This window comes from Pseudonaja textilis, chromosome Z (genome assembly GCF_049901715.1).
Source record: "Pseudonaja textilis isolate UNSWEBS1 chromosome Z, rPseTex1.2, whole genome shotgun sequence".
In the NCBI taxonomy this organism is placed as follows: domain Eukaryota; kingdom Metazoa; phylum Chordata; class Lepidosauria; order Squamata; family Elapidae; genus Pseudonaja; species Pseudonaja textilis.
Window position 1 is genome coordinate 70,456,281 of NC_142008.1, and position 144,179 is coordinate 70,600,459.

The 144,179-nt window shown below is 39.6% G+C and overlaps 1 protein-coding gene and 1 pseudogene across 4 annotated transcripts in view; both read right to left on the minus strand.

Moving 5' to 3' along the window:
* Window positions 1-2,975: 2,975 nt before the first annotated feature.
* LOC148124078 (uncharacterized) lies at window positions 2,976-62,680 on the minus strand (annotated as a pseudogene).
* A 40,543-nt stretch (window positions 62,681-103,223) lies between these two features.
* The window catches only part of GLI3 (GLI family zinc finger 3), a 495,436-nt gene continuing 454,480 nt past the window's right edge, over window positions 103,224-144,179 (minus strand). For all 4 annotated transcript variants that reach the window (XM_087916968.1, XM_087916967.1, XM_087916969.1 and 1 more), the window contains 5 exons: window positions 130,694-130,843; window positions 129,390-129,554; window positions 127,267-127,557; window positions 122,582-122,909; window positions 103,224-120,304 (listed from right to left, as the gene is read on the minus strand). In XM_087916968.1, the coding sequence (XP_087773094.1) occupies window positions 118,080-120,304; window positions 122,582-122,909; window positions 127,267-127,557; window positions 129,390-129,554; window positions 130,694-130,843 (3,159 nt within the window). In that variant the 3' untranslated portion in view covers window positions 103,224-118,079. The remainder of the gene's footprint in view (window positions 120,305-122,581; window positions 122,910-127,266; window positions 127,558-129,389; window positions 129,555-130,693; window positions 130,844-144,179) is intronic.

Here is a 144,179-nt window from a genome sequence, read left to right on the forward strand (position 1 = left end):
AGAAGAATAAGATGAAAAGGGGACAGTATGTTGGAAAACAACAGAAAGGAGGAAAGCAGAATAAAAGGGAGGTGGAGAGACAGGGGATAAAGAGGACTGAGGAGAAGAATAAGCAAGGGAGGAAGGAAGGGATGAGAAGTCTCAATGGTGGGGAGCAAGATGCAAAGAAACAAAAGTTTTTAGAGATAATGGGTAAAATTTACTGAAAAAGGGATTCTGGAACGGCACACAAGATTGTATTATTGTATTTTCACATTTGTACTTAGAAATAATTATAGAAAATTGGAAATAATATGCAATTTAAAATGTGATGATATATTTAGTATAATTTAGTGAAATTTTTGTCAAGAAAAGGGGAACACTTTAATGAAACAATGACTTAAGATATGTGATATGGAGGGGAAATAATCATGGAAAGCATAAGTGTTTCCATAAAGGTATGGTATTTAACTGAAATGGGTAAAATGTTTAAGATTGTTAATATTAATGATTAGACTATGTTGTTTTAGTGGATTTTTTTTTTTTTGAAATGAGATATTTGGAGTAGGAGAAGGGGGAACAGCCTAATGAAATAATGATTTAAAATATGTGATGTGGGGGGGGGGGAATAATCTTGGAAAGTAGGTGCTCCCATAAAAGTATGTGATTTAATTGAAAAGTGATGTGCTAAGTGTTTAAGATATAAATGAACATTAATATTAATGAATAGATTTGTATTGGTATTGATAATATTGTATAATTTTAGAATGTACCAAACAGAATCCCAATGTAAGCTATGTATTTTATATTAAGTATCATAAATGTAGGGGAAAGAGATAAAGGCGTCATACTCCAATTAGTTTACAGGAGAAGTTTTCTTTAAAGAAGAAAGATAAATGGATGGCTGGAAGTAGAACAGACAAAGAATAATATTATGATTCGAATTGAGATGAGATAAACAAATAAAATAAAATTAAGAAAATTTAAAAGAGAGAAGAAGCTATATAGAAAATTGAAAATGTTAATAAGATATGGAATGGTATATAAAATGAATATGAATTTGATTTTGTGTCTGTACGAAGAGTTTTAACCCGGGACTAAGCAACCTTCAGAAAAGAGGTTTTTTATGTTTCTATGTTTTGTGTTTCTGTATGTCTTTAAAAATTAATAAAATTTGTTTTTAAAAAAAATAAAAAAAAGAATACAGGAAATAGTACAAATAAATGGGGACAATAGGACAAGGATGGGAGGCAGGATGGTACACGTATGCACGTTTCAGCCTTCAAGATCTTTTCTACTACTTTGCATCTTTTGGCTGCCATAGGTAACGGAGGGAGGGGTTATGTCTGGGAAGAGAGCTGGAGATGTTACATTCTTCTGTTGTATAAATGAGGAGTGGGGGGGGGGAGTATAAATTCCTGCTCTTAAGTTTCTATTCCTTGCTTTGCCTTCTCTTCTCTGCGCAACTGCAAATCTTTATCAAAATATGTAAAGGTCAATGGACAGAGGCCTCATCACCACCTGAAGATGCCCACATGACCATATCCAGAACTTTTAATTGGAAGAATCTTTTGAACTTTGGGGGGTGGGAACAATTCCATCCCTTTGTATATGTAATCTGCGCGCCTAATTTCTTAGATTCAGAATTTTACCTGAAGCTACCACTTCAACTTTCAGTAAAAGATTTCTTTCCTCTAATCTATGGAGCCTAAGTATTTCTTTCTTGGATTTTGAATGGAGCACAGACTGACAGCACGCCCCTTACAGACCTCTTAGGAATGGGGTGAGGTCAATAGTGAATAGTTTGAGGTTAAAGGAGTGTGGGTTAGAGGATGTAACAACAGAGTCAGGTAGTGCATTCCAGGCATTGCCCACTCTGTTGCTGAAGTTGTACTTTGGTGTAATTCAAGATTGTCCAAGCCCAAAATTTCAAGCCTGGTGGTATAGGGTATTCTATTGCAAGCAGAGGAGTGTAGTACTCTTCTCATGAAATACTTCTGGACTTGGTCAATTGTATTAATGTCCAATATACAGTGCGGATTCCAGACAGATAGCTGTCTTCGAGTATTGGTCTAGCAAAGGTTTTAAATGCCGTAGTTAGCAATTCAATATTTCCAGAGGAGAAGCTTCATTAGATTTACAACTCTTAATGTCTTTTTGGCAATGCTGTTACAGTGAGCTCTAGCACTTAGATCATTAGATATGAGTACTCCAAGGTCCTTGACAGAGTGAGGGTCATCAACGAGGTCATATCTGCCTAGCTTGTATTTGGTGTATTAATTTTTTTTACCAATGTGTAGGACAGAGCATTTGTTGGTCGAGATTTGGAGTTGCCAAATGTTTGACCATTCAGACACATAATCAAGGTCACTTTGAAGAACAATAGCATTGTCGGTGGTGTTGAATAGTTTTACATCATCTGCAAAGAGGATGCAGTTGCTTATAAGGTGATCACAAAGGTCATTTATATAGAGTATAAAGAGTGTGGGTCCCAAAATGCTGCCTTGGGGGACACCACTGTTGACTGGAGCAGGGTTTGATATAGCACTCCCTATTTTTACTATTTGTTTCCTGTTTGACAGGAATGCAGTAATCCACTTATGAAGGGATCTGGAAATGCTGTAAGTTTTAACAGTAGTTTGTCATGTACCACTGAATCAAAGGCTTTGCAGAGGTCTATGTAAATTGTATCTGTTGCTTTACCCTGGTTGAGTAGAGTAGTCCATATGTTTTTTCAGAGTAGCAGTTGTAGGTTGCAGGACAATTTTTTCCTGAAACCAAATTGCTTTTGGGAAAGTAGGTTGTTTGACTCTAAGGGGAGGGTGATGAATTGGTTAATGATTGATTCCATGACTTTGCATATGGCACAACACAGTGAGATTGGTCTGTAGTTTTCGATCAGGCTGGAGTCACCTTTTTGAAGTTAGGGATGACCGTAGCTAAGGACCATAGGCTCGGTAAGGAGCTGGTTTTGAATGATATATCATATATAATGCTTAGGGGTTCTGCTATAACAGAGGAGAGCCTTTTTAAGAAGTATGCACAAAATCCATTGGGGCCAATAGATAGGGATGGTTTTAGGTTTCATAGTGCCTTTTCTACATTATCTTCTGTAAAGTCAATATGTAGTAGATTATTGCAGTTAGTTGTGGTATGACTAGGAAATGTGGGACATGAGCCATTGCTCTTTACAAAGACTGAACTGAAGAACGTGTTGAAGGGGCTGGCTTTAACAGCTTCATCGCTGCAGTCTTTCCCATTTGGTCCCTTTAGAGGTGGGATCTTGAGTCTTTAAGTTTGGAGTTTACAAAATTGTAGAAAGCGCGGGTAGTTTTTGTACATAGGAGGTTTTCCTCCTGCTTGCAGTAATAATTTGTGCATTCTGCCTTTATCTGTCAGCATAAGGTGTTGTATTGGTTTTTAAAGTTTGCTACATAGCTAGTTTTGTTTTTATGCCATAGTGATTTTTTTTATTGAAGTTTCCTTATTGTTATGGGTTATTTGTTTTTTTTTTGTTGTTGTTGTTTTCTATGGGTTACTAATGGTACATATAGTTTAATGACTCTTTCAAGTTCAAGTAAGAATGCATTATAATGGTCTTCTGTAGTATTACAGTTACAGAACAGAAAGTGCCAATCAAGAGATGATAGGTCAGCATCTATGAGATTATAGTTGGCTTTTTTGAAATTGTATTTTGGAGATCCATCATTATGATCTTCTTTGTGAGGGAGTAAATTGAGACAAAAGTCAATCATACGGTGGTCACTGTTTGAAAAGCATTCTTGCATTTGTAGGCCATAAATTGAATTTGAGCTGCAGAAGATGAGGTTGAGGCAGTTGTTGAGGCTGGTATTGTTTGTTACTAATTGATCCAGTCCCAGTGTGGTAACAGCATCGTACAGGGTTGCATGTATGGGTTCAGATGTACATTCATTTAGGGTCCAGTTTATAATAGATAGATTGAGGTCACCAAGGAAAATATGAGGGTGTAGGCAAGAGGCAGCCCACATCAGCAGTGAAGTTAGCTTGTTTGCATGAATTATAGCATAGTCAGGGGTTCTATAGCATAGTAAGAAGTAGATTGATGTATTTAAGGACAGTTCACAAATGATGGTCTCAGGAAGAGCAAGCTCCTGTGTAATTTGAATCTTTTTTAGATCTAGGGATTTTTTATAGAAGATAGCAACTCCACCTCCTCTACAGATTTCGTGATCTCCCAATCAACATGATATTCTCTTTCTGTGGTAATGGAGTCTGGAAAAGATGCATTCCACCACGTCTCACAGACAAATATAATGTTGAATGTGGCCATGCTTAGTAAGATGAGGAATTTTGTTTGCGAGGCTTCTTGCAATGAGTAGTTTCCATTTAAGATATGTAGTAGTGGGTCTGGAGGAAGTAAGGGGCATGCATCCCTAATGTTGGATGTTGGGTTGATGGTTATTGGGATGTAAATTGTGGGTCTTGCTTTTGATACATTCTGCAAGGTAGTCAATGTATAGGTTAGTGTTTCCTAATTCTTGCAGTCTTTTGTGCTCAGAACATAGTTTATGGGATTATACATGTTGCTGTAAAGTTAGATCTGGGTGAGAATGAAGGTTCTTTTTGGTTGGTGTTGCTCTTGGCAAGTGAATTTATTGAGTAAATGAATTTATATTTGCTTGATTCATTTTTGCATATCACCCTGCAGAGGTGTGGGGCCATAGAGCCATCTCTGTTTTTGAGCTGTGGACTGATGCGGGAAATGTCAAGTAGTTCATCAGGGGAGATGGTTGATGCTTGATATTCACTGATTATGTTGTGGATGTTTGTGATGTCATCATTGTCATTGTTGTCCTCTAGATCAAATCAGATGGCATTGGGACACTTCCATTCATGCTCAATGGCTTCTTTGATGAGGATGGGGGTATCAATATTTGTAAGATGTGTGGCTTATCACATAATCAATCAATAATCAAGAAATAATCAATGAAACCCATTTTGGAATTTAACTTGAATGGACAAGTGAATGTCCTTATAAGTTTATTAATCATTAAAGCTGCCAGTATAGTCAGCTGAGAAAACTTGCACTTTTATCTCCTTCTCTAAAAAAACCTTATTTTGCATATCTCAAGAAAACAAGTCTATTTTCAAATTTGTCAATTTTAAGATTTGTGTTCAACTCTCAGAAAACAAGTATTGGCAGAAAGCTGAAGTCCATATATCTTAAAATTGCCAACTTTAGAAAACCCTGGTTCAGGTTGATATCCTCAGGACTTTCTTTTTTCTTCTGAAGTTTGGCTCTCTTTCTGTTCTGACTGTGAAACTAAAGTATTTAATGATTTGGTTTTTCTCCATATTGAGACAATACAGCCTCTTAACCAGGGGTAGGCTTCAAAAATTTTAGCAATGGATTCTCTGCCTTGTTGCTGGATGGTGTGGCCTTGGTGGGCATGGCCTAGTTAGTCTCCTGCATCAAAGTGTGTGTGGGGAAAACAGCCACCCCTCCACTCCAGAGGCCAGAAACGAACCCATTTCCAGCCTTCCCAAACCTCTGGGAGGCTCATTTTTCACCCTCCTTGAGCCTCCTCATGTGCCTTGCACTTACCTGCATCCAAAATGGGCCATGTGGTGACTCCTGGGAGGGGCTGGGTGGGCTGGGTTGGGCCAGCCAGGAGTGGGATTTGGGGGCCCTTCAAACTGTGCAGAATCTTAGTTAGAGGATCTCCAAACCCCTGTGAACCCCCAGCAGCCCACTCCTGCTCTTAACTGAAGATAGAATGTTTTCTTTCCCCCTCTTTTTCCTCATTTAAGCTTTACTTTGTTTTCTTTCAATAAGAGTCAGCCTCAAGAATATCTTACTACATGAAGGATTATAAAAAGACTACAAAACTTCAATATTCTAAAATGAAGAAAACAATAACATCTGCACCATCTTCTGCCTCCTCCTCAGCTGCCTCAAGCCCCACAGGACAGAGATCCCTGGAGGCTAAGTTACAACAAGATAATGCGGCCTCAGTGCAAGCAGAGATCAAAATGATTTTACAAGCTCTTCAAGAACAAATAGAGAGAGCGAAAGAAAAAGTAGGGAATGTAGAAGAAAAGGTAGAGACTGCCTAGCAATCAATGATGAAAATGAAGAAAGTATGCAAAAATGGAGGAAAGAGCAGATATAACAGAAAAAAGAGTAAGAGAGATTTAATATCAATCAATATAAATGGACTGAATTCAGCAATAAAAGAAAAAGGATTTTCAATAAACTAGAGAAATTGAAATTGTATATAATTTGTCTACAAGAGATTCACATTAAAAAAAACAACATAATAAAGTACTAAACTATCCTAAAAATGGGACGGTATGCAACTCCCTGTCACAACAAAGCAAAAGAGGGTAGCATTATATATTTAAGACACAATAAAAACAAAACAAATTTTTCTACACGACAACAGGAGGGTGTTAATGGTGGAAATAATGATGAACTGCAAACAGACATTACTAGTGGCAATATAAGCACCAAATGAGAATCAAGAAGTCTTTTATGATAAACTACACAAGAAAATAATGGAATTGGAGTATGAAAGCATATTAAGAGATTTCAATGCAATAATGGACATGGAATTGGACTATAAAACATAAAAGACAAAAAAAAGCAGGAAAATGTTAACAAAAGCCTTCTTCAGAATGATGGAAGAGTTAGCAATCCAAGATGCTTGGTAAGAAATGCACCCAAATATACATTTTATTCAGATAGACATTTGTCTTGGTCTAGGATTGATATGATGCGGGCATCAACAGATTTAATTTCTAATATACAAGAAATAAATATTGAAACAAATACTTGGGCAGACCATAACCTGATAAAAGTAATATGGAAGGGGTAAAAAAGAAGTCAAGATGGACAATGAACAATTTAATATTGAAAGAAAAGGAATTTGACTTCCAGTTGTGGCGCCGAGGCAGTGTGGGGAGAGACGAGCGAGCTCCACTCTCTCAGCCCCAATCTGCATGTCTGGAGGCCCCCCGAGAGGCATGAAATCTTGGAGGGATCAGCGAAAGTGTGAGGAAGCCCAAGGTGCAATCTGGCAGAGGGTGACTGCCGGCTATACCATAAGGAAACTGTTAGGAATATAAGTCACCTAACAGCTATTTGGGTTGGACAATATATAAACCAGGATAGACATTTTAATATTGTCTCTTTAAGAGAATCCTAAAAGTGTAATTAGGTGTGGTTTCTCAAACAGCCATAAGATGGAGCCAGAAACCTGGGTTGTTTAGTCTTAGTTTCAGAAGACAGTGGTCTCAGTGAGTCTCTGTTTCCTTCTGTTGGAGAATATTGCCATTCCTTCTATTGACTGATATTCTTGGATTTGATGTAAATCTAATACTGAACTGTTTTTGACACTGGACTTTGTTATTGGATTATCCCTGGACTGAAAATTGACTGATCTTACCTCTGAATGACTTTGGACTGCTTGTTTTGAACTTTGCTTAAACCTTTCTGGAAGTAAAACCCTACATTTACTGTACGGTGTATCTGTGTGCTGTGTGTGTATTATTCAAACACTTCTCTCAAATATGTCTCTCTGTATGCGCTCATTCTCCTAACAGGGAATTACCTCAACACTGATTATGGGCCCAGGCCATACCAGGCTCAGATAACTGAGAGTTGGTGTGAATGCACAGTACTGTAGACAGACAGCTGTTTACTGTTTAATTGTGGGTTACTGTTCTGATAAAGATGGCACAAGACACTTCAACAAGTCTATCACTGATAACCCGGTTGGATGAAACAAACTATATTTCCTTGTCTATGAAGTGCAGTCTACTTCTGCATAGAGAAGGTTTATGGAATGTAGTTCAAGACCCACTGGATGTAAATGCTTGGGATCCAGAAAATGAGGAAGATGCCAAGAAATTTGCTGACTTTAAACAGAACAATGAACGAGCTCTTTGTATAATTGGACTAACACTGAGTGACCAGCAGCTAGTCCATATTCATGGAGAAGAGTCTGCTGCTAAGTGTTGGGAGAATCTGAAGAGGATTTATGTTCGTGACAGTGTAGGTGCACACATACATCTTACATATAAACTGTTTAGAGCACGTCTTCTGAAAGGTGGAGATATGTTAGCTCATTTAAACTTCATGAAAAGAACTTTTCAAGAACTACATGAAAAAGAACTGATATTTTCAGAGCTGCATCAAGTTTACATCATTCTTTCCTCATTGGATGAAAGTTATGATGATTATGTATCTTCACTGGAAGTCCTTTCCAGAGATAAACTGACATTGACTGACATAACTGGAAGATTGTTAGAAGAAGCAAGAAGACGGCTGGATAGGGACCAACTGAGGAAGGAACAATCACAAGAAGAAAATTTGTCTTCAACTGCCTATACTGTTAAGAAATGTTTCTCTTGTAGGGCTAAGGGACATATAGCTAAATTCTGTAAGAAGGGAAAACAACAGAATACTGGTAATCACCAGAAGGCTAAAAAGAATGTTAGTTTAGCTATGTCTAGCAATTCAACAGTAAACCATGATTTGTGGGGCATCGCAATGCATTACTAAAGATAGAAAAAGATTTGTAAAGATGTCCATGAGTAAATAACATGTATCATTGGCAAATGGGTGGAAGATGAATGCATCAGGTGAAGGTACTGCATATTGTTCTTGTATAAATGAACATTTAACTATGTTATATGTACCTAAACTGAAATTTAATTTGCTATCATTAAGGGCTTTAGTTAATATTGGTTATGTAGTAACCTTTAAGGGAGAAAGAGGGTAAAAGTGTTACTGCTACATTAGAGAATGATTTATATGTGATACATGATGACCAGTTGAAGATGGCTAACTCAGTTTATAACAACGTTAAGCCACATGATGAATGTATACATTTACTGCATAGGCGTCTAGGGCATATTAATTTCAAAATGCTCAAACAAACTGTTGAATTATCAGAGGGAGTAAAATTGAAACCCTGTAGCAAGTATTTAAACTGTAATGCTTGTAGCCAAGAGAAGAGCAAGGTTACTCCTGCAAACAGACTAAATGGATTTAAGACCAAAGAACCTTTAGAGGTTGTTTTTGCTGACATAATTGGTCCTAAGAAACCAAGTTTAGGAGGTGCCTGCTATATTTTGAGTATTATGGACCATTATTCACGATATGGTTTCTGCTATCTTATGAAAAACAAAACAGAAACATTCCAACATTTCTTTAACTGGCTAAGGTTTGCTGAGAGAAAAATGAGGAGTAAAATAATTACTTTAGTTATTGATAATGGGACTGAGTTTGTTAACAAAATATTCCAAACAATGCTGAAATTGGCTGGTGTTGAGCATAAATGTTCTGCACCTTACAGACCACGACATAACTCGTTTATAGAACAAAGAGGACAAACATTACAAGCCATGGCTTGCACTATGTTATCTGATTCAGTTTTGCCTGAAACACTGTGGGCTGAGGCCATAAGGTGTAGTAATCATGTGTTAAACAATGCAGTTAATACAACTGGAGAATTGCCATTCACTCTTTGGCATAGCAGAAAACCAAATTTCAGTTACCTACACACATTTGGAGCTCCAGCATGGGTGCATATTCCCTCACAAGTAAGAATGAAAGGGAAACATAGAGCTAAGAAGTTATTTTTTGTGGGTTATGAAGCCAACCATAGATCATTTAGATTTTGGGATAAAGGCACAGCTCATGTTTATTGTAGTGCTAGTGCAAAATTTCTAGAGAACATTGGGTGGGATAAACTGGAACAGGAATCCAGCAATGATATTATTATTGACACCCAAATAGTCCCTAAAGATAAAATAAGTAAACCACAAATAGCCATTAAAGAGGAAGAACAAGAGGAAGTAGTCGAACAGGCACAGGAGGACGGAGAACAGGAGCAGGTGGCACAGGAAAGTCCACCAGTAAGCCCTGTATTACCAAGACATCCAACCTGAGTAACATGACCACCTGATAGATATCAGGCTAGTGTTGTATGCCAAGTGAATACAGTTCCAAGTAATTACAGTGAACTAAAACTGTATCCTGCTAAGGATCAGGCTGCTTGGCAGAAAGCAATGGATAAGGAATTGGAATCTTTAAAAAGACTGGAGGTATATGAAAACATTAAGTTACTACCAGGTAATCATGCCATAGGATGTAAATGGGTTTATAAACTTAAGACTAGTGTAGATGGGACTATTACTCATGAAGCCAGGTTAGTGGCACAAGGGTTCAATCAGACAGCAAATGACTATGATGTGGTGTTTGCACCTAGTCTGAAGGCTACTACATTAAGTGCAGCATTAGTGTGGGCAGCTAAGGAGAAATACATTGTAAATCATTTGGATGTAGAGACAGCTTATCTGCATGCACTGTTGCAACACACTATATATTTGAAGAAACCTTTATGTTTATCATTATCAAAAATGATAATACAACTGATTGCTGGAGATTGAAAAAGAGTCTTTATGGCTTGAAGCAATCAGGATATGAATGGAACCAATGTATAGTTAAAGAATTAACGAAGATAGACTTTGTAGCTGACATGGCTGATCCATGTTTGTTTAAAAAAGAAAGTAATGGTGTAATTTCATTGTTGCTATTGTTTACTGATGACATAGCATTTAACACCAAAACTGAACAAGAAGCTACAAAAACAATCTCACTGTTAGAGAAGAAATTTAAGATAAAACAGTTAGGAGAAATTAAATAATATCTTGGTTTAAAGATAGATAAAACTAGGGGAGGATACAAGATCTCACAGGCAGATAAAATTAACCAATTACTAAAACGTTTTAAAATGGAACTTTGTAAACCGGCTAAGATACCAATGAGCCAGGAGTTTAGCCACAGTGATGTTCAAAGTCCTATTTTTGATAAGAATTTATCAGTCCTTGATTGGTAGTTTATCTTATCTCAGTAATTGGTCAAGGCCAGATATCGCATACAGTATTAATCAATTAGCTAGATTTAATGCTGAGCCAACTGAAAGGCACTGGCAAGCTGCTAAACGTGTGTTAAGATATCTAAAACAAACAATGCATTATGCATTGTATTTGGAGCCTAAAGATGAACTGAGTTTAACTGCATATGCTGACGTAAGTTTTGCTACAGACATAAATACATGAAAATCTATTTCGGGTACTGTAGTATTATTGGGGAAAGTGTTGATTGGATGGAGGTCTATTAGACAGAAACATCTAAGTTTGTCAACAATGGAGGCTGAATTCTCATGTTTGTCTTTATTATGTACAGATTTAGTTTTGCATAGGCAACTACTAATTGACATGGGAATTGATGTAACAGATTCTATTATTGTTTACAAAGATAACCAATCAGCAATATAGATGGATTCAAATATTGCTGTTAAGACAAGAACGAAACACACAGATTTAAGATATTTAAATGTGAGACAATGTGTGCAAAGTAAGATGATTAAGCTAGAATACTGTATGTCAGAAAACAATATAGCAGATCATTTTACAAAGGCCAAAGGCTCTATAAAGCATAAAGCTTGCTGTGAAGATTATGGACTTAGAATGTAAGGTTGTATATATTGTCCTACCCAAAAGGGGAGAATGTTAGGAATATAAGTCACCTAACAGCTATTTGGGTTGGACAATATATAAACCTGGATAGACATTTTAATACTGTCTTTTTAAGAGAATCCTAAAAGTGTAATTGGGTGTGGTTTCTCAAACAGCCATAAGATGGAGCCAGAAACCTGGGTTGTTTAGTCTTAGTCTCAGAAGAGAGTGTGTCTCAGTGAGTCTCTGTTTCCTTCTGTTGGAGAATATTGCCATTCCTTCTATTGACTGATATTTTTGGATTTGATGTAAATCTAATACTGAACTGTTTTTGACACTGGACTTTGTTATTGGATTATCTCTGGACTGAAAACTGACTGATCTTACCTGTGAATGACTTTGGACTGCTTGTTTTGAACTTTGCTTAAACCTTTCTGGAAGTAAAAACCTACATTTACTGTACAGTGTATCTATGTGCTGTGTGTGTATTATTCAAACACTTCTCTCACTGCATCTCCCTGTATGTGCTCATTCTCCTAATGGGGAATTACCTCAACAGAAACCTCACTAGCTCTAGTGTGCGAGTGATCGGCCATACTATTGGCAGACCAAAGCCGCAGCAATCACACTGAATGAGGAAGATATAATAGTGACAGCAGCAGCGACATTGAGCCAACTTTTTTTAAAGTTTTTTATTTTAACAACAAACAAAACAATGTAAGACATACAACATAAAACATTAAAACATCATCCTTCTACATAAATTTACAAACAGTGTATCAGTTGGTTTACCACTTTTTTTTGTGCATCCATTTCCTAAACGCTAATATAATTATATTACATAATAACTCATATTATCAATCAATAATTGTATAACCCAATATCATCACTAAGAAATCGTTTATCTATAATTTTATTAACTCATACTTTAACGAGATAACTATAATTTACTTAATTTATTTTTCAATAAGTCATAAGATCATACCAAATCTATCTTAATAAAGTTTTATAAAAATAATATCAAAAAAAAAAATCATATCCTAAATCTAAATGTTCTATTATTATGTTTTATTATCTAACCATTGATAAAAAAGATCCCAAACTTCATAAAATTGTTTATCTTCTTGACATTTCAAATGTCAATTTACTCATTTCAGCACAATCCAATATTTTCTTAATAATTTCTTCCTCTGATGGAATTTTCTCACTCTTCCAGTTTTTAGCAAAAACAATCCTAGCCGCCGTTAATACATTTACAATCAAATACTTCTAATTTTTATTATATGTATCAGGTAAGATTCCCAATAAAAAAATCTCTGGTTTCAAGTCTATATGTGTCTTTATCATTTTTTCCAACCATATGCGAATTTTAGTCCAATATTTTCTAGCCTCCTCACAAGTCCACCACATATGGTAGTATGAGACAGGTATCTGATGACATTTCCAGCACTTTTCAGTTTTGTTCTTGAACATTCTTGCAATTCTTGTCAGGGGAAAATGCCACCTGTAAAACATCTTATACAAGTTTTCTTTATAAACTGTTGACATTGTCATTTTATAATTTTGAGACCACATTTTTTCCCATTTCTCCAAATCAATCCCATATCCAAAATTCTTCCCTCAAACAATCATCGTTTCTTTAACTTGTTCCTCCTCTAATATAATTTCCAGCAAATAACTGTATAATTTTTTAATCACTTTTTCATCAGTACCTCTCAAGATCCTATCTAAATCAGTCAATTTATCATAAAATCCCTCCATTTTAGAATCTATTAGATATCTTGAATGTATTTGCACATATGAAAACCAATTCATCTTTATGCCTTGTTCTTCTAGTTTTTGCATTGTTTTAAGTTCACTCTTTTCATCCAATATTTCCCCATATCTAACTGTTTGTTCCTTCTCATATATTATAGGATAAGAAAAGGCTTCAATAGTTGATAACCAGACTGGGATTTTCAAATAACATTTTCTCTTAATTTTCTCCCAATTCAACCATAAAGACTCCCGTGATGTAATGCCTTCTAAAGTAGCCCTGCAATTTAGTTCCCTTATACCACAGAAAAGCATGCCATCCCAGTAATAAATCATGTCCTTCTAATGTCAACAATCTGGTCTTTCTTAATGTTATCCATTCTTTAACCCACATTAAATTTGCAGCTTGGTAGTACAACTCCCAGTTCGGAAGGCCAAATCCTCCTCTAATTCTAGCATCTTGTAGAACTTTTAATTTTATTCTGGCTTTCTTACCTTGCCATATAAACTTCAATACAATTTTATTTAATTCTTCAAAATAATCTTTACCAACTTTGAGCCAACTTTTGAATGTGATCGGGAGAAGGCGGATAGTGACTGTCAGAGAGGAGAGATCATAGAAACTGGTCGGCAGAATTGTGAGTCTTGAAGAGTGGGCGGAAATCCGATAGCAGAGTGGCGATCCAGCATAGGGCTTGAAGACAAGAAATTAGAGCTGACATGATTTGTTTACCTAACAGTGTTTGAACGGAATTTGAGTATGAGATCAGAGGTCTAAACTTTGTGAAGACTGGACTTGTGGTTGGTGTTAGACCAATTACTCTATTAATCACAGATTATAAAATATTTATGACAATTTTGGCAGAGAGAATGAAACCAATTCTAAGTGAAATTATACATTCGGACCAGAATGGCTTTCCGCCAAATAGACAAATTAGAAACAACATCAGAATAGTGTTAAATACAATCGAATACTACGAAGTACACCCCAAAGAGCAAGCAGCATTAAAAAAAATTGGGACGCACAAAAAGAACAGAAACTGATTTCCCCAATTAATGGATGATAAAGAAAACCTTTGCTACAGAAATGAAGACCAAAAAGAAATAGTCCAAAAATATTATGGGAAATTATATGAACAAGAGCAAGTTGTAGGAGAAATTAAAGAATACTTTTAAAAAACAGAATAACCTAAAGTACCAGAAGAAATTTAAACAATGTTAGAGGAAAGAATTACAATGATTGAATTAACAGAAGCAATAAAAAGACAAAATAATGGGAAAGCACCAGGGCTGGATGACCTACCAACAGAATTGTATAAAACTTTGCAAAATTCTTTTAGTAACACAATGTTGGAAGTGTTAAATGAAGTATTGATGAAGGCGAAAATACCGTGTTTCTCACATAATAAGGGCAGGTCTTCTTCTTTTTTTTTGAGCCCCGAAAAAATGGCTAGGCCATCTTTTCAGGGGTGACTTAATTCCCCCCCCCCTTGCATCTTTGGGCGGGCGGGTGGCGATGGCTTGGATGTTGACCTCAGCATTGGTGAGGCACTTAGTATCGGGGTCAACACAGGCAGCACCATATCCGTGTGTGCAACAAAAGTACTTCCTAACGGCAACCCCCCCCCATTTCACATTTTTTAATATAGGCCTTAATTTGGGGGGAGGGGCTTAATTTCATTTCATGCCTATAAAACATGCTGGGACTTCCTATTGGGGGAGGCTGTATTGTTGGAGAAACAGGGTACCTAATTCATGGATGAAAGCTTATATTACTCTTATACTGAAAGAAGATTCTGACTTAGATTTTGACTTACAACTTATTAAAAACTATAGACACTAACCCTAACCCTAACCCTCTCCTAGAAAAATGAAATATCCTAGGAAATATTAAAAAGGCAGAATATTTCCCCTAAAAAAAGTAGAAACTCAGAAGCAGAAGCTCACCTCAGAAGCAGAAGCTCACCTTCACCTTTGTTAATTGGTGGGCCATTAAGGCCTAGGCCAGAGTATTCTACATAATAAAGGTCTCTGCCCATCTCACCACCAGGCCTGGGAAGATAGCATCAGCCAGAACTCAGGTGAAGCCATGTGGTCCAGACAGAGCCTATAAAATTAGCTAAGACCCCCACCCCTGGAGTCTGATAGCCAATGGGATACATTTCTTGCACAGGAACAGGAAACACTAAGGTGGGGCCCAATAGAGGTTATATAACTAAGGGACTCTCAGCATCTCAGCCCCTTTCACCCAGGAGCTCCAAGGCATGTGATCCTGTCCACCATTAAACGATCTTTCTAAACAGCCTCCATGCTTCCAGTGTCTTTTTCCCCCATTTGGAACTGAACCCAGAAGGATATTTCTTCCAACAGACCAATATCATTGTTGAACTCTGATTACAAAATATTTGCTTCAGTAATGGCAGAGAGTCTAAAGAGATTTTTGAACCAATTTATACACTCAGATCAAAATGGGTTTCTACCTAAGAGACAAATAAAAGACAATATGAGAATAATCCTGAACACTTTTGAATATTATGAAGCATATCCAGAAAAATAGATGGTGTTGATTTTCTTAGATGCACAGAAAACATTTGACAATGTGAATTGGCAATTTATGTTGACACAAATGGAAGAAATGGATTTCAGGGAAAAGTTTATTAAGATGATTAAGGCAATATACTATAAATAATATGCAAAAGTGATAGTAAATGGTGAATTGACTGCAAAAATTAACATTAGAAGGGAACAAGACAAGGGTGCCCCTTGTCACCATTACTATTTGTACTAACTTTAGAAGTGTTAAACAGAAATACTAGGAAAGACAAGGAAATAAAAGGTATGGAAATAAGAAAGGAAGAATATAAATTACAGGCATTCACAAATGATTTGGTTTTTAAACAAGAAGAACCACTAGGAGTAGTTGATAAATAAGATAAAGAATATGGGGAAGCAGCAGGATTGAAAATAAACAAAGGGAAAACTAAGATCTTGATAAAAAAATATGACAGAGAAACAGAAAAGAGAGTTAATGAACAGATTAGATATCCAGATTACAAAGAAAGTGAAATATTTGGGGATCCAACTAATGGCTAGATGTGGAACAATTAAGGAATATAACTATTATAAACTGAAATAACAAATTAAGATAGATTTGGAAAAATGGAGTAACATGCAACTATCATTAATAGGAAGAACTGCAACAATGAAGATGAATATACTCCAAAATTATTATACCTGTTCCAAACAATCCGAATAAAACTGGAGAAAAAATATTTTAATGATATTAATAGAAGTATACTGAAATATATATGGCAAGGGAAGAAAGCAAGAATTAATCTTAAAATGTTGCAGGATGCAAGAAGAGTTTGGGTTACCTAGTTGGGAATTATACTATCAGGCCGCAGTATTAACATGGATGAAAGAATGGATTGTCTTAAGAACACAAGGTTGTTCTGGGTTGGAGGGGCACGATTTGCAATTGGGCTAGCATGCTTTTCTATGTTATGGGAGAGGTAAGATACATGATTATTTTCAAAGAATTATGTTAGAAATGCTTTATTGTTAAGATGGGAAAGAATCAGAGAACATTATTTGAAAATTCCAGTCTGGCTATCGGAAATGGAAGCACTCATACATCCAAATGTTTGTAAAATGGGAACTATTGTTAGATATAAGGATATATTGAATGATATATCAAAACTAAACAAGAGTTGAATGAACAAGGGGTTGATATGCATTGGTACTCATATATGCAAATACAATTAAGATATTAAAATGATGCTAAAACTGAAGGTTTTTATAAGGAGTTGACAGAATTGGACGAAATACTAACGGGAATGGAAGACAAGCTGATTAAAAAATTGTATTGTTCTTCATTAGGTGTCAAACTAGAAGGAAAACAAGTAAAGGAAATAATGATAGTATGGGCAAAATTTTTTGGGTATGCTATAGAATTAGATAAATGGCAGAAGCTATGGGAAAGAAATTATAAATTAACAATATCGACAGCATATAAAGAAAATTTCTACAAGATATTTTATAGATGGCACTTTGCACCAGGAAAATTGGCAAAGATGTTTAAAGATAAATCAGCCAAATGCTGAAAGTGCCAACAGACACCTGGATCATATTACCATATGTGGTGGACATGCATAGAAGCCGAAAGATATTGGACAAAAGTACACACATGGTTGGAAAAAATGCTAAAGCAACATATAGACTTGAAACCTGAAATATTCCTGACAGGGATGGTACTTGAATGTTATAGCAAAGAAAAAGTATATTTAATTATTCATTTATTAACTGCAGCTAGAATTGTATTTGCTCAGAATTGGAAAAGTGAAAAAATTCCAGCAGAGAGAAAGGTGATTGAGAGAATATTAGAATGTGCAGAGATGAATAGATTAACACTGGCAATTAAAGAAAAAGAAGAAACTGAACATTATATGGTATGGGTTCTATTTTATCAATCTATTTTACCAGTCACATGACATCAGGGAACAAAATAAAACAAGTTAAAATTGAGTAGATGAATATAAAGAGAAATAATTAAGATTGTTATAAAGATAACATATGTAAGAGATAATGGCTTATAAAGAAAATGTGATTACTGTAGAAAGGCATATTAATTATAATTGTTAGCACAAGATATACAGTATGGCACAGAAGTGAGTACACCCCATCTTGTTTTGTAAATACTTAAATATATCTTGTGACAACACTGAAGAAATGACAGTTGGCTACAATGTAAAGTAGTGAGTATACAGATTGTATAACAGGGTAAATGTACTGTCCCCTCAAAATAACACAAGCCATTAATGTGTGAACTGCTAGTAACAAAAGTGAGTACACCCCTAAGTGATAATGTCCAAATGGGGCCCAAAGTGTCAATATTTTGTGTGGCCATTATTATTTTCCAGCACTACCTTAACCCTTTTGAGCATAGAGTTCACCAGAGCTTCACAGGTTGCCACTGGAGTCTTCTTCCACTCCTCCATGATGACATCACGGAGCTAGTAGATGTTAGAGACCTTGCACACATCCACCTTCCATTTCAGGATGCCCCACAGATGCTCAATAGGGTTTAGGTCTGGAGATATGCTTGGCCAGTCCATCACCTTTACCGTCAGCTTCTTTAGCAAGGCAGTGGTCATTTTGAAGGTGTGTTTGGGGGTCATTATCATGTTGGAATTTTGCCCTCTGGCCCAGTCTCCTAAGGGAGGGAATCATGCTCTGCTTCAGTATATTACAGTACATGGTGGCATTCATGGTTCCCTCAATGAATTATAGCTCCCCAGTGCTGGCAGCACTCATGCACCCCCAGACCATGACATTCCCATCACCATGCTTGACTGTAGGCAAGACACACTTGTCTTTGTACTCCTCACCTGGTTGCCCCCACACACAATTGACACTATTCGAACCAAATATGCTTATCTTGATCTCATCAGACCACAGGACATGGTTCCAGAAATCCATGTCCTAAGTCTGCTTGTCTGCAGCAAACCATTTACGAGCTTTCTTATGTATCATCTTTAGAAGGGGCTTCCTTCTGAGATGACAGCCTTACAGACCAATTTGATACAGCATGTGGCGTATGGTCTGAGCACTGACAGGATGACTCCCCATCCTTCAACCTCTGCAGCAATGCTGGCAGCACTCATACGTCTATTTCCCAAAGCCAACCTCTGGATATGATGCTGAGCAAGGGCACTCAACTTCTTTGGTCGACCATAGTGAAGCCTATTCTGAGTGGAACCTGTCCTGTTAAACCACTGTATGGTCTTGGCCATCATGCTGCAGCTCAGTTTCAGGATCTTGGCAATCTTCTTATAGCCTAGGCTATCTTTATGCAGAGCAACAATTTGTTGTCTGAGATCCTCAGGGAGGTGCCATATTGAACTTCCAGTGACCAGTATGAGAGAGTGAGAGCAATAACACCAAATTTAACACACCAGCTCCCCGTTTGCACCTGAAACCTTGTAACACTAACCAGTCACATGACATCAGGGAGGGAAAATGGCTACTTGGGTCCCGTTTGGATATTATCACTTAGGGGTGTACTCACTTTTGTTGCCAGGGGTTTAGACATTAATGGCTTTGTGTTGTGTTATTTTGAGGGGACAGCACGTTTACAGTTATACAAGCTGTACTCCCACTGCTTTACATTGTAGCCAAGTGTCATTTCTTCAGTGTTGTCACATGTAAAGATATACTTAAATATTTACAAAATGTGAGAGGGCGTACTCACTTCTGTGACATATTGTATGCACCCAGTCGACACAATGTCTAAATGAAAGATGGATTTTGTTGTAGAGCGATGGTAAGGAAGAGGCAGAAGCCAGAGCGCATAACTAACAAGGCTTTATTGCAGAGAATAAAGGGTTGTCGCGTCTGCTTGCTAACTGGCAGACCAGCGGGCGACAACGGGGCTGGCTCTGCTCGACAGCCGGCTTTTATAGCCGACTGTCAAACGGAGCCAGCCAATGGGAGCGGCTGGTGCTCCCGCTCAAACAGCGGACCTGGTTGGGAACTCCAACCAGTTCCGCAGACATAACACTCCTTTCCCCCAGCTGGGAACATGCGTAGTCTTGTAGGTAAGTTGGCTGCCTGCGCTGGCGACCAGAACGTCGCAGTTCGGTTGAACTGTTGGCTGGTGACAAGTCCAGGCCCTCGGGACATGCCTCGATGGTCGTTGGGGCATGGGCTTGCCCTGGCGCAGTGTTCTGAGAAGTCGGCGATTTCCCTTGCTCGGGCTGACCTGGGCGAGTCGCGATGTCCGGTTGGCAAACTGGCTCACTCGGCTGCGGGGTCGGTGATTCAAGCCGGAAACTCGAGTCCTCCAGCAAACCCTCCTGATCGACGGGGAAGACCGGGTTCCGCAGGGGGCTTTCGTCTGGCACCGGTAGGGAGACGTTGGCGCTGGCAGGTCGGGTTGGGTTGGTATCGGTCGCACTTCTCCGTCGCCTTCTGAGTTGGTCCACGTGTCTCCGCCACAAACGTCCATCTTCCAGGAGGACCCTATAGGATCTTGGACCTGTGACTGACACGATTTGGCCTGGTACCCACAAAGGATCTCCCGCATAGTTCCTGGCGTACACCAGGTCTTGCAAGGCAAAGTCTCTGACCAGACTGTCAGACCCTAAAGGGGTGTCTGGGCAGTAGTGGGGGTGTAACCTGTCCAGGGTGGTTCTAAGGCGTCTCCCCATTAAAAGTTAGTAGGGGATTTGTTAGTAGTGGTGCAAGGCGTCGTATGTTGGCTGAGCAGGTAACGAGACAGTTTAGAGTGCCAGTTTTCCTGGCCAAACCTGGCGAGTGCCTCCTTGGCTGATCTAACTGCTCTCTCCGCCATCCCGTTGCTGGCGGGGTGAAAGGGGGCTGTAAGGACGTGTCTGATGCCCAAATTAGCAACGTACATACTGAACTTGCATGAAGTGAACTGCGGGCCATTGTCAGACACCAGCGTGTCTGGGAGTCCATGGGTGACAAATAAACGGGTCAGGGCCTTAACTATTGCCTGGGTGGTGGTCATGGGAAGCAGGGCCAAGTCTTGGAGTAGGAGTCCACGACCACCAAGAAAGTCCTGCCATGCACCGGTCCAGCCAGGTCAATGTGTAGACGAGACCAAGGGGCACTAGCACTTTCCCACCTGGTGGGCATGGCAGCTGGTGGGGCAGCCCTGGTTTCTTGGCAAGGTTGGCAAGAGCTTACCCAGTCGGCGATTTGGGCATCCATGCCGGGCCACCAAACGTAGCTGCGGGCCAACGCCTTCATCCTTACGATGCCCAGATGGCCCTCGTGAAGCACCTTCAGGATGGGTACACGAAGGGTGGTTGGGATGACTACTCTTGTACCCCACAATAGACATCCCTGTAGCTTCGACAGTTCCTGTTGACGGGTTTTAAAAGGAGCAAAATCAACTGTACATTGAGTTTCCGGCCACCCCCTTCCCACCCAGTCCAGAACCTGGGCAATTATTTTGTCTTTTTTCGAGTGTGCCGCGATGTCCTCGGCTGTCACTGGCAGCTTGAGTTCGTTGACCTCAAAGATGGCGTGAATCGGTGCTGGGTCTTCGACTGGAACTGGCAGGGGGCAGCGACTAAGGGCATCAGCATGACTCAAGTTCTTGCCAGGACGATGCACCAACTTGAATGAGTAAGCGGCCAGAAACAAAGTCCATCTGGTCATTCTGGGTGAAAGTACCTGCGGGGTTTGCTTATCTCCAGATAAGCAAACCTCCTAGGAGAGGTTTATGGTCAGTCACAAGTTCAAAGTGGTGGCCAAACAAGAATTCGTGGAACTTTTTAACTGCAGCAACCGCAGCCAGGGCTTCTTTATCGATTTGGCTGTAGTTCCTTTCTGCTGAGGAGAAGGTCCTAGAAAAGAAGGCAATTGGTGCCTCGGAGCCGTTGGGGAGTCTGTGGCTAAGGACAGCCCCAATCCCAAAAGGGGATGCGTCAGCAGCCAGAACCAGGGGAAGACGTTGATCGAACTGAATTAAGACTGCTTCCGATGTGAGTAAGGATTTGACTGCTTTGAAAGCATGGTCTTCTTTGGGTCCCCAATGCCAGGGTGAGTCTTTATCTAATAGTCTATGCAAGGGCTCAGCGACAGATGCTTTGTGCGGGAGAAATGAGGCGTAAAAGTTTAGTAGCCCCAGAAAAGCTTGTAGTTCAGTCTTGTTGGTTGGTGTGGGTGCCTTGTGGATGGCCTTCACCTTGGACTCAATTGGGTGGATGCCAGAGGTGTCAATCCTATAACCCAGAAAGTCCACCTGCCTAGTGGCGATGGCGCACTTCTCCCTTTTAAGTTTGAGGCCATGCTGCCTAAACTTCTCTAGCACTGTCCTGACCCTCTGAATGAGTTGGGGGCGGTTGGTGGCTGAGACTAAGATGACATCAAAATAAGGGACAACTCCTGGGAGACCCTGGAGAATCCTTTCCATGAGTGATTGGAATATACCCGGGGCCACACTGACACCGAACTGGAGGCGTTGAATGCCCCTCTATGTGTGACTATGGTTTGTAATTCAGCTGTCTGATCATCAACAGGGAACTGTTGGTATGCCTGGGACATATCTAACTTGGCGAAAATGGTGCCGGGTTCGAAAGTGTGTAACAGGTGCTGAATAACGGGGACAGGGTATGCGCTGACCTGTAAATAACGGTTGAGTGTGGTTTTGTAGTCTGCGCAGATTCTTAAACTGCCATCCTTCTTGAGTGGGGTGACTATGGGGGTCTCCCATTTGGCAAAATCAGTAGGTTCTAACACCCCTTGTTTAAGTAGCTTATCTAATTCTGCGTCCAATTTGGGACGGATGGCGAAGGGCACCCTGCGTGGCTTAAGGCGGAGAGGAATTGCCTGGGGGTCTACAGAAAACAAGATGGGGGTGCCAGAATAGCAACCTAGCTCGCTGCTAAACACATCAGAAAAATCAGAAAATAATGTATCTACATCAGAAGTTGAGACAGCGTGGATCCCCGTTACACTAAGGCCAAGGGAGGGAAACCAATCTAGCCCCAACAGGCTGGGGAGGGCACCATTAACAACCACTAAAGGCAAATGGCCTTTAAAGGCTTGGAATTGAACGAGGAACTTGCCTTTCCCGAGAACAGGGATGTTCTTGCCCTGGTAGTCCCGCAGTGTCAGGTGGCATCTTTGTAGCTGCTTCCTTGACAGTCTGGGCTGGATCTTCTTCAGGGTTTCCCAGGAGATGATTGAGAGCACAGACCCCGTGTCTACCTCCATCCTGCAGGGTTTACCTTCTAGGAAAACAGAAATTTTGATTTTATCAGGGTTTGGGAAGTATGGATAGCGTGGTAGCAGGTATAGCAGTCCTCCACTTGCCTTTGGGAATTAGAAGGTGGTGGAGGTCTTTGAGGCAAAGTGCGCCCTGCTTGGCAGACTCTAGCGAGGTGACCCTTCTTTTGGCAGTTCAGGCAGATGGCGTTTCTAAACCTGCAGGATGCCCTAGAGTGGGAGCCTCCACAGGTTAGGCAAATGGGAGGTTGTTTGGGGGCGAAGTTGTTTCTCTGCCCCGCTCCTACCTGTGGAGGCTTCTGATGGTTGAGGCGGTTAATATCTGATGGGTCTGTGGGGTCTTCTTCACTGAGCACTTCTTCTGAATGGACTGTGGAATTGCTGGGCTTTACTGGAGTGCCTTGAATCTCAGCTGCTGATTGGGCAGAGAGCTCAGCAGCTAGGGCTTCCTCCATGGCTAAGGATAGATTCAAGTCCTTTTTTGCCAGCAAACGTCTTTGGAGCCTCAGGTCTCTAACTCCACAGACAATCTGGTCCAGCAACATGTCTTCCAAGTAGTCTTTGAAACCGCACTGCAAGGCAGCTGTCCTCAGGGCTGCCATGTATTCATTGATTGACTCCCCTACTGCCTGTTTCCTAATTCTGAAGGCGTACCTTCTGGCTATCTGGGATGGTTTAAGCGAGTAGTGGTTGGAGAGTATTTCTTGTAGCTCATCCCAGGGAACGCTTCTGATGGTGCGTGGAGCGACTAACGCTGTAGCCGTGTCAAAAACGGCAGCCCCGCAATAGCTGAGGAAATAGGACTTCTTCCTATGTTCAGCAGCGTCAGCCAACCCGATGGCATCGAGGAAATGGCTGAAACGATTTTTGTAGAAGTCCCACGTCTCCTCGTTGGGCTTGAATGGCGGAAATGCTGGATTAGCATTCATCGTGAGTATGCAAGGTTCGTCTTCTTCAGGCGTCTTTTGAATTCGTGCTCTTAAAAGAGCGCAGGCTGTGACTGTCTCTCTGGGCTACGTAGCTCTTTTGAATTTCACGCTCTTTGTGAGCGTCAGCGGCCGCGGTACAGCGCTCGCTGCTCGCTTCAGTGAATACAGCTCAAGCAATGGCGGTTTGAATTTCGCGCTCTTAGTGAGCGTTGGCGGCTGTGGCTTCAGCGCCCGTGACTTTGCTCTTCGTGATTACAGCTCTTTGAAGCAAACGCGTCTGACTAGCCTTCGATCCATCCCATCCTCGTTGCCAGTGTTGTAGAGCGATGGTAAGGAAGAGGCAGAAGCCAGAGCGTACAACTAACAAGGCTTTATTGCAGAGAATAAAGGGTTGTTGCGTCTGCTTGCTAACTGGCAGACCAGCGGGCGACAACGGGGCTGGCTCTGCTCGACAGCCGGCTTTTATAGCCGACTGTCAAACGGAGCCAGCCAATGGGAGCGGCTGGTGCTCCCGCTCAAACAGCGAACCTGGTTGGGAACTCCAACCAGTTCCGCAGACATAACAGATTTGTTGTAAATATAAAATAAAAACTTATGAAAAATAAAAACAAGAACATAGAACTGACCAAGGTATTTCTAAACCAAATATATCTGGAAAAATAAACATTCTTTGATCTGAAATTGCTAAGGGCAATTCTTGAATAGATATTTAAAGTGGGGTTTTTTAAAAAATAAAGGCTCCCAAGACTTAGGTTTAATTGCTTTCTTTATGGAACTAGTTTTAAATGTCTCTGAATCTCTCAGCCCTTGTAAAGGGTTGCCTCATATTACAATTCTGCTGTAAATAATGTACATGCTATTTCTGGCATGGTTAAAAATGCACAGAGAAAGATAGCAAAAAGACCATCTAGTGTGTTTTCTTTTCGAAGTCCTGCTATTAAAGCATGTTCTTTGCTCAAAGTTTAACAAGCATGAACATGCTTGCAATTTTATATGTTTTATGTATTTACAAACAGCAATTTGCTTTAGATATATTTTAAAGAGATAACACAGACTGTATTCTGAGCTTTTCAAAATAGTTTTTAGTGGCTTTGAAACAATTTTGTTCCTGAAATAAAACTATTATTTGGATTAAATATCTGTCGTTCTGTTCTATCCGACTTTAACTGATAATACTACATAGACCTGTAAAATAGAACCTTGGCTAGGAAACTTTTATGTTTTGACAAAAGAGCAGAAAAGGCAATACAGGGAATTTTGTATTCACATTTCTGTTCCTTGTAGGAGGTTATTGATCATTGGACTGGAGGCAATATGCACGAAAATATTAAGTGAGTATGTAAATGACATTTTAAAAAGTACAGAAACAAAAGAATGTGGAAGGAAGCAAACTATAAATGTATACACTAAGGCTAAATATAATATGACCCCGGGGGCTGTTTTTTCAGATTTTCTTTAACGAAAAGGAGAAACTCATAGTCTACATATTGGTTATGATAAAAGTTTATCTGTTGATGTTTTAATCTATCACTAAAAATGTGCAGCATGTGCACATACATGAATACTTTTTCATTCATGTTTGTAGAGATAGATCAGTCCTTCTTTCATAAATAACAAATTCCTTTCACCGGCACTTCAGCCATCAGAAATAAAATCAGCCTCCATTTCCACTGAAGAAGTTATTTACTGTAGTATTAAATATTAGTTTTTCAGGACTTAGGATGAAACAAACAAAATGTTAAAAAGTTATGATATTTATGTAGTTGCTTACCTAGCACATTTAAATTATATTAAAATAACCAAAATATCTTTACAATCTTCAAGGCTTGTCAAAACCCATAATTTTTGGAAAATGAAAGTTGAAAAATTTGACATGCCCTAAATTGAGCAAGGGAAGAGATGTTTTGGAAGAAGGGAATGACAAGAGTATCTATGGGCTGCATCCAACCTGATGGTCAGGGACAGTATGTCCCCATCTACCCAACAGAAGAGAAGAATCAGATTTCTTGTATTTGAAAGTCCTTTTGTGTTTTTCAAAAGGGTTTTCATTCCACAGGTTTTTGTTTTTTTAAACAAATTCTCACTCTTTGAAGGAGGGTTGTTACTATCATTACTGTACTATATATATGTACTATACTCACTGTAACAGCATTGCCAAAAAGGCATTAAGAGTTGTTAACCTTATTTTGCGAAGCTTCTTCTCTGGTAACATTGAATTGCTAACTAGGGCATACAAAACCTTTGCCAGACCAATTCTTGAATATAGCTCATCTGCCTGGAACACACACTATATATCGGACATTAACACGATTGAGAGGTATTTCTCAAGAAGAGTACTCCACTCTTCTGCTCACAATAGAATCCCCTATGCTTCCAGACTTGAAGTTTTGGGCTTGGACAATCTGGATCTGCACCGCCTGTGGTCCAATCTAAGCGTAGTACACAGAATTATCTGCCAAGCCTTGCCTGTCAATGAATTCTTCACCTTCAAGCACAATAATACATGGGCAAACAATCAATACAAACTCAAGGTAAACCACTTCAAACTCATTACAGAAAATATGACTTCAGCAACAGAGTGGTCAATGCCTGGAATGCTCCACCCAACTCCATTGTTACAGCCTCAAATCCTCAAAGCTTCAGTCTTAAACTGTCTACCATAGACCTCATCCCATTCTTAAAAAGTCCTTAAAGGGGGTGTGAATAAGCACACCAGTTTGCCTACCGTCCCTGTCTTACTGTCCCCATTTCCTTTGTTCATGTTTATGTTCCTATGTTTACTTGTTATCTTATACTTGTTTGACAAACAAATAAAATAAATAAAAATAAAATCATGGCACAAATTTTAAAAACCTAGAATGAGCAGGACTGAAATGTGAGCAGAATTTAAACTAATATCTAACTATCAGATATTAGAAAGCCTGCTATCTACTGATAGTCTTCAACTTAGAACCACAACTGAACCCAGAATCTTGGTCAATGACAAAACAATGTCATTAAGCAAGATGCCCAGGTCACTGCTTTGTTCAACAACTGCATTCCCAGCATTCCCATTTGCAGTTGTTAATCAATTGTGCAGTCATTAAACACAAGGGTTCAATAAGAGATAGGAAGGGCCTGCCCTCCAGCTCCTGTACTGTACTGACCTTTATCATCTCAGCTGATTAGTGTGAAAGAGCAGATTGCTCCTCAACTGCCTTACTCCCCTGAAGTAACATATCAGGGAAAGATTTTTGCATCAATGTTCATGCATGTGCAGCACATGTCAGGCACATGTGCAAGTGAAGCAGGTGATGATTGAACCAGTTGTTATACTGGCAGCATCCCATTCCTGGTTTCAATCATGCAAGGCTTTGGAGGCCTACTTAAACCATGAGGGTTATAGTACACAGATATTTTCAAAGACACTATGTGAGAAATGCTTTACTTTTAGTATGGGAAAAAGTTAAATCAGAAAACTATAGGAAAATACCAGTCTGGCTTTTTACAATGGAAGCATTGATGCATCCAAATATTGTCAACTTGGAAAAATTGTATCCTACAAGTCATCTTAAATGAAGAAGGGGAACTTAAAACTAGATAGGAATTACAAAATCAAGAGGTGGACTTAACATGATGGCCACACTTGCAAATACAATCAAGATATGAGAAAGATGTGAAAACATGACGTTTCTATAAAAAAACCAACAACACTTGATCAGATACTATTAGGAACAGATGAAAAACTGATAAGAAAATTATATAGTTACTTACTAAGCTTCAAAATAGAAGATGAACAAGTAAAAGAAACAATGATGGTATGGGCAAAAAACTTTGACTATGCTGTAGAATCAGATAAATGGCAAAAACTTTGGAATAGAAATTACAAACTGACACTGGCTACTGTTTATAAGGAAAACCTTTACAAAAGTGGTATTTGCCACCAGCAAGATTAGTAAAAATGTTTAAAAATATGTCTGCCAAATTTTGGAAATGTAATCAGATGCCAGGTACCTATTATCATATGTGGTGAACATGTATAAAGGCAAGAAAATATTGGACAAAAATACATACATGGTTGGAAAAAATGACTAAGCAGCATATAGGTTTAAAGCCAGAAATATTTCTGTTAGGTATAATACCAGAAAGTTATGATAAAGGGACTATATACTTAATGCTTGGGTAGTGACAACAACAAGAATTATATTTGCACAATATTGGAAAATGAGAACACCCCAGCAAACGAAAGCATATTTTGGAAAATATTGAACAGTGCAGGGATGGATAGATCGACATTGAAAATAAAAGATAAAAGAGACACAGAGTACTGTTCAACACGGGAGAGGTTTTATCAGTGTTTATATATAAGAGGTAGAAGTTAGATGAAGAAAGATTATTGTTATGTGAATGTAAAAGAGGAACATTGTTTATGACTATAAGCATACTAGTATAATGAGCATGATCATAAATAAGCTAATATGACTATAAATATTGCAATAATTATTATGTATATTATTATTACCATTATCGGTATATCTGTTGCTTTTTTGACAAAATGAAATGACTGGACAATATACTGTTTTCAAAATATTTATATATAAATAAAAATACTTTTATAAATCCCAGTCCTTGGGGTTCTATAAGTGGTCATAAGTCAATGACTATCTGTATTCAAAAAGGAATACTTTTCATACTTTACTTTTCTCTTAAAGTAGGCAGCACTTGGGTTTAGCCCTTGATTAAATGAGCTAACACTTGCAGCATCTATAAAGCAGAGAAACAAACATGAGATTCATTCTCTGAGCTTGTGGATTGGCTTCCAAATATTTTATACCAGGCTAGGTAACATATTCAGCAGAGTTTAGAGGATGTCAGTATCAGTTTTCTTCTGTTTATATTCTGCTTCATCTGGTCAATAGGCCTTGTGATGGTGAGGTCACATCAGGTCAGGGTCTTGTGATGGGTCAGATGTCAATTTGCAATCACAATTGGAACTAGAATTTCTGTTCCTAAGTAGGTTAGTTGTTAAGTGAACTGCACTCAATTATTGGTCATGGCTGTTAAGCAAATCACTGCATTCTTAAGGGAATCACATGGCCATTAAGCACATCTTACTTTCCCTATTGACTTTGCTTGTCAAAAGCTGGCTGAAAAGATTACACATGGTGACCACATGACCTCAGCATGCTGCAAACATCATAAAGATATGCTAATTATCAAGTGCACAAATTTTGACCATGTGGCCAAGGGGTAAGTGCAAGGTGAAGTTGTAAGTCATTTTTTTCAATGCCATTGTAATTGAATAGTCACTAAATGAATTATTGTTAAATGTCAAACCTGAATTTAACCTGGCTGAAGCCATCTTGGAGTCTTCAGGGTTGCCACACAATGGTGGAGGGGGAATAGTTAGATGGGGTTTTGTAGCCAAAACAATATATTTTTCCTGTGGGAACCAAGGACATTTGCACAGGCTCTTCCTGGCCAGAGGAAGAGCAAGTAACCAGACCACCGGCCAGCACCTGGATTGGACAGTATGATCAGTGACTTGGTGGAAGGGGAAAACTTTTACTTTCATTTAGGTGAAAGCCACGGGAAACTTTAGATTTGGCTTTCAACAGAGATTACAGCCAGTATGAAGTATCCAATAAACGGTTCTTTGAGGAACTTGCCTGTCTCAGAGTTCTGTTTCTGTGAGGGCATTACTTGAAATGCTGACTGTAGCACTATCTGTACTCACATATACAACGTACTGTCTTCATTAAGGCTAGATCTAGAGAGAATTATAAATTGCTATGGAAATCTTGAATTAAAAATACACAAAGTTAACTTCAAATCATAACGTATTGCTTCCTTCACTAGGAGTTTCATCTCAAGCAATCAGCATTATCATTAACGGAAGTTATAAATGGAAGAAATGTAGGTTAGCTAGATATACCCATTCTCATATCAGGGATGGGATTCAATTTTTTTTACAACCAGTTCTGTGGGCGTGACTTAGTTGGTGGATGTGGCTTCATGGTCATGTGACTGGGTGGGCATGGCCAACTCAACATCATTCATGTCAAGGGGCGCTTCTCCTCGCCTGACCTCTCATGACAGTGGGGATGCTGCAACAGTCATAGGTGTAAAAATAATGATCATAAGTCACTTTTTCCATGCAATTGTAACTTTAAATAATCACTAAATGAACTGTTCTAAATCAGGAATTACAAAAAGCTTCTTTGCTTGCAAAAAGCTGCCCTAAATACCAATCATTAAACCAAGAAGCCTTGCTGAATGTCACTCATCTTGGTTCCCTGTCACTAAAAGCTTTGCTTCATTATTCAATTATTTCTTCAAAGTGCTGATTGTCCAGGGAAGTATTTCCTCCCAACAGCAATTTAAAAATCTTAAAACAACCCCTTTAAGAAAGCCAAGCCCCAAAGCTCCAGGGACATTAAGTCTGCCAAGAATGTAATAAGGGTTGGGGAAAAAAGGAGATTGCTTCTAACTACCGGTTCTCCTAACTTAGAAAGTTAACAAGGGTTCTATAGAATGGGTCAGAACCGGTAGAATCCCACCCTGTCTCAAATGTTCTTTGTATAAAATGGGCCACAGTCTGGTTTCCATAAAAGAAGCTACTTTTATATTCATCTTGGTTTCATCAGTGCATATGAAAAATAGGCTTCTGAATTCCATCATGGAGTTTGTCTTCTGCAATGGGACTACAATGAGCCCTCGTTAGTTGGTGTTCTCTCTAACTACTGTCAAGAGAGAACTCAGTATATCAACATGCCCTGCCTATCTTAAGACATCCATGTAAGTTAGGAATAGACTTGAAACTTAAACTTCAAAGACTTTACTACTCTCCTAATCCTAACCCTAATTATCTGATGATAGAAGACTTGTAGCTTTTTTTACAATTTTTTTAACCCTGAATCTTCTTATAAGAATTTAATAAACATTATTAGAAGACTTTTTACAAACCTATTGATCAGCACTTTGAGTATACGGCTTTTGATATGCTTCTAAATTAGATGATTAAATGTCAGTGGCACCGAAAATGACTAAAAAATATTGAAATTCAAAAGGCAGGGAAATTTTGAATACTCTAATCACTGTTCAGGAATTCTTTCTTTTTACAGATAAATTGCTTGCATCTAAGATGTTGAGCTGTAATACAGAATACAAATTTTAAATAATTTTATATTCTGTTTCCTTATATGATAGAATTATTTATTGAATGTTAAGTCTTAACATTTGACTTCCGAAATGTATATTTGTACAGTGTGTGAATGCGCACTTATCAGTGGTGAGATTCAACTTTTTTTACTACTGGTTCTGTGCGCGTGGCTTGGTGGGTTTGGCAGGGGAAGGATACTGTAAAATTTCCAGTCAGAAGTGATATTTGCTGGTTCTCCAAACTACTCAAAATTTCCGCTACCGGTTCTCCACAACTGGTCAGAATCTGCTATCACCTCTGGTGCTTATGCATGCTTCCAATGCTCTATTGATTTCTGTAAAAATAATGATTACTGAAATTATTGAAAACTAAATAGGTTTTTTACATTCTCAGAGAAATTTATTCAAAGTTTATAACAATCCACGGATTTCAGAATGTTTTTTTCCACAGCATATTATAATTACATTAGGTTTTTTATGGCTTTTGTAATTTATGGTAAATCTTTTCAACTGATTAACAACTCTCTTTCCTCACTTTGTTACATGCAAAGAAAAAAAGAAATATCTAGGTTTATTTAAGTTAATATGTACCTTAACCTAAGCCATTGTACAGAGTCTAGATGTTCTTCTCTGTATATAGCTTCACAAAGCCAAATAGAAATTAAAAAACTATAATAAATTATCAACCAATTTTTGCCTTGAGTGAACCATGTCTATGGTTGTATCATATCTTAAGCAGGCTCCTAAAGAAAACTAACCTTGACTGTTCTTTGAAAGGACAAATACTGAAACTGAATCTCAGTAACTTCAGTCAGCAAATGAGAGCCCCATTGGAAAAGATACTGATGTTGAGAAAGATTGAAGACAAAGGGAGTAGGGGATGTCAGAAGATGATTACAAAATCCATTTATGCAATGAAAATGAATTTGGTCAAACTCCAGGAGATGGTGGGGGACAGAGGGCCTGGTGTGCTATGGACTATTGGGTCACAAAGAATTGGACATGACTTAGTGACCAGACATCTGAAGCAGGTACAAGGGAATTTTTCTAAAAATAGATACTCAAGAGGATAGGAATCAGAGAGCTAAGCAGGAAGCAGAAAATAAGGAAAAGAAGTAATGGGCAAGTTGGAAAGCAAGAGAGGATGCCCTTTTGTTTTGGGATGTGACAAGTGAATTAGCTACCCTTAAAGTTCTGTGAATCTCAAGAATAATATGTTTATCATGGATAACCTAGGATATATTACCAAGAAGTTGATTAATAGTTTAAAGCACAACTTTGTGATTTGCTCCACAACAATGACAAACTTACTGGTTTTAACAGAAAATGAATTAATAAATGGGCAATGTAAGGATTTGTCATTGTATAAAAGCTCATGAATTGGAATAGACATGGTAACAAGTCAGCCAATGGGGACTTTTTGGTGACTTAGATGGCTCGGAGCCTGGATGTGACTTAGCCAACTGATCTATATATATAAAAGAGTTTGCTCCTGTTTTTCTGTGCTTCTGTGATGGTAGTTCTGGTGATTCTAATTGCTTTTGCTTCTTGTCCTTGTCCTTGCTACCACATTGCAAGAACTGCATGGGTATTGTATACATGCATCATGTTTTATATTACTGTATATAAACAAGTTTCTTCTATAAATGAATCCTGCTGAATTATTTACCTCTGTGCTGGATGGATTGTTGCAAACTCTGATAGATTATGAGCACACCAAGCACAGTAAAACTGAACTGTAATTAAGCTGAGGGACAGCCTGTGTTAAAAGGAAAAGAGAACAAGGCTGAGAAGCTTGCAGGATGGCTGTTGAGTTCAAGGAGAGCTCTCTGCCTCGATTGGGACAGAAGAATTATATTGTTTGGCTGCAAAATCTGAATGCTTCCTGAAGGCTAAGGAGCTCAGGATATTGTTATTAATCCACCACAGGCACCATTAGCAGCAGCAGAACAGAGGAAGCATGATATGGCAGTGGCCTACATCATCGTAAGTTTAGAAGATGAATAATTCTTGAATGTAGCTGATTTAAATATTGCAAATGAGGTTTGGCTGAAATAGAGAATTGTGCATGTGAATGCATCAGCATGCAATATTGTGCAATTATTGAGACAATTGTACAGAGCAAGGCTGCAGCCACAAGTGAGTGTAGAGCAGCATTTGTTGCACATGCAGACTTTATTTATTCAGTTGGAACAGCTTGGAATGCAGATTCCTGAATCTCAGAAGGTGCTGTTGGTGTTAAACAATCTTGATGAAATGTAGCAAATTGTTTCAGCTGTTTTTGAGTGCAAACAAGGGCAGGATTTATAAATGGAAGCCTTTAAAGCCTGTTTTCTTTCTGAAGAAAATAAGTGCCCTTTTAGAAAAAGCCACAAGAAGAAATTCCTGAGGTGGGGCCCCAAGGACCAGAGAGAGAAAAGCAACAGACAAGATGTCTGCAAAGATCAGAGAACCCATTAAGATTTTCTATGAATTAAGAAAAAGAACAATGGTGTTTCATCTGTGGTGATAAGAATTATTTGAAGAAAGACTTTTGCAAGGAAGAAAAACAACAGATGGACAAGCTGCTATTTCATAATTAGCTATTGTAAATATCAGAAACAAATAGTTAATAGACAGTGGGGCTAGTCAAACAATTGTTAATAATTCAAAATTGTTTTTCGGAATTGTTTTTGTTTTTCAGAATTCTCCTTCAGATCCAGCTGAAGGAGATGCAGTAACCTTAGCAAATGGCCAGAAGGCTAAAGTCACAGCAAAAGGCAGTGTGCTGATTCCATGTCTGGAGGAAAAGTTTAGTAACATATTATGTGTGCCTGAAATGGAGCATAATTTACTGAGTGTCTCTAGACAAAAAGGAATGTGAGACTACATTTGTAAATGGGAAGTGTCTCATAAAAAGGAACAGAAGTGTATGTGCACAGAGCATAAAACAGGATAATCTTTATGAGTTGCAGGGATAAAAGGTTCAATGTGCCCAAACATTATCTGGCACAACATAATTCATGTGTTCATCTCTTGCATAGAAAGCTTAGCCATGCCAGCTTCAGAGTTTTGCAAAAGATATAACAGTTTGCAGAAGGTTCAAACTTGAAAGGGAGTAAGGCATACTTGGACTGTGCAGTATGTAAATCATCAGTAGCTGAGAGACAGAATGAAGTCTTACAGACAATGAAGGACTCATTGCTGGAGGATTCTGGTCTGAGCAGGTCATATTGGGGTGAAGAGATACTGACTGCTAATCAGTAGGCTGTGGAGTTTATCTATAAATGATACTCCACATGTGTTAGAGTTTGCAGCAAAAATTCAAGTCCAGAAAACACACAGATGACTAATTTCAGCAGGATCATTAATTTCTTGATAAACATATTAACATGAGTAAAGTTTTCAATACCATTTGTAGATTCTTTCAATGTAACATAAGCAGGGGTGGGATTCTACCAGTTCTATCAGTGCTACAGAACCCCTTGTTAACTTTCTAAGCACTTTGGAGAACTTGTGGTTAGAAGCAATCTCCTTTGGTTTTTTCCACCCTTATTACATTCTTGGCAGACTTACTGTCCCTGGAGCTTTGGGGCTTGGCTTTCTTAAAGGGGGTAGTTTTAAGATTTTTAAATTGCTGTTGGGAGGAAATACTTCCCTGGACAATCAGCACTTTGAAGAAATAATTGAATAATGAAGCAAAGCTTTTAGCGACAGGGAACCAAGATGAGTGACATTCAGCAAGGCTTCTTGGCTAGCTGGAAAGATTGACATTCAAATGTGAGTTTACATATTATTTCTGAGTTCTGATCTAAAACTGTTTTTTGGTGAAGGTTAATTCTATGCTTAGTGATGTTTAATCCTGTGTTTATTGATGGGATAATTTCCCCTATTCAGCTTCAACAAGCAACAGCTACTGTTGTGATTTAATTATTTGTATTGCGTTTGAAATTTTTTCTGCCTCATGGTTTCTTTTTCTTTCTGCGGAGGGGGTCTTCCTCACTGCTTTACTGGTATCTGGCACTGTCCTTTTGGGGTATATTTCCAAGAGGCAGGATGCAAGCTTGGCACTGATTTTTTTTTTATTGCCTTTCTTGGGGGCATGTGACCTTTCCTTAAATCTGGATGATTTCCTTAGGATATCTTGTGAGGTGAGTGAGACCAGATTTAAGTGGTGCAAATGGATCTAAGGATTGCTTCTTCTAGATGTGCTTTTTCTGGAGAGCTTAAATGACCTCTGGGTTTCACTTTATGAGCAAGAGTTGGCTACCTGATAGTTATCACTGCATTTTAACTATTTTAATTCGTCAAGGTACTCTGGCACCCTGCCTGATTTGTAACTCTGCCTTGCGGGTATTTTTAATCTAATGATTGGTATTTAGGGCAGCTTTTTGCAAGCAAAGAAGCTTTTTGTATTTTTGTACAGGTAATTCTTGAGTTACAACAGTTCATTAAGTGACCATTCAAAGTTACAATGGCACTGAAAAAAGTGACTTATGACCATTTTTCACACTTATGACTGTTGCAGCATCCCCACTGTCATGAGAGGTCAGGCGAGGAGAAGCGCCCCTTGACATGAGTGATGTCGAGTTGGCCATGCCCACCCAGTCACATAACCAAGCCACACCCACCAACTAAGCCACACCCAAAGAACCATTGTTAAAAAAACTGAATCCCACCCCTGAACATAAGCAAAAACACAAGCAGCAGCAGCTTAGAGCAGATATCAGTTTTTGTTTACAAACAAGTTAGTTTCACTTTCAATTCTCAGCAAAGCACACAGAGCCAAACCACACCCAGGCTGTCAGCTACCATTGGCTGGTCTGTTGGCATGCTTACTTTGTTAACCATGTCTCTGCCAGTTAATGAATATACTCTAACATTCCTCTCTTCATAACTGGAAGAGACATAAATCCAATTAACTTTATATTCTTCAGATACCTGTATTTGAAGACCCACATTCACAGTTTCCTTCAAATACCTGAGAAATACCTTTTACTGTGATATATCCTTTTCAATGAAGCAAGGATCATCCACTAATGCTAATAGTCGACAATCCCCACCTTGTAACTTTCCAGTGTATATGCAACCATCAGCCTTGTAACTCTTGAACCCAAGACCTTTTAGTGCCTTATGCAGACATATATTCCAATTCCTGGCTGACTGCTTCAGCCCGTAAATGGCCTTGTTCAATTTATACACCATTTTAGGCTTTTTACTTTCATACCCTGGTGCTTGAACCATGTAAATTTCTTCCTCTAATTCTGCACTGAGGGATGCAGTGTTATGTCATAATGGCAGGTTTTATGGCCATGTGCCACTGCCAAAGCTAGTGCCAGTCTGATGCTTTCACTCTTTACAGTTGGCGCAAATACCTCATCATAGTGTACATTTTTCATTTGTGAAAATCATTGTGTCACTAACCTTGCTTTATATTGTATCTCACTATTGAAATTCCTGTTTCAACCCTCTCTTGCTTCATAATTTGTTCAGCTTCTTCTCCCTGAACGCTGACACTGTCACTGAGTTACTGTCACTAAGTGAGTTACCATCACTAAGTGAATCACCATCACTAAGTGAATCATTCCAGAAATTTTCATCAATTCTGTTCCAATTTTGCTCTGCACAGTTAGCGGATCTTGAAATCACTATTCTTTTGCTCTCATCGCTAAAGAGATAGCTCTTTAAGCCTGGCTAATAGCCTATAAACCTGAGCTTTCTAGTCTTTGATTGTTCCTTTCTTCTAATTGCCTTTGGAATATGCATCTAGGTATCAGGGGTGGGATGTTACCAGTTCAGCCCAATTCTATTGAACCAGTAGCTCTGAAGAGCAGCAGAGAACGAATTGAATCGCTGCGACAACATTTTGGTTGTCTGTTTGGCCCGCCTGGGCTCTTGGCTGTCCTTTACTTCCTACTTTTTCAATCTCAGCTGCTTTGTGCAGCATATCTGAGGTTAAAAACGCAGGAAAGAAGAGAATTTTCAAACACTGTGCATCCACACACAGCACTTGTCAGCTGTCTGGGTGGCACAGCTGATGGATTGTTGCAAATGCTGTACACACGCATGCAGCATGTCAGGCATGTATGTGCATGTAGCATGAGTGTACACATAAAATGCATTCTCACCAAACCGGTAGTCACACCGGTTCAATCTCACCCCTGCTAGACATGGCTTCCAAACACTCTTAAATGTGCTAGAGATGGTTTTCTCCCATATAGTACTGCATATGGAGTATTGTTAATGGAGAAACTCCACAATCTATTAACTAAATGATTAGCAGTCAATATGGCTTCACCCAATATGACCTGCTTAGACCCGAATCCTCTAGCAGTGAGCCCTTCATGGTTTGTAAGACTCCATTCCATCTCTCAGCAATACCATTCTCAGCTGCTGTGTAAGGAGTTGTGTGTCTGTGTTTTATTCCTAACTATCCCAACCAATGTTGAAAACTTGTTGACATGAATTCTGAACCTCTGTCAATTTGCAGCTGACAAACCTGTTGTTTATACCTTCTTTCTATGAGGCTTACCCTTTGATTACATTTCTGTAGAACCTCTATTTTACTCTTTAATAAATTGCAGAACCCAAACCTGCTATAGTCATCTACAATGACCAGTGCATACTTTGCTCCTCCCAAACCGGTTTGCATTGCCCGCCCCCCCAAATCTGCATGTACCAGCTCTAGAGCTCTTGTTGTCTACCTTGTATTTACAGGAAATACCTTGGATTTTGATGATTTACATACTGCACAATCCAAGTATGCCTTACACCCTTTTAAGTTTGGACCTTCTGCAAACTGTTGCATCTTTTGCAAAACTCTGAAGCTGGCATGGCCAAGCTTTCTATGCAAGAGATGAACACATGAATTATGTTGTACCAGATAATGTTTGGGCACATTGAAACTTTTATCCCTGCAACTCATAAAGATTATCCTGTTTTATGCCCTGTGCACATACACTTCTGTTCCTTTTTATGAGACACTTCCCATTTACAAATGTAGTCTCACATTCCTTTTTGTCTAGAGACACTCAGTAAATTATGCTCCATTTCAGGCACACATAATAAGTTACTAAACTTTTCCTCCAGACATGGAATCAGCACACTGCCTTTTGCTGTGACTTTAGCCTTCTGGCCATTTGCTAAGGTTACTGCATCTCCTTCAGCTGGATCCATTCTGGAAAACAATTTTGAATTATTAACAATTGTTTGACTAGCCCCTCTGTCTATTAACTATTTGTCTCTGGTATTACAATAGCTAATTTTGCAATAGCAGCTTGTCCATTTGTTGTTTTTCTTCCTTGCAAACAGTCTTTCTTCAATGATGATTTGCATACTGCACAATCCAAATATGCCTTACATCCCTTTACATGCAATTCTTCTGCATACTGGTCCATCTTTTGAACAACTTTAAAGCTGGCATGACCAACCTTATGGTGCAAAAGATGAACACATGAAGCATGTTGTGCCACATTTCCAAATGTTTGTGAACAATCAATATTTTGTCCCTGCAACACATAAAGGTTATCTTGCTTTAAGCCCTTTGCACAAACCTTGCCATTTTGCTTTATGAAATACTTCCCATTTACAAATGTGGTCTCAAACCCTTGCTTGTCTAAACTAAAGACACTTAGCAAATTATGCTCAATTTCAGGCATACACAAAATATCATTAAACCAAATTGGAATTTGTACACTGCCTCTTCCAATGACTTTAGCCTTTTTGCCATTTGCAAAGGCTACTGCATCTCCAACAACTGCATCCATCCTGTAAAACAATTTAGAATTATTAACAATTGTTTGACTAGCCCCACTGTCAATTGGCCATTGATCTCTTCTGCAGTAACTGACTTTTGCAACAGCAGCCTGTATCAGCTAATTTTCCTTCCAAATTGCTTCTGTCTTGCAAATAATTTCTTCTTTGCAACTTGCTTCTTTGCAAACAGTCTCTCTTTAAATGAGTTGTTTCTCCACAAATGAAGCACCTCTTCTGTTGCTGGTTTGTAATCTGATATCCCTGCTGTTCTTCTTTTCTCTGGAGATAGCCAGTCTGTGGAATTGTTCATTTTGCTCCTTGGGCCCCCTCGTGGCTTTTTCTAAAATGGCATTTCTGCTTTTCAGCTATTAGATATGCTTTAAGAACTTCCAAATGCAATTCCTGTTCTGGTTTGCACTCAAACACTGCAGAAACAATATCCCACGAATCATCTAGATTGTTTAAAACTAGCTGAGATTCAGGAATCTGCATTCCACACAATTCTAACTCCACAAAGTTTGCTGCTCAACAGAATCTCCCAGTTGCAAACTGGTTCTGTATAATTTCCTTGATAATTTCATGATGTTGTATGCTGACACACTCATATGTACAGTCCTTAATTTCTGTAAGACCTCATTTACAGTCTTTAAATCAACTACATTGATAAACTGTTCATCTTGTAAACTTAAGACTTGCTGTATCATGCTGCCTCTGATCTGCAGCAGTTAAGGGCACTTGGGGTGGGTTTTCAACAATATCCCACAGTTCCTTTGTTTTCAGGAAACATTCTATCTTTGCAGCCCAAATAATATAATTCTTCTGACCCAAACGAGGCAGAGAGGTCTCCTTAATATTCTCGGCCATCCGGCAAAGTTTTCTCTCTTGTTTCTCCTTTTAAATACAGATGTGTATTTCAGCTTAATTACAATGCAGTCTTTATGTGTGTTCAGGTTTGGGCTGGAACCATAACCTTTTAGAGTTTGCAGCAGAAATTCAAGTCCAGAAAACACAGAGATGAATGATTCAGCAGGATCGTTAACTTCTTTATATGTTTATATTAACATGGGTAAAGTTTACAATATCATTTGTGGCAATAGGGGAAATAACAGCAACCAAAATAATAATTGTTGATTAACAATTAGTCCATATCAGAGTAAAAAATATAGGACAATTATAAGACTAGGTTTAACAAAATAGAATAAAAGGAAATGCAAATCATATTTTATGTCACCCCCCAATTTAGCCCAAACAAATCCATGTACATAGTTCCCAAGTATATAATTTTGTTCAAAGAAAATGCTTTTATACTATATGTATATTAATGGGAAATTAGGAAATAGAACATTAGCAGTGTTTTAAGTGTAAAGTGGCACAGAAAGCAAGAGAACAAGTTGGGCAGGACAGATCATATAGAAGGTGAAAATAAATAAGAGTATACAGGGAAGAAGGTTATGGAAAGAGAGTAACAGCAAACAAAATGAAGCCAGCCAAGAAATTAAAGTTGGAAAATTTCTGAACCAAGGGGGAAGAAATGAAAGGGAAAATAAAAGTAGAATTTGAAAAAATTATAAAACATATAGAGTTTTTTGATACAATCATGCTAAGATATCTGCTTGGTTCAAAGAGACCAAGCCTGAAAGAAAAGACTAGGAGGAAGAAGGAGGAATTGTTTAGCTTTGCAAGGAAATATAAAAAGGAGGCATTTCTTAAAGCACAAAGATTACTTAAAAATAATGGAGAAAGTCAAAGCTTACGAGAAAGATTATTCTTGAGTCAGAGGCAACTTAAGGCAAAAAAGAGACAAGGAAGTGAATGATAGAAAAATTACTTGTGAATAAGAAGTAAAGTGAAAATGTGCAGAGTTTCTCCCTCTGCTTAAACCTTTTAATATGCCTACTTGTAGTTAGAGTTCAAAGAAGATGAACTGGTTATCTACCAATGTGTGAGTTGAAGAAGGAACTGAAGCCAGAAAAATTGGACAGCGGCATTACAAAATGATGCAAAACATTATAACCAGGGGTAGGATTCAAATTTTTTAACAACCCATTCTGTGGGTGTGGCTTAGTTGGTGGGTGTGGCTTGGTGGTCATGTGACTGGCTGGGTATGGCCAACTCAACATCACTCACATTGAGGCACGCATCTCCTCGCCTGGCCTCTCATGATTGTGGGGATGCTGCAACAGTCGTAAGTGTAAAAACAGTCATAAGTCACTTTTTTCAGTGCCATTGTAACTTTGAATGGTCACTCCACACAAGCAAAGTACCAGCAAAGGAGGAAACAAAATCTCCAGAGAAGTTCCGGAGACAGGAAGTCTAGTCCTGCCAAGAATGTAATAAGGGTTAATGGAGAGGCAGTTTCTGTAAGCAACACCAGAATGTTTCCTTCCTGCCTTCCATACAGGATTAGGCCAGTAATTTCTTCTAACAACCGGTTCTCCAAACTGCTTAGAATGTTAACAACTGGTTCTAGAGAATAGGTGCGAACCAGTAGAATCCCACCCGATTATAACATTGAAAATGTTAAAGGAGATATTTGAAGAATAGAGTTAAAAATGAGTAATCACAATATCAACTTAGTAATTATGTTTGCTTCTGATAGAATAGAGTCTAGACTATGTCTAAAATATGTTAATGAGTAAGACAAATCTGACAAGATAGAGAAACTGCAGATGACAGGTCAAGACAATGATTTGGAAAAGGACACTTTATTGGATATACAAAAGAAACTGTTGTGATTGGAAGGATCGGTCCTGTTGGGAGTTTTGACTCTGATGACTGTTAGATCGTGGATTGACGTCAGAACCAGGAAACGTTAATCTGAAGGGCAAGCCAGTTAATTAGCACGTTGTCTTAATGGGTATAAAAGGAGCACAGCTGAGCTGGTGCCTTTCACCAGGAACAAAATGACAATTTTGAATGAGGACGTTACAGCAAAGAGCTCTCTGTTTGTTTGAATTTTGAAGGGGAGTCCTAACAGTTTCTGCCAGTCGTTATCTTGTTATTTCCTTCAGTTTGATTTGATTGTGAAACGGCTGCTTTATGTTTGTTCGTTTGAATTTCCAAGAGGAGACATAACATTATTGTTCCTGGCCCAAACAAACCATCTTTCAAGCAAGATGGATTTAAATCAACTGCAGCGTTTGGTAGAGCAGCAACAACAACAAATTAATCAGCTACTGCAAAGCAATGTGACACTTCAGAATCAGGTAACACAGTTGCTGAATTATGTTTCCAGCTTACCAAGCCCTGCTGCTGTTCCCCCTGCCCCTCCTGAGAGGAAAAGCCCAGTATCCATGCCGGAGAAATTTTCAGGACAAATGGACATGTTTCCGGCATTTCTGGGGCAGTGTCAATTATTTATGTCCTTGAGGCCTGAAAACTTTCCAAATGATCGGGCTAAGACAGGATTTATTCTTAGCCTTTTATCTGGGCAGGCTGCTAATTGGGCTACTCCCTTGTTAGTTCAAGATAGCCCGTTGTTAAATTATTTCCAGGGTTTTCTTCAACAAATGAGAGTGATGTTTGAGAACCCAATTAAGATACAAACTGTGGACAGACGGTTATGGGACATTAATCAGGGGAAACGTTCCCTGCAGGAATACGTTGCAGAATTTCGTTTGCTGTGTTTGGACTCTAACTGGAATGAACCGGCTCATATGGCTGCATTCCAGGAAGGCTTGTCTGATGCCATCAAAGATGAGCTGGTCCATGCAGAGAGGGCTTTAATTTTGGATGCATTGATAGTTCAGTGCTTACAAATTGAAGCTTGTTTACAGCAACGTGGACGCAAACGGCTCGGTATGGAACCATCTTCATTTTCTCGCACAACCCACGCCACCGAGAGTTTTCCAACCCACGGTTAATGTTGAGGAGCCGATGGAGTTAGGTGCACTCCGCCTCGCTTAACGGTGCGAGAACGTTCGAGAAGGTTCCAGGAAGGCTTGTGCCTTTATTGCGGGGGGTCTGGGACATTTGTTAATTCCTGCAAACGGAGAGGGACCCGCAGACCTGTACCTGAAACCACTCTTGGCTCATCAGGAAAACAGGGTAGACCTGACCTCACGGAAACCCTAGGTCGGACACATTTCACATCCCCACCTCAAATTGCTGAAGTAAATCCTGGCCCTCCTCGGCATTTACTTTTGGACACTCGAATTTTTCTACAGTCACAGAAGGAGGGAATTCCCGCTGTTGCGTTGGTGGACTCAGGGGCTACAACCAGCTTTATGGACCGAGCTTTTGCTACGCACTATGGGATCCCATTGGTTGCTGTACATCCACCCATTAAGGTGGAAACCGTGGATGGGCATGAGCTCAAGTCTGGGCCCATTCGTTTCGCCACCCAGCCAGTGCGTATGATCATTGGGGATCATGAGGAGGCGATAAGTTTTTATATCACCTCGAACCTTCATCTCCTTTTGGTGCTCGGAATGTCCTGGTTGCGTTTGCACAATCCGTTGGTGGCTTGGTCGCAGAACGGTATTTCTTTTCCAAGTCTCCATTGGCTGTGGGAGACAGAGTGGGGTTGTCAACGAAACATCGTCAAGTTAATCATCAGACTCGGGGGAAGGGCCCTGCGTTGAGGGATAGTGTTGTGATTGGAAGGATCGGTCCTGTTGGGAGTTTTGACTCTGCTGACTGTTAGATCATGGATTGACGTCAGAACCAGGAAACGTTAATCTGAAGGGCAAGCCAGTTAATTAGCACATTGCCTTAATGGGTATAAAAGGACACAGCTGAGCTGGTGCCTTTCACCAGGAACAAAATGACAATTTTGAATGAGGATGTTACAGCAAAGAGCTCTCTGTTTGTTTGAATTTTGAAGGGGAGTCCTAACAGTTTCTGCCAGTCGTTATCTTGTTATTTCCTTCAGTTTGATTTGATTGTGAAACGGCTGCTTTATGTTTGTTCGTTTGAATTTCCAAGAGGAGACATAACAGAAACTGGCTTTTTATTTTTAAAAATTAAAAGGGAAATACAAAGGAAAACCAAGAGAATGACAGAAAAAGCTATGTTAAAGCCTTGAAAAAGCTGTGAGATGGAATATGGAAGAAACTAACAGAAATCAAATCATATACTGATATTTTGAAAACTACTACTTGTAACAACAGCCTATTGCCTTTTGGGATTTTTGAGTACTAATTGTGATCACAGTGGAACTTCATCCTAGAATAACAGAGTTGGAATGGACCTTGGAAACTTTGAGATGTTTAATTCCTGAGATTGCCCTACCAGAAAATAAAATCCGATCCTGCAAAGATAGATTTAGAAAGACAGATAGATTTAATATAAGAAGCATAAATGTAGAAGAAACAACACAATGAAAATTTTTGATCACCTCCCAATGACCCTCATCTGATATAACCATCCATCACAAGATTCATCACAATAATCTCACTGGTGTCTCACACCTGATCCATCACAAAACCTACTACAAGACCCTCACTTGGCACACCCATGCCTGACCTATCACAAGACCCATCACAAGACCCTGACCTAATGAGATCTTGACCTGATGTCACATCACCATCACAAGACCTATTGACCACACAAAACCCTTATAAACAGAAGAACATTGACATCCCCTAAATTCTGCTAAAGATGTTCCCTAGCCTGATAATGAAATGTTTGGAAATCATCTCACAAGCTCAGAAAACAAATCTTCACTATTTAATTGAATTAAAGATTAAGACTGTTAGAAGTGAATTCAAAGATGGCAGCGCCCAACTAGGAAGGTGAGGCTCTTGCTCCTGCTGGTCAATTGATTGCGAGTGGTGCTCTCACCATTTTCCTACCTGATTGAAGTATATAATTGATCGAAAATAAATTTACAGATCATCCCCGATCAAAATAACTCTGTTAAGTCACTGCCTACATCAATTATCACCATAAACCATCTGATTCTGTGACTGAGGGCCGGATCCCAGGGTGCTGACCATCCATAAAAATTGCTGCCTAAACTGCCACCTATACCAGTGATCACCTGTGTTCAGCTGATCCCATGATGGAAGTCCTGATCTCAGAGCGCTGGTGCCCCTATTTCACCAAAAAGCGCTATAAGCCAGAGCCCGTTGAGTATTGTAGCACTACAAGCAATATATAAATAGCCCTGACCCTTAATCAATGGCAGAGGTCTGGCAGCTGATCTTCTTACAGCTGAACGCTTTCCCCGCCTTCTCCGTAGCCCTATAGATTCGCGCAGCAGCCTGATCCCTAAGATTGCTGACCGAAGACAAGAAGATCTATGAGAAGACAGACCTGGATCCCTAAGATCACTAACTGAAAATCAGAAGATACGAGAGAAGAGCAACCGTCTGCCAAAAGACCTTCATCTATACTTCCACCCTAATACATGCCCTTTTACTATAGCCCGCAACAGTCATCCAAACAAAATCTTCTCCTCTTTCTGCCCTACACCCCCATTATTTTCTTCCTGCCCTAATTTTTCTCACTATAACTCTGTTTAATTGATTAATTGATCTTAACTAATTGATTAATTAATTTTACAATTATTTATCATTAGTAATTAATAAATTATTATATATTATTAGTGACTAGTGGTTATTGCTTAGTTTGATTAACTGTTTTGAATATTAGTATAATTAGAATGTTTAGTGCAAATTAGTGATTAGTGCAACTACTTGACTAGTGTTTTTAGTGATTAGTGTAACTGATTGATTAGGGCGATTAGTATAATTGACGGTTTGATGTGATATTGCTTTATTGATTACCATAATATCTTGTTTAATTGAACAACTCAATCAACAAACCATCTCAACAAACCCACCATGCCAGGAAAACAATCCAATGTCAAACCACAACCTAAAAAGAAAGATATCCCTACTAAAGAACCACAAGACTCCTGCTTTTACCTTGCATGTATTACTGTGCCCCAGAATGTCTACTACAGACTTGTATTGCAAAACTTTTCATGTTTTCAGAATTTTCAAAGTATCACATCCTTGATTGATTAGTTATGTGCTATCAATTTAGTGTCAGCTCTTAGTCACACACAGATTTTCTCCATGATGATCTGTCCTAGCCTGATTCTTAAGGACTTATAATGGTGCATTCATTGTAATTCAGGGGTGTCAAACTCAAGGCCCATGGGATGCTTAGATCTGGCCTTCTGGGCTGCCCTGGAAACTGTGAAGGACCAGTCTGCGGTGTCTCTGCCAACAAAAATGGAGCTCCATTTTCAGCTTCCATGGCCTCCTGCAGTCCCCTTTCAGTGAAAATGGAGCTTGGCCTCCTGAGCTATGTTTTCGCTGGTGGAGTGCTCAGGCCAGTAGATGCTCCCTCTCCAAAATGAGTGGTGTCAATTTGGCCATGCCCATCCTGGCCACACTCATCTGGCCCCCCAAGGTCAAACACAATCCTGATGCAGCCCTCAGTGAAATCAAGTTTGACACACACACACACACACACACACACACACACACACCCGCTGGAACTGAATCAGTTGATCTTGCTGTTCTCCCTCCTTACATCTTTCCAAGAATTAGACTTTTACCCAGAGAACTAAATGTACACTTAATGTTTCTGCAGTATAATAATTTGGTAATTTGTACCTTGAGTTGATTTGTGTTATAATCCATATCTTTGTTTTCCTGGGAGTCGATAATCTCAGGAAAAATCTCAGGGATTTTCACTCAGGAGCCTGTATCCTTTCCCTGCTCTACCAGGGAGAATGACTGTAAAACATTCACTAGTGTTTTCATCAGTTTTGCAGTCCAGCATGCCAAGGGATTTCTGGAAATGACTCAGCTTGCTGGAGAAACAGATTTCAAATTTGGTGAAAATACCAGTAAATGTCATTGTTCTAGAAAGGTCAGAATGCTGGCCTTCACCAATATTTTCCCCTCTAAATGCTACTTTATAACAGTTATAAAGAACTATATTACAAGTTATAAATATATATAACAGTTATAAAGAACTATATTATATTATAGTACCTCCTGTAACAGTTAAATAGCTACCATTAAGGGGTTAAAGAATTATCTATAAAGTCTACTTAATATTATTTAGTCACTGAACAGTAGCCAACTACTAGTCTTGTTATATCTTTCCTACTTACAAAAGTAATGCTAGTTCCTTTTCACATCCTAAGTAGTAAATAGTTTGATCCTCTAAATGAGTATCTAATTCCAGTCCATCTCAATTTTTTGATGCCTAAGACATCAGTTTATAATTATTTTATTTTTTTCATTACATCTTCCACATTCATGCTTCTTATATTAAATATCTCTTTGTAAATTTATCTTTGCAATGTCAATTTTTTTTTCGCTATAAAGTAGGGGTTGACGTTGCTCATGTGGGTGGTGCCTGTAGGGGGCGGGGAGGTTTGGGGAGGGAATCCAAGGGTCTTTGTTGGATGGACCAATAGGTGAGAGGCTCATCCTGCAGGATGAGATGGGACAAGGCAGGAGGCAAGGCAGCTGCAGCCGGAAAATCATGATCAGGCACCATGAGCTCACTGATATTTGTCTGTGGGTGGGTGGTTTTTGGCTGTAGATGCAGCCTGCCGGCCCCTCAGCTGGCACACACTTTGGCTCTAGAGCCTCTGCCACCATCAGGCTGGCTGTCCAAGCAGCAAGTAGAGATGGGGGGAGGAACATGATGCAGACCACTGGATGTGTTTATTCCTTTCCACTGTCTGTTTTAGCTCACAGTTGGAGAACAGGTCATCACTGGTCATCTTCTCCTCGACAGGATGTTCATGCTATCCTGGCAAGCACACCTGCACACATCCTGGCATGCATGCATGTATGTGCCTCCTCCTGTGTGCACATACACCTGCTGGATGTCATGGGTGGGCCTGTGTGCATGAGCACCCACCGCCTCCTGCACATATGTGCGCCAGCTGGGATGGGATCCGCCAGGCCAAAGCAATGCAGGCCAGCCCCTTACCATTTCCAGAATGCTGTGTGGGCCAGATCCAACCACATAATGGGCTGAATCCAGCTCACGGGTCTTGAGTTTGACACCCCTGCTATAAGGCAACCCCAGGAAGTAAACATCTCAAAGCTTTAATCTAATTATTATGATTACAATTAGTATTCAAAAGATCCTCAACTGTTCTTCAGTAGTGTGTAGAGTGCCATAAGAACTGAGAGGCCCATCAATTGGTGTTGTAGTCATAGTTTCTATAAATAGAGGACAAGTAGGCAGTGAAACTGCAAATTCAAGATCAAGATGCCTTTCATCTTTACTAAAAACAGGGAGGTGTCTGTTATGTCCTGAGGACTCAAGGAGTTCTCACTCAGGTCCACTCACTTTACGTGGGCGTTATTCCCCATTCCCATTGGTTGGCTCTCCCAGCAGCCAGCTATAAAAGCAGGCTGCGGGGTCCAACCGGTCGCTGATTGCTGCGAGCCAGTTCCAGGCTTGGCAAGCACGGTCAGCCCTTTATTGTAAAATAAAGTATTGTTGCATTCATGCTCTGGTTCAGCCTCTCATTGCTCAAACAAAACACTGGCGACGAGGATGGGATGGCTACCAGAAGCACCTTGCAACCGCTGAGTCACTAGCCACCGATCCACAGCCCAGAGAGAGCGATCGGCTGGCGACAGGGAAACGCTGATCCGCAGCCAGAGAGAGCGGTCAGCTAACGAAACGAGCGATCAAAAGAGCAAACGCAGATCCGCAGCCAGAGAAAGCGGTCTGAGTCAAATAGTTAGAAGCGTCTGTAGCCGCTTGTTAGCCCGCTACGGGAAAGTGAAGCACTGCGAGCCGCAGCCGCTCTGCATTTGGCGCGAAATTCAAACGGGTGTCATTTGAATTTCGAGCCAGTAGGAATCACAGCACAGCGCTGTAGAGAGTCACTAACGCCCACTTTTTTGGCGCGAATCAAGACACCTCCAACGGCTAGCAGCCAACGTGGTAACCCAGAGAGAGAGAAAGAGAGGGTAGCAAAAACCTCTCCAGAGCTGATATCACTAGTAACTCACGAGCGCCGTAGTCCCAGAGAGATTTTTTTCCGCAGGTAGCCCAGCCGTTCCAGCACCATGAGTTCCAATCCAGTATTCCCGGCGTTTAAACCAGACGAAGAGAAGTGGGAATCGATAAGAACCGCTTTCAATCATTACATCGATGCGGTCGGCCTGGCGGATGCGGAGAACATCGGAAAAATCCTATTTCCTAATCTACTGCGGAGCCACCGTTTATTTATACCGCTGCAGCACTCGTGGCGCCGAGAGAATTGAAAACGTTCCGTGGTCCGAGTTGCTTGAGATCCTCACAAACCACTACGCCCCAGGCCTTCACAAATCGCCAGGAGGTTCACGCCCGAATGAGGAAGCAATCAAGTAAGGAGACCATCAACCAATATATGGCCGCCTCAGAACAGCAGCCCTGCACTGCGGGTTTGGAACATACCTGGAGGACATGCTCCTCGATCAATTAGTTTGTGGGGTCAAGGATCTCAACCTACAGAGGCGACTGCTAGCTAAAAAGACCTCAACCTTGCGCAAGCGGTAGAGGAGGCCCTAGCAGCCAAGCTAGCAACGAACTCAGCCACCAAATTCAGGGCCCAAGCGCCAAGCTAGCATCGCTCCCAGTCCATTCCGAAGAGGTGGAAGCGGAGGAAGCCCACAACGATGAGAACGATGTCCATCGCCTCACCAATGACAGACGGTCGCAGGTAGGGGCCAAACAAGAATACACACCGTCCACCCAAGCACATCACTCTGTGCCTAGCCTGTGGGGGATCACATCAAAGGGCCACCTGCAAGTTTAAAGGAGCCGTTTGCAACAACTGCCATAAGAGGGGGCACATTGCAGAGTCTGCCAAGCCCCCAAAGCGCTGCACACAGACCCCCGTCCTTGCACTCGGGACCACAGAGGCAAGATTAAACTGTCGCACGCACCGCCTTGCCAGGCGACTTGCCACACTGTTAGTAAAATTTCTCTCTCCGTTTCCCTAGAAGGTAAACCGTGCCACATGGAGGTTGACACAGGGTCAGCGCTCTCAATAATCTCGTGGAACACCCTCAAGAGACTCCACCCCAGCCTATCTACTACCCGGCTTCAGAGATGCCAGTTCGGTCTGAAGGACTACCAGGGGAAGGCCATTCCCGTGATCGGCAGAGGCAAGTTCTTTGTCAGTTTTAGAGCTTTTAAAGGCCACCTACCTCTAGTGGTAGTTAACGGCAATCTACCCACCTTATTGGGGCTCGATTGGTTTCCCCACCTCGGCCTAGGGTTAACAGGAGTCCATGCTGTCTCAACCTCAGACACTGACTCCTTATTCGCTGACTACGCAGATGTGTTCAGTGAGGAGCTGGGGTGTTATAATGGAACCCCATCTCGCTCACCGTTGACCCCCAGGCAGTCCCAATCAGATTAAAACCACGTAGAGTTCCATTTGCTATTCGACCAAAACTAGACGCTGAATTGGATAAGCTACTAAAACAAGGGGTCATTGAGCCAACAGATTTCGCCAAGTGGGAGACGCCCATTGTCACACCCTCAAAAAGATGGTAGCCTGAGAATTTGCTCGGACTACAAGACAACAATCAATAAATATTTACAAGTTAGCGCCTACCCTGTGCCCGCCATTCAGCACTTATTGCACACATTTGAACCGGGCAGTATTTTTGCTAAATTGGACATGTCTCAAGCATATCAACAGTTCCTTGTTGATAACCAAACAGCGGAACTTCAGACCATCGCCACCACAGGGGTGCCTTCGATGCAAGCGTCTCCAATTTGGCGTAAGCGTTGCCCCGGTATTTTTCAGTCCCTCATGGAGCGGATTTTACAGGGCCTCCCTGGTGTAGTACCCTACTTCGACGACATCTTGGTCTCGGCCAGGGACAGACCCCAACTCTTCCAGAGAGTGCGAGCAGTGTTAGAGAGGTTCAGACATCATGGCCTCAGGTTAAAAAAGAAAAATGTGCCATTGCCACTAGACAGGTGGACTTTCTGGGTTATAAAATTGACGCCTCTGGCATTCACCCCTGGAGTCCAAGGTTAGGGCGATCCACGAAGCTCCCACACCGACCTCCAAACGGAGCTACAAGCTTTCTTGGGGCTCCTAAACTTTATGCATCCTTCTTGCCCCATAAAGCCTCAGTAGCCGAACCCCTACACAGATTACTAGACAAAAAGTCACCGTGGCACTGGGGGCACAAAGAAGACCAGGCATTTAACGCCGTCAAATCACTACTTACGTCAGAGGCAGTGCTCATCCAATTCGACCCCAACCTTCCTTTAGTACTGGCAGCAGACGCATCCCCTTTTGGAATTGGGGCGGTCCTTAGTCACAGACTCCCCAATGGCGCCGAGGCCCCCATCGCCTTTTTCTCCAGGACGCTCTCGGCCACGGAGCGAAATTACAGCCAAATAGACAAGGAAGCCCTAGCAGCAGCTGTTGCAGCCGTGAAAAAGTTTCACGAATTCCTTTTTGGCCATTTCTTCGAACTGGTCACCGACCATAAGCCCTCCTGGGCCTACTGGCCGGCGACAAACAGACACCTCAAGTCCTTTCCCTAGAATGACAAGGTGGACACTTTTCCTAGCGGCCTATTCATACAAACTTATTCACCGCCCGGCAAAACTCTATCCCACGCCGACGCTCTCAGTCGCTGCCCCTTACCCGCTCCGGCTGAAGACCCAGCTCCTGTCAACGCCATTTTTGAAATCACCCAGTTGGACCTGCCCATCACCGCCCTTGACATCGCGCTCAAAACCAAGGCAGACCAAACGCCGCCCAGGTGCTCGACTGGGTGAGGAGGGGTGGCCGGGAGGCAACGCCGATAACAAATTCGCACCCTTTAAGACTCGCATGCAGGAGCTGTCCAGTTTGCAGGGTTGTCTACTGTGGGGCACTCGAGTGGTCATTCCGACCTCGCTGCACCCGAGTCCTGGAGGCGTTGCACGAGGGACACCCCGGCATTGTGAGAATGAAGGCGTTAGCACGCAGCTACGTGTGGTGGCCGGGTCTAGACGAGGACATTGTCAATTGGGTAAGTTCCTGCAGCTTCTTCTTCTTCTTCTTCTTCTTTTTCTTCAGCGTTTGTCTCGCGCTCGGGCGAGGTCCGCTAATGTCCTTGAGTACTGCTTCCACACCTCTCTGTCTGCCACATGTGTCGGGTCTGCCTTCGCGATCTCTAGATCGGCCTTGATCGTGTCCATCCAGCGTTGTTTAGGTCTACCACGCGGTCTCGCTCCTCCGACAGTCACCTTCATTACAGATTTGATGATGGATTCTTCCTTGGCGCGGCTCACGTGGCGAACCATCGTGAGCCGGGACTGCCTCATGACCGTGGGGATGGGCACGACGTTGAACCGTCACGCACTTCTTCGTTCCTGACGCCGATCGAGTAGGGTGAGGCCTACCGACCATCGGAGCATTCGCATCTCCATTATCTGGAGTCTGCTTTGACTTCTTTGGTCGTCGCCAGCACTCTGCGCCGTATATGGCCACGGGCGCACCACAGAGTTATAGATTTTCGCCTTCAGGCGCATCGGCATCTTCTTGTCACAGAGGACGCCCGTGACGGACTTCCATTTGCCCCACGCTGCGTTGATCCTGGCTGCCACCTCAGTTTGTAGTAGGCCTTCTTCCCCAAGAGTAGTTCCCAGGTACTTGAAGGTAAGTTCCTGCAGCATTTGCCAGGAATCCCGTCCTGCTCCCCCATCGCCACCCCTACCAGATGGGAGAGCGCCAACGCCCCTTGGTCTAGAATCCATATCGATCTGGCAGGCCCCGTGCATGGAAAGATGTTCCTAGTGGTCGTGGACGCTTATTCCAAATGGATAGACGTGGCGCAGCTATCCACGACCACCACACTAGCAATCACCAACGTGTTAACGCGCCTGTTCATTACACATGGACTACCCAACTCCATTGTCTCCGATAATGGCCCACAGTTCGCATCAGTAGAATTCAGCCGTTTTGCTGCCAACCTGGGCATTCGCCACATTTTCACAGCCCCATTTCACCCTGCCAGTAATGGGTTGGCTGAACGGGCCGTCAGGACCACCAAAGAGGCCCTCGCTAGGTTTGGCAGGGATGACTGGCACCACAAACTCGCACGGTTCCTGATGAGCCAACACTCAACCCCCTGTGCAGTCACCAATAAGTCCCCAGCGGAACTTCTGATGGGCCGGCGCCTGAGGACTGTATTGGACAGATTGCACCCACAATACTGCCCTGACTCTCCCCTCGCTTCTACGTCGGGGGTTAGACATTTCTTGTTACAGGAACCGATATTCGCAAGGAATTTCGCCGGGGACCCACTTTGGATTCCAGGCGAGGTCATCGCCATCACCGGGCCGAGATCGTATAGAGTCAGGCTGGAGGATGGTCGCGTCTGGAGGAGACATATTGACCAGCTTAGAAGGCGCCTCAGCACCCTTGCCAACAAGAGTCCAGAGTCTCCAGTCGAAGGGGAACCGCCTCATCCGCCGCCCAGCCACATCGTACCCAGCGACCAGTCTGCACCAGCGGTCGTTCCGGTCAGCCCAAACTCGGACAACAGCGCCCAGAGAGTTGACCAGCCAAATCCAACCCACGAGAGCTCGACCCCAGTAACCAACCCGGTGTTTCCCGAGGATGCCCAGTCCAGAGAGAGTGTTGGCGACACTATGCCGGCTCGACCATCACAGACTGGTACCGAACAGACAGACAATGTTCCCGAGTTGCGCCGTTCGGGCGCCAACACAAACCCCCGTCTACCTCAAGGACTATGCATGTTCGCATCTGGGGGAAGGGGTGTTATGTCCTGAGGACTCAAGGAGTTCTCACTCAGGTCCACTCACTTTACGTGGGCGTTATTCCCCCATTCCCATTGGTTGGCTCTCCCCAGCAGCCAGCTATAAAAGCAGGCTGCGGGGTCCAACCGGTCGCTGATTGCTGCGAGCCAGTTCCAGGCTTGGCAAGCACGGTCAGCCCTTTATTGTAAAATAAAGTATTGTTGCATTCATGCTCTGGTTCAGCCTCTCATTGCTCAAACAAAACAGTGTCAGTGCTATATTTGCTTGTAGGTTTCTCTGTTACTAATCTTTAACTAAATATAATAGTTATTTAGCCTTATGCCTCTAAGAACAAATACGCCAAAAGATTAACTGCCCTCTCCAAAAAAAAATAGGCAAATTCAAAAACTAAATCTAATTATTGTCTAACTAAATTAAAATTGTATACTTAATAGATATGTCCAATATAATAATTGCACAAGACCCAGTTTGGTATTGTGATTTAAAGTATTACACTAGAAACAGGAAAATTGTGAACTCTAGCCCTGCCTGCGGGTGAATCCAACTGGGTGATTCTGGGCTGGTGATTCTTTTCCTAGCCTTAGGAAGGAAGCAGTGACATACCACATCTGAAAATCTTGCTAAGGAAACTGTCTTGAGTCAAGCATAATTTGAAGGTACCAAATAGGAGTTGTTGTTATTTTCAAAATTGGATGAATAAATTACATTACTCATATTGTATTAAATTCTTAAGATAAAAAAGAGAAATAAAAAGTGAATGGTTGTGTCAGATCCCTAAAAGTGATACTGCCATTCAAGAGGGAGAAGTGGGGGGTCTTGGAGTCAATTCATTAATATTGCCTGTGACAACTGGCATTTTTATAACTTGTATCCTGGCGCCAGATGGATAAGAGGAGAAACTATGTGGAATGTTTACTTTAATAGCCAGAGGAAGATTGGCCATGGAAATGTATGCTTATCTGTTTTCCCAGAGCAATCAGGACAATAACATCTTCATACCTGTGGATTGGCTGAATCAACATCGGGCTAAAGGGGAGTCCCTGTGGCTTTAAATCAAGTATGTCATGCCTAAGACAGATCAGACATTGCTTTGAATGGCATGCTTTCACTTCTGTTTAATAAAAGCTTCCTTTTGAAATCCTTTGTTTCAAGAGTCTTCACTTCCTTAAGTAAGAAGGAGAAGCAGTCTTTACATACTGTTAGATACTGTTAATCATCTGGATCTATCTCTACTATAAGACTAGCCTTAAAGACAGAATAAAACAAATACCAAATGGGATACCTGCTTCATTCCAACTCCTCGTGAAGCTTTCTCAATTTTGACCTGGTTAATTATTGTGTAGTCATTTTTTTCCAAATCTTGATGATTCCCAGCTGTGCTATACTGCTGTTCTCATCATCTCCAAATTGTACGGTTTGAGGGAAATGTTCAGTAATTTGAGAGCACCAAGGTGTATTCCCACCCCCACAGACATCCCAGCAGCATAAGTTACTGCCTAGAAGAACCAGTAGTTCTCTGACTCAGAATCTGAGCAAATTTATTAAAACCTGCCATCATCATTCACTTCAAATTGTGTAACTCTACATTGTGACATATTTTGAAATAAAGCAATTTTCTTCTCATTCAGAAGGAAGTCAAGTTCAATAGTTTGGCCAAGTTATATGTTATCTAGTGGAAAAGATTAACCGAAGCAAAGTTTCAACTTGTGAAGAAGGGCACTCATATAACAGGAATTAGGCTGTCTTACTTTATTCTTACAATTATATTGTCTAGTGTAGATGTTCTATATACGCCATCAACAAAGCCTTCTCTTAGTCTGTAATTGCTAATCTGCTAAATTGGAGCAACAAATAATACTGACCATTAATCAAGTTATTTTAGAACCTTACTCAGAAAACAACTCATATGCTTTTACTGTTTCAGATAATAAAATACCACAAAATTTTAAAAAAACCCTAACCATTTGAGTCTAGCCTTCATCATTCTTAAAATCAACTGAGAGAGTCACCTCATTTTCTAACAGTATAACTGATAGTACCATACATGCATGAATATATGTGCATGTTCACACTTTAGTCCAGGGTCCCATTCTATTCATTCAACCTATCATATACTGCTTACATTAAGGAAGTTCCTTACTTAGAACAGTTACACTCAGCCCTTATGAAAACATAAAAATCTTTCTTAATGTGTGAAGAAGCCATCCCTATCTATATGCTATTGGGGGAAGAATGATTTTCATCCCTATTTGTGAAGAAGATTTGGTACCTTCCCCCAAGAGGATTTCTCAACTCCCTACTTTAGATGCTTTTTCTCAGTTTCTCTTCTTTAAAATATTGATTCTCTGAGTGTTCATTGCAATCTAGACTTTTACATATAAAGTTCATCAAAGTCTAAGGGTAGAAATATTCACTGAATGAAAACATTAAAATTGCCCATCACAATGCATATTATGGAAAAAACAAACTTCATAGAAAAAATGGATTTATCATTTCTCCATTCAGAGTCCTAATATTGTAGGGATATGTAGAGTTAAAATTCAGAGAAACAAATGGAATCAACTAAGTTAATACTCCAGCCATGAGAATATCTGTTTGGTCTGGAATTGGATCAAAATCTCTTTGTATCCAAAGTTACATGCTCCAACATATTTTACACAATCATTATCATTTTATCAAGCTTTATAGAAAGGCTTTCAATAGAAGCTGCATACTATTCAACCATTTTTCTTAGGTTTTAGTCAATGTTCAGCCATTTCTTCACATTCCATCCCTCCCTAGATGGACAGGCTCACCAGACAACAATTTTTTTTCTGTATAGGACATAAGTAGGATGGGGCAATTCTTATCAAATAAAGTAATCCAAGGTTGTAAGCCACAAAGAGTATTATAGCTTATAAACAGCCTATGAACAGAAACCATAAACCTAAATGTACCTCCCCCAAATGGTTGGAATATCCTTAATAAGGATTTATTTATAAATCTACAACTACATTTTGAATTGTGTGAGGCAACCACTAATAAGGCAACCACTAATAAAGAAATTTATTGTAATTCTTGGGGGGGGGGAGTAGTTTTGTGTCTTCATTTTTGTATTGATTGATTAAGTGAGTGATACTATTTCAAAGTCAGATATATTCATTGTTAAAAAGTGGAGAATAATAATAAAAACATTTAAAAGTAATTTTTTAAAAAAGCATTAGGGCTAGCTTCTTTGAAAAGGGAATATTTAAAATCACAAAAGAGTCAAAAGCATTACTTTAGCTTTTACAAAAGCTAAAGCACTATTACAAAAATAAAACAAGGCATGCCATATGGGCATCCATCTTTCAAAATTTGACCAGATGGAAAAAGTAATAAAGTACTCACTGAGGGGAATTCCGGACTAGTTTGGGATTTGTTAAGATCAGGGGTGTCAAGCTCATGGCCCACAGGCCAAATGCATCACGTGCTGGCCCCACCCCTGCCCCTGCCAAGTTTAGCAAAAGGGGATAAAGTCCAGATACGTCACATGATGCCACCATTATGCCACGAGTTTGACACACGGGGTATAGATGGATATTTGAATAGAAATATAGTTCAGATCCACAACTGTGATTTCAACTTTCATGTTATTATTAACAGACACTTGATAATTTTTCCCCCTTGCCAAAAGGTCCTCACAAGACATTTAGGTGAGAAAAATACACTTGATACCAACTTGCTCTTCATCCATAACACAAAATCATTGTTTAAAAAAAAACTTCTTCCAAAAAACAAAATCTAATCTCATACATAGGTAGAACCATTAGATGGCACTATAAAACAATTTTTCATATTTGGAAATCCACCCCACCCACCCCCACCCCCACTTCCAAAGCTTTTTGTGAATATTTCAAAGGTAGAACTAATGCTACAAGAAATATCTGTTCTTTTGAATCAATTTAAATGGTTTAAAAGAAATGAATGGTGGCATTCATCACAGCATATTAGGAAAATGCTGTACATCAGCATGTGTCATCAAGTTAAATTTATGGTGGTGAACAAAATTTGTAACTCAGAGGAAGACTGTTAAACTCAGACAGGAAACTCATTAAATCAACTGTGTTATCTCTTGAGAAATGAGGACAGACAGTTTTGTATTACAATTTGTTCTCTTGGAGGAAACAAGAATAATATAAATAGCAGAATCCATAACAAGTGACAAAGATTTCAAAATCACCTCTCATGGATCAAGATACCATTGTCTGAAGGATGCATCAAGACATCAGACACAAGGGTGCAAGTTTTGTTGTTTGTATGATGGCACTACTGTACATGTGTTATCATTCCTCCATTCCTCTTCCTACCCATAGACTCTCATATATGTAATTATTATTAATTAATGCACCTGTTGAAGAATACTATGGGAATAAAAATTCCTCTGCTATTATAAGACAAAATCCCAAATCATATTACATCAGGGGTTCTCAGTATTACATTTATGATCCTCTGAGTCTCCAGAATGGGAAGGGGCAAATTTGGCACCACATTTTTCAGGAAATTTAAGAAGTGAATGAAGACTTGAATTTGATTCAGTCTGGATGCTTTAAGTCTCCGGGCAATTTACAAAGCCCCTATGTCTAACATTAAGTATAGAACTTTCCCATTTTGTTTGGACTACACAGCTGTGTTTGATCAAATCAAAAGGCCGTCTTGTCTGAACTTCGTTCCCACAGCAGCTGGTCAAATGTGCCTAGAATGCTCACAAGCAAGAAACTAGTGTAATTGTTTCTTCTTATTTGGATGTCAAACAAAATCCAAAGGATAAAACTGCTAAAATGGGAAAGCATCTCCAAAAAAAGGGAATGGATCTAGGCCAAAAATTTAAGTTGAATGTTCACATGTTCTTTCCAAACCCTTGGAAAAATAGTTCTACTAAGGTGCTCAGCTAAATAGAGAATTACTTTTTTAAAAAAAGAACTTTTCTCTGTATTTTCACCAGACCTTTCTCCCTCTATCTTGAATGATAAACAATGACACCAAAATCCTAAATTATACTCTTCCTTATCCAACCTGCATTACTGGAGCATTATGTGAACAGTGATGGGATTCAGCAGTTTGCACTGGTTCAGATAAACCGGTAGTTAACTTTGTGTGCAGTTCGGTGAACCAGCTTAATCACTACGCTGGGGCACACCTCGCAGCTCGCCCCTCCCCATCAGCCATTTCTTGCCCCGCCTCACCTAATCAGCCCCCACCCTCTCCAAACAAGTTATGTCAGTGCAGCAAAACCCCAAGGCAACTCTAACAAGGCATCTAACCCTAACCCTACAGCTATTAAACAGGTGGTCAAGCTAAGTGCCTGACAGACCCCATCTGTCACCAGGTGTCCAGGTGGCTCAGAGGGTGGTAAGTGAAGCCTTGGGTGGGTTCCTCAGCAAACAATGGACTTTGCAGGGACCAATCTAGCACCCGGAGCCAGCCCTGTCCTAAGGAGGCCGTGAGCATAGTTGGGGCTCCTGCAAAGAGGGGCTCAGGCCTGGTCCCAGGGTGGTGCCATGATCCATGAGCTGCTGCTGGCATTGCATGGCTACCTGGGCAGCCTCTTCGTGGGTGACGGCCTGCAGCACAGTGCCCTTCCTCCTCCTCCTCAGAGCTGCTACAATTCCTGCACCTGAGCGAAGCTGCTCCCCTGGCCAAACTGGGTGCACTCTACATCTGCCTGGGTGTGCTCTATGTTATATCTGGGAGGACGGTTCAAGAACGGAGAGCAAGACTCAGATAGTAACTAAAGCTCTTTATTTGTGACTTCAGATCTGAGCGCACTAACCCCAGCACGCAGCAGCCCCTTATATAGGGCTGGCTGCGGCTACAGGGCAGCAATGAGCGATTTGAGTTTGCCGCTCTTGGCAGGGAAGACCAATCGCAGCAGCCTGTTTACTGGCCAATCGCATCAGTCTATGGCGACCAATCATGATCGGCTTTCGGACGGGCAATCAGATTTGCAGGCTACGAGCCTGCTAGTCCCGAACACCCTCCCCTCTCGGTTCCGTTTAAGGGTGGAAGTAATATAGTCCGTGGGTAGATAAGCAGGTCTTAGCACCTGTCTCTTGCCTGACTTCACGCCAGTTCCGCTTGACCCTGTTCAAACCCGGGTTCAGATGGACTGCTTGCTGGATCAAGCGCAGGAGCGGTGAACCGGTGTCATGGTTAGGGCTCTCCTCTGGTGCCCCGGGGTGATGGAGTCTCAGCCTCGCTGTTACCGTCATGGCTCCTGGGGCTCGCTGAACCTGCCTGGTTGCTGCTTCCTGGCGGGCGTTCGACTGTCCAGTCTCAGTTGCAGCTGGTGAGTGTTGCCAACCATGGTGCGGTGATCTCGGTGATAGCTCGGGAATAAACAGGTGTTGGTTCTAATTCTGAGTTCACTGCTTTCCCTCCCCCTAGTGTCAAAGTTAGGGTCAGGGGTTGGAAGATGTGGTTAGTCTGGAGCACGGTTGGTCAATATGGCGTTTCCATGGTCTGCCATCAGTGGTGAGTAGGCGGTAGGAGCGGGGCCCGTAGCTTGCAGGTTACCTGGGCAGGAATCTGGTAACCCGTGTGTGGCGAAGAGTCTGTTCAGTTTTTAATGACCGCCTCAGTAGTGGTTGCTTTCATTTTATTGACCTCAAGCCAGTTTGAGTAGGCATCAACCCAGTTATTAAGAAGGTGTGGCCTCTCATAGGTCCCGCAAAGTCAATATGAATGCGAGACCAAGGACCCCTAAGGTGTTTCCCATTCTGTTGGTGGGGCTTTGGGTGGAGCTGAGTGGTTTTCTGGCATTTTGTTACAAGGCGACCCAGGTTTTGATTTGTTTGTCCATGCCTAAGCCACCAGGCATAACTTCTTGCCAGCGCTTTCATACGTACGATGCCCGGGTGTCCATCGTGTAGCATTTGCAAGACCCTTTTTGTAACTTAGTTGGTACAACAACTCGGTCTCCCCCCACAAAGCATGCACCCTTTTTGTGAAAAAAGTTCTGTTTGTCTGTTTCTAAGCGGCTTAAACATTTCCTTGAATATAGTAATCTGGCCATCCCTCTCCACCCAGCCAAGAACTCGTGCCAAACAAGAGTCTCTTTTGGTTTCAAAAGCGATGTCTTGAGCCATTAGTGGGCTTGATGGCATTGTCTCTATTTGCAGTACGGGAGTGTGGGAGCTGGGTCTTCCTGTGGCTCAGGTAGCGGTGAGCGGCTCAAGGCATCTGCATGGGGAATAGAATTTCCCGGGCGGTACTTTAATTGATAGTCGTAGGCAGCGAGAAATTCCGACCATCGCGTCATTCTGGGAGAGAATGTGTGGAAGTAGGTTTGTAGCCCGTCAGGATCCCAAGTAGTGGCTTATGATCCGTTATAATGAAAACGGTCTCCCTGCAACATATTCATGAAATCGTTTTATTGCAGAGACAATAGCAAGGGCTTCCTTATCTAATGGTGGCTATAGTTTCTGTTTTGATAGAGTTAAATGAAAAAATGCAATTAGTGCTTCTGAACCGTTTGGTAGGGCGTGGCTCAGGATGGCCCCTAAATGGTGAGGCGTCTGCGTGACAGTCAAAGGTAGTGTCTCGTTATACTGAATTAGTATTGCCTTTGAGGTAGAGGAGGTCTTTTACTTGCTGGAAAGGCATGTTCCTCCACGGCGTCCCCAATTCCAGGATGCCCCTTTTGAGGTAGTCTATGAAGGGGCTCAGCAACAGTCGCCTTCTGGGGTAGGAAGATGTTATAAAAGTTAATAAGTCCCAGGAAGCTTGGAGGTTGGTTTGTTTTTGGGTCTTGGGGCGTTTTTGATAGCTGCCAATTTTTTTCTGTGGGGTGGATTCCTTGCTTGTCAAGGGGTAGCCAGAAACTCCACCCTTTCTGTGCAAAGCTGGCACTTTTCCTTCTTAACCTTGGGGCCAGCATTTTTGAACCTCTGTAGGACTGTTCTGAGACATTTTTCTAATTGGTTTTTGTGGGTGCTGCTATTAATAAGTCATCAAAATAGGGCACGACCCCTTTTATCCTTGTAATAGTCTCTCCATCAGGCTTTGAAAGATGCCTGGGGCTACGCACACCAAACTGGAGCCTGTTGCATTTGAATGCACCACGATGTGTGACTATAGTTTGGGCTTCTGCAGTCTCGGGAACAACTGGTAGCTGTTGATACGCTTGGGCCAGATCTAATTTTTGAATATTTTGCCACTCCCAAGTGAATGCAGGAGATGTTGAACAACTGGCACTGGGTAGGCGCTCTGCTGCCCAGCGTGATTGAGGGTGGCCTTGTAGTCACCGCAGATTCTTATGGACCCATCAGGTTTTATGGGGGTGACGATTGGTGTCTCCCACGGGCGTGGTCAATAGGTTCTAACACGCCTAAGCGCAATTAATTGTCCAGTTGCTCATCAATTTTGGATTTAAGAGCAAAGGGAACTCGGCGTAGCTTTAGGCGAATGGGTGCTATGTCGAAGCGAAGATTAAATGAAATAGGGGACCCCTTGTAGTTGCCTAGGCTTTCGTTGAACATTTCTCGGAGTCGTGGGCCGAGAGCCGCCTCCCAGTCATTGTCTTCAGTATGATGGATGCCAGCCACTCCGATTCCTAATGGCACCGAACCACTGAAGACCCAATGAGCCTGGCGGTCTCGGTCTATGACGGTGAGTGGTAGAATTGCCTTATGTCCCTTGAGCAGAGACCTGCACATGCGTGGGTACCTGCGACTGGAATCCGGTTGCCTTGATAGTCTTTCAGTATGAGTCTCTGACTGCTGAGGTCTTGGCGTCGGATGTTGGGGACTAGCTGCTTGAGTGTTCTCCAGGATACCATGGATAGTGATGACCCAGAGTCGACTTCCATGTTGCACGGTTTGTTTTCAATCGTGACCTCTACTCGGATCTTTTAGCATCAAGTGATGAAGCATGGCCGATGGTGATGGTTTGATATTGAGCCTCCTCTCGTCTGGGGCGTCGTTAAACCTTGGGGTCTGCTGTACCAGTTCCACTGGTTGCTGGCGATCCCCTCTGCGTGGTGGCGTTGCCATCGTTTCTCTTTGGGATGCTCCCTCTCCGTCTGGGGCTGGAATTTCTCTTGTTTCTGCATACCTTAGCGATGTGTCCCGTTTCTCGTAAAAATGGCATATGGCATCTAGAATCTGCATTCGGATCGGGGATGGTTTCCGCATCCGGTGCATTGGTAGTTGAGATTTGCAACCCGCTGGTCCTGTTGCTCACGTTCTGACCGGAGCCTGTGGACTTCTTCTTCCTCGCTGTCTGAGGATGACTCGGCGTCTTCGTGATGGGTGGTTGATGTGTACTTGTCTGAAGGTTTCCCAGCATCGTTGGTGGGTTGGCGGTTGGTCGCTGGTTCGATGCATTCGTGCTGCCGGTCGGCTGCTGTAGGCGTCTGCTATGGCATCTGCCCAAGTGAGATGTCTCCCTTGGCCATGATCTTGCTCTGGGCGGTTGGGTCTCTGAGGCCAGGGACGATCACGATCTCTCATGGCTTCTTTGAGGTTGGCGAAGCCCACACAAACCACCCAGGTTCCTCAGGTCTGCCACAAAATCCCCAACGCTCTCACCTTCACGTTGGTCCGTCTGGTAGAACTCATGCCTGCGAATGAGAGTTGGCACGGCTGGGGCGTAATGGTTGTGCAGGATGGGAGTAAGGTGTCCCAATCCATGGTTTTAACTTCAGCTGGCTTTAGCCATCTTAAAAACAGCTGGTCCACAATGGGTTAGAAAAGCATTTCATTTCTTGCTGGGCGTGGCATCTTTGAGGTTGTTGGACTCCAGGAACATTTGAAATCTGTCCATGTATGAGTCCCAATCTTCGCTAGCTGGATCGAATGGTGCGGGTGGTATGGCGCTGCTGGCCAATATGTCGCGTTCGTTGCGCTCTGTCAGCCACGTGCTCCTTTGGCTAGCTCAATTCAATAGCTTCTGTTGCCTCCGCATCCCCTCCTCGTCGCCAGTGTTATATCTGGGAGGCGGTTCAGGAACGGAGGCAAGACTCAGATAGTAACTAAAGCTCTTTATTTGTGACTTCAGATCTGAGCAACTAACCCCAGCAGCAGCCCCTTATATAGGGCTGGCTGCGGCTGGGCAACCAATGAAGCGATTTGAGTTTGCCGCTCTTGGCAGGGCCAATCAGCGGCAGCCGTTGCTGGCCAATCGCATCAGTCTATGGCGACCAATCACGATCGGCTTTCAGCAGGCCAATCAGATTTGCAGGCTATGAGCCTGCTAGTCCGGAACACTCTACATCATGTGTAGCCCTGAAGCCATTTTGGAGCATCTTCAGGGATGTCACAACAAGGCCGGTTGAAGCTGTGGGAACCATGTTGGCTGCACCAGTGCTGGCTGCTGTGCTTCAGCAGGCTTTGCGGGGGCTCAACAACCCAGGATCTTCTTGGCTGGCTTCTCTGGGGTAGGCTTCTGATGTGGGTGGTTCTCTTTTTTTAAAAAAAATAAACACAGTGCAACTTTCTTGGCCATCATTTTGGCTATACAAGTTATATTATAGAGATACACATAACAGTTAATTTCCTTTTTCCCTTATGTTATTAGTATAGTGCTAGCTGCATATTATTTCTATTTACATTTATCTACAATTATCTATATATTTAAAACTTTCTTTTATATTCATGCATTCGTATCATCTTGTATTTGTCCCTTATATTCCATTCTCTTTGGTTTACAAAACTTTAACTTTTATTTCTATAAAGCAGCAACCCTTTCTTTCTTTTTCCTTGACTCTAGCCATTGATACATTTTACTCCAGACTTCATAATACCCTGTCTCACCCTTTGGCTTCCTGCCTGTGTGCCGTATCTTCAAATTGGACCTGGAGCAGCTACACAAACTCGTCAGTATCCTCTAACTCTGGAGTTCTCTCATTGTGTAGCTGGGTTATCCAATCCACTGGATCCCCCTTGTTCATGTTGTCTGCAGTGGCTGACACTATGTCTTGATTGGTCTGATATTGGTCCCCATAATGGTCAATGTGGGACCAAATCCTATTGAATAAATAGGCCAGCTTCCCCAGGCTTCCATTGAATGTCACTCTGAACCATGGGGAGGAGCAGCTGGCTGTGGAGCCATTGCCAGAGGTGGAACTGGAGCTGGCATCCACTGGTATTGCACCCATCCCTGGCCGAGCCCAGCCAGGGGGGATTTGGTTGGCAGGAGACAATCCTCAGGACTGGTTGGCGAGGGGGGTGTTGGGTCTCGACAGCCAAATGGTGCACCCTGCAGCCCCAGGCTGGACTGGCCTAGTGGCTGTTGTTGCTGCACTGCGCTGACTCCTTCAGGAGCTGTCATCCCAGTGAACCAAGTCCAATGGGGGAGGCTGAAGTGTGATCTACTTCATGCAGAGTGAAACTAAACCAATGCTCCACTCTGGGCAATCGCAGCTCCTGTGTCAGGAAGGTGAATGTGGGTTGAGCCAGAACCTAGCCAGACTGGCTGGGTGGGGGGAGGCTGTGTGATGCTGTCCATGCTGAGTTAGTCAAAGTGCTCTGGAAGACCCGCTAGTGACTGGCTCTGTGATGGCAGTGAGAAACCTCACTCCCGGAAATTGCTGGGCTCAGGAAGTCTCATCGCTTTCCTTTCAAAGTCCTGGGCATGCTCCACTCCACTTATTCCCATCAGAGGTTCTTGTAGTATCACCCCAATCACCAATTCCTAGGGTGGTGCACTCCCACAGTTTCACCGCATAAAGAAGGATCTCACTGAGCGACTTGCCAAGGCACTCTTTGGGCGAGCCACCCCATCAGGGCTCAGCCTTGGCAGCCTCCACTGCTGCAACCTCAGAAGGTCTTGAGGAGGACCTCTGAACCAGTCCTGGTAGCTCCCTCCATAGTTACCATTTTTTCCTGCATCTTACACTGCCCAGCAATCAGGTTGGCACCTGGGCTCAGGACCCCAGACAGCACCCCGCTGAGCAGGAGCTGGGTTGAGGTTTTAAAGCAGATTCAGGTTAATGTCAGGGTTCCAAATAACAACCCAACCAAGTAAGACTCTGAGGCCAGCAAAGTTCAATTTTATTAGATGTCATATTGGCATATCTGGGGAAATCTGACTCTGAAAGCCCTCGGGTTTTCCCCACCCAAAGGAAAATCAAAGTCTCCTCCCCTGAACCTACATGTCCATCACATGGTCAAATCGAACCACCATCCCAAGAGATTAACAGATTAACAGATAATAGAATTGGAAAGGACCTTGTAGGTCATCTAGTCCAACCTCATGCCCAAGCAGGAGACCCTACACCATTTCTGACAAATGGCAGTTCAATCCTTTCTTTGAAAGTCTCAAGTGATGGCGCTCCAACAACTTCTGAGGGCAAGCTGTTCCATTAGTTGATCGTTCTCACTGTCAGAAAATTTCTCCTTATTTCCAGGTTAAATCTCTCCTTGTTCAGTTACCATCCATTATTCCTTGTCTGGCCTACAGGTGCTTTAGAAAATAGCTTGACCCCTTCCTCTCTGTGGGAGCCCCTCAAATATTGGAAGACTGCTATCATGTCGCCCCTGGTCCTTCTCTTCACTAGACTAGCCATGCCCAGTTCATGTAACCATTCTTCATATGTTTTAGTCTCCAGTCCTCTAAACATCCTGGTTGCTCTTCTCTGTATTTTTTTCTAGGGTCTCAACATCTTTTTTATAGTGTGGTGACCAAAACTGGATGTAGTGTGGTCTTACTAAGGCTTTATAGAGTGGTATTAGTACCTCACTTGATCTTGATTATATCCCTCTGTTAATGCAATTTAGGATTGTATTAGCTTTTTTGGCTGCTGCTGCACACTGCTGCTGCACACTGCTGGCTCTTATTTAGCTGGTTGTCTACTAAGATTCCAAGATCCCTCTCACAGTTACTGCTATTGAACCTGGTTTCACCCAGTCTATATGTGTACTTTTGGTTTTTCTTGCCTAAGTGTAGAACTTTACTTTTCTCTACATTGAATTTCATTTTGTTGGATACTACTTAGGGTTCTAGTCTGTCAAGAACCATTTGGATCTTGAGCCTATCTTCTTGGGTGTTAGCTATTCCTGCCAGCTTAGTATCATCTGTAAATTTGGTAACTTCCCCTTCTATTCCCTCATCTAAGTCATAAATGAAGACATTGAAGAGTACTAGGCCTAAGACAGAACCTTGTGGCACCCCACTGCTTACTTCCCTCCATGTAGACTTAAACCCATTCATGATTACTCATTGAGTACAGTCTGTCAGCCAGTCGTGAGTCCATCTGGTAGTGGTGCTATCTTTTTCACTTTTTTCTAGCTTACCAAGAAGTAGGTTGTGGTCTACTTTGTCAAATGCCTTGCTGAAATCTAAATATATGTGATAATAATCACAAAACACAGCCAGAGACAGTGAACAATATGGAAGAGCCTTATTATTAAGCTTTTGCAGAAGGAAATTCTGCTCATGTCAGAAGAAACTTTCCCCAGGAGGGAAATATATACAGGTTTAAATATACAGTCTCTACCCCTTTCCTGGGTTCACAATCTATCCAATTACATATCTCCCTACACCACACCCATTCTGTAATACCTGTTTCCTCGTCTTTGGAAACTACCCTGTCAAGCCCAAAACTGACATAAGTTAGCCATTTTAGTTAGTCTTAGTATATATTCTTTTTCTTACTTTCTCTGTGGCAGTCATAGGGGGAAGGGTTTCAGGCTTGCCACATTCCTAAGGTGGAGAGGAGGGGACATAAAGAGAGTGTTTTGGCTAGGTGATCTTTCTTCCCATGGAAAACGAGCTGTTCATGCTTGGATCCCTTGAGGTGGAGATTTATGACAACAAGCAATGTTTTGGGGGTTGTTTCTAACTTGTGATATTGTGGGGTAATTCCGGGTTGTGTTATTTGGATTATAAAGAGCCCCAGAGGTCTTCATGCAGCTCCTAAATGAAGTTTTACATCAATATTTGTATAAAGGAGTTCTTGTCTACTTGGGTGACATTCTTATTTACAATGAAACTCTAGAACAGTGGTGGCTAACCTTTTTGGACTCCTGTGCCAAAAATTGTGCACATGCTTGCACGCTTGCACTTGTGTGCCAACACCCAGAAGGCAATGTGTATGCCCCCATGACCACTACGCATGCATGCACAATACCCACCCATCCACCACTTCTGCCCCCTTACCTGCACTTCACCTCACAGCTGGTTTGAGGCCTTTTTCGGCCTCCCAGAGGCTTGAGGAAGGCTTCTGCAGGCTTTGCAGGCTAAAAACTAGCCCCATTTCATCTCTTCTGGTATTTTCAGAAAAACAGGAAGTGACCAAACGAGGCTAGTTTTCAGCCTGCAAAGCCTGCATAAGCCTTCCTCAAGCCTCTGGGAGGCTGAAAAAAAGCCTAAAACCAGCCAAAAGTCAGCTGTGAGGCACAGGCATGTGCAATGAGGTAAATTTGCCTGCAGCTCATGGGCTGGCACAATTGGCTCTGCATGCCACTTGTGGCACGCGTGCCATAGGTTTGCCATCATGGCTTTAGAAGAACACATCACATTAGTGAGAAAAGTATTAAAAAGACTTTTAGATGCAATGCTGCATGTAAAGCTATCCAAATGCGAATTCCATAAAGAATAATTGGATTATCTTGGCTTTCGCATTTCAAATCTAGGGATAGCAAAGGATCCAGCTAAAGTGAAAGCTGTCCTGGATTGGCAACCCCCCCCAAAATCACAAGTTGCAAAGCTTCCTGGGATTTGCAAACTTCTACTGGCAATTTACCCATTTCATCTGCGGAGATTGCATTCCGATAACCAAACTATTGAAAACCGGGAGGGGGGGGCAACCAAGACAAAACCTGGACAACCCCTAAGATGGACTCTAGAATGCCAAAAAGTTTTTGAATTGTTAAAATAGCATTTCATACAGGAACCCATTTTAAAACACAATGATCCAGCTTTGCCTTTTATAGTGCAAGCTGATGCTAGTGACGTAGCAGTGGCAGTTGTTCTACTTTGGAAAAATGATAATGGAGATCTACAACCCTGTTCATCCAAAAAACTCAAAGACACTGAAAGAAGGTGGGCTGTATGGCAAAAAGAAGCTTGTGCAGTCTGTTGGGCTTTACAAACTTGGAGACAATTTTTAGAGGGCAGTAACATTCCGTTCGAAGTATGGACAGACCATAAAAACGTAGAAGCTCTAAAACAAACATTTGTCTCCTAAACAAATTAGATGGGTTCAATACTTCAAAAGGTTCAATTTCCAATTGAAGTACCTCCCATGGGGGAAATCTACTAGCAGACACGCTGTCTAGGAAACCCCAATTTGACAGTAAGTGAGAAGTATTTCACCCAATCATTCCACCATCCTCTCAGGAAACACTTCAAATAATCACACGGGCACAAATCCAAGCTGAAAAAATCAAAGTTCTTCAACCAATCCACCATCACCCAAGACTAGGCACGCACGCCCCTAACTACCTCAATTCAAACTACAGCTGGCCTTAAATGCAAGCTACTCAATGCAAGAAGCCTTCTAAATAAAATACCTGAATTTCTCCTCTTACTAAATGAGGCTAAATTTGACATCATATTTGTCTGTGAAACATGGCTTAACGCATCTCTCCCTGACTCCATTACCACAGTAAGAGACTATCATGTTTACCGATCCGATTGTGAAATCCGTAGAGGAGGTGGTGTTGCTATCTTCTATAAAAAGTCCTTACATCTAAAAAACATCCAAGTTACCCAAAGAGCTTTCTCTTCCTGAGACCATTATCTATGAACTGATCTTAAATATCACATTTCGGTTCTTACTATGTTACAGATTATGACATTGAATATGTAAACAAGCTAAATACGCTACTAACATGGGCAGCATCTTGCCCACACATTTTTATCTATCTTGGTGACTTCAATCTACCTCATATTAACTGGACCCTAAACGAATGTAAAACTGAACCCATATATACAACCTTCTACAATGGTGTAACAAATCTCGGCCTGGAACAACTAGTAATCAATAATACTAGGCTTAACAACTGCCTCGATCTCATCTTCTGCAATAGTTTGAACTCAATTTATGGAGTACAAATTAGAACCCTTTTCCAACGGTGACCACAACATGGTTGACTTTTGTCTCAACATATGTCCACACAAAAATCATCACAATGACAAAATCCCCAATTATAACTTCAAAAAAGGCAGCTAGGATCTTATAATCAATGATCTCTCTTCCCTTGATTGGCAATTTCTATTCACTGGATGCAATACTGTTGAAGACCATTACAACATATTCTTACTAGAAATCAAAAGAACTGTCAAACTATATGTACCAATAACAACTCCCAAAAACAGGAAAAACAGATTACCCATAACAATAAGGAAGCTTCAATCCAAAAAGAGATCACTTTGGCGAAAAAACAAATCTGGTCACGTTGCCAACTTCAAAAGCCGTTACAAAAATCTATGCCATCAGATTAAAACTGAATGCACTAATTATCACATTAAACAAGAGGAAAACCTACACACAAATTCCACCCGTGCTTTCTACAATTTTGTAAACAACCAACTAAAAGACTCAAGGTCCATCCCACCCCTGAAAGGACCTAATGATAAAGACTGCAATGATGACACCATTAAAGCCAACCTCTTTAACATTCTTTGGCTCAGTATTTGTAAACAGCAATGGATCATGCCCAGTATTTCCTAGTTGAACCACAGACAACTACAATGATCTAATACATATCGATTTTACAGAAGACAATGTTGAAAAAGCACTGCGCAATCTAAAACCATCCTTATCTATTGGACTGGACGGAATATTTGCCTACTTCTTAAAAAGCTATCCACTGCCATAGCCGAACCTCTAAGCATAATCTTTGAAAAATCTTTCAGGACCAGCTCCTTGCCAAACCTATGGTCACAAGCCACAGTCATCCCCATCTTCAAAAGGGAACAGATGGGCTTTGCTAGAAGAAGATTTATTCAGGCAATAGAAGCAATTTATAATGAACAAACAGCTAAGGTAATGATGGAGGAGAATTTACAGATCCTATTAATATAAGAAAAGGCACAAGACAAGGTTGCCCTCTTTCTCCCTTTGATATTTGTATTGACTTTGGAAGTGTTGAATAGAAATATCAGAGAAGATAAAACTATAAAAGGAATGAAAATTAAAAAGGAAGAATTTAAACTACAAGCCTTTGCAGATGACCTAGTCTTTATCTTGGAAGACCCTATAGAAACAGCCCTCGAAACTGTTGGAAAAGATAGAGGTCTATGGGGAGGTGGCTGGTTTGAAAATAAATAGAGATAAAACAAAGATTTTGTCAAAGAATATGTTGCTGAAACAAAGGGAAGAGTTGGCAGAACTGTTAAAAATTCAAGTTACAAACAAGGTTAAGTATCTGGGGATATATTTGACATCAAGATGTAGTACATTGAAGGAGAATAATTATATTAAACTTAAACAACAGATAGCTCAAGATTTGAAAAAATGGGAGAACTTACAATTGTCATTAATAGGAAGGATTTCAACAATCAAGATGAACATTTTACCCAGAGTCTTATTTTTTGTTTCAAACAATACCAATTAGGCTTGGAAAAGAATATTTTGAGGATTTAAATAAAATTGTTTTGAAGTATATATGGCAAGGCAAGAAAGCAAGAATAAAGTTAAAGCTTTTACAGGATGCTAGATTTAGAGGAGGGTTTGGACTGCCTAATTGGGAGTTGTACTACCAAGCTGCAAACTTGACGTGGGTTAAAGAATGGATAACATTAAGGAAAACCAGATTGTTGACATTAGAAGGTCATGATTTGTTGTTGGGCTGGCATGCTTTTTTATGGTACAAAGGGAACTAAAACACAGGGGTATTTTAGGAGGCATTATATACGGGAGTCTCTGTGGTTGAATTGGGAGAAGATAAAAAAACAGTGTTATTTGAAAATTCCAGTTTGGTTATCGGCGATAGAAGCGTTTTCTTATCCTATAATTTATAAAAAGGAACAAACAGTTAACTATGGGGAATTATTAGATGAAAAGGTGAACTTAAATCGATGCAAAAATTGGAAGAACAAGGTATACAGATGAATTGGTTTTCATATTTGCAAATACATTCAAAGTACTATGAGGATTCCAAAGCAGAGGATTTATGATAAGCAAACTGACTTGGATAAGATTTTGATGGGTACTGATGAAAAGGTGATTAAAAAAATTGTATGGTTATTTATTGCAAATTAAGCTTGAGGAAGAACAAGTTAAAGAAACTATGATTGCGTGGGGGAGGAATTTTGGATATGGGATTGATTTAGAGAAATGGCAGAAATTATGGTGCTAAAAATTATAAAATGACAATGTCTACAGCCTATAAAGAAAACTTGTATAAGATGTTTTACAGGTGGCATTTTCCCCCGACAAGGATAGCAAGAATGTTCAAGAACAAATCCGAAAAATGCTGGAAATGTCATCAGAAACCTGGTTCTATACTATCACATGTGGTGGACTTGTGAGGATGCTAGAAAATATTGGACTAAAATCCACATGTGGCTGGAAAAAATGACAAAGAAGCATATAGACTTGAAACCGGAGTTTTTTCTATTGGGAATACTACCAGATACTTATAGTAAAGAGTTGAAATATTTGATTGTAAATGTATTGACTGCTGCTAGGATTGTATTTGCAAAAATTGGAAAAATGAGAAAATTCCATTGCAAGAAGAAGTTGTAAAGAAAATTTTGGAATGTGCTGAGATGAGTAGATTGACTTTTGAAATTAGAGAGCAAGAAGATAAACAATTTTATTTAGTTTGGGATCTTTTCTATCAATGGTTGAATGATGAAATATTAAAATATAAAAGTTAGATAATAAGGAATAATAATGACTTTATTTTCCCTTTCCTTTTATTGGTTTTTGATACTATATCTATATAATAGTTTTCTTTGTTTCTTTCTTTTCATATTTGGGATAGAATTGGTATGATTATAAGATTTGTTTTAGAATAAAATATTTAAAATATAGTTATCTCATAAGGCATGACCCGAATAAAAGTTTAGTCAATTTTTTTTTTTTTCTTTAATAGCGATACTAGGATTTATAAATTTGTATTGATAAGAGTATTATATAAAGTAACTGTAATTGTGACTATGAGGTGAATGCACAAAACCGATGGACCAACCGACTTACGGTGTGTACAAAAATATGGGGGAGCTGATACTTTTATGTTTTGTTGTTGTGTTTTTTATGTTAAAAAAATAATAAAAATTTATAAAAAAAAAAAAAAAAGGGAGAACCCAGCCTAGTTGAAAATTACAGACCAATCTCCTTATGCTGCGTCACCTGTAAAGCCATGGAATCAATTATTAACCAATCCATTATCCTCCACTTAGAGACAAACAACCTACTCTCTAATAAACAATTTGGTTTCAGAAAAAAACTATCCTATAATCTGCAACTCTTACACTGCAAAAACATATGGCCTACACAACTTGATCAGGGCAAAGCAACAGATGCAATCTACATAGACTTCTGTAAAGCCTTTGTGTACCTTCAGTGGTACACAATAAACTACTACTAAAACTAAAATCTTATGGTATCTCTGGATTCCTACATAACTGGATAGAAGCATTCCTGTCAAACAGACAACAAATGGTCAAAATTGGGAGCGTCCTATCAAATTCTGTACCTGTCAACAGTGGTGTCCCCCAAGGCAGTGTTCTAGGACCAACTTTTTTCATACTCTACGTAAATGACCTCTGTGATCATATTAAGAGCAACTGCATTCTCTTCACTGATGATGTAAAGCTATTCAACACCACAGACAATACTACTACCCTCCAAAAAGACCTTGACTATGTATCAGAATGGTCAATCAAATGGCAACTTCAAATCTCAACAAATAAATGCTCTGGCTTACATATTGGCAGAAAAAAATCAGAACACAAAATACAAGCTAAATAGTCAAGACCTTGTTGAGGATCCAAACTCTGTCAAGGATCTTGGAGTACTCATCTCAAATAATCTAAGTGCTAGAGCCCACTGTAACTACATAGCTAAAAAGGCATTACGAGTTCTTAATCTAACCCTACGTAGCTTCTTCTCTGGTAATATCACACTACTAACTAGAGCATACAAAGCATTTGCTAGACCTATACTTGAATACAGCTCATCAGTCTGGAACCCATATCATGTATCTGATATTAACACAATTGAAAAAGTCCAGAAATATTTCACAAGAACAGTTCTCTGCTTCTCTATTCATTGCGGAATACCTTATGCCACCAGACTTGAAACTCTAGACCTAGAAAACTTAGATCTACGGCGCCTCCGGTCCAATCTAAATATAGTATATAAAATCATACATTGCAATGTCCTACATTGCAAATGAATACTTCAGCTTCAATCATAACAATACAAGAGCACATAATAGATACAAACTCAAGGTTAACCACACCAAACTTGACTGCAGAAAATATAACTTCAGCAACAGAGTGGTCAATGTTTGGAATAGTCTACCTGACTCTGTGGTTTCTTCCCAAAACCCCAAAAACTTTAACCTTAGACTGTCTACTATTGACCTCACCCCCTTCCTAAGGAGCCTGTAGGGGGCGTGCATAAGTGCACCAATCATGCCTATCATCCCTGTCCTATTGTTTTTTTATTTTTCTTATAAATATCTATCTCATGTATTCAAAACTATATTTATTCTGATACCTGTATCTTGTAAGCAATTGACAAATCAAATCAAATGTAAAATGTAAAGACAAATCAGAAATGACCAAGAAGTTGCAAAATGATTTAACAACAGATATTTGGTATCAAGAAGATAAGGATTCATTAACTAGATTCATTAGCGGGAGGGTGTAGCATTAAAGGGTTCTATATTATATGTCCCAAAACTTTACATCTTCATGCCCTTCAAAAAAGTCATGACTCCAAACAAGCAGGACATTTTGGATATTTAAAAACTCTGCACATGGTCAAATGCCAGTTTTGGTGGCCAAGAATGAAGCAAGACATTGAGGAGTTGTGCCACTTGTGCCACAAGGAAAACCAGACCAGGAAAACCTTCAGGATTATTACAATCTGTAGCAGAGCCATCCCGCCCCTGGGAGGAGATAGGGATGGATTTTGTAGTAGATTTACCTGGCAGTGTGGGGTACACAGTAATTTGGACTGTAGTGGATTTATTTTCCAAACAAACTCATTTTATTCCATGCAAAGGTCTACCATGAGCCAGGAAATTATCCAAAATGTTTGTGAATCATATATATAGATTGTATGGAGTGCCTCGCAGAATCATTTCTGATAGAGGGGTTCAATTTACTGCAAAATTCTAGAGGGAATTCATGAAAAAAATTGGATCCTCTCAAGGTTTGAGTTCAGGTTTCCACGCACAGCCAATGGACTGGCTGAGAAAACTAACCAAATTATTGGACAATATTTGAGATGTTGTGTAAATTATCAACAAACCAACTGGGCTGATTTGCTGCCGTTTGCAGAGGTTGCTTATAATAATGCTGTATATAGTAGTACTGGGTTAACACCTTTCCAAATCAATACTGGGATGGAATTCGTTCCCATGCCTGAATTGCCGAGGGAACATCCATGTCAGTAACTGAGTGGATGGACACAATTGAAGACTCTTGGGAAAACACAAAAAATGCTTTGAATAAGGCAGCACAGATCCATAAAATACAAGCTGACAAACACCATTCCCAGCAGCCACAATTTAAAGTGGGGGATAAAGTTTATTTGTCAACTAAATATTTAAAGTTACATTTACCTTCTAGAAAACTAAGTCCAAAATTTATAAGGCCTTTCCAGATAATTAAAGTAATAAACCCAGTAACTGTGAAACTTAAACTCCCTAAGTTATTGGAGAAGGTACATCCAGTGTTTCATGGTAGTTTATTAAAGCCGGTTGTTGATTCTTCCTTGAGGCCAGCAGAACATGCACCCCGGAAGCCGTTGCTCATTACAGGGCATGAACATTATGAAGTTAAGTAAATTTTGGATTCTAGGATTTTCAGGGGGGAGTTACAATATTTAATTTATTGGAAAGGCTATCCAATTTCACAAGCAACTTGGGTTAATAGCTGGAAAGTAAATGCTGATAGATTGGTGGGGAAATTCCATGAAAAATATCCACACAAGCCAAAACTGAATTCTGCAGATGGCAGAGGAGGTTAAAATGTACATTGTATGATTGTGTTTAACCTAATTTCAATCTTTGTGTATTTTATGTCGTTGTAGGGGTTTCTTTTCAAATGAGGGAGGGCAGCCTGTCAAGCCCAAAATTGACATAAGTGTAGCCATTTTAGTTCGTCTTAGTATATATTCTTTTTCTTACTTTCTCTGTGGCAGTCATAGGGGGAAGGGTTTCAGGCTTGACACATTCCTAAGGGGCGGAGGAGTGGAGATAAAGAGTGTGTTTTGATTTTGAATCTTTCTTCCTGTGGGAAACGAGCTGTCCATGCTTGTACCCCTTGAGGTGGAGATTATAACATCAAGCCACGTTGAATTATTTCTATTGGAGAATGTGACTTTTGGGGGTTGTTTCTAACTTGTAATATTGTGGGATAATTCCGGGTTGTGTCAGATCCAGAATTACCATGGAATTTGCCAATTTGATGCTTTCCTAAATAAAAGAAATCTTTTTTGAAGATGGATTTTGTTCTTTTCTTTTTAAATGGATTTCTTCACTTGGAAACCTGACATTTTTCTCATGGCTTCTTCCTGTTATGTCCATTGAAACACAATGGATCATTAACCAGTTCCATTCAGGTCACTATGACCCAGTATTTCCCACATATGTCCTAACCCCAAGAAATTCAACCCCCATGTTCCAGCCAAAAACCTGATATTTACTTTAGAACATAACAAGTTACGAAACATAATATGTTTGTTAGATAGTTATATAATTGTCCAGTAATCATTCTAAAAGGTCACATATCGGATAAACATGGAATCTCTTCTGTTCTTCATTTTCTCAGGTGTAACTTGCAATATATATAATTGCCAAATATAACAATCCAACCTCTCTTTTTGATACTATTGTACACCTGGGAATGATCCTAATTTATTTCCCTTAATATAAGCCTAACCTCTTGCTGGCTTAAGCGTTTTCCTGCTACTTCTTGTTTCTTAGGCTTAATGACCTTACAACAACAAACTAAAAACTTACAAGTAGGCATACATTGCTTTATACTTGTGTCTCTCCTGTGTATCCTAAAACAATCCACCACCTTTAGAAAGACTATCATTCATCATATCATAATATAACTCCATTTACTTGCTTGTGTTCTTGGAGTTCGCTATTGCCATACCTGTCGTCATATAGCATATCGCATAGGTTCCCCCTATTGCAGTTACAAATGTATAAGCCAAAAAAATATAAACTACCACCCAGGTATAACACTTGTTCCATTGCATTTATCTCTTCTATTTCAGTACAAGAAAACATATCCTCAGTAGGTAAAGGATTATATATCCTTATCCTGTTTCTTTTCCCAGACACTTATATTTTGCACAATCATAAGCTAGTGAAATTGCAAGGCTCTAATTGGAGCCTTAAGATCTTGAAAGTATCCAACTCTACATCTACCTTTCCATATAAATGGAAGGTCTCCGCACAAAAACATAAGCTTCAGTTGAGTACTTCTTAATTCAATATATTGGCAAAAATAGTCCTTCCTCCAAAATTTTAAATCCCATATAGGAAGGTGAACAAGTATCATATAATTCAACACATTGATTATAAAAGCTTCCAGTCTTCATAACACATCCCTATGTGAGTACATCACATTTGCGATTACACTTTGGATATCTACCTAAAGGTAATCCATCATCCAAGGTGGATCTTATCTCAGCTGTGGATTCAATTAGTGTCAGTGGTGTTTGCACTTGATAATATTCACTGTCGGGTTCAGTATGGAAACATAGCTGCTGCCATGTCATTGGATAACTAGGCAATACATCAAAAGCCTCCATCCTTATGCTACACAAAGTACTAACCACTATCACTATCAACTTCATGTTGCAGTGTTATAAATGGACTAGGCCCCCTCCCACCTTACATCTGTAGTTTATATGTCAAAACTTACAACTGGTCATTGGGGACTTACATACACTTCTTCCATCTTGTACCACAGCCATCGTCTACACCAGTCTGCTATCTTTTTCTCAATAAAATGGACAACATAATATAAAAGTTTATTACACCCAGCCAAATAAGCAACTCAATCTCCCAATGTTCCATAAACTAAGCATATATGTAACTTTAAGATGTAAATTGAAAAGGATTTTATGCGCCTTGCTTCACTGCCATTCAGAGGGTCGTCTGTCCAGACTGCTGTTTCAGTGGTCAGCAGGATTCAGCAAGACCTGTCCCAGACTTGGCTATGTGCTCAGCTTTTTTTATCCAATCATCAGGTTGGAATTTATGAACAGCAAATTTGGGAAGTGATCTCTGTAGACAGCAAATTGAGCTAGCAGTCCTTTATTCCTGAAGTGAGATAAAGAAAAGGAGAACCCAAGTATACAGTTCTTTAAAAAAATCTTTAGTGCCATAATATGAAATTTCCAGGTATGATATTCCAAACAATACTTCATATGGTGAAATACACATTTCAATGTTCCACTGCTGGAATTTCAGTATAATCTACCTGTATTCGTTGGAATGGCCAAATGACCAAATCCCTACTATCTGCTTCCACATAATTCTTTTCTTTATTTCTATACAATGTATAAATTCTCTCCACTTGCATGGCTATCATTTACATGTCCCTACAAATATATTCTCTTCGTATAATGTATTAATACTAGTTCCCAAATAAGTTCACTCATGTATTCATTCTCTCTATATTATATTCTTCATAGTAAATATATTTACTCTTAATATTCCATTCATTCATCCATTTTCCTAAACCTCCTTATTCTTCAGTAGGGGCTGTCTAACTATCCCCTCAATCCTTTCTGGATTTATCTTCTCCACTTCCATGACTAATTAGATGTCCCAGGTATTTAACCTCAGGTTCTATATATTGTAATTTTTTTCCTTGAAACTCTAAGGCCCTGTTGCTCCAAGAAATTCAACAACTCATTTATGCCTTTTTTCAACATGATAACCTCTTCTATGAAATCTACTTATCTTCAGATCATTCAGATGGAAACTTTCCTGCTTCCAAAACTTCATCAATGTCTTCATTAACCAATGCATTCCTTTTTCTGTTCTTTACTCAGAACAACACATCAATAAACAAATTAACTCCTTTCTCTATAGGGCTATCTTCCAAACCCTTCCACCCTTTAGTATGTAACTCCATACAACTTGTGCTCTGACAATACTCTGCTGGATCTAAATTCCTATCTATTAAGAAAACCCAGTTCTCTTGGAATAACTACATCATAACAACATTAGTGAGCCACCGCTTGAATGCACAAAGGCCAAACACACCCACTGCCAGATCCATCAATTTTTACAAAAATGCTACTGGTTTCTTCTCCCCAGTCTATGTTTTAGCTAGCAATACTCTGGCCATGCCATCCTCAACTCCTCACACAGGAGAACTTTAACTTTCGCTGTATCATCAACAAATACTGTAATATCCTCACTTAAGGAGAATCACATATTCACATACACAGTACATTTTACTGCTGCCATCCTGGCTTCTAAGTCAGCTAAACTATCGTTTCACGCTTCAGAGAACTACAAATTTTCTAATTTAAGGCATATGATGAACAAGTCCAACTCAAAATACTTTCTAGCTAACCAGACCAAAAGTCCATCTCTTCCTTGGGAAGCAATCCCTTCCCCAAAGCAATATCCACTAAGTCACCGACTATCTTTTGCCTTCCCACTTCTGGGCTAAAATCCTCAAAAGCCTTCCTTTATCCAGGTAATACTAGTCTCAAAATAGCATAAATATTTATCCCGCTGGCTACATATTGTAGTTCCTAATTCCTCTCTATTTTTTTTTCAAACAAACAATATTCCATAGTATGTATTTAAAATGCACACACATGAAAACCATAAAAGGTGTAAAAAAAAAAAAAAACCCGCAGAAATAAAGCAACCACCCAATTCAGGTATTTTGGGTCACTGCTCTGAAATATATATTTGAACAAACTAAAAACAAAATCACACTTCAGAGAAGGAAATAAAATGTTCTATCGCCAGAACAAAGTAGACTCCAGACAGGAGTTGAGTTCAGCTCTTTATTTAACTGTCAGTAACTTCAACTAAAGTCGAGCCGTGGCAGCCCCCTTTATAGCGGCTGCTTGCAGCTTGCAACCAATGGCATTTATTTAAAACTCCTGCCGCTTAGGCGGCCAATCAGAACTGTTGTTATCTACCAATCGCTAGGTGGCAGTATCTGTCCAATAGGAATGCAGTATTACGAGTATGCAAAACAAGTATACTACACCCCTCCCCTCTTGGTTTGATCCAAGGTTACGTGACGTAGTCGCGTAAGTAGGCGGGGCTTTTGTGGGTCCTAGTTGACCTGCGCAGTTCAGTCTCTGCGTTGACCTCGGTCGGTTCGGTCAGGCTCGCCGACTCTCCCATTCTTCTCTCTGGAACCTCCTGGAAGGGTGATTCAGCCATGCCACTCCCCCCCTGCTTTGTTGGTTTGGTTGAACGGGCATTGTTGCTCCCTTCTGGCATGCTCGGGCAGGTAGAGTTGGCTCGGCTGCTTCTTCCCTGGTTTTCCTCCAGCTCTCTTCTTTCAAATTCTCCAAATGGTAAGTAGTTTTTATTTCTTTTTGGGTTTTCTGTTTCTGGTTGGTGGTTTGTTAATGGAGGGTTTTCCTTTCCTTTATTATTTAAGGGTTCCCCCCCTCTGGTTTTATTATTATTGTCTATTGGGTTTTGTGGATATGTTTACTCCATGTTCCGGGGTGTGTCGGTGTTGCGTTCGATGTGTTGAGACCGTAGTTGGTCGACGTGTCTTTTCCATGTTCTGCTGTCGGTTGTCTCTAGCCGGTACAATTGGGGGCCTGTGATTTGTGTTATCGTGGCCGGTAACCACAATGGGTCTCCGGTAAGATTTTTCGCGTATACCAGGTCACCTGGTATGAACGTGCGGTACTTACTGGAGCAGGCTTCTCAGGGTTGTAGGTGGAGTGTAGTCTGGCCAGATATGTGCACAATTTTCTGCCCATTAAAAGTTCAGCTGGGCTCTTGTTTGTTGATGTACATGGCGTTATATGTTGAATAGTGAGCATGGTTTGATTTTGTCTTGCATGTCGCCTCCTTCATGTTTTTCTAATGCTTCTTTCGTGTATCGAACCATGCATTCCGCCCTTCCGTTCGCCGCTGGATGAGCTGGTGCTGTCAGAGCATGTCGTATACCTTGCTCTGCGAAGAATTGTTCAAAAGCTAAAGCTGTGAACTGTGAAGCTCTTTATTTAACCGTCAGTAACTTCAACTAAAGTCGAGCCGTGGCAGCCCCTTTTATAGAGGCTGCTCGCGGCTCGCAACCAATGGAATTTATTTAAAACTCCCGCCGCTTAGGCGGCCAATCAAAACTGTTGTTATCTACTAATCGCTAGGCGGCAGTATCTGTCCAATAGGAATGCAGTATTACGAGTATGCAAAACAAGTATACTACAGAAAACATTGATTCAGATTCAGATCCAGCAATGCTCCTCCCTCTCAGCAAAGAAAAGAAAAAAATGTGTAAAATGAGCAGCAGACAAGCCTCACCCACCCCCCTTTTCCTGCTTTTTTCAAAGCAGAAGTCCTTGCACAACAAGCTGACAGAAGGGGGTAGAGGGAGGGAAAATATTTCAACTACACAAAAGTCTCCCCTCCTTTCTCCATTCCTCTTAACAAAATACCCCCCCTCTCTCTTTCTCTCTCTCTCTTGAAGCACATATATTTCCCATAAATATCTTTCCCACCATGGGGTATTTATCATAACCTTTGCCCTAACAACAACAGCAACAACAACATTGAAACCTCACCATTTTTCAGCACAAAGGTCTCAGGAACACCCTGCTTTAAGAGCCTCAGGGCTTATCACACACTCACAGTTGTACAACAATCAGACTTTTCTTTCAAACCAATATCACATACATAAAGTTCCATTTTTTCTATTTAAAACAATCATCATCATAATTTCAGGGAACTTTTCACAAGCCAATAAGCTCAATTTTCTTAAACAACAATTTGTGTGCTATTATCACTTCCTTCCAGAAGATTTTTGGGAAATAATTACACATAGACACTTTCATGCAAACATACCATTATGAGCATCCATAGCCCATTCTTCAGGCAATGGGAAAGGGAGTGACTTTAATCAAAATGTGATTTTGGGCCCTAACCACTATCCATTTTCCACACTGCAAATTCAAGCCAATAACATATCACAATCAGTTCAATCCCATTCACTTCACACTATTATTATAGATCACTATATCTAGGAATGTTTAACAGAGATCACAACACATTAATCAAAGGCAAAATAGCTGTCTTCCTGTTTAGATAGGCCTTTTTTTAAACTTTTTACTACCTGCTAAACCCTGGGTGGGAAGACCAATAAACCATTCTTTTTAGGACTGATAAATCCTCAAGATTTATCTCAAGATATCACTGTAGTTTCCTTTCTTCCTATCACACATAACAGCAGTGATTAAACTCACTTCCTAATTGTTTTCATGAACATTTCACTTTTGTGCAAAGTTACACCCAGTGTTCTTAATTTTCATTCATCACAGGAATTTTACTACCTGTCTCTAAGCATTGTCACTTCCTTCTGTAGACATAATAACCTCCCCAGAGAGGAAGAGGGGTACTAGAAGGAATTTCTTTTTCAGGATCCTTAACCATCATTCCATTTCGGGGGCCCATATTCCACCCAAGACTGTACTCCTTCCTTTAACTGTTTCCTTTAACAGAAACCACTCTACACTTCCAAAAGGAAGACCCAGTCATGCACACATCACCATCAATTGTTCAAGGAGGGTCAGACCACCCAGTGAAACTTAACTAAGTACCCCTTATATACTAGTACTCACCTGGGCACCGGTGCTCTCTGCTTGGAGTTCCTCATTCAGCTCCTTGTTCAGGGTTCATTTGAAGAGCAAATCCATAATACACCTCCAGAGCTACGAAAGCCAAAGATGTATTCCATGACCCCCAGGGAAATGGACAAGCTAAGGAAATACATCACCACCAACTTAGCCAGAGGATTCATTCAATTAGTCAAATCTAGGGTGGCCGCTCTGGTACTCTTCAAAGAAAAAAAAAGACAGGTTGATGAAAAGACAGGTTCCCCCTGCCCCTGATGAGGGATATGCTAAGCCCCTTGGTGAAGGAGGAAATGTTCACCAAACTAGACCTAAGAGAAGCATACTATAGGGTGTGGATCAGAGAGGGAAATGAATGGAAGACAGTCTTCAACTGTCTGTTAGGCAGCTTCCAGTTTAAAGTAGTGCCATTCAGACCACAGGGATCCCCCGCAGTCTTCATGTAATTAATTAATGAGGTGCTACATGAGCACCTCTACAAGGGCATCCTAGTCTGTCTGGACAGCATTCTTATATTCAGTGAAACATTGGAAAACATATTAAACTAGTGTGCCAATTCTTGAAGAAACTCCTAGCAGCGAAACTATACGCAAAGCTGTCAAAATGCGAGTTCCACAAGATCTCTGTAGACTACCTAGGCTACCAAGTGTCAAACAGGGGAAAAGTAAAAGCAATGTTAGACTGGTACGCTCCATGCACCTGCAAGCAACTTCAAAACTTCCTTGGGTTTGCCAACTTTTACAGACAGTTCATCCTGACCTTTGCTTAGGTGGCACTTCCCCTGATGGAATTATTGAAGATAGGGGGAGAGTCCTCCAAAACCATGACCTGGCCAGCCCTTGGCTTGGTCCATGGACTGCAAGCATGCTTTGGAAAAGCTAAAGAAACTTTTCATAGAGGAGCCTATCCTCAAGCACCTTGACCCCAAATGGCTATTCATGGTCCAGGCAGACGCTAGTCATGTGGCGATAGTGGCAACGCTGCTACAAACCAACCCTGTGCTTACACTTCCAAAAAGCTCACCAACACTGAAAGGCAGTGGGCAGTGTGGGAAAAGGAAGCATATGTGGTCCAATGGGCCCTCTTCACCTGGAGGCATTTCCTAGAGGGAAGCCAAGTACCATCTGAAGTTTGGACTGATCACAAAAACCTAAAAGACCTGGAAAAAAAAAACCCAAACTCTCTGGCAAACAAATTGACTTGGCACAGTACTTCAAAAGGTTCAACTTCAAATTAAAATATGTCCCAGGGGTGGTGGGAGGAGAGAACCTGTTCACTGATGCCTTGTCCAAACCCCCCACAATTCAATAGCTGTTGTGAAGAAATAATCCATGCCATCATCCCTCCCTCTCAACTGGTGGCTCAAGCCACCACCAGAGGCCAAGCCAGATGTTGAGACACCCCCAGAGGAGACCCAATGACAAGGACCTTGAAAGTAGTGCTCCTGGCAGATCCATGTTTCAATGACAACAAAAACACCCTGATCCTCAATGACAGACTAGCATGGAAGGGGGCCAAACTGTATGTCCCCACTAGCTTGAGACTTCAAGTCCTGCAGTGCAGCCATAACTCCAAACTTGCTGGACATTTTGGTTACTTGAAAACCCTGCACTTAACCAGGAGGCAATTCTGTGGCCCAAGATGAAAATAGATGTAGTGGACTATGTAAAAAGCTGTGCCAAGTTTGTTGCCATGAAGAAAATACCCAAGAAACCCGCAGACCTCCTCCAGTAAGTGACAGACCTGAGCCGGCCCTGGGAAGAGATCACAATGGATTTTATAGTTGAGCTCCCAGAGGGTGGTGGGTATTCAGTCATTTGGGCCATGATTGACTTATTTTCAAAGTAAGCCCACTTCACAGCCTGATCAGGAAACTAGCGAGGGTGTTCATAAGACAAATATACTGGCTACATGGTTTTTATTTCTTGGGCTATATGCCTATGCATTTGTTCCTGCTCATGTAGTAGGAGGACCTTGTACAATAGGCAGGGATTACTACTGGTTCTGTTGCTCTGTGTCATGCGCACATGCGTGAGTCATGTGAGTGCAATTTACATCCTGCTGAACTGCCCGGACAGCTGAGCAGCGCTGCGTGCGGGTGTGCAGCAGTTGGAAAGCCCTTTTTTCCTGCTTTTTCAACTGCAGCTTTGCCATGCAAATAAAGGACAGGTGGGTGGGCCAAAACAGCAGCAGAGACAGAACTGGTTTGCTGTCTGCTGCTCTTCAGAGCTACCGGTTCTGTAGAGCTGGACAGAACCAGTAGAATCCCACCCTGACAATTGGTCATTTAACTACAGTTAGGGCAGTAGCACACTCTAAGAATATTAATCAGCAGAGTTTTACTATGAAATGATGATTGCTAGGCTTTGCATGATATTACTACACATTTAACATGTCTTGAAGATTCAACAACATTTAAGAGGTTATGGAATTATATGACTTCTTGGTTACCCAATTTTGCCTGGCTAAAGGACTTATTTATATGTATCCTTATTATTATTGTTATAGGAATTATTTGTATCCAATGTATGCCTGTAATTGTTGCAAACACTGCTATGAAGTAACTAAGCCAACAGCGAAGAAGGAGAAAGGGAAGAGATTAAGCCAACAGGACATGAGGATTATGTTAAAGGAGTTAGGTGAATCTTTACAGGAATAAGGATGAAAAAAGAAAAAGGGGAATTGAGAAAAATAAGAATTATTCTTGTAAAGAGCTAAGCAAATGTAACACCATATTTAGCCTCCATGTAACTTAAGAATCCCTAATGGGAAGTTGTATAAGAGTACTAACAGAAAGGAAATGATAAAGCTATATAAGTCTTACCACATTTCCAGTAAGAGAGTAAGTTGGCAGGTCAAAGGAAGATAGTTGGCAGGTCACAGAGATCTGTGTCATACTAAAAATAATGCTAACAATACCAGGATGTTGCCACTGGCAAACGGTTTGAGTTGATGGGAAGATTGTGCACCCATTAAGGGGCAGTGACCTTAAAAACATATTTATTTCTATGTAAAATGTCTCCTGTGACTCTAACCATATGAGCACAAAAAGACCAGCCTTTGCAAAAGTTTAAAAAAAATATTTGAATTGTTCAGAGCATCTCCTCTTATTTCAAACTGAGAAATTTAAATCTCACAGTCTTCCCACCACTCTCTGGAATTCCCAAACAAATTCTTTCGATGGCCATCCCCTCTGTTTCAGGCTCTTAATTTCAGCTTCCGCTTCTTCTTTATGAGCAGTATCCTCAGATCGGGTCTTTAGCAGCTTGACAAACTCATTGGCATCTTCTAGTTCTTTTTTTTTTCTGTTCTGTTCTATATTCCTTTTTTATAAATAAAAGTTTTATTTAAGTTTTCACAAAACATACAAATACAAATAAAATATCTTTTTTTTGAGAAGAGCGTGGCCCCAGGTTATCACTTCTCCATACAGACATAAACTCAATACATATTTATCTTATACATTCTAATCCATATCTTATAACTATTTTTGCAATTTTTTCAATAGCTTTTCCCTTTCTTTACTTCCTATAGCCTTATTTTAAATTATCTCATTCCTTTCTTAATTCAATTACATATCTTTTTCTAATTTTTAAAATCTTTCTAATCAATGTTTTTATATTTTCATCTGTCCTGTTTACAGTTTCATATTATCTTTTCTCATAAAACAAATTTCCCCCTGTAATTACTAGACTGGAGTGTAACACCTTTGTATCTTTTTTCAAATCTTATTTAAAAATTTAAGTTACATCTTTACAGTTATAACATTCATTTTCTAACCTCTATTTTATAACAAATACCTATTTTCAATCAAATTCTGCTTGGTACATTCCCTTAAAATACACACTAAATTCTTAAAAGAAAAAAGTATATATGTATATATATCTGTGTATATATGTATAACAATAGTAAATGGAATAATTATTCATTCAAGTATAGCTCTGCCATTAATATTAATAACAATCTTCTACATTTCTATTTCTTTTAACAAACATTACTTAGTAATATCAGTTGTCTTTCACTTTAATCATCTATATTTCATATTTTACTTATTACTGTCTTTAAATAAAAAACCAAACAATAGTTATTAACAGTAGTCAATAAAATTATTATTCTTATTCAAGTTCATTTTGTCAACTGATAAAAATCTTCCATGTTCCTTTTCAGTTTTTTTTAAACATTCTTTTAAAATCATATTCTCTTTACAAACAAATATTCCACTACACATCAATAGAAATTTTTTCCGTCACTTTTATCATCTAACATATTTTCTAACCCTTTTCTATTTCTAATATAACAATGCTATCCCATGCACTCTTGCAGAATCCTCTCCTTAAGTTAAATTTTAACCATTGTCACTGTGTCTTTTAAATAGGTTTATACCTTTAATTCTTGTACATTTTTCCTGTACCTCTATTATCTTGTTTCTGTCTTTTGTAGCTTCTTTTCCTTTCCCTCTTCCCTCTCTTCTTCTCCTTTCCTTTTTATTCCCTTTTCTATCTGATTCTCCCTTCTGTGATCCTCCCTTTTGCTTCTTCCTGATATTATGATTACTTTTCAAATTACTCTTTTTTTTAGTTGTTGTTTCAGTGCTTAAGTTTTTAACTCCCTTTCCCCCCTTTCCCTTTTTTACCCCGCTTAAAATTGCTTAGTCATTAAAGATGGCTTCTTCATTGTCCCGCCCTTCTTGTTCTGCCAGCATTTCTTGTTGTTTTTCATAGTTCAAGATCTCCATTTCTAAAAATTGAAATACGAAGCCAAAAGATCCTCTTCCGTCTTGTGCTTCTTCTTTTTGTTCTTTAAGTCTCATTTTTAACTCTTCAAGGAGTGATGCCATTTTAAAGAATTTTAAACAACCCTCAATTGATTTTATTTTATTTCATTAGGATCCGCCATCCAAAGTTCCAGGAATCATCCAATAATCCAAGACTGTTTCTTGCTTCTTGCTTCTTTTCTCACTTTCTCTTTCCAGGGGCTTTATTATCTTGTAACAAAGTTTCAGCTACAATGTATCTTTTGCAAGCCTTATTAAAATTCCACTATCAATTTTTTTTTAAGTTCCAGGTGGTCTCCTCCATTTTCTAGATTCCACCCTCTTTTTTCCTTTTTCCCCTCTGCTGTTTTCTTTCTTTTTTTAAAGAAAGTTTTTAAATTATCTAAGAATCTTTATCCCTTTGACACTTTATTTTCAGCTAGAAATAGTCTATTAATGTCAAAGTGAATTAGTATCAATTTCTTATTCAAATCTCTTCTTCTTAATGTTCCAAGTCAGTTAAAGCTGTCAATGTTAGAGGGAAAAAAGCCAATTCGGTTTCCTTTCCCTTGTTCTTTCGCAGCTTAAAATCTTTTTTAGGAATAGTATTAGTCTTTAACATTCAGGTTCCAGGTACCTTAAATAAATGTTCTCCATTCAACCCGGTCAGTCAAACTTTCTCCTTTGAGGTGGCCATCTCTGACCACCGCTGAAACCACTTTTGGGAAAGGGAGTAATGGCCAGATGAGGAGGAGAGATGCAGCCATCAACCCCGCTGATGGCTCCCCCTTCTTCACCACCTCTACAATCACGATTTCGGTCTGTCACCGAAGAAGCCCAAACCGGAAGTCCTTGGCATCTTCTAGTTCTGAGGTCCTTTAATCATATAGTCTTTTCATCTGAGTCTTTTCGTTACCTGATAGACTGGGAAGGTGCTCTGGGCTGAGGACCCTGGATAGCAAACCCACAGGGTGGGGAGCTGTTTGATAGTTTTAAAAGTAGATTCAGGTTAATGTCAAGGATCCAAGTAACACCCCCAACAGAATCAAAACTCTGAGGCTCAGATTGTCAGCATAAATTTATTGGAGATGTCATATTGGCACATCTGGGGAAAATCTGAATCTGAAATCCCACATTTTCCCCACCCAAAGTAAAACCAAAATTCTTTCTCCTGAATCTACATCTGCATCACATGGTCCAATCAAATCAGTGTCCCAATTTCAGCCAACTTCTATCATGCCTTCCCAGGTACAGGCTAGAATCCTTGGCTCCCAAGGGAAATAATGTTATGATTGTACATTCCACACTATCTTCACCTCCCTTCCCATTCCCACAGTTTGTTCAGCCACTACTGTGGCAGCCGTGTAGACTCTCACATAAGATGGCTATAGGGCTGACAAGGACATTTTCATCAGGTGTTGGGAAGGCATGGTCTGAAACTAATTGGAATTGGGACTCTGACCTGATTGAACCATGTGATGGATGTGTGGCCTGGGGGCAAGAACTTTGGGGTTTGGTTTGGGTGGGGAAAACTTAAGATCTTTTAGAGTTGGGTTTTCACCAGCTGTGCCAATATGACATTCTTAATAAAGTCATACTTTGAGGAAAATTCAGGCCTCAGAGTTCTGGTTGTGTTGGGTTTGTTAGATGGAACACTGACATCACTGAACATTTCATTGAGCACACCCAGCCATCGCTGCCACTGCCCACCACTCTGCCACAGGTGTGTCCTTCCCAGTCTGTGTGGTGGACTGTGGCAACAGGTGATCCAAGAGATACACACATAGAGAGAGGGATGAATGAGCAACTGGGCATATGGCTGACAGTTGGCTTTCAATGCCAGAGAAGGCGGAGAAGGGAAACAGACAGGCTGCTGCTGTCTTTCATTGGGGTGCATGGAGTGAGATGGGTTTGCTCTTGTCATCTCTTCTTCTCCCTCCTTCACCAGGCAGGACTTCCTGTCCCTCACTTAGCCATCCATCCCACTTATCAATGCAGTTTGAGAATGGCAGATGGGGAGGGGTGGGGAGGGGAGGAAGGGCATTCCCAACTCATGGGATGACTGGCTTCTTCCCAGAAGCTTTCTCTGTCATTTGGTGTCAGCCATCAAAGATGAGCTTTCTGTGGGCAGAAGAGCTGCACTACAATGGAGAAATGGGAAATGGAGCATGAGGGAAGGAGGAAGAGCAGGGAAAGAAAAACAGCTACCTTCTCCTTCCCTCATGTTGGCCACTCTGTTGCCCATTTCTCCACTGCAGCGCTGCACCATGGAGCTTGCCCCACGCACTACCACACAGATGCTCTTGCTTCCACCAAGCGTTTCTTTGCCTGCCTAATTTTCAGCTCCATTGCATTTCTCCATTGTGTTTCTTGCATGTCCTGTGCAGGGAAACAAAAGTTTGTGGGATTAAATTCAATTAATCAATTCCAACTTCTCGCAAAAAAAGAAAATATTGCGAAGTTGGAATTGATTGATTGAACTTTTTTTTTAGTCCCACAAACTTGTTTCCTTGGAAGAAGCAAGGGCATCTGGAGACCAGGCCCATCTCTCTCCAGCAGTTGCCCAAGCTCACTGGAGGGAAGGCCAGCATCTACTGGCACTTAAACGCAGGAGCATTCCAGCTCTGGAGGCACGACACAGCGAAATGCGATGGAGCTGGAAATCAGGCAAAGAAATGCTTGGGGGATGCGAGGGTAGTGGTGGGTGGGACAAGTTCCATGGCATTGCACTGCAATGGAGAAATCAGCAATGGAGCGGCCAGCATGAGGGAAAGAGGCCACTTTTTCTCTTTCTCTGCTCCTCATCTTTCCCTCATACTGGCTGCTCCATTTCCCATTTTTCCATTGCAGTGCAGCACCCAGGATCCACTTTGATAGTGGGGGTGGGGGCAATGGAATGGCCAGCGTGAGGAAAGGAGGAGGCAGCTTCTCCTCTTTCCTTTCTCCTTGTGCCAGTCACTCAATTTCCCATTTCTCCATTGCACTGCAGCATCCAGGATCCACCTTGATACTGGGCGGGGAGGTAATTTAACAACCGGTTTGCCCAGGGTCAGGTTGGCCATTGTGGGAGGCTCATTCCCACATTTGCAGTGGAACTGAGGAGAGGGATGGGCCATGCCTACCACAACAGCCAACCTAACCCTGGACAAACCGGTCGTTAATTTATTTGAATCTCACCACTGACAGTGAATGATGTATAAATGATTAAGAGGGTTGTCCCTCCATTTTGTCTGTGATCTACAACTATGAAAAAAGGATGAGAAACCAAAAGTACTCAATCCGCTAAATACATTGATTGAAGAAAAAGATAATTTCTGATTGAATGGGGAAAAGAGTTCATCTGATATTTCCTGGGAAAATGGTAATAGATTGTGCTGTTGAATGTTCTGATTACCTATTGCTTCCAGATCCAATTCCAGGTATTGCTTATGTTAATGTAATGAAGATGTAATAACTGACCAGCTATTGTAAGGCTGTAAGCCAGGATGATGAACTGAGGATGAGTCAGCAGGGTATTGCCGCTTTAAGAAGCTGTCTATATAAGGGAGGCCATCTCGCTCGCTCTCCTTGTATTCTATCTCCATTGTAGTTCTTCTGTAGAATTGAAGATTGCTTGCTTGTCTGGTATTTGCCTAATATGTGTATGTAAGTATGTATGTATGTATGTATGTATGTATGTATGTATGTATGTATGTATATAGTAGTCTTGTATATAAACCAGTGTTAAAAGACAAAGCCTCTGTCCTGTGTTTTGCTGGGTTGTCTCACAATAGTAGTCATGCTGTAAACACTCTGACAGCTTATTACTTTTGGAATGCATAGAATAGGGAACAGTAACATTTTTATCAAAGAAGCATGGACTATTGACATTTTTGAATATTGGTTTTGAATATGTTAGACAGCCAAGAAAATGACCAGACTCAAAATATCGAGCTTCAGATCCATTATGCAAAGACCTAGCTGTCTGAAGAAAGGTCTAATACTGGGAAAGAGAAAAGGAAAAAGAAAAAGATAGACCAGTAGAAAATTGGATGGACTCAATTATGGTGGCACCCCATTGGAAGACTTGAGGGACTGGGTGAGGAATAGATCATTATGAAGAAAAACTCATCTACAGGCAGTCCTCAATTAATTACCACTCATTCAGTGACAGTTTGAATTCTAACCAGGCAGAATAAAAAGACTTATGACTCATGCTTGAAGGCCATATACTCCCTGCATTAATGTGAACTTGATCTGATCCATTTGCACTTGTGATTGGTTGCTAACCACCCTACAATTATCTTTCCTGCTGGCCTTCCCTGAAAATCAATAGGAAAGCCAGCAAGGAAGATTGTATACCTCTGCCACCTGTCAAAAGGACTTCCTCTAGTTTCTGGAGTTGGCTGAAAAAGGTCCATCCTGGAATCCAAACAGGACCTTGGCACAATGCATTTTCAGCATGATCCTTTGTAGCTAGCCACCAGCTCCTCTGATTTCTGGAGGCTGGCTAAAATTGGTTCATTTCAAGATCCAAGCAGGATTTTCAGACAAGGATTTACAGCTCTGGAACAGAAAGAAAGTGGAATAAGCATGGGATGTTTTGAGTCTAGAGAGACCATGCAGGCTACATGAAAATGATTCCCTGCTCATGGGCTGAAAATTCTGCCTGGATTTTTGGCAGGGAGGATTTTTAGCTCCTGAGGAGAAAGACAATACAGTGGTAAGGTACAGTAAAGAGGTATAGGGTAGATCCAGCATAGAATGTGTCTGATGTCTCTTTGCTCAGGGACTTAAAAGCATGCTTGGAATATTGGGCCTCCTAGGGACCCCATCTTAATGACCCATGAAACCATTTAACAACAGCAACTGAGAATACCAAGATTGTGGTAGTTGAGAGAAACAGTCCATCTCACTAAATGCTCAACAACCAAGATTCTGGTCCCAATTTTGGTTGTTAAGTGAGGACAATCTGTATGTGGTCTCTAGAAGGGCAGGATCTGAAAGGGAGGAGACTGCCTGGAATTAAAAAAGGACTTACAGCAAAATCTCAACAAGACTTCCAAAAGATACATTCTAACTGAAATATCGCAACAAAAACCCCAGGAAGAGAAAGTCGAAAAAGAAATAAGAAGATATAACTCGAGACTATCTGGATTACTTGTTGATTTCTGGATTCTTGGTTATTGTTTTGAATGACTAAAATCAATCGGGTGGTTGTTTAAAACTTTTTAAAATGGCTCCACTTTTAGAAGAACTGAAAATGGAACTTAAAAAGTACAAAGAAGATGCACAAGAAGGAAAAGGTTCTTTTGGCTTTGTATTTCAGTTTTTAGAAATGGAGATTTGGAATTATGAGAAACAACAAGAAATGCCTGCAGAACAAGAAGATTGCGACAAAGAAGAAGCCATCTTTAATGAATAAGTAATCTTAGATGGGGGGTGGGGGAAGGAAAGGGAGAAAGAGAATGGAAAGTTTAAGATTAGGAAAACAATTCCCCCAAAATAGAGTGAAATAGAGTGAAAAATAGGAAATGCAGAAGAGAGAATTAGAACTAGAGAGACAAGGGGGTAAAAAGGGGAGGGAGAAGATGAGAGGGAATAAAGAAAGGAAAAGAAGTTATAAAAGACAGAAGCAAAATATAGAGAAACAGGGTCTATTTAGAGATAATGGGTGAAAACTTAATGGAAAAAGGGATTCTGCAAAGGTACATAAGATAGTATGGTTATATTAGAAGCAGAAATAATTTTAGAAAATATGAAACAATGTATGATTAAAATGTCTGATAAAATAGCTATCGTAATTCAGTGGAATGCTTGTCAATAAATAAATGTAACAAAAGGTATATTTAGTGATTTATAAAACATATGTGAAGAGAAATAAAGGAAAAATTAATTATGGGCATTACATGTGTTTTTAAGGAAGTATGATATTTAATTGAAAAGAAGTGTTAAAGATGTTATGGTTTTAATGATTATTAATGATAGAACTGAACTGGAATGGAATGAGGGTTTATAATTACATATATTTACAATCTTTCTTTTTTTAAAAAAGAATATAGTGTGTATTATAAAAATGTGTCAAGCAGAATTCGATTGGAAGTTATGTATTATGTATTATATTGAAGGTCATAAACTTAAGGTATATATTGAAGTTTAAATAAGAGCTGAATGGATGTAATTAAAAGATATAAAGGTGTCATACTCCAATTAGTAACTACAGGAGAAAATTTGTTTAATGAGAAAAGATAATATGAAATTGAAATAGAACAGACAAAAGTATAAATATAATGATTTGAATTGAGATGAGATAATCAAAATAAAATTGAGAAAATTAAAAGAGGGGAAAAACTATATAGAAAATGTAAAATAGGATAAGATATGGAATAGAATACAAAAAGGAGCATGAAATTGAGTTTTGTGTCTGTATAAAGAAGTTCAACCCGGGACCGTGCTATTTTCAAAAAAGATGTTTTACTTGTATTTTGTATGTGTGAAAACCCAAATAAAACTTTATTTAAAAAAAAAAAGAAATGAAATTCAATGTAGAGAAAAGTAAAATCCTTAGGCAAGAAAAACCACAACTATATATATAGACTGGGTGAAACCAGGCTTAATAGCAGTAACTGTGAGAAGGACCTTGGAGTCTTAGTGGACAATTAGTTAAATATGAGGCAGCAGTGTGCAGCGGCAGCCAAAAATGCCAATCCTATGTTACATTAACAGAAGGATACAATTGAGATCAAGTGAGGTACTAATATAAAGCCGTAATAAGACCACACCTGGAGTATTGGTATCCAGTATCCAGTTTTCGTCACTATACTATAAAAAATGTTGAGATTCTAGAAAAAGTGAAGAGCAATATGGATGATTAGGGGACTGGAGACTAAAACATATGAAGAAGGGTTACAGAAACTTGGCATGGCTAGTCTAGTGAAGAGAAGGACCAGGGAAGACATGACAGCAGTGTTCCAATATCTGAGGGGCTGCCACAGAGGAAGGGGTCAAGCTATTGCAAGGCACCTGAAGGCCAGACAAGGAATAATAGATGGAAACAGATCAAGGAGAGATTTAACCTACAAATAAGGAGAAATTTTCTGACAGTGAGAACAATCAACCAATAGAACAGCTTGCCTTCAGAAGTTGTGGGAGCTTCATCACTGGAAGCTTTTAAGAAGAGATTGGACTGCCATTTGTCAGAAATGGTGTAGGGTCTCCTGCTTGGGCAGGGGATTGGACTAAATGACCTACAAGGTATCTTCCAACTCTGTTAATCTGTAATGTCTTTTAGTCCAGCCCCCTGCTCAAGCCAGAGAACCTACACTATTTTAGATAAGTGACTGTCTAGTCGAGGGGTGTCAAACTCAAGGCCCGTGGCCAGACGTGGTCTGATCTGGTCCACATAGCCATCCTTGTAACAGTAAGGGTCCAGCCCACATCACTTCAGCCCAGCCCAACCCCACCCATTCCGGCAGGCACGCATTTGCACAGGAGGCAACAGGCACATACACACACACAGGCCCAACCATGCCATCCCGGCAGGCACACATGTGCACAATAGGCAAGCACATGTGCGCACAGGCCTGGCCCCAAAGGAGGCAGGTGTACGTGTGCCTACCTGGAAAAGGTAGGTCAGGTCTGTGTACATGTGCGCCTGCCTCCTATGCACACACATGCCTGCCAGGATGGCATAGGCAGGACTGAAGCAATGCTGGCCGGCCACTTATCACTTCCAGGATTGCCACTGGTGTTTGTGTGAAAATGTGCAGGGAGGAAGTGTCCAGCAGCAGGGACTCTGCAGCTAGCCCTCCAAGAAACAGGCATAGCAGCAGTAGCACTGGAAGCAGAGAGGAAGGCACAAGATGCAGACCACCTGATGCACCTGCTGCATCCCATGTGGTTGGAACAGGGCAGGCAGCTGCCCGATTCATCTAGAGGTCAGACTGCATGCCTCTCCCCTGTGCCTTTGCCTTCAGCTAATCTGCCACCATGGGTGAAAGCAAGGTGAGGAGAGCGTGAGGTGGCTGCTGCCTACTCTGCTGCCCCATCTCTTTTGGCTTGCAGTTGGAGAGCAGGTTGCTGCTGGTCATCTCCTTGCCCCCTTGCGGGTCTTGCTCCTGCGTGTGGAGCATGTTCCCCTTGTACATCTAATGCACTGGCACCACTGAGGCCACCAGTAGCTCGCACAGGTCCAATAAGCCACTGCTGTCGCCACCTGGAGCACCAGATTGCCCAGCCCAAAGGAGGCAAACTGGCCAGCTAGAAAGGCCAAGTAAAAGTGGTAAAAGCATGACCATTCCCAGCAGGCAAAAGGCAGCCACCACAAGCGAGGAAATCTTGATCTGCATTAGTGCTATGGCAGCCCAAGCCCAGCCAGGATCACATGCCTTCCCCCCATCTGGGCCCTGCTGGGCCTGCGTAACCAGGGCTCCCATGGGATCTGGCTTTTCCCACTTGTGGTAGTTGTTTTTTCCTGCTGGGCCTGGGCATACTTTACCACTTCTAATCAGCCTGATGCACTTCCTCCATTGGGGCTGCTCAGCAAGAAAAGCTGAGCTCCGCCCTGCCCTGTGAGGCAGCAGCCCCAGAATACTTTCAGGGTGCTGCCCAACTGATGCAGCTCCTTCAGATGGAAATTTGAGGCTGTGGTTCCTTCCCTGGACTGAAGGCAGCCTTCTGTCTTGCAGCCCGCCCCCCTACATCTGCCGCATCTCCGTTTCGAGCAGAGGTAACAGCCAAATTCCATGCTCGGCCTGTGTTCCCAGAAAGTGTGGCTCAGGGATAGCGGGGCTTCCCTCCACATGAGCAGGCGAGTCGACAGGATGCTGCCTGAACTGGTGACTGGGGCTTGAAGGCCCTCTTCCTTTAGTCTTGGGGTGGGTGCCACTTCCTACCCTGCCCCATGCCATGCTTTGGGGGAACCTGACTGGGTGCCATGTGTTGTGTCTGGCTGCAGATGGGGAAATGCCACCGCCACTTCCTGCAGAGACTGCTGGTGAAGCACCCCTCTCATGCACCCGCCACTGCAGTCAGGTGTGCGAGGGGAACATGCTCTATGCACAGCCCAAGGGCAAGATCCACGAGGGGATGAAGAGAAGATAACCAGTGGTAACTTGCTCTCCAACTGCAAGCCAAAACAGACAGTGGGACAGAGTAAGCGCATCCAGGAATCTGCATCACATTCCTTCCAATGGCTCCGCTTGTTGCTTGGATGGCCAGCCTGGTGCTGGTAGCAGGCTCTGGAGCAACAACATTTGCCAGCTAAGGCAGACTGCATCTACAGCCGGAAACCATCCCCCTCAGTACACAAAAGGCAGCAAGCGATGGGTTTTTGGCTGTAGCTGCCCCGCCCCCTGCCTCGCCTCACCTCATCCTGTGGGATGAGCCTCCTACCCACTACCTCACTCACCAGAGTCCCCAGGATTCCTTCCCCAATCTCGCCCAAACCCACAGGCACCACCCACGCAAGCTACATCAAGCGGTCACGACCACTCTGGCCATGCCTCATCCACTGGCCACCCCACCCCACCCCATGGAGGACAACCACAATGCTGATCTGGTGCTCAAAAAATTGAGTTTGACACCCCTACAATAGAGATTCTCCTTCTCCTTCTCTTCCATATTCCGTTTAGAATCACTTTTTATTGCAGGATAGAAAACTGATACAGCAACTTTTTGCAACTGCAATACTATCAAGTTTTGCCTTAATGGAAGGATTTCATCAGCAATTTCATCATTACAACAGCATCCAAAATATCATTTGACTGTAGATTAAAATAAATAAATACACAGTCATCAACTTATGATGACAGTTGAGCCCAACATTTCTGTGGCTAAGTGAAACATTTGTTAAGTGAATTGTGCCCAGTTTTATGCCCTTATTTGTCACAGTTGTTAAGTGAATTACTGCAATTGTTAAGTTAGTAATATGATTGTTAAGTGAATCTGGCATCTCCATTGACTTTGCTTGTCAGGTCATAAAAAGGGACTGCATGACTGGGAGACACTGAAATTGCCATTAATATGAATCAGTTACCAATCTTCTGAATTTTGATTGATGAGGATGCTGCAATGGTCATAAGTGTGAAAAATGGTAATGCTAAATATTTTCAGTTGGCTCGTGTTTATGAAGTTAATCATTTGTATCTGGTTATTTCAATAACCAGATCAATAAAAAAGAAAAACAAGACAGAAGTATATTTAAAAGTGTTGAAAATTTAATTTGAAACCTCAGTTCTATAAAGGACAAATTTGATGAGAGAATGGTAGTGTTTCCAGTCCTGATGGTTAGGTTAAAATACATGATAACATTTGGAGAAACAGGAGAGCTTAATTTCTTCTCCAATTGATACTTGGATGCTGTGGGCTTAGCAAAGAGATGCACCAAGAAGATTATCTGAGTCAAGTCCAATGTTTTTATGCTAAATGTCAAGTCCAGTACAGGTAGCCTTTGGTTTACCACTGTCCCATTTCGTAACCATTCAAAGTTACGATGTTGAAAAAGTGACCTTATCATCAGGACTATATGATCTTGCATTGGTTGCCATTGTAACATCCCTTTGGTCATGTGATTACATTCAGGTGCTTCACAACTGGCATGTAGTCATGTGATCACTATTTGCAAGCTTCAAGCAAAAAGCTTGAAAGCCAGAAATAAAATTGCAAATTGCAGTCATGTATGTGTCATTTAATGATTAGAAGTGATTATTTTAATGACTGCAGCAAAGTAAAATAATAAATCCAGTGCAGTCATATGGTGTCTCATTTAATTATCATGTCACTTAGTGACAATTGCCAATCTCAGTTGTGGTTGTTAAGAAAACTACCCATAAGGAACAAGTATGTTTCTCAAATAACCTACAAGTTCTGCTTTGTGAAGACAAACACTACAGCTTTATAACACTCTTCGGAAACTCCTTTTGAAAAATTAAAACTTCTCCTTAAATTATCTTTATTCCACTTCCCAGTTTCAGTGAATTTTCTACACAATAATTTTAACAAATAAAGATAAGTCATCTAGATGGGCTTTTCTTCAATCATTATTCTTCAATTGCAAATAAAGTTAAATTTTGTTGATTTACTGTTTTATAAGAGTAATGGTATTCTTCACACCTACCTTTTCTGAACTGAGCTGAGATGATAGTTTTGTTTAACATGATCATTCTTGACTTTTCCTTCTCTAAATGCTTTGCTGTCAGCCTATAGATTTTTGAATGTCAACACTGGAAGTTTTTAAGAAGAGATTGGACAACAATTTGTCTGAAATGATATAGGGCTTCCTGCTTAAGCAGCGGGTTGTCCCTTCCACTCTGTTATTCTGTATTATATTCTGTGGCCTGAAATGGCTTCTATTCTGCAAGCACAAATCAGCAAGTGAAATGAGGAAAGGGAGCTCAGTTCTGGTTGTGCAAGGCACAGAACAAGGAGAAGACGGAAAGAGAAGAAAGCAAACTGCAAAATGGAGTGTTAGAGAGAAAAGTTGTGAATAAAGCTATATCTTCTTCTTCTTCCTAGTGTATTCCCGTAGGTGCAGAGTCCGCTGTGAATAAAGCTATACGAGAATGCAAAATAATTGGAAGTTTCTGGTTGGGGAAGGAAAAACCTGAGTGACCTCTGTGCAACAAGGAAAGAGTCAAAAAGGGGACATTTTCTCCCAAGACTCATGACAGGAAGAAGGGATTCAGCTGCCTACAGGCAACCTCTAGACTAAAGTGTCAACCTTGTGTCCTGGCAGCATCATGTGATGTATCATGACTTTCCCCCCCTTCACTAAACTGGGCATGGACATGGCCCAAAGGCCACAAGTTTTACAGCCCTGATCTAGACAGGAGGGGATTATCTATTGTTGCTGAAACCTTGATCTCTGGAGAAGATCCTGAGAATATTAGCTGACCAGATACAGGACTACCTATAGTAAATCCAGCCCATTTCTTCCTTTCCTCCAGAATAGGAAGAGACAAAGAAGAGGGGAGGCAGGAGAGACGAAGGGAATAGCCTCTGGAAGGGAGACTTAAGAGGAAATCTAATACCAGGTTGGGATTCTACCGGTTTGGACTGGTTCATTAGAACCAGTTGCTATGATTCTCTGTAGCTTGGACAACCAGTAAATCAGGCCTCTGGCTGGCCGTCCCTCTCTGCCTGCTTCTCTGCTCCCTGCCCAGTCAGTCCTTACTGCGCATGTGTGACATCGCTGTCTGCAGCCTGCTTTTGCATGCCAGCCAGGCCAGCCATTGCTGCCTGCCTTCTGCTGCGGCCCTGCCTGAACTGATCTCCCTGACTGAGTGAGGCTCTGCAAGCCCCATCTGCCACTGCCGGTCACCTTCCCCCTTCCCCTACATCACTTTTGTGCTGCTGCTGGTTGCCTCCCACACCTTGCCTTTTGCTGCCACCTCTGGTCACCTTTCCCCCATCACTTGCCTTCCACCGGGGAACATGTGGAGAGGCTAGTGTAGGCTCTGGCCAGGTCAGTGGCTACTTTTCTCACCTACTGCTCCAGCTGGGAGAGCAAGAGAGTCTTTCCTGGCACAGTGAAAAGCTTGCAAATCCCCCTCCCATCGGAAAACAGCTCCCGGGGAGCAAAGAGAAACAGGATTCAACCTGGCTGCTTCTCTGTTGCCCAAGAGCTGGTTCCTGATGGGAGGGGAAGTTGCAAGCTTTTCGCTATGCCAGGAAAGACTCTCTTGCTCTCCCAGCAAGAACAGCAAGAAGGAACATGTGGATAGGCTAGTGTAGGCTCCAGCCAATGGCTACTTCTCTCCAGTGGCTGCTTCTCTCACCTGCTGCTCCAGCTGGGAGAGCAAGAGCTTCTTTCCAGGCACAGAGAAAAACTTGCAACTCTCAGCTCACTCTCCAAGCAAGAGCAGCAGGAAGGAACATGTGCAGAGGTTAGTGTCGGCAAGGTGCCTCTTGATTGAGTCTGGGACAGCTGATAGTGGCTGCAGTTAGCAGAGCCTGGAAGCCCCGATGCACCACGTGTATAGCGGCACAGGTGGCAGGGGGAGCTGATCACGGATCCCCAGACACTGCCGGAATTGCTATTACTTTCCTTGCCGCCATCACCATTGCTGCTCGTTGCCCCTGCATGTATGGTGAGTGTGAGCCCCAGGACGGGTGCCTGACTGCCTCAACTGCTACTCCCACTGACTTTTCTCTGCGCCAAGAGTAGAGGTGAGAAAGAGAGAGAGAGCAGCCCTCTTGGTGCGGAGAAAAGTTGTGAGTCTCCCCACATTTCTTTCAGCGAGCAGCCTCTTGCAGCACCTTTAAACTTAGCATGCTTCACAAATGAGAAGGAGGGGGTGAGGCTGCTCACAGAGAAAGGAATATGAGCTGCTCTTGCAGTGACTCCACACTGTTTTGTCCAGTTAAGACTAGAATCTAGATTATCAAGGAAGAGAGAATAACATGCAGTAGATGCCTAGCAAAATTTAGTAATACTGCAGATTGGCTGTTTACATTGAAATCAGGTGCAAGATAGTGATGTTAGGTAAATTATTGGGCAGTTTAGTTTGGTATTTATTTCAATAGGCTGATTTTAGAAAGCTAAACAGGATCAGACCTGGTAAGTACTTGGCTGGGAAACCAACACAAAATAGGGTGTGGGGACGAATGGGATTGGGAAGGAAAGAAGGGAGATAAGATAAGATAACTTTGTCATTTCTTTTATTGTAAGTACACTGGCACACATTAAAAGTGAAATATATATACATATCCATACACATACATAACACACATATATACATGCTACACACACACACACACAATCATTGCCCATTTTGAATACATAGCAGAATGGAAAAAAGAGTATTGGATACATATGCACAAATGTGTGTGAAAAAAAACTGCAAAGAAATAGGATTATAAAAAAAACAGCTTCCAACCTTAGCAATTATAGATGAGAGAGAAAAAGAGAGATGAGAAACAGAAAGAGGGAGAAAGAGAGAGAAAGAAAGGGAGAGAGATGAGAGAGAGTTGAGAAAGAAAGAGGGAGAAAGAAAGAGACACACACCAAGATAGATACCTGTTTAAAAGAAAATAGAAAAATGGCTCTTTGAGTGTTTAAGGTTGCAGACCCCTGGGTTAGGTGAACCTAGTGGTCATTAAGCAAACACTGCTGTTAAACAAGTCCATTTTCCCCAATGGGCATTTTTAACTAGAAACCAGAAGGAATTGTTGGAAACTGGCAAAAAACATAGAAAACCTCAGTCACAAGACTGTGTGGAATGTTGTTACTTGTCGTAAGTGTGTGTGTGTGTGTGTGTGTGTGTGTGTGTGTGTGTGCATGGCTGTCAAAATACCCCAAACAGGTCAAGTAGCTGTGGGGAGATCAGTCGTAAATTAGAACACTTGCTAAGCAATCGGCCATTAAACGAGGGCCACTTATATTTGATTTGCCAGTCGCATAGCCACCTAGCCATGCCCATCCTGTCACATGGCCACCTAGCCATGCCCACCCGTCACATGACCACCAAGCCACACCCACAAATTAGGCCACACCCACAGAATTGGTTGTTAAGAAATTTGAATCCCTGCCTAATCCTATGTGAACAATAAGATTGTGTTGTATATACCTGTTATAAGTAGCTTCATTGTAAATGATAAAAAACATAAAAACTCACATTGTTGCATCCTTCCAGAGTAAAATTTTACTGAAATGGAGGGGTAAACTTGAAGGATGGTATAAAGTAACATAAGTCAGTGTTCAGAGATTCTGATAAAATCTGCCATCTTGGATGTAACTAGTCTCTATGTGAGGCACATTAGTACAACCAAAAGAAAGAGAAACCACTTTGGTTCACAGCAAATATATGTAGAAAAATAAAGGAGATCTAGATATATGTGGACATTATCTAGATTTTAGCAAAGTATTTGATACAGTACCATATAATGAGCTCATAAAAAAGTTGTAATGCTAGGGCTTAACCACTGGGTGATTGATAAATAGGAAAATGACTCAGGGATAAAATTATTGATTATTAATTATTGATTATTATTAACTTTCTGAACAGAGATGAGTCATAATTGGTATACATAAAACTCAATCCTACATCCTGTTCTGTTCAATATGCTTATAACTGGTATGACGGAATGTTTTCTACCTAAAGTTTGTCTTTTTTTCTGATGACACAAAGTTGTGTAATAAAGTTGATGTTCTTATGGGTAATAAAGTTGATGTTGGGTAATAAAGTTGATGTTCTTATGGGTGTGATTTGGCATTGCTGTAAAATTAGTTAAAAACGTTTAATTGGAATTCAATGTTTCTAAATGTAAGATCATACATGTAGGGGAAAAATCCTTTGGCAGGGTACAGTATTAGCAGCACAATGTTAGAACAGAAGAAAAGAATTTAAATGTGTTCATAGCAGACGACTGCAAAATGAGCAAACAGTGCAGCCAGGCAGCTATGAAGGCAAACACAATTCTGGGATGCATCAATAGAGGAATCACTAGTAGGAAAAAGAAGGTGCTAATCCCATTATATAGGAATTTAATCAGATCCCATTTGGAATACTGTGTCCAGTTCTGGAGATCTTAGTTTTTTTAAAAAACAATGATAATACAAAAATGATGCAAGATGCAAGGGACAAATCATACCAGAAGACATTGGAGGAACTAAATGTGTACATACTTGAGAAAAAAAGAGCAAGAGGGAACTCGATCAAATATTTAAATATTTTAAGGTGTGAATAAGGTTTTAGAAGGCAGTATTTTCAATATTAAGCAAAAATCAAGCCCCTGGGGACATAACCTCAAACTGACAGGAGGGAAGTTCAAAAGTAATGTTAGGTATTATTTCACAGAAAGAATAGTGGAAAATAGGAACAACTTCCAGCAGAGGTAGTGGGTCAATTATCAGTAACTCAGTTTAAAGATGCTTGGCATAAACACATATCCATCATCCAATTATCCATCCACACTGTGACACAGGTATAATTAAATACTTTTTCCTATAATTTACATTGGAAAGTATTGGGATCCTGGGATAAATCAGATAAGAATCACAAGCAGATGAACTAATTCTACTTTATTGTAAAACTACAATACAAAGCCTTGGTCACATGGAAAAATGTTGAGCAATTTATTACATTGGTGGTCAGTTCATTTGGAGAAAATTAACAGATATCACCCATCCAAGATTATAATCTCAAAGGTCCACTGCTTTTCAATTTATCAGGAATAAAAAATGTATTTGTACCATCTAATCTATAATTCTTCATAAAGTGATAAATTCCAAAATGTTCTAAATAATTCATACGTACATTCATATCATATCATTAATACACTTAATAATATCATATTAATAAAATAATGTCCTTTATTCCTGTTATCCTGCCGGCATAATGAAACCGATAGCTAATCATTTTAAAACAGATTAATGTCTAATAAAATATTTTGTTGAACTAATTTCATTTTATGATCACAACACACACATATTCTTTAATATGGAATAGTATGGAGTATTCCAAATGTCATAAATAAAATTTGAAACCATCTGAGCACTTTTGTAGCTGTGGCAACTTTCAAACAACTAAAACTGAAGGATTTATTTCAGTTCAAGGACATAGCATGTAAGTCTTCTCCTTCCCCTTTTTTTACTATCATCACTATTACATCTTATACCCCTTTTTAATGGGAAGTAAATTTCCCTTGTTCTGATGATGGGGCTTCTGTAGGAAATAAAGGGGGAGGACATTTTTAAAACTATTTTTAAATTTGAATATGAATGTGGAGTTTGTTGCTAAGATTGGACTTTTAACTGTTAAAACAGTTATTGCATTTTTGACCAGCTTGCTAGATGCTAATTAGAAACTACATGAACTTAAGGTTACAATGACAAAATCTGTTATGGCATTAGTTGGTCTAGAATTTACTCAAAATCCATAGGCTGCATAGGACTCTACCTATATGGAAATTTCCATGTTTAAGCTAGCTTTGCAGCAACATAGGATTTTGCCCAATAGCAATTAATCCTCCTAATGACGGTAGTTCTCACTCTCTCTCAAAATGTATTCCTGCAGATTATATTCCACTAAATCAGTGGTGGGATTCAAATTTTTTTTACTATCGGTTCTGTGGGCATGGCTTATTTGATGGGCATGGCTTGGTGGTCGTGACTGGGTAGGTGTGGCTTGGTGGTCATGTGACTGGGTGGATCTGTCTTGGTCATGTGACTGTGGGTGTGCTTGGTGATCATGTGACTGGGTGGGCGTGGCCAACTCAATGCCACTCACATCAAGGGGTGCCTCACCTGGCCCCTCCCCTCCCAGCCATTCCTTGTCACCCAGCCTCAACTTATCTATAGTTCTGTAAAAATGTTGTTCACCTTTTTCGACTTTATTATCTGCGTACTATAGATGTACTTTTATGGACCACTGAAAGGAGGAAATGGCTCACATGCTTTACCCAAGAGTGTGATAGGCAACAGGCTTTTAAGGGGCTGTCACAAAGAAAGGGGGACAATCAGGGGTGGGATCCAACAGGGTTAACTACTGGTTTGATGATTTACGAGGTTCGGTGATTTACAATGTGCTTTCCTGCATGTTGTCCATGCGCGCCTGTAAATCGTCATCAACACTCTGTGTGCAGAGAAGCAGCTTTGAAACAGCACTTTTTCCCCTGCTTTTTTAACTGCAGCTGTGCCTCGCACGGCAGCTGAAGTTGAAAAAACAGGAAATTAAGGTCAGGTAAGAGCCTGGATGGGTGGGTGGGAAAAGACATCAGAACCAGTTCTATGTCTGCTGCTCTTCAGAGCTACTGGTTCTACAGAGGTGGACAGAACCGGTAGAAACCCACCCCTCTGGACAATGTATTTTCCAAAGAAGCAGAATGCAAACAAGAAGCAATGGATGGAAACTGAACAGAGAGAAGCAACCTAAAACTAAGGAGAAACTTCCTGACAGTGAGAACAATTAACTACTGGCCAGCCATTTCTCTGAAATGGTATAGGGTTCACTCCAAGGTCCCTTCTAAGTATTATTCTGTTATTCTGACACCTTTCCCAGGATCTCTATTCAGAGTTTGGCATCCTCAGTTTTCTTGACTGAGCTAGGGGTTGGACTAGAAGACATCCAAAGTCCCTTTCAATTCTTGTTAAACACATGTGTATTTTATGCTCTGGACTATTGACATGGAATGCATGTAAGCCCTGAAAAATATGTGGTAGCCCTGGGCAAAAGAAAGGCAGAAAAATCACTCTAGGTGATTTGTAAAATATTAACACATGATAAATAATGGAACAATTAAAAATAATACCACAGAGTTTTCTCTCTCCCTCTTCCTAATTTTTTTCTTTCTCTCCCTTCCTCTCTCTCTCTCTCTCTCACACACACACATACACACGTGCGCGCGCGCACACACACACACATAGAGCACTTTTGCCAATTTGCTTCTGGGTGTAGTTCAAGGTGCTGGTTGTCACCTTTAAAGCCCTTCATGGCATGGGATCAGGTTATCTGAGGGACTGTCTCTTGCCAGTCACATCTACCCAATCCACTAGAGTGGGGAGGCAGGGAATGTTGCAGGTCCCACCTCTGAGGGAGATACACTTGGTGGGACCCAGAAGAAGGGCCTTCTCTGTGGTGGCTCCCTCTCTCTAGAACATCATTCCCACAGAGATTAGAATGGCCCCCACTCTAATACTCTTCTGGAAGGCACTGAAAACCTAGTTCTGCCAGCGGACCTGGGGAACCCAGAGTGGGATGGAGCCCATTAAATGGCTTGTATAATCTGTTAGGCTGTGGGTGGGTGTTGGGGGATGATTTTGTTATATTCTTGTTTTAAATGTGGTTTTATATTGTGTAAGCCACCTTGAGTCGCCATGGGTGAATAGGCAGCAATGTAAAGTCAATAAATAATAATAATGATGATGGAGGCTGTTCATTATGATGACAAGTTGTGGTGGTTGTTAAATGAGGCAACCATGTCAAGGGGCCTGCTGGGTTGCAAAGATGAAGTGGTGCTACTTATGTTCTGTAGCGATAGATCTACAGAAGATAGGTGAGTGATTGGTGAAGGAGGAGTGTGTGGGATCTTGTGGGATGAGAAAGCAGGCCCAAAGCTCGAGGGGACCCCAAGCAGTGGAAGATAGAGTACAGAGTGCCTTGTGACAGGTGGGAGGCCTTTGGAGGCCTGAGTCAGGAAGACTTGGACCTATGCTAAGTGTCCCAGATATGAAAGCTAAATAACTTGTGTGGGTTGTTAAGTAGATCATGAGTGCCTCACGGGTGGGGAAGACCCTGCGACACTAATCATAGCCCCAAGTCTTTCTGCCCTAGGCTCCCAAGGCCTCTTCCTCTTCCAAGCCATTCTGTGCTCTGCTTTCCACTTCTTGGGGTCCCACAGGTCTCGCACTTGCTTTCTCATCCCACCAGATCCCACATACTCCTCCTTCACCGATCACTCGTGTATCTTCTATGGATCTCCAGAATTATGTAGATCCATAGAACATAAGTAGCACCACTTCACTTTTGCATGCCAGCAGGACCCTTGACACAGTCCTGGAAGCAGGTGCCATTTCTGGAGCAGCCCCCAAAGGGGTGGTTCCTTCTGGAATGGTACCATGTGGTTTAGGAAGCCTCTTTTTCTTGGTAATAAGTAGCTTTTGGGGGGGGATCTGTCATAACTTTGAACAATTTCTAAACAACTAATTGTAAATCTGTATGGCCTCTGCTAAATTCTGGGAGGACAGCTGTATCTCAGAGTTTAAAATCTCAATTAGCAACTATCTATACAGCAGAGTGCTCCACAGGAGGTATAGCACCCTAAATTTAATAAAAGAGACAATACAATTCCCATGGAGGGTGAGGAAGAACTTGTTCAGTTGTTTGGCACTCTTTTTCTAGAAGAACAACAAACCATTACATACAAAGTCAAGGCAATTAAATCAAAGATTCAATCAGTGACTGCTGCAACCTAATTCCTCAACACTTTACTGTTGTTCTTCAGCTGCCCTACTGTTGAAATGCTGACAAGTTCATTCTCTGAGTCCTTAACACAACCACACACACACACACACACACACACACACAAAATGCTCCAGCCTAAAGCTCACTCAAGCAAATGAATGGAACATGAGGTTATTCAATACTAACACAATCCTTCCATAATCTCCCAGATTATTAGTCATTTAGGAGTGCTGAAGTACTTCCAGGTTGAAAGGATTGAATGGTGACATCACCATTGCCAGAGGATGCCCAGTTGGAGGCTCCTTTCATATTCTCCTCTCAAATGTTCATCCTACAAATGATAATCCCTTACAACGAATAGTCAAACTACAACCCCACCTCCACTGGATTTCCCTGTGTAAATCCTAATTCTATTTATTTAGTAGTTGCCCCATCTATAACTTGCTATTCCTACTTACAAGTGACATGTCCATAGTAGCCCTGAGTATGTCCAAACTTCAACTCTTTAATTAAAACCCTTCATTATCCATGAGTCTAAATTAGCTGATGGACACCTTCCAATTTTACTTTACAATGTTGATGTGGTTCTTCTTTCCCTGTCTTTGAAAGGCATGAACTGAGTAATAAGAACCCTGACATCTTACTACAATGAATAACAATTAATAATCAATTATGATAAATCTAAAGACAAAAGCACAAGTGGACAATTTATTCCCATGAATTAGACAACGTAAGTTTTAAATATTTGGGCATAGTATTTTTGGCTTCTAGGAAATTAACAATCCCCAATAAATTATGCCACTTCTATTGCCCAAAACAGCACACAAGCAATAATTAAATTGCCCAACTATTATATGGGTTATAACTTGGTCCATACAAAAACCCGAGGGCTTATGAAGTCATCTAATCAATTTTCCTTAGGACTTTGTTCAGTACCCCAAAATACTCAGTTGATGTGGTTATGAGGTTGAAGCTAACATGCCAAGTATTAAGACTCAGGCCTGGAGTAAGGTTCTAATCTCAGAATTCAGAATCATGTTGATTCTACAGGCTTGATGCCTCTTATGTTGTCAGACTATCAATCCCACTGGTGCCTTAGCTTTATATAACTGCAGGCTTGACCCTTTACCCTGAAGAAGGCCAAATCAATACAGTAGTAAAAGAAAAAGTTAAGGACTTTAACTGCCAATATTATATCACCAGTGTTCCTGAATTCTATCATTAAATATTAGATAGTTCAAAACCCTCTAATGCAGCTATCACTCTAATGCTAAGTAAATATAAAGGGGCCTTTTCCAGAGTTTACTTTGATGCCATTCCATCTGCATTGCTGGTGAGATTTTTTTTTCTAAGATTCCTTATTTGAAAGTTTTTGTGGGTACAGGGAGGCAGAGCTCTTGCTCATGTACTCATGAGCAAGAGTGTGTCATTTTTCATCAAGGCCAAGATATACTCTGATCTCCTCATTTCTACATTTAAGAACGCGTGTTAAATGTGTATTTTTTAAGAAATTGTAACTCCACACTCATATACCAGGTGATCAAATAGTTTCACCAAGTCAAACAATTGCAACAACGTTTAATTAGATATGTTGTGTTATTGTCCTTTCCCCCACAACTAATTGTTGTATTAAAGATATTTGAGTACTCCAATTCTTTATTCGAGAGTTTTTACAAATAACAGGTATCTATTTTAACTATACCTTTAGTTGTTTTAAAAGGATAGATCAATAACATCCAAGAAATGAATCAATATAGAAAATAATTTGGAGTTTTAGATGTTTATAATATATTGGGATTAAACTGTGAAATCAATACCTGATTAATAGAATTCACTGTATTTTTTTAAATTAGGGGCAATCCAAGTACTTCTTACAGAAATTCAATTAGTTTAAAAACTTGTTTAAACCAATTGTGTGTGACCCTCCTTGTTTCTCCCACCTTAAGAACCCAATCTCTACCCTATAATTTTAAATCTGGGAATTTAGCAGATCTCATTTATTTTCCTCATAAATGCGGTAGGATTTTTATTTATTCAGTTTAGCCAAAATTTTATATCAATTGGGACTGAGATAAACAATTTGATAAATATATACACAAATAAAGGCTTCCTTACAATAATATCACTAAGATGGCTGATCTGGTTCCATTTTTTTTGGAATAAATGTCAAGTAGTAATTTAATATTGTGATATACTTGTTACAGTTATACAAACAGATTGTGTAGAATGGGAAGGAATATCATCTGCAATTTTCATAATGTCAGTATTTTTCAACAACATACAAAAGGAAATTGAATAATAACTTTCACATACATACAATACAATGTTATTTAAGCCTTAATAAAACAGGTCAGAAAACATTGAAGAAGCATCATTTAAAAAACTCCAAATCAAACGGAGCAGAAAATTATCACCAATATACAGTAGGTCTAAAATGTTCAAATGATAATCACTGAAGAGTTTTATCTATTTTCATAGATTTCATGCCTTATTATTATTATAATTAGTTGCACAGTCAGCCAAATACTTAGACTAGATTTGGCATTTTTATGCACTCATCAAGTCTTTCCCAAGGATCTCTGATAGGCAGATGTTGTTTAATAATATTAAAGGTATTGTCACAGGATGTAAGCTGTTCCAAGTAAAGTTTCTTTTTGTAATTGACAGATGATGATTTGTCAGTGCTGATGCTGTTCAGCTGCACTCTAAATGTTTTGGAATTGCATCCAAGATCAATATTAATATTGATTTCATCTTTGCTTTCCTTTGCCGCATTCCTTCTGCTTCTGTTTGCAGGTTTTTTATTTTAAGTTTTTCTCCAGTTCTTCTCTTCTGCTGTCTCCAGGTACTGTAATGTCCACTATCCAGATTTTTTTAAATTGTTTTCATTAGCAATTGTTAAGCTTGAGGTGGCATTGTAGCTTCTTCATTTCCTTTTACTTTGCCTATTTTGTGGACCTTGCAGTTTTTTTCTTGTAGACTAGATTGCAGAAACCTCCAAAGTCAAGGACCAAGAATATATTGACTCAGAGAAGGCCACTCAATCATTGACCATGCTTCAACAGTCTAACATCTAGTTGAAAAATACTCCACTAAAGCATGCTCTAAAACATTCATTGCTTTTAAATTTGTTTTTGATATCATTTTCTGATGCACATTATGGGACAAATAGAATACTCTGTCAATTAATAAAAGATTATTTATTCTTATATACAGTAAAACTCCTGGATGAAAGTGATGAATGAAAGTGATGAAAGCCCAAAGATACTGCACAAAAGAAATTTCTGTTAAGGGGGGAGTGAAGACAAGGGTGTATTCTAACTTCCTTTATTTTTAATACTCTGATATCAACAAATTGAATAGCCCATGTTTTCATTTGTCAACATTTGGAAATAAGACAGATGCTGCTGTGCTACTTTGGTGCCATGGTTAGAATGCAATATTGCAAACTGCCACTGCAGAAATTCAGTCCTGTCCAGCTCAAGGTTAATTCACCCTTCAATCCTTCCAACCCTCCAGGTTGTTGAGGGGCAATATGCTGACTCTGTAAACTGCTTAGAGAGTGCTGCAAAGTGCTATGAAGCAGTATATAAGTCTAAGTGCTATTGCTATTGCTTTCTCAAACACAGATTGGTTTTAATATACTAGCTGAACACTGCCAAGAAGAATGCCTAGAAATTAAACCAAAATCATAGTTTTTGCTAAGCACCCTAAGATGACTGATCTGGAAACTAAATAACATCTAAATGAGCAAGTCAAGATCTTTTCAAAATATATAATTTTGAAAATCATATTTCAAGCATCTCATTGCCTTCTGATCATCATCTTTTGTCTTGAAACTGTCCTACTTAAAAGTGAAACTTTTCCCTAGACTTTCATCTTCTCCTAGTGGATTAAGTTTTCCTTTTTTCTAGACAGCTTGGCCTCTTTAATTATGATTGACAGCTTTCAGTCTACCTGAAGCCAGCCAATACATGCTAAATTATACTTCTATGACTTTTCATGGCCAGCCATTACTTTGATGGGTTATTAATGTGCACTAGGTGATTCAAAAAGATGCCCTTGATTTAGACTGCAAGTAGACTGCCCACTCTATCCAGAAACATTTTCTTGAGTCCCTTTGCACACTTTTGCCAATCAGCTATGTATTTCAGTCACATAATGATCCCAAAATTCAGGAGTGCTTTCTCCTTAGCCAATTTAAATGTCCTCCCAATATCTGTCACTGAAGGCAGACACTAAAAAATACTCTTCAAATAGAGTATGTCCATGAGTTGAGGAATAATTGAATTGATGAAACAATACTCTATATAGCCCTCTCTAAGCAGATGCTCCCCAGAAATTATTTCCATTTTTTACTAAATATTCTGGTCATTCTGATTTGTTTTATCTCAATATGTTATTAACATATCAGTCTGATTCTATTTCCTTGATCATAGCCAAGTACTGTTCTATAGCCTTCATAATAGACCATAGTATTAATTCTAATCTTTTTCAGATATTTTAGGCTTACAGTTTTTTTTTCTCTTAATTAATTATGATTCTTGTGTTTTATTTGCTGACCCGTTACTGTATAGATTGCTTTGATTTATAAGCAACTAAATATCTTATTTTACTTCATGGTAATAGTGTTGGTATTTAGCTACATATTTTAAAATAACTTTTTGCTTTTCTTTTTTTCATTTTTAATTAAAATTATTTTTACATTCTAACATTGATCCTTTTGTTTTTACCTCAAAAGGAGTTGCTGTTCTTTGGCCACATGAGTCAAAATTTCTAAGGTGATGTGATTATTTTATAGGATGGGCTTTCCTTCATCATCACAATTACTTTCCCAGTTTATGGTTCAAGATGTAGGAAAATCACCTCTGTTATTAGCTTGTGTTAAGGAGGAGAAGACCAATCAAAGCATTTCCTTCCTTCAGGAACAAAAGAAGGAAAGTATTATGTTAGCTATAATATAGCTTAAGACTTGTCCCTAGTTTCTGAAATAAACATTCAAGATGAAATCTTAAGTACAAATGTTTTATTGACATTATAATAAACATTTTATCCCTCATTACAAAAGCACTAAATGATTTTGAAAGCCTTTGAACACCACGCTATGACTGTTTAGGCTGATCTTAGGCTCCAAGAACACTAGATTATGAATGCAAATTTATCAAATGAAGACCACTAAGATCTTCTACATTTAATACTATTCCTACTATATGTAAATGTATTTACACATTGATCTTTTTAAAAAATACACTTATAAAAAAAACAGAAAATACCACCCCAACACACATTCTATCTTACACATCTGCAGATTGACAAGTTAACTTTCCCCCAAAAGATATTCAAATCCTACATAGATAATGACAAATGAATGCTCAAGAGTCACAGGACAGTATTCAGACAGTCTTCTTAAGAGCAGTAAAGCTATTATGGAAAGTGAAAGTTTGGCACTATTTTTTGGTCCCCCTTTTTAAAAACCAAACCAGATTAATTAAGAATAAGGCACATCTATTACAGGAAGAGAAGCCCAGCTTTTTAAAAAAAATGAAAAGAGGACATCCAAAAAACAAATAACCAAAGCAAGAAAACAGCATTTTTAAACATAGTACCATATCACAATTTCCTTTTAGTAAGAATAAAAGTATACATTGCTGTCTTGATATTTAAGTGCATAGTCTTAGGTTCCATTCCATTCGAATTCTTTTCTATCTGAGTATAGCTGTATTTTTAAAAAAACTCTCAATGATCTCTCAGACTTATTTCTTGAATGCTTCTCTAGACTGACAAGTTAGACATATCCAAACATATCTTTTATTAATTCAAGTATACCTACTTGTATGTAAGTGACTATATTATATCAGATAATAAAGGGAAAAAAATCATTAAAAAACCCTAAACTACTGCATTCAGCAACATTTCATTTGATTTCAGAAACTCAACACTCAGTTTCTGATGACAGAAATTAAATGGATATAGCACCTTTCCCAAATCTGATTCTCTCTAGGTATTTTTTAAAATATAATCTCAGTCATTTAGAGAAGGATACTATAGGTAGATACATTTGAAGGGCACAAAAATCTGGAAAGATAGACTTATAATAATGTTTACATTATCCAGTTAAGGTTTCTGTTATTAAAATTCCTACCAAATTTACAAATGGAACCCACTTTTATAACTGGCTGAGCAAATAATGGTTATTATTTAGGCAAACTGCATATACTGTATTATTAAGATGCGTACATAGGTGATGCATAGCATGAGGTATATAATTAATTATTTCTGCTTTAGATGTGTAATCTAAACCATTCTGAAGAATTAGACCACAAATATTATGCATTACTAATATAACACTGGTTCTTAGAATCAATCTAAGTTCTAATGGACTTAGGAATCTTGTGAAAGTGTCTCAGATTTAATATTTTAACAAGCATTTGGAAAGATAAAATTCTCAGGTCTATTGAGTCTCAGCTGGTGCAGCAAATTTGCAGTAAGCTCTAACTATTCACTAACTAAAGCACTTTACCTCAATATTTCCCAAGCCCAGCTCATAGAAACTGAAATAATGGTCACTATGTGAAGAACTTCAATTAAGGAAACATAAGCATTTATCAAGCAGCACTGAGAAGCTTACACCTTGTCCCATCTCAACAGACATGCAAGAAAACATGTGTCTTAGTTATGTATTTTACAAAATTGTATTGGAATGATAATTCAAAAAGTTGTCCTTTTGTTGTTAGTGTAATTTAATAAGCACTATTTTAATGGAAGTGAAAGCATACAAATAAATACATCTATCTTTTATATGGATCTTATAAAACAACATTTGAATGGTAGGAAAAGTAGCTTCTTAAGTTACTTAGATTACTTGTTCCCAGTAAACAAGTAATACTCTGCACAAGAGCTGCAATTGGTAAATTACAATTTTCATGTTAATTTTATATTGTTTTCTCACCTATTGTTAAACCCAAAATGATATGCAATATTATTTATTTTGTATTGGGACTCCGATTTAATTATTCAATCCCACTGATTTCAATGTCTATTTTAATTAAGACCTAGTTTGGACCCAATACACAATAAATAATAAAAATAAATAGAAATATTTACCAGAGGGATACCCATAACCAAGCAGAAAATATATCCCCCAGTTATCGGCCAAAATTGTCATCACAATTTTGGGTATCCATATGGTTAAGTGTTTTTAAAAATTAGAGACTATCTGTGGAGTCAGGAAAAAAAAAACATATTTTGATTAGTATAATGCAATGGTTGGATTAGAATTCAACTGTCTAGGCCTTACTGGAAATGAATTATATGAAAACACCCCAAATATCTTATTTGACAGGACTCAATCAAATAATTCAAGTACAGTTCAGTAATATTTCCTGAGTCCTATCCATAAGAAATTGGATGCAGAAAACATGGTATTATAATTCTGACACAACTGATTATCTAAGAAGTTATACAGTGGTTTAGCAAAGTCTACTACTTCAAATCCAACAGCATAGTCTCACTCCAACAGCAATAAAGATTTTGGGGAAATATGGAACAATAAAGTGTTCATTAAAACTCCTGAGTTGTGAAACAATCTCCATAATCTAGTTTTCAATCATTTTATTATTTGCCTGAAATCCTAGGAAGCAACACACATCAGAGTCATAATACCAAAAAAATGAATCTTATTATGATTTGTTTACTTTGGAATGTGGGGTAAGATTAAAAAGTAACTAAAATAGCAGTGAGAAATGCAAAGATGAGATAAATAAATTAACTGCAACCCAATTAACTGTAACTCAAGAAACTGGATTATCTGGAATAATAAAAGTATAACAAGAAATATCAAAATATGATAAACTATATGCCAGATCTCAAAAAATGAGTAACAATTTAAGTATTTTAGATACATACATTTATTAAATCAGTGTAAGCACTATCAGTTCTGATCTTACTATATTAATATTTGAACAGTGAATGTACTAAAAAATTGCCTATTCTCTTTAAACAAACAGACACACCAATTATGCTATTGCCTTCATTTGATCAGACTGTTTGCTTTTAGTATATTAAATACTATATGTATCAATGTATTATAAGTAGATTCGTATTATCAGACGATATTTTCAAGACTGGCATTTACCAGTAATTTGCTGAATAACTAAATGTGGATCAGGAAGCAAGAATAATCAGTGTTAACTCTTCCTATGTCTCCAAGAATGGAGTTCTATCAGCGGTTCCAAATATGAGACACTTATAGCACCATTATACTATTCTGCAGCTCTGGTTAATGTTCCAATTGTAAACTGACAGTGATTAAAAGGAACAAAAAGTTTTGAAAGACATTGAATCCTTAGAAGTATGGTATTTTTTGGACTATAAGACACACTTTTCTCCTCCAAAAAAGTGAGTGGAAATGTCTGTGTGTCTTATACAACGAATACAGGCCCATTTTTGCCTCCCAAACCCTCTGCAAACCCCTGGCATCCAGAAGCACTCTGTAGGCCAAAAATGGGCCGATTTTGGCCTCCCAAACCCTCCGTGCGTCCTGTTTTCGGCCTCCTCAACACCAGAGGAGGCAAAAGAGGGACCCGCTGAGGCTGTTTTTGGCCTGCAGAGTGCTTTTAGACACAGAGGGCAAAAATGGGACACACATAGGGTTTGTGCCCATTTTTGGTCTGCAGAATGCTTCTGGATGCCGTGGAGGGAAGAAATGGGATATGTGGAGGCAAAAAACATTTTTTTTCTTGTTTTCCTCCTCTAAACCTAGGTGCATCTTATGGTCCTATAGTCTGAAAAATATGGTAAATCATGTTGCAGGAATGCTAGCTAATCTTCCCTTAAAGGTGCATATTTTATTTAAATTGAAGCCTCAGTAAGGAGATTTATTATAGAGGTGAACAGAAACATGTTTATCCTAATAGGTGCATCATAACATATTTTAAAAAATGTGAGGCTTATTGTTATATCCCAGTGGCTAAAAAGCTAACTTTTGACAAGAGCAGGATATCTAATACTTAACTGTCCCCTTTCTCCATTTTAATACTTTTATTAGAATAAATTTCAGATTTATTTTTTGCCATTCTCTCAGCCCAGACCAATGATTTCTACCTTGAGTTCTAGACAACTTTAGAGTTTCTTGGAATTAATAAAGCATGAGAATAAGTAGCAGTAAGCAGAATTCACAGTGGCACTTTGTTCATTCCTTTTTATCTTCTCCCTGTAATATAATCCACTATATTTCAGGATTCCGGTAGTTACCCGCATTTAAATCATGAGTCTCTAGCCAGATTTTCAAACTAAAAGAGGATTTAGTAGGAGTAAACATGCCAGCACTGCTTGAGACACATAATTCATTGTTACCCTTGACCCTGTTTTTTCTCCCCTGGGTGTATCATAATTCATATTCTCCAATGGGACACATCCACAGCCAAGAGTCATCAATCATACTCTCCAGTTAGAATTTTGCACGGTAGAAACCTTGGTCACCTAGAACAGGGGTTGCCAACCTTTTGGACCTCCGGGACCACCAAACTCATAATTTTAAATCCCACAGACCAGAGATCCTGAGAAAATCCCCAAAAAAGTCTGTAGAAAAATTCCCCACTCCATTTTTCTACCGATAGATCATTCTTTATTTGGGATCACAGGATACCATCTCCAGCTCCATTCTCAGGGGGAGGGGGATAGAGAGAGAGAGACTTTTGGCTTCATGCAAGGAAAGCAGCAGAAGCGGCAGAAGTCTTTCTTTCTCTCCCCCAAACTCTGCCAGAATGGCACAGCCTCTTGGAGCAGGAGGCCTTGCAGGGTCCCAAAGACTCATATCTGACAGAGTTTGGGAGAGAGAAAGAAAGATTTTTGCTGCTTTCCTTGTGTGCAGCTAAAAGCAGAAGAAAGAAGCAGAAAGAAGCAGCTCAGTAGGTAGGCGAGGCATGTGGGATGAGTGGGGCAAGTTCCCGCCCTCTGCCCTTTCCTCCCTCCCCTCACTACCTCATATTGTTTGAAATGCAAGTGACACAAGCCTTGTGTTCCTACGGGCCATGTGGGCAGCGCAGCCTTGTGTTCCCATGCATTAATTGCTTTGAGGGGTGCTTTGGGGGTGACATTTCTCTGCGGACCACCCAAATTTTCTCACAGACCACCATTGGTCCCCGGCCCACTGGTTGGCAACCACTGACCTAGAAACTATCTTTGAAAACATTTATGGAATACAAGCTGCCCATTGCTTCCCCTTCCCTTTCTGTTGGCAACTCTAAAAGACCACAGAAATATTTTATGAGTTGACACTATAATCTTAATCATGCTGTTAGTTTGCACATGACAATAATGAAATCCAAAAGAGCAAGCCAACATTTTGCATGAAAATTCTGAAAAATTGTACAGCAGGCAAATGATAAAGAAAAGTGATTTTTCCTCAAAAATAAAAAGTTTTAAAAAACCACACATACAGAGCAAAAGAAATAATCACTCAAAGTATTAATTTTCTCCTCCTATGCCATAAATTAGTTTTCTTTCAACAATTCTCATAAAGGAAGTTTATAGTGAGGTGAACAAAATTTCAAACTTCCCCTCAGAAATTTGCCTTCGAAACTGGTTATATGCATTAAGAATTCTGGCCATAATCATTCAACACTGTATTTTCTTTAGAGTATCAATAAATTGTAATATCAGATTCTCCTCAAAAATAAAATGATATGCACATTACACTTTTTCAGTGGTTTACAATTACACAAATAAAAACAAAGTCATATAAAAATCATTTAAAAAAGGGATGGCATGTGTTACAATACTGATTCAAAGCTGAAACGGAAGACAGTTTCTCCCTAGAACACTTTAGGGTTTTTCAGAGTTCTAATTCCATAAAAGGAATATACTTGAAACACATCTCATTTAGTTGAGATGAGACTGTTAAAGTACTTAAGACAACTAATAAAAAAACACATTTTAAAAATTCTCATACCTTAAGATTTTTAGGTCTGTTGCATAACAGCAAGAAACTTGCTTTCTTCTGCAAGTGAAGTTAACAAAGAATTCATGTCCCCAATAGCCATATTAGTTGTACTTATGGGCATAACTGGGAATGTAAGAGATGCTTGGGGAGTAGTAAGACGGGAAGGATTACAAGATAGATTCTGAATGATACTGGGACTCAGGGCTCCTGAAATTAAGCTGGCATGATCACCATCATCTACAATAGCATCAAAATCAATTTGCACACCTTTATGGCTGCTTGTGTCAATGTTGTCAACTGTGCTTGTCACTTGGTTGACCCCTGGGGAGAGAAGCTCTGATGTATTTTCAATAGCTACCTCTTGTATTAGGTAATTAGCTTCTGAAAAGGAAAAAACTTCTGCTTTCAGAGGTTGCTGATTAAACCCTGTGGTTTGGTCATACAACTGACCAGAATAACTCTGCACATTGGAGCAGAATTGTTGTAACTGACCTTGAGATTCTACCTTGATACCAGTGACCCTATGGGATTGGTTTGGATCCATTAGAAGTCCAGGTTGCCTCACCATGTTATTCCTTAAAGGCTTTTGCCATCTGTCTCCATAGTGGTTGGAATAGGGTTGGTAAGTTTTGGCAAGAACTGATGGATGGGTCCCATTCTGAGACAGCAGTTCTTGTGAGGGACAGCTAGGTTGTGAGGGAACTATAATTTGCTCTATCATTTTACTGGAAGGTTTTGCTTCTTGGCAATGGCTCACTTCATCTTCTGACTGATTAGAAAGGTATTCCTCAAAAACTATATTTCTGCTCTGCATCTTGTTAATTGCACTGGCAGACTGCTCATTTGGCATCACATAATAGCCAAAATTTCGCTGGCTTCCACTAGTTAGCATGAAATGGCTTCTCAGCTTTTCAGCTTGATTCATCACATCACAGACATTGTCCACAGGTTGTCTGCAAAATTTATTACTATATAGCTGTGATTTATTTGAGTGTAAGTGGTAAGAACTTGTGTCATTTTGCTTTATACTACAAGGGACATTGTTGTCTGCAAGATTCGGATAGCCATTTTGTTGGGTAGTACCATTTATTTCCAGTGCCTGCTGCAGTTGCTGCTGGTTAACCAAGTTATTATAGGGGCCTATAATAGTTTGCTGTGTTAAGGACTGCGGTCTACAATTTAATTTTGATGGAGATAAGTCAGAACTTCCTGAGCTTACTTCATTCCACTGAATTGGTAGATCATTTTTCTGAGAATTGCTTGTTGAAGGAGATTGATCAAAGTTGTTGTTTTCCATTGCTGGATTGTGATGTTCTTTATTGTTGTCTAGTTCATCATTTGGTGATTGGTTGTACACACCTTGATTCTGAGAATTCAAATACTGGACCACATCATCTGGTAACAGATCTTCATCATTCAGACAACCATCTGCTTCTGTGGTAGAAGCTCCCATAGCTACATTCTCAGAAATACTTGGAGGGCAAGGGGAACATAAATTCCGGAACAAACCAACATCTGGGCATGTATAATTCTTCAGGATTAAGTTCTGTTTTTCAATGGATGGAGGCAAAGCAGGAGGGTTAAAGCTGTTGAAACTATTAAAACGGTGGATTCTTGGAAAAGACAGATTATCTGAGACTGGTCTTGCAGGATCACTAGCTCTCCTTGTGCTATTCCCAACCATATCATGAGGCAGCAGATACCTTCTGTTGTTACTATCTGTCCCAGTATCACTACATCTTCGAGGAGAATTTACTAGAGGCAAGAGTGACATCCCAGATTCCCTAGAATCACCCAATAGCACCATTCTTGTTTTCAAGCTCATCCTCTCCATATTAGGAAGTGGAGTTGGTGGAGGTCTGCCAATAGCTGCTGCATATTTTGCTTTCAGTCTGTATTGTTGTGCAGGAGTAAGACTGAGAACTCCAGGCAAGCCATCACATTGGCTAACTTCACTGGATCGCCTTGAAGCATCAGTTGAAATGGGATCATAGGAATCGGCAACACTGAAATTCTGAAGCCTTCTGTCCCCCTGAGAAGCATCACTGGATCTACGACTGGAAAAACAAGGTGAAATCCCAGAGGACCTACGACTGCTCATGTAGGCTGAACTGATTGTGCTAGTACTGCTATCCCTTCTGTTTAGCATGTTCAGTATAGTAATATCTGTGTTTGTGACTTCGTTTTTCTTGGTTAAGATAGTCATGTTTCCTCCAGTGCTGCAGCTGCTAGTTGACTGAATATCTGAAAAGAATAAGAAAAGGAAATGTGTTATATTAAAAACAGATCAGAAGAAATCCCCCAAACCCTTTCAGAAAAGCTAACATTTTCTAGGTTCGGGAGACAATCTTCACTTTAGGAGGCAAACTGTGTCATAGATACTGAAATGTCACTAAGGATATCCAATTGCCTCTGTTAGGGACAATCTTTAGTAGGAATTCTTTGCCATCTAGATAAGATAGACAAAAACAATTTGAGAAAAATAGTCTCTTAAATACCAACTCCAAGCCACACAGGGCTTTAAAGATATTGACCAGCACCCTGAATTGCATTTGGAAATACTAGAAATCAGAGCAGTTCTGTAGCAGTGGTGTAACATGGTAGGACTGAAACTGGTTTGTATATGGATTTCTGCATTCAGAATTGTTAGATATTGTTCAGGAGTCATCTACAAAATGTCAAATACGAAAGACCAGGTCCAAATGTGAAGGTTCAATTGAACTGATTTATTGCTAAAAGCCAATGCACAGGAATCTTCTCAACTAACAGTCTGCACCTGGTTAAAGTTAGACAAGGAACACATTTAAGCATTCTCCCCCCAGATTCTGCCATTCTTTCTCCTACACATATCATATTATAAATTGAAGTTCATGTAGCATAATTGCACATTATTTTTTATCTGATGGTAACTTGTGGCTAGACCATTTTACTTTTGGTAACAAATACATCAATCACACTGAATATTGCTATGCTTCCACATGTAAGTACAGTATATTAAAAAAAGCCTTCAAGGATGCTTCTCACCGACCTGCAACTTGTCAAAAAATTAGATACTGAAATCCATATGTAGAATTCCTTCCTAACAACTAATTAATGATACCTGTTTTGTCACATGGAAAAATCTGAATTTAGTACACCTCCATCCCCAAAATTAAGAATAGACACATAAAATGCTGGGATGGCATATGAACCTAGCAGCTGGCCTTTCAGTCTTGTTTCATACAAAGTAAAGAAAAATATAATTGTCCTTTTAGTTCTTTCTCTACATCAAATATTTCTTTTTAAAATTGTAGATGATATCTAAATTGGAAATTATAAAAGCAGTAAAAAATGAAATAAAACTGATTTAATGAAACTTATATTGATCCATTAACTTAGTCACTAATTCTGGTGAATGCAATAAGGTTTATCTGGCATGATCTGTTTTTGACAAACCCATGTTGGCTTTTAGTAATTTTCTTGCTTCTAGGTGTTCACACAGCTGTTGTTTTGATTATCTTTTCCAGGATCTTTCCCAGGTACTGACATTAGGTTGGGTGGTCTGTAGTTTCCTGAATCCTTTTTTTTTTTAAGATTGGAACCTCATTAGCTCTTTTCCAGTCCTCTGGTAGTTTCTGAGTTTTAAAAGATGTGGTAAAGTGCTTCAGAAATCATGTCTGCCAGCTCCTTCAGAATCTTGCGATGTAATGCATACGATCCTGGTGATTCAAATTAGTTTAGACTAATTTGGGTTATCTTACCATTTTGTTGCCTATTTTTATTTGTATTCCTAATTTTTTTAAATAAATTATGGTCCTGCTTTTCTTGAGTTGGAGTAATTTTTCCTTTTTTTGTAAAGACAGATACAAAGGATGAATTAAACAGTTCTATTTTATCCCTGCTACCTGTTACCTTCTTCCCATCTTCTCCCATTAGTGGACTGATAGTTTCCTTGTTTTTTTCCTTGTTTTCTTGTTTTTAACATATTGAAAGAAACTTTTTAAAAATATTTTTGACATTTGCTGCAAGTCTTGGTTCAATTTCCTAATTTTATCTTTGCAGATTCAAGCTACTTGCTTGTATTCTGCTTTATGTATGTGTCCCTCTTTCCATTTTTAATACTTGTCCGTTTTGTCTTTCAATTTATCAGAGTTCTTTATGCAACCATGCTGGTTTTGTTTGGTTTCTTATTTTTCTTTTTTAGTAGTATTATGCTAAATTGAGCTGTTATTATTTTAGTTTTCAGTTTCCTAAGCTGCTTGACTTGTTTTCCTCTTTAGAATTTTTATCCGTGAAATCCTTGGATAGAAAGCCAACATTTCTATGCTTGTTGAAATGAAACTATGACAAATAACTATGTAGACCAAATTGCTTTGCTTTTATTTAAATTATTTTTCAATTTTAAGACTAATATTCCCATTGTTAAGGAGGATTGTTTTCAGTGCCCAGTTTAATTATATTATTTTTACTTTCCCTTTTTGAAGAATGAAATCTCAAACATCCAGGTGATTCAAATAATTATATTAAATGGACACATCTTACCGTTTCTTATGAGAGGTGGTAAAGCTGGGACTTTGGAAGATGGCATGGGATTCAATCTTGGAAGCACTCCATTGATTTGTTTTAGCTTTTCTAACTTGACTTGTTCCATCCACTTGGTCTCAGTCATATTCTTCCTGGCCTGTAAGCTAAGAGCTGTGGTTGCTGTAGAAATGGTAGAATCCATGATAGGGGTTTCATCAATAATGCTGAGGTCTCCTACACTACCTCTACTGGTCAGATTAAGCTCGATCCCATTGTTGGCATAGTTGCTGATGGAGGACTGTTCGCTGCTGCATGTAGACTGACCACCAGGGCTTGGCTGAGATGTCTGGCGGAAAACAAAATTTGGTATCAGAGAAAGAACATTCATACAAATTTTTCCATTTCTGTCAGATGAAAACTACCTGAACCACTTGTGAAGAGCTCAAAAATACCTTATTGCTAGTCAACTATGTTAAGAGTCTTACCAAACTGACTGTATTCTCTTGGGAATGGCAAGATAAGGCTTCAAGGATTCTGGGTGAGGTCTGGTCTGTGCTGCTTATTGCTCTAACAACTCTTAATTCCAGGCCCATTTTAATACCTCCCTCTAATCTAGTTGTAGATTCCACCACAATTTCTTATATTTGGTTTTATTTTGTAACTTCAATATTTATGTGTCACAGATAAATCTACCAAACACAAGTTAAGCAATGTTGTCTTTGTATTGGTGATATTCAGAAAGAAGCAAAAGAATTTTGTTGATTAACAGAAAAATTGTTCTAAAGCCACTAATTTGCAAAACCTAAAATAGCAAGTTTTTTTTAAAAAAAAGAGTTGTGCAAATATATTTTATACTAGCAACTACTCCATATGTTGTTTATAACATCTACAGTAGTATATTGTCAAAAGTGACAGATTTTTCAGTTTAAAATTTTGTAATTGTAACTTGCAATTTTGTAATACAGAATATTGTAGTTTGATGGTTTTAGGAAGAGGCAAATAATGTTAAAGAAACCTTGTTCCTTCCCCTTAACAAAAAGGAAAAAGAAAGAAAGAAACTATCGGTGTGAACAATAGTCCTTTCTCAGGACTATCCACAGAATAATGGATTTCCTACAAGTTAAGGAACACTCCAATATTTTTGTGGAAAATTCTGATAAGGACAAGTTTGTAAGTAAAATTTCTGCTTTTCTTAACACATTTTTTTTCTCTTTGGTCCTAGCACCAAAATAATTCAACTTAAATAAGACCTGTCTATTAAATAATAACATAATTTAAAATACAGCTTTGAATTGCTTAATATAACTAATTTATAACATGTTGACTTTTTTTTTTAGCTAAAGTGGTTTTGCTCAGAGTTCATTGTATATGCTAAGTGAACATGCTATGGCAACTTTTCTAGCCATATAATATAAATATATAATATTTATATAGAATATAAACCCTACTGACATCACTATTATCACATAACAAACATGACAGTGGTCGCCAACTGGTGGTCTGCGGACCACTGGTGGTCCATGAGAAAATTTTGGAGGTCCACAGAGAAATGTTCCCCGGAAGCAGCTGGAGTCACTCTCATCTCTTGAGAGCCTGCCAAAGTTTCCCATGCCACTCGCACTTTAGTGCTTTGACTCCCAGGGACAAGAATTCAGCCAAGCTACCTGAAAAAATGTCTGTCTCTCGAGGAGCACTCGTGGAGAGAAGCAGCCGGAGTCACTCTCATCTCTCAAGAGCCTGGCCCAAGTTTCCCATGCTGCTTCTGTGAGCGCTTCTCAAGAGAGATGATTTTGCAGATAGCCTGGCCAAATTCCTGTCCCTGGGAGTCAAAGCGCTGAAGGGAAACTTTGGCCAGGCTCCTTGAGCGAAGGAGGAATGCTGAGTAGCATGGCACTCCCATACCTTCCAGCCATTTCCATTGCTGCTTTTGCCCGCCTGTGCCACCCCGCCTTGCTGCAACAGCACTATTACCTCATCCTGGCTGGTGAGGGCTGCACTGCTTTTTGCACGCTGCACCACCCGCAAACTTGCACATTACACATGCCACCCTCTACGGCGGAGATTTCCAACCCCACCACGGGCCAGTCCCATATACCAGAGCTGCAGTAGTCACAAGACTGGCCCTTTGGTCATCCTGGAACAGCTCATCCATGGCAAGCCAGTCCTGTGACTACTGCAGCTCTGGAATATGGGACCGACTTTCCCACCAACATCAGCAAGCCAGCGTCAGTCAAAATTCATGTTAGTGGTCCATGGGATTTAAAATTATGAGTTTGGTGGTCCCTGAAGTCCAAAAAACTGGCGACCCCGGGTATAGGTTTGTACTTTGAATAAATTCATCATTCATTTACAGAGAGAGATTTTCTCCATTTTCTACTCTAAAATATTTCAGTTAATCAAACATTTAGAAATCTACTTCTGCAGTTGTAGATACATTAATATTATCTTGATCATGAACAACATCTTTGGAAATGAGAAACTAAATACTTAGAACTTCAGTTGTCATAGCTTAAGTGATGTAGTGGAGATTCAATATTCATACAATTCTAATTAAAATTTTAAAAAATTGCTTTCAAGAACAGTATCTTCAATATTTTTACAACACATTAGCTATGGTATTTGCCTATCAATTTTACTGTTATAGGCAAACTTCTTGTGGACTAATTTGTTTTGGAATAAAATCTGGATGATCAATATAACAATAGGATTCCTGCATCATCTAAGATAAGCAAGCAAGAACTTTCAGGACTAACTAGCAGCAACATCAAAGTATTCTGCCAAAACTAATAATATACTGTGTTATATGCCTTTGGTTCAGTCTTAAGTGGCATGTTTTAAATTACTTAGTTCAACATGAAATGCCACGGGAATGGCTACAGTTTAATGTTAGTTCAATGAACAAATCTGAGGGTCAGAAGCCTGTTCTTACAGCTGGAAAATTCTTCAAAGCAGTAACAACTAAAGAGCAATTACAGATGTATAGGTAAATATCTATATTTCCATATATGACTAGTTTTACAAACTAACTGGGTAGTATGCCATTTATTATAAAGTATAATAGTTGTGAATACAGCTAATGAAATGGTTTCAAGTAGCAAGTAAATGAATTTTTAACTACAATGAAAATAATGTGGAGAAATTAAAATTCCCTCACCTTATTACCCACTGTCCTTAGGAAGATAGAACATGGCATTAAAAGCATTAGGTAGAAGAAACATTGGATTAGTAAAACAAAAGACATAAAGACATTTGGTTATACAATACATACAAATCAGTTATTTTAGTGCCAATGTTACATCAAAGTATATTTATGTACTCCTGCAATAGTCAATTTTGGCTCTTCACTCTCAAAGGTATTTAGATCCTGGAATCTTAACTTTATTATGAAACATTTTTTAGTACACCATAAATACTTTTACATTAACATTCAGTCCCTCAGGGCCAATTTCTGATTCAGCATCAGATTTGAAGACAAAGAAAATAGCTGTAGGACATGCCATCCATTTAAGACAGAATGAGAAAAATATATTCTCCCACTCTTTATTGGTTAGAAAGGCTATCATAGCAAAGAACATTATTGCAAAAATTTGCATAGATTTCTAGGATATGGTGACTTATGAAAAATATTATAGATAGTATATACAGTAACATATAACCCACAATTAAATATAACTTGTTCACGTCTCGCCTTTCAAAAACTGATTATTTTCCAGGGCTAACGGGGGATTATTACATCATGAAAGCTTCAATTTCCAATAGAAGTGTTACTCATAAACAAATTAAGATTAATTTCATTCTGACTTATGAAGAAAATATTACTTTACGATTTTAAATTATATTTGTAATTGACTAGAATTCATAATAAAACCATTTTTTTAACTTTGCAATGTGCAGAGGCACATTGCAAAGTACACAATAAATAATATATTGGTATGGCCAGTATTTGATCCCCCCGCTTCATGTAATATTTGCTTTTCCTAAAATTCCATGGTTTTGCAATGTAATATTGATATAATAGTGTGTTCTTTAGCCTTCAAGTTCAGACCATATAGAAATAGTTTCTTCTATTAATTGATAGAAACTAATTTTAGAATGGCAATTATATTATTGGGGAAAGTTTTATATAATTCCAATAATACTGAAGAACTCTTCACAAGAAAGAGTCCTGAAGGATTGGGAATTAAACAGATAAACTTGTCTGGAAGGTTCAGTGACAGATCTAAATTTCCAAGCCAACCCAAAGCATTCTACTAGGATTCACTTGGTTAAGCTTGATAACAAGGCAGTTTGCAAACAAAGTTATTATGGAAGATAGTCATTACAGTCATTCAAATTAATATAAGTTTTCATATTTTTTTGCAGTATGCATTGTATACTACCACTAATTTTTAACCTTTAAATGGTGTTAGAATATTACAGATACACAAGTAACACTCAGTTGTCATTCCACATCACATCTGTGAAAATATACATCACAAGAAAATACAAATTTGAGTATAAAAATTATGTGAAAACCCATTAAATAGGTTTGCTGTTCTCTGTTTGATGAGTTCCTCTGAACTATATAGAGTGCAATAGCTTCCTTATTATTATAAACAGATATTCAGGCGGGGGAGAACCCAAATGTAACCGTGCTGTAATAATAATATTAATGAACAATGTATACTTTTATATCCAAGGAATAAAAAGAAATAGAAGCTTACCATTGGCTTCTCTGCCTTAACAGCTTTAACTTGGAGGCATTCTTCATGCTTTGAGGTAGTGTTGCTGAGGCCTTTTTGCTCACTAATTGCACCCTGAATCAGGTGGCCTGGGGATCTGTTTTGGGAATGACTGCCTTGATCTCTTGGTGGCAGATGTCTTGGATGGATATCTCCACGTTGCTTTTTAGTGACATGTGCTTCAGGACCATGTACAGTTTTTACATGTTTTCGGAGAGAACTTGGGTCTGTATAGCGTTTTGTGCAGCCTGGTATTTTGCAGACATAGGGTTTCTGTAAATGAAAAAAGTGCTATCATTGGTTTTGGATTGCTACACTGTCTTAATTAATTGGATGGAATATTTTGTCCTGTTTTTGACAACAATAATAATAAGTCTGTTATACAAATTGAGCTGAGACTGACCAAAATATATATATATATTCTTAAGTTTTCGCGGGTACCTACATGTATGGTATTTAGCTTTGTTCGGGTATTTTCCCCAAGTCATTATAGTTGTGCTTTTAAAGTTGTAGCAATGTTTTGGCAGAATCTCATCTGCCATCATCAGGCTTCTGTATTGTGTTGACTCCACCAGATTATCAATTATTTGGAAGCCTGCACTCTCAAACAAAAAAATCTCTACACCACAAGCCAGCCAAACACCTGGGCACAAAAAGACTCCCCCTGATACCTCCAGCTCAAACACACCCCAACCAGGCACCCAGATGAAACCTAGCTTCCTAATAAATGATAGCCATCCGTTTACTCGGAGCCAAGCCGTACTAAAAGCCTCCAATACCGGAAACACAATTTTGCCAGCCAATCGAGACAAAAAAAAAGCTACAAAACAGACAGAAGATATTAGAAACACCAATCAAGCAGAGCACAGTAAACTCCAAGACCAATAAACACAGACCAAGACTCCCAATCAATCAGGATGAAGAAAAAACCATTCTGGCACAGCGTAGGCTAGCACCAAATTTAAAACAGAAACGGCTGTGAAAGTCTGACTCACAGACGAACGCAATACAGAAGCCTGATGATGGCAGATGAGATTCTGCCAAATTGTTGCTACAACTTTAAAAGCACAACTATATTGACGTGGGAAAATACCTGAACAAAGCTGAATACCATACCTGTAAGAACCCGCGAAAACTTAAGAAACACACACACACACACACACACACACATATGCATATGTATGTGTGTGTATGTATGTGAATTAGAGTAGTAACTTGGCCAATAGGAATATTATTATTCATAGGAACATTTCATGTAAAATAGTTTTGATTTTAATAGAGCATTCACTAATTTTGAAAAAAAGAAGTTAATTAACACTAGTGATCTTGGATCCCATTCTTGTTTGTATTACATTAGAAACTACTTTTCTACTTTATTCACAGTTGGCTCAGGAATCTATTCATAGTTCATCTTTTTATATATTAAAGACCAGTCTCCAAACATAAAAGAAAGAATTGTGTATCCAAGAAATGCTTGTATAGCATTTGTTGGTTACATATACCTGTTGTGACAAGAAGACACATATTGTTTATGTGTATAATTACTAACCAAGCCAAAGAAGATGAAAAGTGGGTAATGAGATCAATTATCAGTAGTTATACAGCTGCAGATTATCTACAATATCTGTGTGTTTTTTTCTAGAAAGCATGTCATACTTCCAGCTGGAGTGAGAGAGACAAGGAACTAATATTCAAATGTATGACAGAAGCCAGGGAAAACCTGGCTAGAATTGGTTGAATTAAACAAACGCTTATATTTTTGGCTGAGTTAGATGTCACTCATAAAAACTTGATAAAATCTTCCCTATAAAACCATCAAAAGTGCATTGTTTGGGTCTATCTCATGAGTTAAACAGGATTTTATTTGGATGTTGCAGAATCAAAGTTATTCCTTATGTCCCAGCAGTTGAAGCAGATTTAAAAAAGAAAACATAGATTCTAGAAGCAATTACTTGCTTCTAAATCATTTTTTTTTCTTGAGTTTCATGTCTTTATGTATTTTTAAAATACAGTTGAATCATAAATAAATGTTTTACTATAAATAGTTTTGATAGCACTTCACTTATGCATTGTTTGAGGATTATACAAGTCATGTGTTTTCTTACCTCATTAGAATGAGTTCTGTTTTGATGTTTGGCACGATCAGATGCATTTGAAAATGCTTTGTTACAACCCTCATGTTCACAAACATATGGTTTCTCTCCAGTGTGAGATCTCAAGTGGGTTTTCAAGTTTTCTAGCCTGGAATAGGCCTTCATGCAGCCTTCAAACTGAGGGCAAAATATACTATTATATTATTCTAAACATTTCTTTACAGAAGATGAAGTGTGGAAAAAGAAATAATACAGTAAAATACTCCACACCAAAAGGCAACACAGCTTTCATGATCTAGCCATAGTAGCAATATGTTCTAGCTTTTCTTCATTTTTTTAAGGAGACTGCTATAATCTTAATATAAAATAAACTTCCTTAGTTTAGAAAGGATGCTTTTACACAAAGAAATAACTATTATTTTGATATTCTAAGGCACTGGCAAGATTTCAAACCTATGCATGTTTCCAAGTAATAGACAAAAAAGACCAAGGATTTTATGATTAATGTGTCTATCTGATTATCCCACAAAAAAAGACAGCATGCACACACTTGAATTTAATTCAGTCCAACTGTTTAGATATAGTGATTTTAAAAAGGGACTAATAAAGCCTTCCCTAACCTGGACGTTTATTAACCTACCCATTTTTTAAAAAATAAAATAAACATACTTGTAGAAGATTACTTTTCAAAGCTACTAATCCAAATACTGGTTCAATTTTATGTAGAAAGGATATATATATATCCCCTCAGAAATCCAGTTATTTAAAACTGCCTATTGCATTAATGCCCTTTTTCATGAAGTATCTGGCTTGCTGAAGATGGACTCTGTTATATTTTTCTAGGGCTAATTCATAGAAATAGTATATTTAGAATGTTTACAAAATGTCATTAAATGGAATACATTCTAATTTGAAATTCAAAATTTTATAGAGAAGATGTTCCATTTCTTTCCTGTTTTCTATATCTATTTTTTTTTTCAAAATGGGATAACAGGTTTGGGACATATTTATGTAATTGCATTATAATTATAATACCCATTGTTTCATTTTTAATCCCATTTCAGTGGTTTCCACTTTGAAAGATTTTTTGCATATTGTTCACAGCATGTTCTCTAGCAAATGAAATCAATATCACTGACAAATGTAGATAATTTATGAAAAAGAAGAAACTCCAACAGTGTACAAATATCACTTTGTACATAATATTTTAAATACATTTTAATCTTACCAAATTACCAATCTTACCAATAGAAAGAAGCAAAGAAGGAAGCAAATCAATAGGTGCATCTTGGTTTATTATAACAGTGTTTACTCACAGTGCATTTGTGTGGCTTTTCTCCTGTGTGTCTCCTCATATGTACAACTAGCATGTACTGGGCCTTGAATGGTTTCTGCTCTCGAGAACAATCAAGCCATCGACATACAAACTCCTTCTTCTCCCCATGTATGTGATCATTGTTTATATGCTATGTGATTAAAAAAAGAGTTTTGTTTACTATATACCCATGTTGCACTATTATACATATAAATACATACCTACATATATCTTTGAGGCCAAAAACAAGGGTGAGGGGAGTTGAAGCAAAAGTGAGCACAGCAGGTTAGGAGAGGCATGAGATCCTGACCTAACAGCAGAATTGTCCTGGCCTAACAACTCAGCCTGGACTCCCAAAACTGTTGTCCTAAGTGAAGTGGTCACATTATGTTTTGCCTAAAGGCCACATCGCTTAAAGTTGGAAACTACAACACCAATTTGGTCATTACTTCCATACTTCATGATTGCTATTCCTTTTTTGAACACTGGGACAAAGGCAAGAAATGTGGTTCTCTAAATGTTGATGAACCACTACCTCAAGCATTCTTCATTCTGGCCATGCTACATGAAAATATTGAGAGCTGTAGTTCAGCAATACTTGTAGAGTCACAAATTTCCCATTACTATTCAAGTAATAGGATAAATCTTCATATCTCTTCAGACTGACACAAGATATTATGAACTTTCACGAGTCGCTATATTGATATGATAAATATCAAATGACAACTGAGTCTGAACAAAGAGTTCAAACAAATATTTAATTATTTAGACCATCTAAATGCAGTATATCTTAGCTTGCAATTGACAGGATACTAGTTTTTCTTTTTTCTTAAAATAGATTTTTATTATATTTTCCCACAAATACAAACCTCATTCATATTTTTAGCAATGCAATGGCATCAACAAATACACACACACACACACACACACACACACGTGTGTGTGTGTGTGTGTGTGTATGTATGTTTGTTTTCGTAGATTTTCACGGGTACAGGTATGTAGGTCTAGGTGTGTTTGGGTCTTTTCCCCTGTAAGATTAAGAGTATCTTGGCGACATTTCGGCGAGGTCCCACTCGCCGCCATCAGGCTGGTGCTTTCGGCTTCATGCCAGTGCAAGCAGTGTGTGATTGGAGCTGCCGTCTCTCTATAAATACTGGTGGTGGGGGCTGGTGTGCTGGGCTGGTTGGCTGTGCTGCGCATATATATTTGTATATGTATATATAATATGAATCTTATTATATACATCTTTTCTTTATATACATCAACACTATCTTTGTATCAATATTTGTTTCTATCTTATATATTATACTCTGTATGTCTATCATATTAATTTCTTAAGGCCTCTTAAAATAGTTACATTAATCTAATCTTATTTTTTATATCTATTCTCTAATCATTCATACCATTTATGCCATATTGCATAATATTCGGAGTTGTCCTTCTCTTTCATTTCTAGTGTAAGCATATCTATCTCCATACATTCCAGTATTTTGTGCATAATTAACTTGTCGGGCGGGGTGGGTGGGGGGGTTGAGTCCTTTCCACATTTGTGCAAAAGCTATTCTGGCTGCCATCAGAATATGCAGAATAATGTATTTTATCTTTTTTGGGTATTGATCTGTAATTATTCCTAATACGAAAAGCTCCAGTTTAAGTCTGATATTTGGTAATTTCTTGCAGCCAATTTTTAATTTTAATCCAGTATTTCATGGTCTTGGGGCATAGCTACCACATATGATAAAAGGTACTGTCATTTTGTTCACATTTTTGGACTTGATTTGGGGTACATCTTAGCCAATCTCATTGGGGTCAGGTGCCACCTGTAAAACATTTTGTATAAGTTTTCCTTGTAGGCCGTAGATGTTGTCAGTTTATAATTTGTAGTCCATAATTTCCCCCATTCATCTAAATCAATATTATATCTGCAATTAGGGGTCCATGCTATCATAGTATTTTTCACACTTCTTCCTTCTTCTTTAACTCCCAGTAAATATTTATATATTTTGGATATACGTTTTTCCTCTGTTCTGATTAGAATTTTATCTAATTTTATCTAATTTTACTCATTGTCAAATCCAAATTCTTCTAAATCTTTTTTATACCTATTTTGAATTTGTAAGTATGGCCACCAATCAATTATAATTCTTTGTTATCTTAATTCTTGATTCTATTCAAGTTTGCCTTGATGATCTACTAATTCCTTATAGCTTACCATTTTTCTTATATCTAATCTATTCAGGTGGCTCATAGCCTTCATAGTTGACAGCCAGCAGGGTATCTTCGTATAATGTTTCTTTTTGATTTTCCTCCAGGTCTGTATAAGTGAATCTCTTATTTGGTGTCAGTTAAAATAGGCATGTGCCTTACCCCTTTTTCCCCACAAAAAAGCATGCCAACCTATCTGAAGGTCATGACCTTCTAGCATTAAAGTTCTCTTACCTTTTAGCTTAACCCAATCTTTTATCCAATTTATTACGCTGCCTGATAGTTCCCATTCTGGTAGTCCAAAACCACCTCCTACTATCCTGTAATAGTTTTAGTTTAATACGTGGTTTCTTGCCCAACCAGAAAAATTTGAGTGTCATTTTATTTAATTCAATAAAGCACTTTTTATCTAATTTTATCCGGATCATTTGGAATAAATACATGAATTTGGGCAAAGTATAATTTGGGCAGTATGGACAACCATGGGATCTGGCAGGATGAGAGCTGTGGACCATAAACATAAAGCTTTTGCTGTATCCCAGCATAACATATACAGTGCCCTTGCTGAACTTAATAGGGACACTAAAGTGACAGGTCAAGGTAGTTGTGATAATGATAATTCAAGTAAGCCTGGGATCATGGTCCTAGAAGAAGAACTTACTTTGGAAAGGAGAAAGTGTGAATCAGGTATTATACACCAGTCATACAAGAAGAGCAAGGCATCCAAAAAGAGAAGTCACCTTCTGGTTGGGGACTCAATCATAAGGGATGTAAATTTAGGAAAGAATACTGAGGTTTTGAAAGAGGTCAGGCGTCTACCAGGTGCTACTGCCAGCAGAGACAAGAAGCATATTCTCAAGATAGTCAAGAATGCCAGCAGGCACTACGATGTTGATGCTATTATACATCTTGGTACAAGTGATCTGTCCCAGAAGGATGTACTTTCTGTTCAGAAAGACTTCCAGAGCTTGGGGTATGAACTTAGTAATATGGGCTGTAGGCTTATCTTTTCAGAGGTTCTACCAATATACAAGGAACAGAAAGAGAAAGGGCAGCATGTAGCAGAGTTTAATGTGTGGCTAAAGGAATGGTGTAAAAGGGAAGGCTTTGGTTTTATTAGTCATGATGTCTGCAGCTGGTCCAATGAAAAACTGTACAAAAGAGATGGTTTGCATCCATCAAAGAAAGGGACTGAGTTACTTGGCATTAAATTCACAGATTTCCTGGATAAACATTTAAAATGAACAGCGGGGACAGGGAATTAATGGATTCAGAACATTTCTGTCCCCAGCAACCTAAAACTAATAAGGATACCAGTGCATGCAAAATAGATGTTTGTGCAGGTAAGATTATCAACCTTGATGCCAACCAAATCCAAGCATTTAATAGTGAGTGCCATACCATGTGCTAATCAAACAGGTGGCAAGAAAGTAGGGGTAGGCAGGCACAACACAGGTTATGTGCACAGTAAACAGTGTCAGACATAAAAATCTCAAGTGCCTATATACAAATGCACAAAGTCTGGGGAACAAACAGGGTGAACTCGAACTAAGAATACATGAAGGTAAATATTATATAGTTGGAATAACAGAAACTTGGTGGGATGAAACCCATGACTGGAACATACTGGTAGAAGGATACAAACTATTCCAAAAAAAAAAAAAAAAACCAGGCCCCATAAAAGAGGAGGTGGAATTGCACTGTATGTAAAGGACCACTATATTGCTCCAGAAATGCATGAAACCAAAGATGAAAACTTCCTATAATGCATATGGGTCAATATAAAAGAAAAAAAGAATGCCATGGCCATAGGTATATTATAGGCCACCCAATCAAGCAGAAAAAATAGATGCCCTTTTTGCCAGCCAACTAACAAACATATGCAGGAAACACATAACAATAGTAATGGGAGACTTCAATTATCCTGATATCAATTGGAAAACTAATTCTGCACCAAGTGAGAAATCAAATAAGTTCCTAACCTACCAAAGCTGACAACTTTGTTGTCCAAAAGGTAGAGGGTGAAACTAGAGGGACAGCCATACTGGACTTAATTCTTACAAACAGAGAAGAAGTGATGGAGTTGAAACTGCAGAAACCTTGGGTGAGAGTGACCATGTCATACTAGAATTCAACATAACACAAACACAAGCAACAGAACATAATGACACCAGAGTCTTGGATTTTAAAAGAGCCGATTTCAATAAACTCAGAGAGAACTTGGGAAAGATTCCATGGATGAAAATCCTAAAGGGAAAAACAACTCAAGAATCTTGGGAAACTCTAAAAAGTATGATCATAGAAGCCCAGACCAGCACAATACCACTGAGAAAGAAAAACAAGAAATCCAAGAAGAAACCAGCATGGCTGCACAAAGATCTTTCTGGCAAATTGAAAGAAAAAAAGGACAAGTACAAAAAATGGAAAGAAGGACATACAGCTAAGGCAGAATATCATCAGATAGTCAGAATCAGCAAAGACGAAGTCAGGATAGCAAAGGCTTAGAACAAACAAAGACTTGCAACAAAAGTCAAAGATAATAAAAAGTTTCTTCCAACGTATAAATAACAAGAAAAAAAATCAAGGAAACAGTCAGTCCACTAAAGAGAGAAGTTAGCAAGGAAGTAACAGGTAACAGAGAAAAAAAGCAAGAATTAATTTAAAAATGTTACAGGATACAACAACTAGAGGAGGTTTTCAATTACCAAATTGGGAACTATACTACCAGACCATGGTGTTAATATGGATGAAAGAATGGATTGTATTGAGAAATACAAGATTATTGACATTAGAGGAACACGATTTGCAATTGGGTTGGCATGTCTCCTTATGGTATGGGAAAAGTAAGTTATTTTCAAAGACATTATATAAGAAATGCTTTATTGTTATTGTGGGAGAAAATTAGACAACAGCATATTTGAACATATCAGTTTGTCTTTCGACAACGGAAGCATTTATTCATCTAAATATTGTTAATATCGGAAATATTGTTAGATACAAAATCATGTTGAATGAAAAGGGTGAGCTCAAACTAAACAAGAATTGAATAAACAAGGGATTGATATGGTTTGGTATACACAACTGCAAATACAGTCTAGATATGAAAAAGATGCTAAACTATATGTTTTTTATATGGAATTGACAGAATTGGATAAGATATTAACAGGAACGTAAGAGAGGTTGATTAAAAAAACTGTATAACTTATTAGGTATCAAATTAGAAGAACAAGTGAAGGAGACAGTGATGGCATGGGCAAAAAACTTTGGCTATACAATAGCAGGAACTGTGGGATAGAAACTATAAACTAACTGTCAACTGCATATAAAGAAAACTTGTATGTTTTATAGATGGCATTTTGCACCAACAAGATTGGCAAGGATGTTTAAAGATAAATCAGCTAAATGCCATCAGACACCTGGGTCATACGTGCTGGACATGTGTAGAAGCCAAAAAATATTGGACAAAAAGACATATGTGGTTGGAGAAGATGATACAACACATTGATTTGAAACCTGAAATATTTTTGCTGGGATTTTACCAGAAACTTATAGTAAAGAAAATGCACATTTGATTATTCATGTATTAACTGCATCTAGAACTGTATTTGCACAAAATTGGAAAAGCGAAGAGATTCCTATGGATGAGAGCATGATTAGGAAAATATTAGAATGTGCAGAAATGAATAGATTAACACTTGCAATTAAAGAGAAGGAGCAAACTAAATATTATATTATATGGGAACTATTGTACCGACGCCTAGAGAATAAATATGAAAGTTAGAAACAAAAGCAGATTAGCAAAATATAGAAAATATATTAATAGAATTAAATAAATTAAGATGAGGAATGTTACAGTTTTAGATGTATTATGTATATCAGCATTAAGTGAAGAGTAAACAAATAATGAATATGGATGTAAATTTTAATTGTTATTACACAAGACATTTGTACCCAGACGACACACTGTTTAATGGAAGATGGGTTGTTTGTATTAAAATTAAAAAAAAATAATAAAAAAACTTAATTAAGTTAATCATACATAAGTCCAATTGAATTGGTGGAATTTTGGCGGGCATGCTAATTGTTTCATTGATTTCAGTGAAGTTTCTCATGAGTATCTTAATTTAAATGATATCCAATAAAAAGCAAGTAATAGTAAGTTTGAAATGCAATAATTATACTTGTTCATTTATATTTTGAAGAACATGACCCAATGTTGTATGTTTGTGTGCAAGAAAAGTATGTGAATCTAGGATTAAAAGTTTATTGAAGGGAACATTGAGATACTTCAATCAATTAGGTGTGTATGAGAGCATGCCTTATTTAAATAAAATAATTCTTGATAATCAGTGTCAAAGTGTAATCTTCACCAGACAGGTATATGGAAATGTGTCATAGTTAAAACAACTGACATTTGTAGACGGGCAGGGGCTCTGAAAAACAAGTTCCTGAGGTTCACCAACTGGAAGTTATAAAAAATATTTCCAAAGAGTTGGACTCCACTAGTCTACTGTAAGGCAGACTGTATATAACTGGAAGTAATTCAAGTATCATTGTTATCATCCCCAGCATGGTTACTCAATCAAAATTGCACCAACAGGAAGGTGTGCAATGTTCAAAAAAGCTAAAGGTAGCATCTAAAGTATCTTTTGAACTAGGGAATGTTAATGTTCACAAGACCACCATCCAGAAAACACTGAACATGATGAAGTTGCAAGAAAAAAGCTGCTACTTTCTAAAAAGAATATTGATGCTTGTCTACAGTTGTGAAAAACTGTAATTATGTGGATAAAAAGGATATTGGAAGAATGTTGTGTGAGTTAATGAGATCAAAAAAGAACTTTTTGGCTTGAATAAGCTGAATGGCTTGAATGTTATGTTTGGTGAAACATGTATTACAATATCAGAACCTAGTAGTATCACAGTTAGTAGTATCATTGTTAACAGTATCATAGTTTGGATTGCTCTGTTAACTCTGGAGCAGGAGAGCCTATCTTCACTGATGAAATTATAAGTTCTGAATTGTACTGACAAATTCTATAGGAAAATATCAGGGTGTTGGTGAACTAACTTGAGAGAAAGTGAGTTATGCAGCTAACAATAACTCAAACAACATAAGTTGCACCATAAAATAATGGTTAAAGCAGTAGAAAATATTTTGTGTCAGCCAAGTCACTTAGTCTTATAAAAATGTTTTAGATAGACCTGAAGCAGGCAGATGATGCATGGAAAAGTACCAATATCCCTGAGTTTTATGTGTTTTATGTGTAGAAATGGGTTAAAATTCCTGCAAGCTAATGTGCAGGATTTATCAATCACTTTTGAAAATTAGTTGCTATCAAGGGGAGCACAGTAGTTACTGAAAGCACAGGTTCATATATTTTGCCATATGTGTAGCTTTTGATCATTTTTTTCAATAAATAAAATGAACAAATATTTTTTGATTCATTTGTTTAACTGGATTCTCTTTATCTACTTTTATGACTGTCGAGAACAGATCAAGTTTTAGATCATGCAGTATTTATGCAGAAATATGAAAATTCAGAAGGTTTCACAGACTTTTAAGCACCTTTGTATAAAGGTTGGAGGGTGGATAAAATATATGGTTAAGCTGAAGAAAACTAACTGTGTTACTGTTACTGTTGCTAGAAAATGTGCACAGTTAAGAACACAGAGAAATCTGTAACCTTGTTAAGCAGTCACTTTTAAATATATCATTAGATACAGATAATGTATTTTAAAGGTAAGTCTATTTTAGGGGTGTATATTAAGGATGCATATTTTGTCTAATAAAACTACCTCATGTAAATACAAGGGAAAAAACATTCATCCTTCTTTTCAAGCAAGAGATCCTATATTAGATATATGTTCTCACGTATTTTCTTCTATTTGTTTTTATTAGTCTTGCTCTTTGGCTGTACATAAAGATTGAAGATATAATGTCTATAAGATGAAACCATAATCTCCTTTTTTGGCTTGCATATTTCACTTAGCCAGGGCCAAATAAACAAAGTTAAAATATAAGTCTACATTTAATCCAGGTTTTTTTTTCCAGAATTTTAAACAACTGGTTCTGTGGGTGTGGCTTAGGTGGTGGGCGTGGCTTGGTGATGATGTGACTGGGTAGACATGGCTTGGTGGTCATGTTATTGGCTGGGTGTGGCCAACTCAATATCACTCACAACAAGGCATGCATCTCCTCGCCTGGCCTCTCAAGACTGTGGGGATGCTGCAACAGTTGTAAGTGTGGAAAACGGTCATAAGTCACTTTTTTCAGTGCCATTGTAACTTTGAATGGTCACTCCACACAAGCAAAGTACCAGCAAAGGAGGGGAAAAAAACTCCAGAGACGTTCCTGAGACAGGAAGTCTAGTCCTGCCAAGAATGTAATAAGGGTTAACAGAGAGGCAGTTTCTGTAAACAACACCAGAATGTTTCCTTCCTGTCTTCCTTACAGGATTAGGCCAGTAATTTCTTCTAACAACCGGTTCTCCGAACTGCTTAGAATGTAAACAACCGGTTCTAGAGAATAGGTGCGAACTGGAAGAATCCCATCCCTGATTTAATCCCAAATAACAGAATGATTTTTAATTTTTAAAATGTTTCTGTTTAGTAAGAGGCAAGTTTACTCAAAACTGCATATAAAAACATTATTTTGACTACTTTTTTTCCTCCAGAAAAGATTATTTTAACTGATCTATGCATAATTATCTACATAGCTTTTTAAAGGGAATTTTTATTCTGGTGTTTTGTTTATCCTTTTCACAGGTGCCTATTTGAACAACTGCAGCAATTGTACCATACAGACATTTAATAATATAAAATATTTATAACACAACAAATAAATCAAAGCCTTTAGATAGCTGTCTAATTCAGGTTTCAGATAGCTGTCTCATTCAGGTTTCAAATACTGATATCTTAGGCTTTATTCTATGTGCCTTTTAGTTGAATTAGAGTTATATTCCAAGGTAATAACTTTGAATAAAGTTGTATAATACCTGTAAAGAATAATAAACTCAGCTTTTTATTACCTCCATACAAATAAAAAAAATGGTGTACATGAAATAGAAATAACATTTTCTTTTAAGTTTCTCTAAAACATTTCAGATGTGCTATATTCTGTTATTTAGAGGTTTGATGAAAGATAACTTCAAACGTTTTAAGCATTCTACCATAGAAAGCAATAGAAACTTAAAAGAGCTCCTTCCCATAGTTTTGTTCCAGTGCCACAAAATTAAGTGGAATAATAATCAATGGTATTTCTTTTCCACTTTTTAACTACCTGATAAAAATGGGATTAAAAGAATCATGTAAACCAAGGACACAATATTTTTTGCAGCTTCATGTACTATGCAAACATGAACCAAGAAAAGAAGTAATAATAATGCATTTTTAACAGCTCAATTAATGAACCACCTTAGGACAAAAACACATTTTTTTCATTGCCTAAAAGAAATGCTCTTAACACCCATCTATGTATACCTACATACAGGAAACAGTATTTTTCCTGTATTCAAAATGTTTCTCAATCTCTGAATATGAACTGATTTTTAAAGTAATTTCTTTTAAATGAAAATTCAAGACAAAATTACAAAAAGGCAATATGCAACTTTAAGAATATTGCAAATATGCATCTATATTCTGTAATATCTAAAGCATTTTTTCTTATTGCTTATCACCTACGATAAAAGAAATTTCTTGAATATTACAGTAACAACATATAACTACATTAAATTAATCTAAATTAATTTTATAAAATTATTCTTGTACAATTAGAAAAAGGGGCTAAAATTACCTACATAAAAACTCTATGGAAAATTAATTTATAAAATAAATATACTTGCTGCCTTAATAAATGTATGAAAAAAATTAGGCCATAGATAAACGTGAATACTTTTCTTCATCTAAGCTTATGCTTTTTAATAAAACATGTTAGTAGAAAAATTGTTAGATTTTGATTTTTTCTACCATCATCAGACTCTCTAAGACAGTGGTTGCCAACTGAAATGTCCCCCCCAAAGCAATTAATCTAGGCTGCGTGGGAACACAAGGCTGTGCCACCCACATGGTCTGCCCACCCACTGACCCCCACCCTTCAGCCGAGAGCAAACCTTACCTTGAGTAGAAGCATGTAAGCTGGAACTGGAAGGTAAGACCAATGGCGGGGGAGGGAAATCCATCTCAGGATGGCTTGCTGATATTGGTGGGAAAGTTGGTCCCATATTCCAGAGCTGCAGTAGTCACAGGATTGGCCCTTTGGTCATCCCGGAGCAGCTACTTGCATTTGCATGGTGCTCCTGCACCTTCCAGCTCACCTCTCCTGGCTTGGGCTCTTCCTCGATGACTGCCTGCTGTAGGAAGCCTCTCCCTGGACCGCGGGCGTACTAGGCTCTCCCCATGGGGCGAGGAGGCCCCCACCCACCCACCAGGAGCAAGCCCAGGTCGGAAGAAGAGGAAGGAGCTCCAGGCACCTGGCAGTTGTGCTGCATCCCACCCTTAGCAGAGCAGAGCACCAAAACAAAAAAACTGACAACGCTATCCATTCCAGGCTTCTGAACTGGATGGTAATTTGCCCCCTCCACCTCTTCCCACCACCACCAGTGAGTACTTTTCCTGTCCTTATAGCTCACGGCCATCGAAGAAGAGCCCAGACCAGGAGAGGTGAGCTGGAAAATGCTGGAGTGCCACACAAATACAAGTAGTGCAGTGCTCCTGCACCTTCCGGCCATCTCCATCGTTACTTCAATCCATCTGTGCCTCCAGCCCCCTCTTGCTGCAACAGCACCATTACCTCGTTCTGGCTGGAGAGGGCTGTGATGCTTGTTGCAGTATCCACAAATTTGCACAATACAGGTGCCAGCCCCTACGGCAGAGATTTCTAACCCCACCACGGGCAGGTCCCATATTCCAGAGCTACAACAGTCACAAGATTGGCCCTTTGATCACCCCAGAGCTACTGCAGAATATGGGACTGACTTTCCCACCAATGTCAGCAAGCTACCATACACAATTCATATTAGTAGTCCCCGGGATTTGAAATTATGAGTTTGGTGGTCCCTGAGGTCCAAAAGATTGGCGACTCCTGCTCTAAGATCATAAGGAATCTCAGAAGTGGTTTCTAATTAAATGAAGGAACCAATGATTTTCTTTTTCATTTTCATATTGATTTTGATGTTGATTTCCAGCTTCTTAGAAATTTTAGAAATTGTGGGAGGGCAGAGCTGACGTCGCGATGGTACGGCTTGCAATCTCAGGGCTCTGAGATTGCAGCCGATATCTTCGCCCCTGGTTGGTCCAAACGGACCTAAATCGTCCCGTAGAGACAGTGATAGCGAAGGGCACATCCTGTGGATCTCAGGGACACTGCAAAGTCCCTGGTTGATTCAGGAGAAGTCCCTTTTGCCGGTGGCGGAGAGGCAGCCCCAAAGCTGCTGAAGTTGGGACAGCTCTGGAAGGAAGAGACTGAAAGAGAAAGTGTGTCGGCTGGGTGAGAACTTTTTTTTTTTTTTACTAATATTTTGAGATTTGAAAGGACACTCTAAGAATAAGAAGAAATCTGTAAGATTTTTGACAAAATTGAATAAGTGGTGATTTTTAAAGGGAGACGTCAAAGTGAGGCTTGGCTTTTTATTTCTTTACTTTTTTTTATTACTGGACTTTTATTGCGACTTAGCAGCTGCTAACTGGACTGAATTTTCCTTTATATATATTCTTCTTTTTCTCTTCTCCTTTTTGATTTTTCAATTTTTTAGATTAGAGGCTCCCTTTAGTTATTTTTCTTTGTGTATATATATATATATATATATATATATATATATATATATGTTTTCTGAGGTTCTCGCGGGTATTTATATGTGGATCTTTGGTTGTTCGGGTTTTCTCCCGCGTAAGATTCGAGAGTATCTAGGCAACGTTTCGATGAAGTCTCATTCATCATCTTCAGGCTTCTGTCTCCGGCTCTGTGCTTTTCAGAGTAATGTGAGATTGCAGCTGCTTCCTCCTTTAACTGCCAGTGGGGTGGGACTTGATTGGGTGGGGGCTTGGCTGTGTTCTGATTGGGTGGGGGTGTGTTCTCATTGGTAGGGGTTTGGTTGTGTTCTGATTGGTTGGGGGTTAGCCGTGTTCTGATTGGTTGGGGCGTGTTCTGTTCAGGTGGGGCTTGGCTGTGCTCGGTTAGTCTTAGTTGCTGGGGATTTGAGCTGGAGAGTTGTGATCTTGCTGTTTGGCTTCTAGTTCGTGGTCCTGTTGCATCTTCATAGTGGGTGTCGGTTTGCTTCATGTATGGCTCGGAGGGGTTTGAAGTGGGTAGTGATGCAGCTGTAGTGCAGCTTCTGGTCCATGGTCGTGTCTCATCTTCTGAGTGAGTGAGAGTCTGTTTTCTACATGGAAGTGTGGTGGTGGCATCTTGTGTGGCTCTCATGGGTGTGGGTCTGGTGTCCTTCTTCATGTTAGGTACTCGTCTGTTCATGAGGCGGGTTTCCAAATGGCTGGAAGGCGGGAGGTGTCATCTCGTTTGTTCATGCTGTGTGGGCGTTTTCTATCTCTATGGCTTCTCTGATTATTCTGCTGTTGAAGTGTTCGGTTTTGGCGATAGTTCTGGTATTTTTAAAATCAATTTCATGTCCTGTGGCTTTGAGGTGTTGGACCAGGAAGAGGTCGTTAATTCTTTTTGATTGAGTTCTTATGTTCTTCAATGCGTGCATTTATTCTTCTGTTAGTTTGTCCAATGTATGTGGTAGGGCAGGCAGTGCAGGGGATTTCAGTATACTCCTTGGTTTTCTAATTGATTTTGTCTTTGGGGTTTCTTAGGATGGTGGATATTTTTCTGTTTGTGCAGAATGCTGTTTTGATGTTGTGTTTTTGGAGGATCTTGCTGATTTTGTCTGTAGTGCCTTTTATATATGGGAGGAGGGCTTTGCCGTTTTCTTGTTCTCTGTCTTGGATTTTGGTTGGGGTTTCTTTTTGGATTAGGTGGGTAATCTTCTTTCTTTGGAATCCATTGGCTGTAAGTACGTTGGTGAGAGTGTGTAGTTCATCGAGATCATAAAGAAACAAAACTTACAACCTAGCGACCTACTAGTAAGCTTCGATGTCATATCCCTCTTCACCCAAGTGCCAATAAAAGAAGCCTTGACAGCCATCCAAAACAAATACAACCCCCCCAAGCACATCCTAGATCTAACCAACCACTGCCTATCCAATACATACTTCACCTACAATGGACAAAAATACAAACAAATAGAAGGAGCACCCATGGGATCACCCCTCTCACCTGTCATCGC